At 41.0% G+C, this 144,179-nt stretch overlaps 7 protein-coding genes and 2 pseudogenes across 8 annotated transcripts; 4 read left to right on the top strand and 5 right to left on the bottom strand.

Moving 5' to 3' along the window:
* Positions 1-7,231: 7,231 nt before the first annotated feature.
* Positions 7,232-9,066, bottom strand: LOC129405665 (olfactory receptor 1J4-like). Of its 2 annotated transcripts, XM_055142631.1 has the most exons (2): positions 8,143-9,066; positions 7,232-7,249 (listed from the first exon to the last, which is right to left on the bottom strand). In XM_055142631.1, the coding sequence occupies exons 1-2, from the start codon at positions 9,064-9,066 to the stop codon at positions 7,232-7,234; spliced, it is 942 nt and encodes a 313-aa protein (XP_054998606.1). The 2 variants fall into 2 exon arrangements, with proteins under 2 accessions (XP_054998606.1, XP_054998601.1); XM_055142626.1 differs by lacking the exon at positions 7,232-7,249 and having other exon boundaries at positions 8,125-9,066.
* A 15,303-nt stretch (positions 9,067-24,369) lies between these two features.
* Positions 24,370-25,302, top strand: LOC101549830 (olfactory receptor 1L8). Its single transcript, XM_012933821.2, has one exon. It carries the CDS (start codon positions 24,370-24,372, stop codon positions 25,300-25,302), a length of 933 nt encoding a protein of 310 aa, XP_012789275.2.
* A 14,911-nt stretch (positions 25,303-40,213) lies between these two features.
* On the top strand, positions 40,214-41,167 carry LOC129403396 (olfactory receptor 1J4-like). Its single transcript, XM_055131013.1, has one exon. It carries the CDS (start codon positions 40,214-40,216, stop codon positions 41,165-41,167), a length of 954 nt encoding a protein of 317 aa, XP_054986988.1.
* A 10,466-nt stretch (positions 41,168-51,633) lies between these two features.
* LOC101552030 (olfactory receptor 1J4-like) lies at positions 51,634-79,829 on the top strand. The gene is made up of 2 exons (XM_004613346.2): positions 51,634-52,130; positions 78,887-79,829. Exons 1-2 carry the CDS (start codon positions 51,634-51,636, stop codon positions 79,827-79,829), a joined length of 1,440 nt encoding a protein of 479 aa, XP_004613403.2.
* Positions 65,792-66,724, bottom strand: LOC105943193 (olfactory receptor 1L8-like). Its single transcript, XM_012933814.2, has one exon. It carries the CDS (start codon positions 66,722-66,724, stop codon positions 65,792-65,794), a length of 933 nt encoding a protein of 310 aa, XP_012789268.1.
* Positions 79,830-94,983: 15,154 nt separating the features above from the next.
* On the top strand, positions 94,984-95,912 carry LOC129400804 (olfactory receptor 1L8-like; annotated as a pseudogene).
* A 6,275-nt stretch (positions 95,913-102,187) lies between these two features.
* On the bottom strand, positions 102,188-103,141 carry LOC101549562 (olfactory receptor 1J4-like). Its single transcript, XM_004613559.3, has one exon. The coding sequence runs from the start codon at positions 103,139-103,141 to the stop codon at positions 102,188-102,190; it is 954 nt and encodes a 317-aa protein (XP_004613616.3).
* Positions 103,142-118,791: 15,650 nt separating this feature from the next.
* LOC101551768 (N-alpha-acetyltransferase 10-like) lies at positions 118,792-119,466 on the bottom strand (annotated as a pseudogene).
* A 3,216-nt stretch (positions 119,467-122,682) lies between these two features.
* Positions 122,683-134,297, bottom strand: LOC129403277 (olfactory receptor 1J4-like). Its single transcript, XM_055129913.1, has 2 exons — positions 133,803-134,297; positions 122,683-123,645 (listed from the first exon to the last, which is right to left on the bottom strand). The coding sequence occupies exons 1-2, from the start codon at positions 134,295-134,297 to the stop codon at positions 122,683-122,685; spliced, it is 1,458 nt and encodes a 485-aa protein (XP_054985888.1).
* Positions 134,298-144,179: the final 9,882 nt, after the last annotated feature.

Raw genomic sequence — 144,179 nt, 5'->3', positions numbered from 1 at the left:
ACAGGGGAACTTCCAGGCTCAACCGGCCAGGGTTGTCAGGATTGTTCTAGATACATGCTGTAGCCTAAGGGCTTGGATCGGCAGCCTGGTGCCTGCAATGCAGGTGCTCTGTGTCAGTGAGATCTTCCTACAGCCCTGGGAAACAACATTTTTTTTTTCTTTTTGGGTCACACCCGGCGATGCACAGTGGTTACTCCTGGCTCTGCACTCAGGAATTAACCCCTGGCGGTGCTCAGGGGACCATATGGGATGCTGGGAATCGAACCCGGGTCGGCCGCGTGCAAGGCAAACGCCCTACCCGCTGTGCTATTACTCCAGCCCTGGGAAACAACATTTATTTGATTATATATATATTTTTCTGGCACAGGTTGGAAAGAAGGGATATTGGGTGCTTTTGGGGGAGGGAAGTGGGTACAATAGTAATGGGTGTAGTGTGGGAGTTCTGTGCATGGGAGGTCGTAATGAACAGGATTGAAAAATCACAGAAACTCAATAAAAAATAAAAATTTGTAAAACTTGCTTTATGAAATGTTGGCACTGTGATTTACAATACTGTTAGTGGTGGTGCTTTAAGCACACATAGCTACCACCAATCCGGTCAGTGGTGGGCAAGGCAAGGAAGCACCCTACCCACTGTGCTATCTCTCTCTGGTCCTGTCACCCTTCCCCTGTCTTTCCCTCGTTCTGTCTCTTCCTCCTTCTCTCCGCCTCTCTCCACACACACTTGTGTGTGCACACGTGCACACTTACACATGCATGCATGCATGCTCACTAGTGCCCACATGCATTCACACGCTCATGCACACACAGAGTGTAGGTCTGTTTCTATGAGAACCTTGATTTATCCCCCATGGTGACCATAAGCACCCTGTAAATCTGCTCCCCCTGAAATCTCTACACTTACTGCTCCTCTCATTAGCCTCATACAGTTGCAAAGGGTCCCCAGTTCTAAGAGGTCAGTTGCCATTCTACCTGAGAACATTTATTTATTTTAGGGGGAATCTCAAGTGGTGATCAGAAGGCCTGGGGGCCCCACTGGTGATTCCCTGTCACCTGGCTGGTGGTTCAGTGTGGAGGCCGTGCTACTTGGGGGCTGCAATGCAGGTGATATCCCAGGTCACAATGACATTGCTTGGGGCGAGGGGGGCATTGAGGGGTTGTCTTGGGTACAGGGACGGTCATCTTCATTTTCTTTATTTTTTTTACTGAATCACCATGAGATACAGTACAAAGCTTTCATGACTAAATTTCAATCATAGAATGATCGAACACCCATCCCTTCACCAGTGCACATTTCCCACCACCATTGTACCCAGTGTGCATCCCTCCCACCACTCTCACCTGACCCCATCCCCTGCCTCTATGGCAGACAACTTACTTACTTACTTACTTACTCCCTTCTTACTCCCTTTCTACTTTTGGGCATTAAGGTTTGCAATACAGATACTGAGAGACCATCATGTTTGGTCCTTTATCTACTTTCAGCACTCATCTGCCATCCTTAATGACCCCTCCAACCACCATTGACTTAGTGATCCCTTCTCTCTCCCAGCTGCCTTCTCCCCCAGCTCATGAGGCAAGTTTCCAACCATGGACCAATCTTCTTGGCCCTTGTCTCTACTGTCCATGGGTATCAGTCTCATATTATGTTATTTTATATTCCACAATTGAGTGCAGTCCTTCTATGTCTGTTCCTCTCTTTCTAACTCATTTCACTTAGCATGAATACTCTCCATGTCTATCCACTTATAAGCAAATTGCATGAATTTATCTTTCCTAAGAGCTGCATAGTATTCCATTGTGTAGATATACCAAAATTTCTTTAACCAGTTGTCTGTTCTCAGGCACTCTGGTTTCCAGATTCTGGTTACTGTGAACAGTGCTACAATGAACATACGGGTGCAGATGTCATTTCTACTGTGCTTTTTTTGGCACCCCCGGTATATATTTCTAGAAGCGGTATTGCGGGGTCATATGGAAACTCAATTTCTAGTTTTTTGAGGAATGTCCATGTTGTTTTCCAGAAAGGCTGGACCAGTCCACATTCCCACCAACAGTGAAAGAGAGTCCTTCTTTCCCCACATTCGCACTGACACTGGCTATTCTTGTGATGTGTGCTAGTCTTTGTGGTATAAGATGATATTTCATTGTTGTTTTGATTTCTAGCTCCCAGATAATTAGAGATGTAGAGCATTTTTTCATGTGTCTTTTGGCCATTTGTACTTCTTTTTTGAGGAAGTTTCTGTCCATTTCTACTGCCCATTTTTTAAAATAAATTTATTTATTTTTAATTAATGAATCACCATGAGGGTACAGTTATGGATTTATACACATCTGTGCTTATGCTTCCCCCATACAAAGTTCGGGAACACATCCCTTCACCAGTGCCCATACTCCACCACCAGTAAACCCAGCATCCCTCCCATCCTCCCCAATCCCATCTCCCCCCACCCCACCCTGTCACTGTGGCAGGGCATTCCCTTCTGTTCTCTCCCTCTAATTAGCTATTGTGGTTTGCAATAAAGGTGTTGAGTGGCCACTGTGCTCAGTCTCTAGCCCTCATTCAGCCCGCAACTCCCTTCTCCCACATGGCCTTTGACTACATTATAGTTGGTGATCCCTTCTCTGAGTTGCCCTTTCCCCAGAATGTGAGGCCAGCCTCCTAGCCATGGAGTCAACCTCCTGGTAGTTGTTTCTACAATTCTTGGGTGTTAGTCTCCCACTCTGTTATTCTATATGTCATAGATGAGTGCAATCTTTCTATGTCTGTCTCTCTCTTTCTGACTCATTTCACTTAGCATGAAACTTTTCATGCCGATCCACTTAAATAAAAAAATTGTGACCTCCTTTTTTCTAACAGCTGCATAGTATTCCATTGTATAGATGTACCAAAGTTTCCTCAACCAGTCATCCGTTCTAGGGCATTCGGGTTTTTTCCAGATTCTGGCTATTGTAAACAGTGCTGCGATGAACATACATGTGCATATGCCATTTCGATTATACTTTTTTGCCTCTCTGGGATATATTCCCAGCAGTGGTATTGCTGGGTCAAATGACTACTGCCCATTTTTTGATAGGGTTGGAGGATTTTTTCTTGTATAGTTCTACTAATGTCTTGTATATCCTGGGTATACATGGATGCCATAAAAAGTATATCAATCCTTATCTGATGGGTATTGGGTAAATATTTTTTCCCATTCAGTTGGCTTTCTCTGTATTTTCGTCACTGTTTCTTCTGAGGTACAGAAGCTTCTTGTTTAATTTAGTCCCATTTGTTTATGCTTGTTTCTACTTGCTTGGTCAGTGGTGTTTCATCCTTATAGATGCCTTTAACTTCAATGTCATGGAAAGCTCTGTCTACATTTTCCTTCATGTACCTTATGGATTCAGGTCTAATATTGAGGTCTTTAATCTACTTTGATCCGACTTTTGTACCTGCTGTTAGACAGAGGTCTGAGTTCATTTTTTCAAGTAGTTGTCCAGTTTTCCCATTTGTTGAAGAGGCTTTCCTTGCTCCACTTCACATTTCTTGTTCATTTATCAAAAATTAAGTGATCATATATTTGATCATTTTCTAGCCATTGAGCTTCATGCTTGGAAGTTTGTTCTCTGCTATCCCCATAACTCACTTACCTGATGACAGTAATACTTACACGGTGACTTTCCAATGAGTGGCACTGTAGAATGTTAAGATATAAGATTGAAATGAGGGGCTGGAGCTATAGCACAGTGGGTAGGGCGTTTGCCTTGCATGCGGCCGACCCGGGTTCGATCCCCGGCATCCCATATGGTTCCCCAAGCACCGCCAGGAGTAATTCCTGAGTGCAAATCCAGGAGTAACCACTGAGCATCACTGGGTGTGACCTAAAAAGCAAAAAAAAAAGATAGAAATGATCACATAGTGGTAAATTCTAAATTTCCACCTCAACATTCTTGTTCTCCCATTTCATAGGGCTTTTATTCATAGTAATTTTAAATCTACCCCAAACCAATTTAAATACTTACACTAGACTTAAATCTCATCTCCTATTGCTTTTGCATTTTTTTTTTACAGCAAAGAAACAATGGCAGTGAAGAAAATCAGTTAAGGGATTATTCCTGGCTCTGTACTCAGTAATCATTCCTGGAAGTGCATAGGGGATGGATGATATGGGTTGCTGGGGACTGAACCCGGTGCAAGACAAATGCCCTACGCACTGTGCTGTTGCTCCAGCCCTGGGTCTGTGCATTCCTTTCTTTTTTTTTGCTTTTTGGGTCATACCCAGCGATGCACAGGGGTTAATCCTGGCTCTGCACTCAGGAATACTCCTGGTGGTGCTCTGAGGACCATATAGGATGCTGGGAATCAAACCCGGGTTGGCCTCGGGTTGGCCTCGTGCAAAGCCCTACCCTCTGTGTTATCGCTCCAGCCCTGGTCTGTGTATTCTTAACTTGTATTTCAGGACTTGTATACCTGGCACATCATCATCATCATCATCATCATCATCATCATCATCATCATCATCATCATCATCATTCTGTTGCTTGTCGATTTTCTTGAGCAGTCTCAGTCATGTCTGCATTCGTCGTAGCCATGAGATTTTAGAAGCCTCTCGTTATTCATCTTTCCCAAAGGTGCCCCATTGGAGGCTCTTTCAGGGTCAGGGGAATGAGACCCATCATTGTTTCTGGTTTTGGCCTATGAATAAGCCACAGGGAGCTTGCCAGGCTCTCTCATGCGGGCAGGAAACTCAGTAGCTAGCAGAAGTTCTCCTAGAGGGAGAATTAGGTTGTAAGATGTCTCGAGGCCACAAAGCGGTGGGGCAGTTTCTGGGTGTGGCCGCCTAGCTACTGGAAAATGGGGGATCTGGACGGAAGAGGCCCAGTCCCGATCCAAGTATTTTTATATTTTTTAAAAATAATTTCTATCTGATTAAAGAACCATGATTTACAAGGTTATCCGTGGTTGAGTTTTAAGCATATATTTCAGCACCAATCCTACCACCAGTGTCAATTTCCTCCACCAGTGTTCCCACAGTTTAGCACAGCCCCCCGGCACATAGTATTCATAAATACATGTGCATGCTTTTGTGTCGGTGAATAAGAAAGTTATGCATATCTCTTTTCTCTGTTAGAAGTTGATTCTTTCTATTTTTTAAAAAATTATTTATTTTTTAATTAGTGAATAACCGTGAGGGTACAGTTAGAGATTTATACATTTTTGTGCTCATATTTCCCTCATACAATGTTCGAGAACCCATCCCTTCACCAGTGCCCATTCTCCACCACCACAAATAAAGCCAGCATCCCTCCCACCCCCCCAATCCTATCTCCCCCCACCCCACCCTGCTACTGTGGCAGGGTATTCCCTTTTGTTCTCTCTCTCTAATTAGGTGTTGTGGTTGGCAATAAAGGTGTTGAGTGGCCATTGTGTTCAGTCTCTAGTCTACATTCAGCATGTATCACCCTTCACCCATGTGGCCTCCAGCCACATTTTACTTTGTGTTCCCTTCTCTATCTGAGCTGCTCTCTCCCCAGAATGTGAGGCCAGCTTCCAAGCCGTGGAGTCAACCTCCTGGTACTTATTTCTACTATTCTTGGGTGTTAGTCTTCTACTCTGTTATTCTATATTAGAAGTGGATTCTTTCAGTTTAGGAGCAAATCAACACACATTTCCCCAGACTTAAATTAACGAGAGAGACATAGAGGCTATTCCCAATGCAAAGATTTTTATTAATTTTAAACAAGAGTGTATAATCTGATGTCATATTCTCTTTTGAAAGAGGTGGTGTGCATGTATTTCATTATATAACAAGCCATCATTTCTCTCAAAGAAGATAGGAAAATAGAGGAATGGTTCAATGAGATCAATTGTACATCTTCTAATATGTTTTGTCTTTTGAAGCTTATGAAAATAAATGTCCATTGTGGGCAACGTTATACTTAGGGTTGTGGAAGACTAATGACTGAAGAGAGGGGATTGACGTGTGCAGAAGGTTCAATGGGTTGGCTGCATGCCATGCATGTAGTAGGTCTGGGTTCTATTGAGCACTGCATGGTCCTTGAGCACTTTTGGTGTAACTTGAGCTCCAAGCAGAAATAGGCCCTGAGCACGGGTGGGTGTGGCCACAGGTTCTCCACAATAAAAAAGGGGTTGGATACCAAACAGCTGCCACTGGAGGTACAGCTGGGAGGATGCTAGACAAATGGATAGACAACTCTCTCTCTCTCTCTCTCTCTCTCTCTCTCTCTCTCTCTCCTTCACTCTCCCTCTCTCCCTCTCTCTCTCCCTTTTTTTCCTTTTTTTGGGGCCATACCCAGCATCACTCAGGGCTTTCTCCTGGATCATTCATGGCAGACTTGAGGTCATATAGAGTGCCAGGTGCCAGGGAATGAACCAGGGTTAGTCATATGCAAGGCAAGTGCCTTACTTGCCATGCTACCTTTCTGGCTCCCAAACACACACACATTTTTTTTAGAGCATTGTGAAACTGTTCATAATTGTGTTTCAGTCATACAATGTTCCAACACACATCCCTCCACCAGTGTAATTTCCCATCACCAGTGTCCCCAGTTTCCCTCCCCCTGTTCAAGGCCTCCCCAATCCCTGACTGCCTCCTCTTTGTCAGACACCTCTCTCCTGTCTCTTTTTCTCTTATTTCAGGCATTATGATTTGCAATATAGATGCTGAAAAGTCATCATGTATATCTCTTTACCTACTTTCAACATTCAGTTCTTGTCCAGAGTGATCATTTCCAACTAGTATAATCATGATGGGCGATATCTTAACTATCCTCCATCCCTCACACCCCTGTGGCAATTTCCAATCATTGACCAGTCATCCTGGCCCATTTCCCTGGTCTTGGATTCTAGTTTCATACTTTTTCCAGGAGCTTAAAAAGGAAGTCAAATTATTTATCCTGGTTTTTAGGATGCTCTACCATTTGACTTCAATGTTCCATTCTAATGTTCTCACTATGTATAGCTTCTTTCCCTCTTTACTGGATTAATCTTTGTCGTTTTACAAGCATATTGCATGCATCCTAAGCACTGCCTGAATGACGCCCCCATCTTCCAAAATAAACTTTTTTGGCTTAATTATAAAAAATGAGGATATTAAAAGAGGCTACAATATTAAAAGTTTCATCAAGTTTCTATGCATAAATTATGAAAAATTAAAAATCAGCTTTTAGAACGAAAACTGACTAATGCATAATAAACATGTAGAATGCTTATTTTAACCCCAGTTCTCTAGTTAATTTCTAGCTTCTTTTCCCTTAATTTTGATACTTCAAGCAACCCTTAGTTTTAAATTTGCAATCCGTACTTTCCTTCTTTCATAGTCTTAACAATTTTAGCTTCTCCTACAGTGAGGTACGGCCATGTGACTATAAACCAAGCTCCCGGAAGTGCGCAGCCCCGCGACATCTTATAGCCTAGTTCTCCTTCTCAGAGAACCTGGCAAGCTACTGAGAGTTTGTTGCCCACATGGGAAAGCCTGGCAAGCTCCTGTTGGCATATTCATATTCCAAATACAGTAATAATGATGGACCTCATTCCCCTGACCCTGAAAGAGCCTCTAATGTGGCACCGTTGGGAAGGATGAGTAAAGAGAGGCTGTTAAAATCTCAGGGCTGGGATGAATGGAGATGTTACTGGCACCTGCTCAAGCAAATTGACAATCAATGGCATGACAGTGACAGTGACAGTGACTTTTTTTAAATATCCAACAAATAAATCAAGTCATTTTATATCTGTTCCTCTCCTTTTGACTCATTTCACTCAGCATGATACTTTCCAAGTCCATCCATTTATAGGCACATTTCATGACCTCATTTTCCAAATAGCTATGTAGTATTCCATTGTGTAGATGTGCCATAGTTTCTTTATCCATTTGTCTGTTCTTGGGCTCTCAGGCTGTTTCCAGATTCTGGCAATTGTGCATAGTGCTGCACTGAACATAGGAGTGCAGATGTTGTTTCTGCTGTATGTTTTTGGACCCCCAGGGTATATTCCCAGAAGTGATATGGCTGGGTCAAACAGGAGTTCAATCTCTAGTTTTTTTTTTTTTTTGAGGAACAAACACACTTTTTTTTTTAGGCATCTGAAAGTAGGGCTGATATTAGAGCATAGCTGGATGACTCTCACTTGGCAAGGAGGACCCTCTTTCTGAAAAGAGTCCTCAGAGCTAATTTAATGTCTCTGTTTCTTAGACTGTAGATGAAAGGATTTAACATGGGGGTCACCACGGTGTACATCAGAGAGGCAATCATGTCTTTGTTTTTGGAGTCGCTTGACGAAGGGGAATAGTATATCGCCACAATCGTGCCATAGAACAGAGAGACCACAGAGAGGTGGGAGCCACAAGTGGACAAGACTTTTCGGATACCTTTGGTGGATGGAACCCGTAAGACCGAGGCCCCAATGCAACCATAAGAAACCAGGATGCCACTCAGTGGAAAGACAACTGTAGCAGCTCCTGCAGTGAATATGACTAGTTCATTGAGAGATGTGTTGGAGCAGGATAGCTTAATCAGGACTGAGAGACTACAGAAGAAGTGGGGAATGATGTTATCAGCACAGAAGGACAATTGGGCCAGGAGAAGGGTGTGCAAGAGGGCACTGCTACAGGAGATGATCCAGGAGCCAGCCACCAGCAGCACGCAAAGCTCGTTCCTCATGATGAGGGTGTAGTGTAGAGGGTGACAGATGGCCACATACCTGTCATATGCCATCACCGAGAGAAGGAGGTTGTCCACACAGCCAAAAACCAAATAAAAATACACCTGTGAAATGCACCCCGAGTAGGAGATGGCTGGGTGCTGAGTCTGCATGTTCAGCAGCATCCTTGGAACCGTGACAGACGAGAAGGAGGCATCAGTGAGAGCCAGGTGGCTGAGGAAGAAGTACATGGGGGTGTGGAGGCGGGAGTCCAGCCTGATGAGCAGGATGATGAGCAGGTTCCCCAGCACGGTGGTCAGGTACATGGCCAGGAAGAGGGTGAAGAACAGGAACTGCTGCTCCAGGGGGATGGGGAAGCCCAGTAGGAGGAATTCAGACACGCTGCTCTGGTTCTCCTGCCTCATGCTGCTCCAGTTTCTTCTGGGAGTGAAGGAAAATAGAATATATCAGGAACTTTGCAATACCGATCACAACAATTACCATAGTGTCAAGTTTCAGCCAAGTGATGGTGTGCAGTGCATTTCACTCATAGTTAGGGACCTGTTTCTGTCTGGTGAAAGTTGTGAATGAACTTAGTCCGAACGTGGACACTGTCTTGAGCACAAAATAGGTGACATCACTGTTCAATGGAAATGAGATCTAACTCTTTAAAAAATTATTTCTGCTTTGTAGATATTAAGGCAGGCACTAGGAAGAAATTGCAAATTAGTCAGTCCTTCTCTTGGGGAGCACATTCTCTTTTCTTTTTTCCCCACAGGTTAGGTAAGTGATTCATTATTTATTTATTCATTTATTTATTTATTTTATTGAATCACCATGAGCAACACTTACAAAGCTTTCATGTTTGATTTTTAAAATTTTTTTTTAATTTTATTTTTATTTTTTTACAGACTTACTTTTCGTGCTTGTGTTTTAGTCATACAATGCTCGAGTATCCATTCCTCTACCAGGACCCATTCTCCACCACCAATGATCCCAGTATCCCTCCCACCCTCCCACCCCATCTCCCCCACCCCACCCCACCCCACCTCTGTGGCAGGGCATTCCTTTTTGTTCTATCTACCACAAAGCTTTCATGTTTGAATTTCAGTCATACAATGATTGAACACCCATCCCTCCAACAGTACACATTTTCCACCACCGATGTCCCCAATGTCCCGTCCCCCATCCTATCCCTCCCCCTGCCTCTGTTGCAGACAATTTCCCCCATACTATCTCTCAACTTTGGGGCATTAGGGGCGCACATTTACTAGGGAGCAATTTCATAGATTGCTGATTAAAAGCAGGGCTCTGTAGTGACTTCTTAATGTGCTTTGCTGGATTCTTCTTATCCTAAATATTTCTCCTTCTCTATCTCTACCTGTATGTCCATGTATATTTTTTCACCTTATGTGCATGCTACTCACAACATTAAGAGAATTAAACTACATACCATGTACATGGACTGGAGCGATAGTACAGTGGGTAGGGTGTTTGCCTTGCATGTGACCGACCTGAGTTTGATTCCTCCGTCCCTCTTGGAGAGCCTGGCAAGCTACCGAGAGTATTCCGACCACACATCAGAGCCTGGCAAGCTACCTGTGGCATATTCAATATGCCAAAAACAGTAACAAGCCTCACAATGGAGACGTTACTGGTGCCCGCTCAGTCAAATCGATGAACAATGGGATGACAGTGCGACAGTGCTACAGTGTTACCATGTACAAAATCAGTGCACAACACAGAAACTTACATTGCCTATTAAAATGACTTAAAATTAAAACACTGCAATTTACAAGGTTGCTCATAATACAGTTGTTTCAGGCATTTAGTGTTCCAACACTGGTGCTGTTGGAAAAATGACTATTCTTAAAAGCAATAAGAAAATTAAAAGTGTTGGTTAGAATGTGAAGATGCTGCAATCTTGTGAACTGTTTGTGAGAATGTAAAATGGTTCAGCTTCTGAAGGAAACATTAGGACAATTGCTCAAAAAATTGAACAGAATTGTCACATTATGCAAAATTCCACTTCTAGATATATATGCCCCTGTGAACTGAAAACAGGGTTGCAGAAGGAAGCTGCCTGCTTATAGTAGCATTATTCACAAATGCTGGTGATGGAAGAAATGCTTGTGTACTGGAAAATTAATGAATAATGCAAATATAAAAACAATGTAATGTTATTATCTCTTTAAAAGGTGGAAAATACAGAATACACATAACAATGTGGACATACCCTGATGTGGTATGTGACATAAAATAAGCTAGTGACCAAAGGGTCATCAATACAATGGACTAATAACTTCTCTATGTATCTGCTTGTGTATGAGGCATCCCTATTTAGGTGCTATTTGTGTGAGTCACTGTCCTGCAGAGACTGGGGTCCCTAGGTGCATTCAGGACCAATGACCATTTCCTGGACAATGGCCAAAGGAATGGGTCCACAGGCTGGTAACCAGAGGCACTTTGTTCAAATCAATCAGCATTAATTATAGGGAAATCTTGAAGGGTTGGGGGCAGCAATTACACACATAGGTATGATTGAACATTAGCATAAACAATGAACAGATGTAAAGCCCTACCTTCAGGGGAAATTCTCCAAGGAAATTCTCTCAAGAAGGGAATTTCATCTAGGGGCTCCAGCACTCTAGATTCTTTCAAGGAGATCTGCTGAAGGGTGAAAATCCATCCTAGGGCATATTGATTTCTCCTTTCCTTTACTGGTAATTCATCAAAACGATCATATTCAATTTACTTCTTAATAATATTTTTAATCACTTTGTATGGGTCTGGAGTGATAGCATAGCAGGTAAGGCATTTGCCTTGCATGCAGCCGACCCAGGTTCAATTCCTCTGCCCCTCTCGGAGAGCCCGGCAAGCTACCAAGAGTATCTTGCCCATATGTCAGAGCCTGGCAAGCTACCCGTGATGTATTCGATATGCCAAAAACAGTAACAATAAGTCTCACAATGGAGACATTACTGGTGCCTGCTTGAGCAAATTGATGAGCAATGGGATGACACTGACAGTGAATCATTTTGTATGAATGTAAAAGAGATATAGACTTTTATCTATGCCCTTGATTAAGCTTAAATAGTCTCTCTGAACTCATAACGAAGGGTGGCTTTTCCTGGGGACACCTCACTATCTTTCCCAGACCATAGTCCTCAGGCAAGTTTAGTTTTTCCTAACCCAAACAGGGTTCTTACTTAGTTATTTCTTTTGGGTAATGTCAGAGTTTGTTCCATGATCATATTCTTAACTTATTATGTTTCTTATGACCCTTAGGCTTTCCCATGTAGAAGCCAGGGTAGCTTACAGCTTGCCTTGGGTTCATCCAAGTCCCTCAGTGGGGACTTACACCCAACTTTGAGGGTGTAAGAACTAAGATCAATCTAAGGACAACTGAGCTTTCATTAAAGTAAATATGACAGATGCCCAGGAGTAAATATTATTCAGAATCAGTTAACTCCCACATTACAAAAGCATAACATTAATTGTTTCTGTGTCTATATAAATAGGATATTGCTTTAAAATAAAAAATATGAAAAGTACATAAAGGAAAGAGAAAAGCAATATTTTAATTCACTATCTTTATGTACTATTGCTCCAGCCCTGATTTTGGCTAAGATCAAGTGTGTAATATTTTACTTACATTACAAAATCCAGAGCTATAAGAAGGTTTGAGGGGCTGGAGTGATAGCATAGCGGGTAGGGCATTTGTCTTGCATGCGGCCGACCCGGGTTCAAATCCCAGCATCCCATGTGGTCCCTTGAGCACCGCCAGGAGTAATTCCTGAGTACAGAGCCAGGAGTAACCCCTGTGCATCACCAGGTGTGACCCAAAAACCAAAAAAAAAAAAAAAAAAAAAAAGAAGGTTTGACTTTACGAGTTACAGCGTCAAATTTGGAGATATTTGTGACTAACAATTAGGTAAAGAAGAATGCAAAGAAGAGGTTAAAGATAAACATACAGGGTTGGAAATACCTCTGTGGGATAGGTTGTGCCCCCAGAAGTGCTAGAGTGGGTGTGATTCAATTAGCCTAAGCTCCCTGAAGGAGGAGAAAGGACAACCAAATGTTAAACCTAAAATGCTTGGAACTATAATCCAACAATTTGCATGAGTTTTTGAAATAATGTAAATTTTAGAGACAGCATGAACTACTTCAGTAGCTTATGAACCACGTGGACATGTTTCTAACAAAGTAGCATGGAGAAGACCTTGCTAATGTCTTCTTGTTTGTATGTGGAATTGATTTCTTTTTGCTTTTTGGTTTACACCCAGGGATGCACAGGGGTCACTCCTGGCTCTGCACTCAGGAATTACTCCTGGCAATGCTCAGGGAACCATATAGGATGCTGGGAATAGAACCCGGGTCAGCTGTGTGCAAGGCAAACGCCCTACCCACTGTGCTATCTCTCCGGCTCCCTTGTATGTAGAATTGAAACAGAAGGGTTGGACTGGGAGATGATTTCACCTGGGTAGCTGCACCCGCTGCACATGCCTTGTCCCTCGTTTAGCTTTCTGGGTCTTATGGTCTTTCAAGAGTAGTCAGAACAAGACAGTGTGACAGAGTAACCAGTAAGACCACCAGGAGTAATTCCTGAGTGCATGAGCCAGGAATAACCTCTGTGCATTGCTGGATCTCTGGGTGTGATCCAAAAAGCAAAAAACAAACAAACAAACAAACAAAAAACCAGTTCCACATCTTCACTGTCAAGTACAGAAACAGTAGCTTCATGTGATTACTGAGGATTTGAAATATAGTTAGTATAACTGAGGATCCAAAATTTTAATTTTAGTTTAATTTAGTATGGCCATCCACATGTAGCCAGTAGCATCATTGAACTGCGTGTGAAACTTAACCACTGAAAACACAGGCTATATAGGTAACACATTCCTTACCTCGATGTCTTCCTTTCTTACACTCTTACTTTCTGTTCCTGTCCTAGCGCTCACGAACACAAACACATTCATGAACACACACACACACACACACACACACACACACACACACACCTAGGTCAAGTGATGATTCCTCACCTCACTCTGATCTGTACCAATTCTTTCTGGTCCAAGCTGATATCTGAATCCTCATCTCTAATGCATCCTTGACTAAAGAATATTTATCTCTTCCATGCCTATTTATAAGATATAAACTAGTAACAGAAAGTTCCTACTTACTAACAGGATTAAGACTCAGGGGAACTTAACCCCAAGTCTCTGGTTAAAGAAGCCAACAGAGTTAATTGCCTCGTTTCTTGCCTTTCTCTTGAGATGGTTCTTGTTCAGGGGCCAAGGGACTAAAACAACAAAGCTTCTGTAGGAGATGTCCCTAATGCCAGTGACATCTTGGTCTCTACCCTGCCTGGCTATGAAGAGATGCATGAACACACTTGGCTTCTAAAGCCTGTGTGAATGGAATCTGCCTTCCTCTACGTTACAGAATGACCGTGGCACAGTTACAGCTACTTTTGAAGTCCCACCTCACTGATCTTGACCTCCAGGAGAGAACACATTCCCGGTCTCCTATTGGTCTCTTGTCCCTTGAGAGAGTCTGCATAGTAGGAACTGAGATCAAAGGAAGCCATTGAATTGAATACTTTAAAAGAATGATCTTCATGGTATATAAATTACATCTGTATATCCTAAAAGCACCTACAGAAATCAGAGACAACAAATCAATACTGTAATGTGGGAGGCTGCAAATTAATATGCCAAGTCTCTTACTTTTCTATCAGTAAGCAGTGAACTAAAAGATATCAAAATCTGAAAATCCTCTTGAGATCAAAGAGCATTGAGTGTTAGGAATAAACTTAATAAAGGGCATGGGAGATTTGTACATTCATTTTATGCAAATAGGGTGCATTGTAAGAATTGAGGTAAATTATATGATACAAATTTATAAATCATAAATACATTTATTGCTTATATATTACATTATATAAATGGGTAAATTAAGCTCACATATAAATTTTAATATTTAACTGATTTTAAGTCAAAATCTGTAGTAAGAGACAAAGAAAGCTGTTACATAATGATGCAAGACACATGTCAAGAAGTTAAACAGTTTTATGTACCTTAAATCTGAGCATAAGTGTTGTGTGAATATTGAAAGACCTGAAGAGACTAGGGTGCAACAAACAAGGGTCTTACTAATTCACTAACCAAGTCTCCATAGAGATATCAGACAGTAAGAATATTAATCAGAACATGTTAATATTAGACAGTATCAACTAAGTGGACATGGGAAATATATGCAGGACATTCCATCCACGAACAGCAGGACACACATTATTCTCATGCACACAGAATATTTTTTAGAAAATATAATGTGATAGATCACAGAACAAATCCAGAAGCATAAAATTTCCAGAAACTTTTCTGAGAACAATGTTTACGAACCTAAAATTCAATAAGATTGTAAAAGCTTGGAAAATCTAGTTTTTTAAAAACTGTTTTATTACAGAGCCACGGTTTACAAAGTCACTGATAGTTGAGTTTTAGACAGAGTAATTCCACACCAATCCCTTCACCAATATCAACTTCCCTCCACCAGTGTTTACAGATTCTTTTTATCCTAACCCCAACTTGACAGGCACATTACAAAGTTTCAGTGGTTGTAGCTTAGACCTCATGTCTTCAGTTTTGTTGAATCTGTGTTTTGATATATGTCTTTGTCCCTCACTCATCTCACAGGCATAACTGAAGTCCTGATGTTCACCCATTACTTCTCATTCTCTTCCCCCCCTTGATTTCTTTCCTTTCCTCCTCTATCATTCTCCTCTCTAAACACTGGGGTCAATGGTGTTCTAGGCAACCCCCTTTTACATTTCCTCATCCAGTATTCTGTGTTCTACAGCTAAGTGAGATCATCCTGTGTTTGTCTTTCTTCTTCTGACTTACTTCACTCATTCTGATATCTTCCAGTTTCAACTATGTTTCAGCAAATTACATTTAATTGTTCCTTACAACTGCATAGTATTTCATTGTGTATAACTATCACATATTCATAATTTATTCATGATATATCCTGGAAGTTAAAACTTTATCTGATGTGTTGAGTGCAAATATTTCCCCCATTAATTTTGCTGTCTTTTAGTTTTAGATTATGTTTTTTATTTTGTATGCAGAAGCTCTTATAACTTTGTATAGTCCTGTTTATTTTTGTCTTTTAAATGGGATAGACTTCTTGATTACTTTCTCCTCTGCTATATCCTTTGTCTATAAGAATGAGACTGATTTTTGTGTATTGACATAATACCTGGACACTTTGCTGTATTGATCAATTGCTTCTAGGATCGTTTTAGTGGACCCTTTCGGGTCTATTATGTATATTGTTATGTCATGTGCAAATAGTGGTAGTTTGAGTTCTTCTTTTCCAATATGAATCCCTTTGATTTGTTTTTAATCCCCTTGCCTGATTGCTGTAGTCAGGGCTTATAAAACTATGTTAAATAGAAATGGAAAGAGTGGATATCTTTGCCCTGTACCTGATCTCAGAGAATTCTCCCAGTCGTTCACCATTGTCATCGGTGGTGGAGAATGGGCACTGGTGGAGCGATGGGTTATTGAGCATTGTATGACTGAAAGACAAACACGAAAATATGTAAATCTGTAACTGTACCCCCCACGGTGATTCACTAATAAAAAAAGGAAAGAAAAAAATCACAAATAGATGTTGGGTCTTGTCAAAGGCTTTCTCTGCATCATTACACATGATCATATGATTTTATATTTTCTTTTAATAATGAAGTATATTATGTTAATTGATATACATATGTTGAACCATCCTTTCATCCCTGGGATGAATCCCATTTCATCAGGGTTTATGATTTTTTTGATATGTTGTTGGATTCGGTTAGCTAAGATTTTGTTAAGAATTTTTGCATATTCATCAGGGAGATTGATCTGAAATTTTCTTTCCTGGAAGTGTCTCTGTATGCTTTGGGTGTTAGAGTAGTGTTGGCTTCGTGTAAATGTCTTGTAGTAAATGGCTTTGACTATGTTGAGGAAAGTTCCTTCAATTCCTATTTAACTGAGAGGTTTTTTTTTTAATCATGAATGGGTGCTGGATCTTGTGACAATCTTTCTCCAAATCTATTGATATTATCATATAATTTTTATTTTTTCATATATTGACATGGTGTATTAAGTTGATTGACTTGTATATGTTAAAACATCCTTGCATCAGGGATTAATCCCACTTGGTCACTGTATATGATCTTTTTGATGAATGGTTGGATTCTATGTGATAGTATTTTGTTGAGGATCTTCTTATCTATGTTTTTCAAGCATATTAGTCTTTAATATTTTTTGGCCTGTCACTGTCTGCTTTTGTGATCAGGATGATATTTGCACCATCATAGGGAGCATTTCTGGTTTTCTGATTCCTTGAAAGAACCTGGAAAGGATTGGCTTGAAAGAACTGAAAAGGATTGGCTATAGCCATTAGATTTTTTATTTAGTTTTTTTTTGGACACACTTGGTGGTGCTCAGGGCTTACTACCATCTCTGTGCTTAGGGAACTCTCCTGGTATGACTGCGGGGACCATCTGGGATGGTAGGGATCAAACCCACTGAACTGTCGCTCCAGCCCTCTTATTATTTCCTATCTGATTTCCTCTATGAGCTACTGATCGCTCAGTAGTGAGCTGTATAATTCCTGGTGTTTCAGTTATTTTTCCATTTCTGTTTGAGATTAACTTCTATATTAAGTACACTAGGGTCTTGTATGATAAATCTATAAATATTAAGAATGCTTCTTTTTTTTCTTTTTGGGTCACTCCCAGCGATACTCAGTTGTTACTCCTGGCTCTGAGTTCAGGAATTACTCCTTGCAGTGCTTGGGAGACCATATGGGATGCTGGGAATTGAACTCGGGTCGGCTTTGTGCAAGACAAATGCCCTACCCGCTGTGGTATTGACCCAGTCCCAAGGGCGCTTCTTTGTATGTAATTCCCTTAATTGATCTCTTCATTATATCTCTATTTATGGCTTTCGTCATTCTGATTCAGACGCGTCTTAAAGTATTTTTATTTGGGACTCTTAAATCTGGGTGCATCCACTCTCAACTCTGGAAACTTCTCAGTAATGATTGTTTTTTTGGCTAATGCTTCTTCATTGAAATTACCTTCCTGGGTGTCTGGGAACCTGACGATTCTTATATTGTTCCCCTTGAATTCATCTCAGAGTTCTCTTGTCTGCTGTTAATTTATTTTGAAGATTTTCTCACATCTTCTGTTGTTTTACTGGGGGTTTTCTACAACAAATCTTGAAACTCACTGCTTTTGTGCCCAGCTACTGTTACTCTTCTGCTAAGGTCTTCCAGTGAATTTTTCATTTCATCTACCAAATTATTTAGTTTTGTCATTTTTGCTTGTAGGTAGTTTTATCATGTCTGCTCTCAAATCCTCTTACATTTTATTCATCCCATTGTTTCTTTGAGCTATTTAACACCCTCAAAATTTCCTCTCTAAATTCCTCAACAGAGGGGTTATATAGCGGGTTATTACCTTGAATCTTCAGGGCTACCAATTTTGCTCACTGAGAGTGGTGGACTTCTCTGCTGCTTTCCCGTTGTGCCTGTTTGTAGGACTGTAACTGCCACATTCTGATTGTGCCATTTGTTTTGAGAGGGGAAAGAAATGGAGATGCATACTTTTGGAAATCTCAAGAAATGTTCCCCTCTCTCTGGGAGGCTTGTTGTTCCCCCAGACTCCAGGGTACCTTGGCCTGATGCCGGATCTGCTCCTGGTGCTCACCTGGGGATTAGCAGGGTTGGGGAGACAGCAGGGCAGTGCTGCAGACCCACACCTGTCCCTGGCACATCCACATATTAACCTTTTTTCGGTTGTATGGTGTGAAAATATTTTCTCCCATTCAGCAGGGTGTTTTTAGTTTAGAGTTATTTTTTAGGTCAGAATCTTTTTAGATTGATGTAGTCTCATTTGTTTGTTTTTGCTTTTGAGTCTGTGATGCCTGGCATCACAAATGACTAATGGGATCACTGCAATCAAGTGTGTGTGAGCACTACAACTAAGGGGATGTGCCTCATGGAAAGCAATCCAATTAAGAAAGATGAGTAAGGTTAAAGAAACTTTGGTACATCTACACAGTGGAATGCTATGCAGCTGTTAGGAAAGCTGAAGTCATGAAATTTGCTTATAAGTGGATCGACATGGAGAGTATCATGCTAGATGAAATGAGTCAGAAAGAGAGTGACAGGAATAGAAGGACTACACTCACCTGTGGAATATAAAATAACATAATATGAGATGGACACCCAAGGAAAGTAGACACAATGGCCAGGAATATTGCTTCATAGTTGGAAGCCTGTCTCATGAGATGGGGGAGAAGGCAGCTGGAATTGAGAAGGGATCACTAGGACAATGATGGTTGGAGGAATTGTTGGAGATGGGAGATGTGTGCTGAAAGTAGATAAAGGACCAAACATGATAACCTCTCAGTATCTGTATTGCAAACCATAAATGCCCAAAAGTAGAGAGAGAGTATGGGGGAAACTGTCTGCCATAGAGGCAGGAGGAGGGTTGGGATGGCAGGGTGGAGGATGGATACTGGGGACATTGGTGGTGGAAAATGTGCACTGGTGGAGGGATGGGTGTTGGATCATTATATGACTGAAACTCAAATATGAAAGCTTTCTAACCGTATCTCATGGTGATTCAATTAAAAAAAGGAAAGGGAAAGAAAGGAAGGAAGAAAGGAGAAGAAAGAAAGAAAGAAAGAAAGAAAGAAAGAAAGAAAGAAAGAAAGAAAGAAAGAAAGAAAGAAAGAAAGAAAGAAGGAGCTTTCTGCCGCCGTGCGAGATCGACCCCGGAGTCAACTGAACCACTTTGGACACGAGCAGCGCCCCCAAAATGCCTCCAAACTGTGTGCTCGGAGCTACTGGCCCAGGCACCGCCAGCGAGTGATGCAATTACCAAAAGAATTTTCCCTGGACTTCATATAGAATTCCAAAACCGCGCGGCTGCTATCACAGCTGCGTGACCTAATATCTCTTGATTGTCAGCAAGGTGTAAATGTTCCTTTTTAGCAGGGCTTACCATGGTGGGAAACTCCAAACAATAGTACTGAGTTTTTTGTTGAAGGGTAAAAGATTGTAGCGATAGAATTTTAGGCAGAATTTTCCCTGGACTTTATATAGAAACCCAAAACCGCGCGGCCGCGGCAGCCTAATGTCATCTAATCATCAGCAATATGAAATGGTTCCTTTGTAACGGGTTGGACTTTGGGGGGACCATAATAAGGTTAAAGTTTGTAGTGACGTGTAATTTCTGGCTGTACTTTCCCTGGACTTATACAGAAATTCAAAGCCGCGAGGCCGCTGCCATGGCTGCACAACCTAATGTCATTTAATCATCACCAATAAGAAATGGTTCCTTTGTAATGGGTTGGACTTTGGGGGGACCATAATAGGGTTAAAGTTTGTAGTGATGTGTAATTTATGGCTGTACTTTCCCTGGACTTTATACAGAAATTCAAAGCCGCGAGGCCGCTGCCATGGCCACGGGACCTAATGTCATTTATTCATCACCAATATGAAATGGTTCCTTTTTTTTTTTTGCTTTTTTTTGGGGGGGTCACACCCAGCGATGCTCAGGGGTTACTCCTGGCTTTGCACTCAGGAATTACTCCTGGCGGTGCTTGGGGGACCATATGGGATGCCGGGGATCGAACCCGGGTCGGCCGCGTGCAAGGCAAACGCCCTAACCGCTGTGCTATTGCTCTGGCCCCCCGAAATGGTTCCTTTTTAACGGGTCGGACTTTGGTGGGAAATACTAACAAGAATAGTAAGTCTTTTGCTGAAATATTGAAGGCAATCAAAGTGGTAGCCATCTCTATAGACTGAACTAAGCCATATCCCCACGCCGGCTGAGAAGAAATATCCTTCTTTCTCGGGAAGAAACGCGGCGTGGCGTTAACCATAGTATGATGTCTATTAAGCTGACACGGACCTGGTGGCGTGGGAATGGGATACAAGGGAATAAATTATTATGTACTTGGAACAGCGGGACGCTGGTGGAATCTTGAGCTGGGGCCGATACCAGCGTATTACTTTTTGGTTCCAGAAACTGCTTGCAGACATTCTACCAGACTATCAACTAAGCCAGAGCCCCACGCCGGCTGATGACGAGAAATAACCATCTTTTTCGTTTTTTTTTCCCTTTGTCAGGCAGCGTGGTGATTACTAAACAGGCATGAACTCGGTGGCGCGGGACGAGGGGGGAAAAATAGAAAAGTTATGTAACAAACAGCGGGACTTAATATCTCTACATTCTCAGCAATGGAGAGCTATCAGATGCTTCCTTGACAGTAGGACTGTCTTTTCTTTTTTGGGGGGAAACCCTAGCAACAATAGTGAGTTATGTGTTGAAACATGGAATGTAACCAAGATAAAGCGTAAACGAAGCAAAACTTATCACTTACAAGGGCGGGGACTGGGGGGGCTGGAGGGGGTGGGAGGTATAATGTGGTTGGTGATGGAATATGGGCACTGGTGAAGGGAAGGGTGTTTGAGTATTGTATAACTGACATAATCCTGAGAACTATGTAACCCTCCACATGGTGATTCAATAAAATTTAAATAAAAAAAGAAAGAAAGAAAGAGAAAGAGAGGGCAAAGAAGGAAGGAAGAAAGGAAGGAAGAAAGTCAGGCAAAGAATAATTTATTTAAGCAGTATTTCAATTTCTTATTCTTTCTGCTAGTGGAGTCCAGGATGTTGGATAAATATTCTCTTTGAAAAAAACTAAATCCCTTGTCAATTATATGACAGGAAAAATTGCATATATATAGCTCGGGTTTTAGGAGACAGAGACATTATTTCTCATATGATATATGTGCACAACGGACTACTATGCAGCCACAAGAAATTATGAAATGATGCAAGTAGCTGAAACTTGAATGGAACTGGAGAATATCATGTTAAATGAAGTAAGTCAGAAGAAGGACAGATATAGGATGTTCTCATTTATCTATGGTATATACAATAATATAAAGAGGAAATCAAAGCTATCACAGGTAGGCGACTGTTAACCTTAGATTACAGAAGTGGAAAGGCCAGGGAAGGAGAGAAATGGAAGAGGAAGTAAGAATAATCTGGAGACAACACAAAGGTAATGGCCAGGGACCTTGGACCCATTGGTTGTATAGACACTATTATTTGTGTGTATGAATATATATGTATTATGAATAGATACATAGATATGGGCTGGAGTGATAGCACAGCTGGTAGGGCGTTTGCTTTGCATGTGGCCAACCCAGTTTTGAATCTTCCATCCCTCTCGGAGAGCCTGGCAAGCTACCTAGAGTATCCCGCCCAAACGGCAGAGCCTGGCAAGCTACCCATGATGGAGGAATCAAACCCAGGTCGGCCGTGTGCAAGACAAATGCCCTACCCGCTGTGCTATTGCTCCAGGACTAGAATGTATACATCACAACCTGATATGTGACCCTTGCAAGCACTACACTAAAATGTATTAACAAGATAGCCAGGCATGTGTGTGTTTCCCAGGCATCAGAGCACCCTCATCTGAAAGAAAGAGTAGGAAGATATAAATTTATATTTCTACATTCCTAGAGAATTAAAACTGCAAAACTCCTTATCCTACACACACACACACACACACACACACACACACAAGCATGCGCACACTTCATCACCTTTATTTATTTATTTTTGTTTTTTGGATCACACCCAGCAATGATGCTCAGGGGTTATTCCTGGCTCTGCACTCCGGAATTACTTCTGTTGGTGCTTGGGGGACCATATGGGATGCCAGAGATTGAACCAGGGTTGGCCGTGTGCCAGACAACCTACCCGTTGTTCTATCTCTCTAGCCCACTTAATCACCTTTGATAATCATCATTAAGGACATCGAAACAAACCCTGGAGATTTGAACAGCTCTGACAATAGCCTCAAACTTTTGAAGGATGCCTTGGGAGATCTCTGCCCTCTTGAGAACAGTTCCACTCAAATCTGTTGTTGTTGTGAGTTCTGTACTAAGAGAGGTCACAGAGCAAACGCCCTTGAGGAGTCAGCTTGGAACAAACACTTCAGAGCTCCCTCAGCCCAGCAAGGATCGCAAAGATGTTGGGAGAACAGAACTCAAATCCACGAGAAGCTGTTAGGTTTCTCCCTACTCGAGAGCTCTCATCGGTGTGAGACAGGGAACCTCTGCTTTCTACAAGGAAGAACAGAAAAACAGGACAATGCTGAGCAAGAACCCAGGAATAACACAGGGTGGGAGGCAGCATATGGAAAGTGCTTTATCCCTCTTAAACCTAGAGCACTCTGCTCACTGCTCTTTACTCTTCCCTCTCAATTTTTCTCGCTTATCTCTGGATGGAAGCTCAAACAGTTCAGCTTTGACTGAGCTGAACTGCATCAATTTGGAAGGGTGAGAAGATCCAGCATATGGAAAGGGAACATTAATAGGGTGTTACCCACTTGATCATCCACTCATTCAGGTATTTATTTCAGCTCCTTTTCAGAGCCAAAGAGCATGGGAAGACCACAGATGTCAGCTCAGCATTATTTTGACATTAAAGAAAGATCACTGGGTATTTGCCGAGGAAATGCAGGGGGCAATGAAACAAGAGCAGGATAATATAATAGAGACCGATTCCAAGTTGTTGAAACTCTGTCAGATATTCAGATATAAGTTAGGATAGTGCAAAGTTACTCTAAAATGCTATTTTTTGAAGACAAGTGATTATTATTTTTAAATTATTTTTTATTGTTGAAGTTAAGGTCACATGTTTTCAAGAGTATCAATATTTATGGTCCTGGTGTAGAGTCATAGCATCTTCCACCACCAAGGTGCTCAATAACTTTCACCACTGTCCTTATCTTACTATAGTCCACCACTTTTCCCGTTACCCTCATCCTCCACTTCCAGTTCTGTCCCCTTGATAACTTCAGTTTTATGATCCAGGAACAAGATTACTGATTATTGTTGTTGTTCATTATTGCCTGTTTCTTTGTTCTACTATAAAATTGTGACATTTGTTGCACCTTGAGTGGAACTGGAGGTCATTATATTCAACAAAACACAGCAGATGATATTGCGATGATATTGCTTAATCTGTGGGATATGTCCTAACAATAGTGTATTTTTTTACTGTGTCACACTGTTCATCAAGTCACATTCAATTTCTTTTAGGGGGGTGGTCTCTCAAGCGATGTTCATTTGGAACCTTAATGATTTCAGCATAACACTTAAGTCTGGTTTTGTTTTTGATGATAATCCTACTTGATCACTGTCCGAGACTGTCTTTATTCCATGATTTTATGGAAGCATATTGTTAATAAGTATAAGTAGGTATAGGATATGTTGAAAAGACAAAAAGAAGAAAACTTTGCTTTCAGACACAGCCTATGCCTTTAGATTACCATCATCCTTATTTCTAATATTCCATATTCCCAAGATGAGACTTAGTATTATAGAACTTTACTTGATCACTTAAGCTCTTTATTTCACACTCACAAGACATTCTCTTCACAAATAGCTTATTTTAGCTGATGTAAGTTTTATCAGCTGCTCTTATCCATGACATTACATTAACTCTCTGGAGTACTTAAGTATATTCAGTAAATAAGGCTAGGAACACGCAAAAAAAAGGTAGCTTTGTTACAGTTACTGCTATGCAAGAGATAGGTATTGATGTTTCAACCTTCTCTAATTTAGGTGCTTCTACAATTATGGAAACAGTCAACCAAAACCACAGTGTCTCTGAGTTCATCCTCCTGGGACTCTCCTCCAGACCTGAGGACCAGGTACCACTCTTTGTCATCTTTCTCATCATGTACCTGGTCACTATAACTGGGAATCTGCTTATCATCCTGGCCATCCGCTCTGACCCCCAGCTGCAGACCCCCATGTACTTCTTCTTGAGCTTCCTATCTTTCATTGACATTGGCTTCACCACCACCATTGTCCCCAAGATGCTAGTGAACTTCTTGTCAGAGAAGAAGACCATCTCCTATGTTGGCTGTGTGACACAGATGTATTTTATTTATGCTTTGGGCACTATTGACAGTTGCCTCCTGGCAGTCATGGCCTTTGACCGCTACGTGGCCATCTGTGACCCCTTCCACTATGTCACTACCATGAGCCACCAGCGCTGTGTCCTGCTGGTGGCCTTCTCCTGCTCATTCTCTCTCCTCCACTCACTGCTTCACACACTGTTGCTGAATCTGCTCACCTTCTGTGACTCCAATGTCATCTACCACTACCTCTGTGACATCAATGCTCTGCTGCAATTGTCTTGCACCTCCACATTCCTCAATGAAATTGTGAAAATGACAGAAGCACCTATTGCTCTGGTGACCCCTTTTCTTTGTATTGTTTTATCTTATCTAAGAATCCTTATTGCAGTTCTCAAGATCCCCTCAGCTGCTGGGAAACGCAAAACCTTCTCTACCTGTGGTTCTCACCTGACTGTGGTGACGCTCTTTTATGGAAGCATCTTCTATGAATATTTACAACCCTTATCCAGCTACACTATTAGCACCCGCATGGCATCGATTGTCTACACAGTTCTGTCCTCCATGCTAAACCCTTTTATTTATAGTCTGAGAAACAAAGACATGAAGAGGGCTTTGAGGAAGCTGTTGAGCATAAGGAAATCTTAGCCAAAATCTGTGTGAGCCTGTTCAGAGTGTCTCTGATTTTTACATCCAGTTTTTGTAGTTGTTGATACCACATTAAGTTTTTATAAGTCAACAGTATAACAAATTTGTGTCCTGGGTGTTAAATCTTGTACCTCTTAAAAATGGAGTGGGTAACTATTGAGATCTTATTAGGATTCAGTAATGAGACCAATGCCAACAGAAAATCCTGACTACCAGTTTACAAATATCTCCTTTCTTTCCTCCCATTATTTCCCCAGGAAATGATATATTTTTTTAAAAAAAAATTGAATCACTGTGAGATAGACCCTTACAAAGCTGTTTATAATTGAGTTTCAGTCATATATAGTGTTCGAACACCCATCTCTCCACTAGTGTACATTTCTCAGCATCAGTGTCTTCAATTTTCCTTCCATTACCCCCTGCCCCAGCCCCAGCCTGCCTCTATGGCTGGTACTCCTTTCTCCCTCTCCCCCCTCTCTCTTTTTCTCTCTCTCTCCTTTTGGGCTTTGTGGTTTGCAATACAGACACTGAAAGGTTATCACGTATATCTCTTTACCTATTTTTAACACTCAGTTCTTGTCCAGTGTGATCATTTCCAACTATTATTGTCACACCGGTCCTTTCTTTATTTTACCTACAGCCCCCCACCCCGCCATCCCACACACACTTGTGGTAGCCCAACCGTATAACCGTTATAGGAAATGACATATTTTGTATATTTCGTTTTATACAGAATTTGATGGAACAAATTTTTATGTGTCTGATGACTTTGGATAGCATAGCACTCTTTTTTGCCCCTAACAAACTTCTGTAAAAGTTTTCCTAAAGATCAATTTTAGAACGGAGGGAAACTGAAATGGAGAGAATGAGAACCTCATACATTTGCATCAAGCGAGAAGTTTTGGCTAACAGTCTGTGCAGGGATCATGCCTCTTGCTTCCCCCGTCTTTTTGACAGCAGAATCCAAATTCTCAGCCCTGATAACGCACGTGACTCAAGAGTTCCACACACATCTGCTCTAATGCTAAGGCCAGGCTCTGTAGGCTGAGCTACCTCTGAATTTCTATCCTGGTTCTCCGGAGTCTGAATCTCACACATCCTCAGTCCTCGGAGCCTCTCCGACGCTTCATTTTCCTAAGAAATGTTCCTGTTTCCAACATCATTGCCATTTAGAAATAACTGCTTCTCAGGAAAAGATTTATTAGATGTGCTTAATTTTATCAGAATCCTTTGAGATTATGATTAAAATTTATATGCGAATTTGGGAGGAAGATGGAACTAAGACCTTTTAGAGCACACTTGTGCCGTTTTGGGAAGCAATTCTCTCTTTTGTATTCTCCCTTTTCTGTTTATCATTCTTGCAATGATTTCAGATCTTAATAATGTTTATGTCTGTATATTTTCTTTATCATTTACTATTTATCTAATAGCAAATTTGCTTATTTTAGTATTTATCTATTATTTAATAGTAGAGAAAAATAATTTGGCCATTTTGAGAGTAGCTCCATTAATTTTTCAATATTTATGTTATCTCATTAATATTTCTATGATTCAGGCTTATAATAATATTGAATTAAATCAGTAAGTATGTGCACACTAAAAGAATGCAGCATCATTTGTTTTGTTGAAAAGTAGAAAAATGATGACTAACCTAAATGTCCAACAATAGGGAAATAGATATTTAATGATTCCACTTTTACATAAAAAGAAATATTGTTAAAAATAGTATGATGTGTTTCTGTGACTGTCCCTAAAATGTCTATAAAAAGAAATATAAAATAAAATGGTTGTGAATAAATGTATTGTGTAACCTAAGAGTGGTGCTAAATGGGCTATAAAGGCAATCGTAGTGCAAAAAATATACAATTAGCAGGTTTCACACTTTAAATTTAAAAAATATTGTATGTGAAATATATTTACCTTAAAAGAACAAACTAGTAAGAGAAAAACATATAAGTGAATTTGAATTTGAATGCGTATATTATGAAGAGCATCTTTTCATAAATGGATCTCAGTTGGAAATCCATATGGAAATAAAATTGAGCCTCTACCACATATTGTCACTGTCACTGTCATCCCATTGTTTGTCGATTTACTCGATGTGCGTCAGTAACATCTCTATTCCTTTCAGCCTGACATTTTAGGAGCGTCTCCTTACTCGTCTTTCCCAACAATTGGAGGCTTTTTCAGGGCCAGGGGAATGAGACCCATCGTTGCTGTTTTTGGCATATCGAATACCCCATGGGTAGCTTGCAGGCTCTGCCTGTGCAGCGGGATACTCTCCGTAGCTTGCTGGGCTCTCCAAGAAGTGTGATTATCTTAATCAAACAAAAATAACTCTGAATTACCATTCCTAATTTAATCAAACCCATTCTATTCAACAGATAATATTTCACACATCCAATTTGGCTACTGTGGATGCTTTAGGTAAATTCTCTGCGCTGATAAGGAAACTTCCTGCCCTACGCTAATCGGCTGATTTGGGAGTGTGTGTACACGAGTTGATATGCCTTTGGGGAACCGAGTCACAGGGCCTCAGCCAGCGTTGCTGCCAAGGGGCCAGGGAGCATGGGAGCAGCCGAGGCCCGGAGCCCTGAGACCTGGGTGTCAAGAGACGCGGAACCACGAGACTCCGGGCCACGAGACCTGGGGCATAAGACCTGGCTGCAAAGGTGCCAGTCACAGCAGACCCCCGCTGGCATGGGGGCCTGAATTGGAGGTTTTGGTGTCATGGTGGTGATGTGTGGTGCAAGGCTTGGGGGGCCTGATCTGCCTCTGGTCTGGGAGCCCCAGGCATTATATGCAAAAATTAATTTCTGATGAAGAATAAATTTATGCATAAAAATAAAAAGTTAACAACTATTTTGAAAATCTTGGAAAATATTATTATCTTCTTGAGGTAGGAAAACCCTTTTTAAAAAGGGATGCAGAAAGAAAGCACTACTCATAAAAGAAAAGTGGCAAATTTAACTATCACAGAGTAAAAAGTTAGATGTTTAGTCCAAAGCCATAAGATAAAAAGGCAACATGATGATAAAAAATACTTGAAATTTATGAAATGAACAAACATTCAAATTAGGGCATAAAATTATCCCTAGAAATCAATAAGGAAAAGAACAACTCCAGGAGCAGATGGGATATGACATGGAGAACTATCAAAAAGCATTCTGCTAAAAACAAGAAAATACAAATGACTAATCCTAGAAAAAGATGCTGCCTCATAAATAATCAGAAATATTCAAATTAAATCATAAGGGAAACCCTTGCATACCCATCAGATAGAGAAAGTTGGAATTCCGAGGATAAATACTGAGGACAAGATTAAAAGAGCAACTGAAACTTTTACTGTACAATGGCATTATAAATTGGTCCAATCCTTTTTATGCATATACTTATCATCTTCCCCATCACCGTGCATGAAGGGGCTTTCCTTGCTTTACGTAGAGCACGCAGTTCCTTTGTTATAGATTAGCTGGGGGCTTCTGGCTGATTTTAATCCATTGCTTAGTCTATCCTTATTCTAATAAGCACCATGCTGTTTTGGGAACCACATCTCATTATTAGTACATTAGGTAGCCGCCCTCCCTGGGTGTGAATTTAGTACTAAAATGAGAGGAAAATGGTCAGTGGAGGTTCAGCACTGGGGATCATCAGGAAAGTCTGATTCAGTCTTCATTCCTCTGCACTCTTGTGAGATGTTTTTAAAGGAAGATATCTGAGTCTTTCCTTAAAAAAATTTCTTTTAATTGAATATCTGTGAGATAGATCATTACAAAGCTGTTCATGATTGGGTTTTAGTCATACAATGATTCAACACCCATCCCTCCACTAGAGAACACTTCCCACCACCAATGTCCCCCCATTTCCCTCCCACCATTCCCCAATACCCTCCCACCCCACCTCTATGGCAGGCAATTTTTTATTTATCTCTCTCTTTTTGTGCACTGTGGTTTGCAATACAGGTGCTAAGAGGTCATCATGTCGAGATGGACCTCACTGAGATATAATTTGGGTATGCGGGTTTTGTGACTGAAATCTTCAGGCTTTTGGAGGTTGGGATAAGCTATCTCCCTCCCACCTCCCTGTACTCTGGAAGCCTCGGCAGTCAACAACCCCAAACAACAACCCCAAGTTGTCACCCAGATAAAAGTGATACTCCAGACTTACCTTCCTGAGCCTTTCCCTTTGAGGTGATCAACAAAGCAACTAGTTTTGTGGTTGCAGCCATGGTGTGATATCAGAACACTGTTCCATTCTATCTCATTGTACACTTAATATGTACATTAGAATTTTTAAATAAACTTAAGATTAAAATAAGACATTTAAGGGGCTGGAGTGATAGCACAGTAGGTAGGGCTTTTGCCTTGCACACGGCCGACCCGGGTTCGATCCCCAGCATCCCATATGGTCCCCCGAGCACCGTCAGGAGTAACTCCTGAGTGCAAAGCCAGGAGTAACCACTGTGCATCACCAGGTGATATCCAAAAAGCAATAAAAAACCAAATAAAATAAGACATTGAAGTATTGCATTAGACAAAGATTTATTCTGAGAATCAACAGTATGTTTTGTCATGTGAACACGGTTGTGAATGATATTTACCAAAATATATCACATTCTGGTAGTAAAATTAAAAAGGAAATTTTCTGTTTTCCCTGCTGGGAATAGTTTGCATCCTCATTTTTCAGATGAATTGAGACTTATAGTGTTAAGTAAAGCAATTATAAAATGTCCAGGCCAGTGTGTGAATGTCACTTTTCCTCAACATTAGTCCTTAAAGCACTGTGGGGTGAGCTGGAGAGACAGTACTGACACTGTCACTGTCATCCCGTTGTTCATCGATTTTCTCGAGCGGGCACCAGTAACATCTCCACTGTGAGACTTGTTGTTACTGTTTTTGGCATATCCAATACGCACGGGTAGCTTGCCAGGCTCTGCCGTGCGGGATCCATAGTCTCGGTAGCTTGCCGGGCTCTCTGAGAGGGGCAGAGAAATCGAACCCGGGTCGGCTGCTTGCAGGGCAAACACTGGAGAGATAGAGCAGCCAAAGAGATTGTCTTGCACAAAGTCAACCCGATACTCTCCCTGGAGTCCCATATGGTTTCTGGAGCCTTGCTAGGAGTGATCCCTGAGTGCAGAACCAGGAGCAAACAGTGAGCACCCCTGGATGTGTCACAAAAACAAAAACAAAAACCAATCACTATGGGTCAACTACTAAATTGATACTTTATGTTTCTAAAATTGCTTTGCTAAGTAGGATATTAACTTTTCCTGTTCTTGCGCTTTGAACATCTATAAACTAACAGTAGTTTAACCCTACATTAAAAAATATATTATCCTTATGCCCCCCTCAAACACTGGAACAGACATGCACAACTTGGATCTAACCACTATACACAATTACCTAAAAACAGCAACATCCTATAAATTGATTTAGAACCCAATCAATCCTAGAATACACCCCAATCCATAGATGAATCTTTTTCCATATAAAATTCTACAAAAAAAGTGTTTACAGCCTTGGTAACCTGTAGACAGGAGGTTGAAGAGTGCCCTTGGTGCCCTTGGTTTGCAATACAGACACTGAAAGGTTGTCACGTATATCTCTTTACCTATTTTTAACACTCAGTTCTTGTCCATTATGACCATTTCCAACTATTATTGTCATACTGGTCCTTTCTTTATCTTACCTACACCTCCCCCACCCCGCCATCCCACATACACTTGAACACAAAGAATACAAATACACTTGAATACAAAGAATACAAAGAGCCTCAAACCATTCATTCAGGATTTTGACGAAGAAGTCTGACCATCTCGTAGGTGGGCAGCCATGCATTCTTTTGATGTCCCGTGGAATCCAGTCAGTAACAGCTCTAGTCCAGCAGTCGTCTCTGAATCGCATTACGTGTCCAACCATCTGATTTTGAAGCCTTGGTAAACAAGACAGTGTCCCTGATTTTGATCATCAACAGAGGTTGAAACTCCAGATTCCTTCTCTCACTTGAGTGAAATGTGATATATTCCAACCATAGTTCTTTCGATTCCTCTTTGGGAGACCCAAATAGCGTTATCCTGTTTTTGTAGGGCCCAGATCTCTGCAGCGTATGTTAGTGCAGGAAGAATGGTGGAGTTGAAAAGATGTGCCCAGAGCCAGAAGTTCTTCATCCTCTTAACCACTGAATAGACGCTCTTGAAGACATTCCACGCTGCTCTCTTTCTCCTGCATAGTTCAGGTGCCAGGTTGTTTGTCATGTTGAGTTCTCAACCTAGATACACATAACTAATGCATTCGGAGATGTTCGTTCCATTGAGGCCAAATGGAACGTCAGGTACTAGTTCGTTTCTCATGAGCATTGTCTTCGTGAGATTCAGCAGCAGTCTGACTTTTCCACACTCATAGTCGAAGTTGGCCAGCCTTCGTGTCGTTTGGCTAACATTTGATGTTATTAGACTGATGTCATCAGTGAAGTGGAGGTGGTGTAGTTGCCAACCGTCTATCTTCACTGCCATTCTTTCCCATTCCAGTCATCGTATGATGTTCTCGAGGGTAGCACTGAAGAATTTCGGTGAAATGGTATCACACTGCCGAACCCTTCTCTTTATGTTGATGATCACTTCCTTGTAGAATGGTGATATCCTGATGGCGAATCCGTAATACGGCTCACGGAGGATCCCTGTTTGGTTAGGATTTCAATGACTGCTTCAGTCTCAACAGAATTAAAGGCCTTATTTATTTATTTATTTATTTATTTATTTATTTATTTATTTATTTATTTATTTGCTTTTTGGGTCACACCCAGCGATGCTCAGGGGTCACTCCTGGCTCTGTACTCAGGAATTACTCCTGGCCATGCTCAGGGGACTATATGGTATGCTGGGAATCAAACCCGGGTCGGCCATGTGCAAGGCAAATGCCCTACCTGCTGTGCTATCACTCCAGCCCCTAAAGGCCTTCTTTAAATCAATGAACGTTAGACAGAGCGGCATCTTGAACTCTCTCGAAACATCAATGAGCTTGGTCACCATGTGGATATGGTCAATCATGCCGAATCCTTTTTGGAACCCAACTTGCTCGCATGGTTGTCCTTCATGTAGTGTTCTGCCGATCCTATTCAAGATGACTCAAGTGAATAACTTGTAGACGATGGACAACTTGCAGATTGGCAATAGTTGCCGATGTCGTGGATGTCTCCCTTCTTGTACAACAAACAGGATGGTCCTGCTGCTTTTCCACTGGGATGGAAACTTGCATTCAGACAGGTAGTGTGTGAAGAGCCGAGTCGGTGTATTAATGAGTACTGGCAGCAGATTCTTCAGGTGTTCGGGTCTGACCTTGTCCGGACCTGGTGTTATACACTTCTTTACTGACAAAATGGCATGTTGGATTTCGAAGGGAGAATGCTGGGAACAACATATCCATCCTGAGGAATTTGGTATGTGTCCAGGTGGACGTGGCTATCAAAGAGATCCAAGTAGAAGTCGTGGATAACCTTTTCCATTGCCCTTCTGGACAATGTGACAGATCCACAGGACATCAGAGAGCAGTCATCTTGGTCTTATAGTTGGTGAAGTATAGGCAGGCCAACACTGCTGCTCTTCTCTCTTTGAGGTCTTCCTTTATCACTTCTCTCACAGCTTTGTGAGCTCGAATATTAGCTTGAGATTGCCTGAGGCTCGAGCCAAACCACAATGGCAAATGAACTCGAGCATTTCCAAAGACAGGCGTCTTTCTGTGGCTCTCTCTTGGCATTCCTCACACAATCCTGGAGGTGCTGAAACAGTCAATCGTATTCTTTGCCTTTGTTGTCAACCACAACATCTTCCCATATTGCTGCAATAGTGCCAAAGAACTCCCAGTTGGTGGTCGTTCTGGGAGTTCTCTTCTTAAACTTTGCAGCCCTTTCTCCCCGCTCCGTGAAGTAGAATTTTGCACAAAGGAGACAGTGGTCTGATCCCATTTGGAATTTTGGGACAACAGCAACATCGGTCAGGCAAAACCTTCGATCTTGAGGCAGGATCTATGTATTTCATTAGTAGCTTGGTCCTGGATTATCAGTTTTTCACACACACTGATCCAAACCCTCCTCTTCTTGCAAGTATCCTTCTGTGATGTGAATTTGCTAAATTGCCAGATATTAGCTGTTCAGACACTTCACTCAATAAACTGGCCATATTAACAGAGGCAGCTGTGATTATTAGTCTTCCATTCATTTGTATCATAGGCTCTTATGTCTGCGTATGAGCCACTGTACTAAAAATTCCGTCTGCGAAGAAATTCTTTAAAGTCCTTTCTACCTGTTGTTCCCATCTCCTCAGTGTAGCTTTATGCCGTGAGATCGTTGCACAAGTGTACTTATTCTCCTTACCAGCCATGTCCAGGTCTAAAGAAACACCTGCTTCTGTTATGTATATGATAGTCACCCCTTGCTGAACCCTTTCATCTATAGCTTGAGAAATAAAGATATAAAATAAGCACTAAACTTCTTTGCTGTTCCTAAATTAGTCTGTGACCCTGTCTTGTTCCAGTACCATGCTGTTTTAATTGTTACCACATTGTAGTAAGGTTTGAGGTTGGGGAGGGTGATGCCTCCCATCATCTTTTTTCCCAAAAATTGTTTCAGCTATCCATGGGCATTTGTTGTTCCATATGAATTTCAGGATTGCTTGATCCATTTCTTTGAAGAATTTCATGGGTATCCTTTTAAGGATTGCATTGAATCTGTATAATGTTTTGGGGAGTATTGCCATTTGGACAATATTGATTCTCCCTATCCATGAGCAGGGGATATGTTTCCATGATCTCATGTCTTCTTTTATTTCATGGATTGGGGTTTTATAGTTTTCTTTGTAGAGGTCCTTTACTTCCTTAGTTTAACTGATCCTGAGGTACTTGATTTTCTGGGGCAAAATTGTGAACGGGATTTCTTTTTTCATGTCCCTTTCCTCTGTTTAATTGTTTTCATATAGGAAGGCCATGGATTTTGGGGTATTGATTTTATAGACTGAGACTTTACAAGTCTATTATTTCTAGGAGTTTCTTGGTAGAAGTTTTAGGATTCTCTAGATATAGTATCATATCATCTGCGAAAAGTGAGAGCTTGATTTCTTCCTTTCCTATCTGGATGCCTTTAATGTTTTCTTTTTCTTGCCTAAGCTATTGAAAGTACATCCAGTACTATATTGAACTGAAGTGGCGAGAGTGGGCATCCATGTCTTGTCCTTGATCTTAGAGGGAAGGCCCCTAGTTTTTCCCCATTGAGGATAATGCTTGCCATAGGCTTGTGGTAGATGGCTTTGACTATCTTGAGGAACGTTCCCTCTAAACACATTTCGATGAGAGTTTTCATCAGAAACGGGTGTTGGATCTTGTCAAATGCTTTCTCTGTATCTACTGATATGACCATATGGTTATTATCTTTACTTTTGTTGATATGATGGATTATGTTGATTAATTTCCGAATGTTAAAACATCCTTGCATTTTCGGGATGAATCCCACTTGGTCATGGTGTATGATCTTTTTGATAAGGTGTTGGATTCTATTTGCTAATATTTTGTTGAGGATCTTTGCATTTGTGTTCATCAGAGATATTGGTCTGTAGTTTTCCTAGTGCTACATGATGGGGGATTGATTGGAAAATTAATTTCACAACCTCCCCTGAAGTGCATTATTTGAGCAGATATAGTAAAGAAGTTTCTTTTACACTGAAGAGCATATTCATGTATCATAATAACTGGGGGTATGGTGCCACCAACAGGTCAACCTGTACCTGTGAGGCGAGTGCATCAGCAACCTGTTTTGCTGATGAAGAGCACATTGTTGTTACTGGTACTGTTTTTGGCTTATCAAATACATCATGGGTAGCTTTCCAGGCTCTCCAAGAGGGAGGGAGGCTTTTGGCTCCAGGAGATTCTGCCTGGAGGGAAGTTACTTTGCCTATTTAGGGAAAAGTATGAGCTTGTGGTAGACCCACAACCATCCCTGTCAGGCATGTTCATGGCTTCATTGGTGTTTGGAAAACATCCCAGCCATTTCTGTGTCCAGAAGGAACTTAGCATGTAGTTCCATTCCAGGGACCCTTGATACCTGGAAAACTCTCTCAGGTGGCCTGAGCAGCTCTGCTCTACCACCTCCGCAAGATTTAATTGGGCTGTGGCAATTACCTTCTTTTCTTTAATCAGGAGCTCAGGGACTTTGACTTAGTCCTCTATAAGGTTTATAAAATGGTTTCTTTATTGACATGTAGGTCAAGGACAGACACAGAAAGCTCAGGAGATTATGGGCTCACAGAAGTTTCCATCCCACTGTTGTGTTCCTCCTAAGTACTACAGAAGCTGAGCACTTGCAGACGGGATGAGAAGGTTCTAGACCTACCAAGAGTGAAGATATCAGAGTGAGCTTATAATTGTAGGACAGAAAGTTCCGTCTCTGTGTGCATAGTAGGATGTACAAGTATCCCATGTACATATGCTGTGTGATGAATTCTTGCTTGCATAAAATGATAAAATGTATGTTTCCTCAACAGGTGTCTGTATCTATATGATATCTCTAAGCATTCAGTACGAAAAACAGATATAGAGGGACTTGAAAGATAGGACAAGAGGTAAGATATATGTCTTACAAATTTCTGGTTTGATCCGCAGCATTGCCTAATAATTCCCAGGGGCCATCAGGAGGGATTCCAGATCACAGAGCCAGTAGTAAGCTCTTAGTACCATTGAGTGTTGCTCAAAAACAAAGTTTTCTTTGTTTTCATTGAACCATCATGAGAGAGAGTACCGATGCCCCCATTTCCATTCTGCCACTCACACTCCCAGTTTGTCTCTACATCAGACGCCATTCTTCTTTTTCTTTCTTTCTTTCTTTCTTTCTTTCTTTCTTTCTTTCTTTCTTTCTTTCTTTCTTTCTTTCTTTCTTTCTTTCTTTCTTTCTTTCTTTCTTTCTTTCTTTCTTTCTTTCTTTCTTTCTTTCTTTCTTTCATCTTTCTTTCTTTCTTTCTCTCACTATCCTTCTTTCTTTTTGGGTATTATAGTTTGAAATACAGATACTTAATAATTTGCACGTATTTATCACATTTCATCAATCAGTTCTTTCTACAGTGAACATTTCCAACTATCATTGTCCTAGTGATCACATCTCTATCCTAACTGCCCTTTCCCTCCAATGTGGCAAGTGTACAACTAGAGACCAGACTTCCTGACCCATGTTCCTACTGTAAATGAATCCAAATGCAGGGCATCCCAAAATCGTTTTGGGATATAAAAAACATATATGGGGCTGGAGCTATAGCACAGTGGGTAGGGCGTTTTCCTTGCACGCAGCCGACCCGGGTTCGATTCCCAGCATCCCATATGGTCCCCTGAGCACCGCCAGGAGTTAATTCCTGAGTACAGAGCCAGGAGTAACCCCTGAGCATCGCTGGGTGTGACCCAAAAAGGCAAAAAATAAACATAGCATGAGATAAATACTCAAGAACAAGTTTTTAAAAACAGAGAGAGACTGACTGGGCGAAAAGGCAAGATCTAAAAAGTTATAACTAAAACTACATGTGACTGAAAGATTCTTTTCTCTACGACAAGTGAACACAGCATCAGGAGAGTCCCAGAAAGCAGTGTAGAGCCCTCTGAGTGTGATTGGGACCCTCATACCAAATATGTAGCCTGCCCTTGTTTGATCTCTTCCATATTCTCAACTTGTAAACAGGTATCAAAACTAAGTCATGAGATTGTTGAATCTGAAGAGACATATATATGGTCACTAGCAAGAAGGAGAAATTTCCTGAGTTTCCCCATGGTCAGCATGGGGGTGTTTTGAAATCCTAACTCAGTGATGCGGTGATGTGTAATATTTGCTTTTCTTTTTTTATGTCTCTATGTTATCTCTGCAAACCATCCCAGCTTTCTGCTTTTATTAGTTATTAATGATGTTTGATAAATAAAGTATTTCTCTTATGGTATGTGAGTAAATGGGACCCATCTTTATCCCCACAGACACTTAGGCGTCCGTTAATGATGGCCACATTACTGCATTGAGCAGGCAGGATCGGGAGCATTTGTTACTCTAGGTAAGTATGCCATTTGTTCCTTTGATTCCAGTTTCTCAATGGGTCAGAAATGGTCTAATCCACATTATGGACATGCTATGTTTATCTCTTATGTTCAGTTTCCACTGGTAGAGAAAGGATGACTTAGTCTCGATCACAGGCTGTATTGAGATGCTAAATTCAAAAGTATTCACTAATCATTCAGCCTGTGTCTGGAAAATAATCAGTGTTGAGTTAGAAGAGGGATTAATATCATCCTTCCTCAAATTAAATGTTTTTGTCATAAACCTTCAAGGATCATAAATTTCCAAATTCTAGAATACTTATAGAAGGTTTATGAAATAAGCCTGTCTAAACAGGTATCTCACTCTGTGTGAACATGGTCTGTTCCTCTTTTCCTGGGTGAAGGACTACAAATATCAAAAGTTAAATCCTGATCCCCTCAATACCACTTCTGGGAATATATCCCAAGGCTGTAAAAAAGCACAGTAGAAATGAAATCTGTACCTATATGTTCATTGCAGCACTATTCACAATAGCCAAAATCTGGAAACAACTCAAGTGCCCGAGAGCAGAAAACTGGTTAAAGAAACTTTGGTACATTTACACAGTGTAACACTATGCCCCTGTTAGGTGAGATGAAGTCATGAAATTTACTTATAAATGGATAGACATAAAGAGTATCATGCTATGTGAAAGGAGTCAGAAAGAGGGACAGATGTAGTAGAACTGCACTCATTTGTGGAGTATAAAATAACATAACACGAGACCAACACCCAGGGACAGTAGGGTAGGAAGATTGCTCCATATTTGGAAGCCTACCTCATGAGCGGGCAGGAAGAGGACAAATGGAATAGAGAAGGGATCACTAAGAAAATGATGGTTGGAAGATGGGGGGGATGGGAGATATGTGCCAGAAGTAGATAAAGGACCAGACATGATAACCTCTCAGTATCTGCATTGCAAATCATAATGACTAAAGTCGAGAGAAGTATGGGGAATATTGTCTGCCATGGAAGCAGGGGGAGAGTGAGAAGGGGGGGTATACCCAGGATATTGGTGATGGGGAACGTGCACTCATGGATGGATGGGTGTTTGATCATTGTGTGATTGTAATTCAGACATGAAAGCTTGTAACTATACTTCACGATGAATCAATAATTTTTTAAAAAAAGTTAAATACTATGAAAATCAAGGTTCTCTGTTTTTTATAGTTAATTATTTTATTGTGGTGTCTCTTCACATAATCAGTCACAATCCACCTCAGGGAACACCGAAAGATACAACCAGTGACCCTGAGCAGTTCAGTCTCTAAGAAATACTTGTCATCCTGCTATTTATCTTGAATACAAAGGAAAGCAAATATTCCCTCCTTCAACTATGTTAGAATGATGTCATTTAGCATGTCATGACATGCTAAAAATGAAGAGTAGGAGTGCTAGTGTGCTGAAATTAAGAGACAGATTCTGGTCTGTCTTTGTGAACTGTGTGACAAAGGAACTTTGTCATTCCTTTCACCACTATCTGTAGCAGCAATGCAACTTTGCACACTTAGATATTATAATTTTGCACACTCCTTTAACACTGAGACTTTGCATTGCTTGTTTACTCTTGTGTATAGCACTTTGTATAGGGCTTTGTACAGAGCATGAATTAAGCTTTTATTCCAAGTATTTTTCCAGATTAAGAAAAATATCTTACTATTAAAGATATTAACTGCCTCGGCAGTTGAAGACCTCTGGAACCCAGCAACGGCCATGCTCAAGGCCACTCTCCACACGTTCAGAGGAGCCAAAGGCATGAATCAACCAGCAGAGATCTCCAAGGCTGCTCAGATCGGGACTGTGTCTCTTCCACTCAGATTCCCCATTTTCCAGTAGCTAGGTAGTCACACAAAGAAAGTTCCCCCAGTGCCATGTAATCCCATCAATGGCCAATGTCCAGAGACTATAAAAACAAGCTCTTGGAAGAGAATGACACAGTCTCTTGCCCTGGCACATGGCTGTCTTCACTGGAGCCCCTGAGAGAGGGCAGATTGAGTTTCCCTCCACTCCCCAAGCGGAGCTTCTGCAGTTGAACTGCAGCCACAGCCATGCTCAAGGCCACTCTCCACACGCTCAGATGAGCCTCACGCATGAAGAAACCAGCAGAAGAACCCAGGTGTGCGGGACCCAGGGCTGAGATCTCCAAGGCTCCTCGGACCGGGACTGGGCCTCTTCCACTCAGATTCCCCATTTTCCAGTAGCTAGGTAGTCACACCAGAAACTGCCCCCAGAATCGTGTAATCCCATCAACAGCCAACATCCACAGACTCTAAAACCAAGCTCCCGGAAGTGTTTTTATATTCATATTCATATTCATATTATGCCATATTCATATCCCAAATACAGTAACAGTTATATACATACCTCTTGGAGAGCCCAAAAGCTACCAAGTGTATCACGCCCGCATGGACAGAGTCTGGCAAGCTACCAGTGGTGTATTCAATATGCCAAAAACAGTAATAATAGGTCTCATTCCCCTGACCCTGAGAGAGTCTCCAATCATTGGGAAAGGCGAGTAAGGAGAGGCTGCTAAAATCTCAGGGCTGAGAGAAATAGAGACGTTACTGGTGCCAGCTCGAGTAAATAGATGAACAATGGGATGACAGTGATACTGTGAAGAAAAGTACCTTATAAATTGTGAAAATGTTATGTATTTTTAGAACCTGAATGATACGTGGTGATTCATGAATACATACATGCAAATTGTGAACAAAGACTAGTTAAAAAAAACAACACTTTCATAAAAATATTATGTTGCTATAATATGGCTATTTAGGTTCTGAACATTTCCTTCTTTTTGACTCCCAGGAAAAAGAAGAGCATCATGAAGAGACATAATGAGACCATAGTTTCTGAATTCCTCCTCCAGGGTCTCCCTATTCCACCAGAACAACAGGGCTGGTTCTTGACGCTCTTCCTGGTCATATACCTGACCACCGTACTGGGGAACCTGCTCATCATCCTGCTCATCAGGATAGACTCTCGTCTCCACACCCCCATGTACTTCTTCCTCAGCATCTTGGCCTTCAACGACGTGTGTTTATCATCTGTTACAGTTCCCAAGATGTTGGTGGACATGCAGAGTAATCACAAGTCCATCCCCTATTCAGGGTGCATTTCTCAGGTATATTTTTTACTATTTTTTACTTGTACTGACAATTTCCTTCTTGCAGCGATGGCCTATGACAGGTATGTAGCCATCTGTCAGCCACTCCACTACACCATGATCATGAGGCAAGAACGGTGTATCTTGTTAGTAGCTTGGTCCTGGATCTACAGTCTCTCACATGCACTGATGCACACCCTGCTCTCGACCCAAGTGTCCTTCTGTGGTGACATCACCATCCCGCACTTCTTCTGTGAACTCACTGCATTACTGGAGCTAAGCTGTTCAGACACTTCACTCAATAATCTGGTCATATTCATTGAGGGAGGAATGGTTGTAATTATTCCATTCACTTTTATTATGGGGTCATATATCTGCATATGGGCCACTGTCCTGAAAAATCCTTCTGCTAAGAAATTCTTCAAAGTCCTTTCTACCTGTGGTTCCCATCTCCTCGTTGTGGCTTTATTCTATGGAACCATTGCAGAAGTGTACTTTTTCTCCTCACCAACCATGTCCGGTGCTAAAGAAATAGCTGCTTCTGTGATGTATATGATAATCACCCCCATGCTGAACCCTTTCATCTACAGCCTGAGAAACAGAGATATAAAACAAGCACTAAAGTTGTTTGCTAATAAGGTGACGTTCTGCAAGTCAAATAACTTAGGATGAATGGGATAACAAATATATATACTTATATATACAAATAAATAAAGAAGCTATTATACGAGAATTGATGTTCTGAGAGCTCAGATAAACCTGTTTACACACACACATATCTCAGAGAGGTTGGTATTCTTATGTCCCACCCTGCGAGATAAAACAGGTTTTATTAACCAAACTGACCAGTAAGCAGAATGTTAAAGGAAAAAAAGCTTACGAAAATCATGTTTCCAATTCTTTTTTATTTTGACATTCCCATGATAAATTTTTAATGTTTACTTTTCATTTCCTCTTAAGTATGGATTCATACCCTTCCTCAGGATCTGTACATCGCTGTCAGGTGACTCTTGTATCAGTTCATCCCCACCCAAGAATAACTGGGATTTCCCAGCTCCCCAAAACTGGAAATAGTCCCTACAATAATTGTACAGTTTTAAATAAATTTATTTTTTATTTAATAAGTTTTATGATGCGAATTTGAAAACTTTCGTTCTCTATAGTATTCCAGGTACTTCTTCAAAATTAATTCTGAGGGGGTGTCAGAAATGTTTTCTGTCTTGACCCAGGTGACTGTTTAATGCCTGCATTACTTGTCTAGATATTGAACATGATATGCCTTTAGGTTTATGCACTTTCTTTATGCTCTGACACAACAGTATAAAGATGAATTAGGAAGGAATTAAAAGAACCCATAACTTTCTGATTGAAAGGTTATTATGAAATAACTTCATATATATGTAAATTACATAGATAATGGAAATTTTGTATTTTACAATAGACATTGTAATTTTGTATATAAGAAATAGAAATAATGTACACAAAATGTAGACACATATATGAGTATATTCATGCATAACCATGTAGAGATATAAATTATGGTCTTTATATCATTTATATATAGATTAAAAAAATGAGTCCCATTGTCGTGGTGACAAATGTTTCCATTTATCCACTTGATTGTTTTTCTCTACTTTCTAATAATTTCCAGTTTCGCTTTCTTTCTGAGTCATTTAAACAAAAGTTCTGTCTCTTGCATCACTATCAAATATTAACAGGGATACCCTCTCCAAATCCATCACTCCAAAGAATGCAAGTTGGCACAAGTGTGAGTGATAATTTAGACTATGGTCATAATTTAGCGATAATTTAGCAAGGCCACTCTGAGCTGTACAGAAACTAACTTACCTGCAAGAATGAATGAAGACAAATTTTTGAGGTATATATGAGGGACAAAACTGTGTAATGACACCATATGCACTAGTAACTAATATAAAGATACAATGTAGTCTAGAGTGAAAGAAGTATGTAATTGAAAAATTACATACTTATGACACTTTAACAACACTTATATAGCTAAAGGAGCTCCTAAGATCACAACAATAACCAAACACTGCAATTTTAAAACTGTTTCTCATTGTCCAGAGCAATGTTACAGTGAGTGGGGAGCTTGCTTTGCATGCATCTGACCTGGGTTTGATTCCCAGCCAGACTACAATAGCCCAAGCACTACCTGGAATTACCCAAAGCACAGAGTCAGGAGTAAGTGTTTACCATAGTTGGGTGTGCCAAAACCAAAGAGAGCGAGGGAGAGAGTAAGAAAAAGAGAGGAAAAAAGGCAAGCTCTAGGCTCCTTACAATAAACAAAAAAACAGTTCTATAGACAATTATAATTCAGTGAAAGGTAAAAGATGAAAAGTGAAAGATCTACAAAGTGAATGATTGTGTGTGTTCCCAAAAGTAGAAAGGGCTGGCGGGGCTCTATGTCTCCCGGCATAGTATAAAATAAAGAATGACTCTCTGACCAATGGTTCAGAATAGAATATTCAATGGCAACCCCCCATATCTATAGCTAACAAAGGAGCTGAGAGCGTGAAATGAAATAAAGAAAGTCTATTCAACAAATGCTGTTGGGAGAATTGAATAACCACATGTAAGAAATTGAAGTTGGATCCATATTTCACACCTTAATGTAAAAGTTAACTCAAAGTGGATCCAAGACTTTGAGATCACATCTGAATCTACAAAGTATACTAAAGAAAATATAGGCTGGAGTGCTCCAAGACATACACTTCAAGAGATTCTTTAATGATATGATGCTACTGGCAAAGGCTAGAGAATCAAAACTAAACAAATGGGACTACATCAATCTTACAAGTTTTTGCATAACAGAAAAAAAACATGGGCTAAAACAAAACAATGGCTAAGCGAGAGAAAATATTTCTACTCAACACATCAGTTAAGGGTTGATATCTAAGATGTATAGTGTACTCACAAAAATCAAGAACAACAACAAAAATAACCCTTAAAAGCCCCATCAAAAATGTGGATTGAAAATGAACAGACCAACAGATGCCCAACAGGCACATAAAGAAATGCTCATCATCACTTATTATTAGGGAACTTAAAATCAAGACAATAATGAGATGTCACCTTACACCAGTGAGAATGACACATATCAAAAGTACTGGGAACAATCTCTATTGGGGAGATGTGGTGGGAAAAGGACGTGCCATATTTTTAAAACACAATATAAGACTAATATACAAGAACAGTAGAAACAAGGGCCAGGAGGATTGGTCCATGGTTCGAAGCCTGCGTCAAGTGCTGAGGGAGAAGGCAGTTGTGATAGAGATGGGATCACTATGACAAAAATAGTTGGAAATGATCACTCTGAATAAGAACTATGTGAAAATAGGTAAAGGAACAAACATGATAACCTCTCAGTATCTGTATTGCAAAACGTAATGCCCAAAATTAGAGAGAGAGAGAGAGAAAGAGAGAGATGAAAAGGATGAAAAGTGCCTGCCATAGAGACAGGTTGAGTGGAGGGTGACGGGAGAGAAACTGGGGACATTGGTGTTGGGAAATGTACATTGGGGGTGGGATGGGTGTTGGAACAATGTATGACTGAAACCCCTCTACGAGCAGCTTTGTTATTCTGTCTCTCATGTTGATTCAATTAAAAAAAGGAAATATTAGCACTGTATGTATCACTGTCCTCCCATTGTTCATCAATTTGCTCGAGCGGGCAGCAGTCACATCTTTATTGTGAGACTTGATGTTACTGTTCTTGGCATATCAAATACACCACGGTAGCTTGCCAGGCTCTGCTGTGCGGGCGGGATACTCTCAGTAGCTTGCCAGGCTCTCCAAGAGGGATGGAGGAATCGAACCAAAGGTCAGCCGCATGCAAGGCAAATGCGCTACCCACTGTGGTATCACTCCAGGATGGAAAAATTTAAAAAAGGAAATATTGGAAACCAAAAAATTAAGGGGGCTGGAGCAAAAGCACAGCTGGTAGGGCGTTTGCCTTGCACATGGCCGACCCGGGTTCGATTCCCAGCATCCCATATGTTCCCCCAAGCACCTCGAGGAGTAATTCCTGAGTGCATAAGCCAGGAGTAATCCCTGTGCATCACCTGGTGTGACCCAAAAACCAAAAAAAAAATTAAGGGAAAAAAACCCTCATTCAGTGATAGTGAGAATGTTATCTGGTCCATCCACTCTGGAAAACTGTATAGAGTGTTCTCAGTAAACTTAGAAGTGAGCTGCCTTATGACCAAGTTATTCCACTTTGGGGTATCAGTCCCCTGCACAGAAAAACATCATTCCAAAGAATGTATGTGCACTATCCACTGCAGCACTCGATATCATAGCTAAGATTTAGAATCAACCTAGATGTCCAGTGACAGATAAATGTATCATGAATATGTGACATATAGACACAATGGAATACTACCAGATGTTATGGATGATAAAATCATGCAGCTTGATGCAAAATGAACGGAACTGGAAGAAATCATGTTAAATGAAGTAAGCCAGAAGTAGAAGAATAAACACAGGATGATATTACTCATATGTGGTACCTAGAATAACTGGAGGAAGGAACGCAATGGTTTAACAGTAGATGCCCTGAACAACCCAGAGTATAGAGAAGAAAAAGGAAAGACAAATAGCCAGGAAACAGGGGGGCGGGGAGAAGAGAAAGATGAGAAGCAAAGGGGGCCAGGTCAGGGGAGTCAAGTCCAAAGGTGATGTTAAGAAATGTTAGAGCTAAATATCAAAGCCATTGAGTCAGCAACACTGCAATCAAGAGACCCAAACTTTAACAATCAAACTTAGAAATGTGCATGCCAAGAGAGCAGGGAGGAAGGGGCATTATGGGGGGGAACCTGGGAAGATTGGTAGTGGGTTTGGTACTGCAATACGGTATGCCTAAAATTCAACTATGAATCTTTGTATCACAGTGCTTTAGTTTTTCAAATGTGCAAAAAGTTTTTAAAAATAATTTTTTAAAAAATAAGCAGATAAAGACAAAAGAGACCACATCATATTATAAATTTTTTCCACTATAAAATGAATGACTAGAGGGACGTGGTGAAAAGAAGAGCCTCATTCACTGTTGGTGGAAATGTTGCCTGGTTCAATCTCTATGGAAAGAAATATGGAAATTTCTTTTTATAGAGTAAGAATATAGCTCCCATATAACACAGCAATATAGTTCTTGATATCTATTCTCCTTGAAGAAATATTAAAACATTAATTCAAAAGGATATATGCACACCTGTATTCGTTTTAATATTCAGTACAATAGTCAAGATTTGGAAACAACCCAAATTCCAACAAGACATGAGTGAATCAAGAAGCTGTGAGATATTAACATGATAGAATCTTTTTTTTAATTGAATCACCATGAGATCCACAGTTACAATGCTGTTTGATTGAGTTTCAGTCATATAATGCTCCAACAACCATCCCTTCACCAGTGTACATTTCCCACCATGAATGTCCCCAGTTTTCCTCCTGCACCTCCCCCTGCCTTTCTCTATGAGAGGAATTCTCTCCTTCTCTCTCTCTCTCTCTCTCTCTCTCTCTTTCATTTTGGGCATTATGGTTTGCAATGAAGGTATTGAAAGGTTTCCTTTACCTCCTTGCATCACTCAGTTCTTGTCCAGAATCATTATTTCCAACTGTTATTGTCATAGTAGTCCCTTCTCTATCCTAACTCACACACACCCCCTCCATCCACCACAATCTTCCAATCATGGACAAGCCCTCTTGCCCCTCTTTTTTTGTCCTTGGATATTAGTTTCATACTATGGTACCAAAGTAATTATCCGCATAAGGACCATGTGACTGTGTAGGTATGCCATTCCTCCCAGCCTCTCCCAGTGGGGGCCAGGGGTACCCTCAACACCCTGCGAGGTGTTCTCCCTCCCTCTCCCCCCAGCAAGAGCCAGTCTTCCCTGCCAGGCGGAGGCGGTTGGGTCATGGCGCTAGATTAAGGCACCTGGCCTGGAAGAGGATTTGAGGCTGCAAGCTGCTCCCTGTCTTCGTTCTCCACGGAAATATCCAGAAGAGAGACGATGATCTGATCCATCGCAGGAAAGTACATCAGACGAGAACAGCAGCTGGAGTCAGGTCAGGCTTGCAGTGACCCTTCTGCACACCAGGCAGACCTGCCAGGGCCAGGGCGAGTTGAGTTGGCGGCGCCGTGGCCTGGCCAGCCTTCAGGGGGCCGAGTTTCGACCCCTTTACTGCTGCTGACCTTCCACCCCTCCCACCCTTGGCCAGAATGTGGATTAGCTCCCGGGCCAGAAAACCAGACCCGTGCAGAGTATGTATGTGCCAACTGGGCACTGCACGCTGGGCAGACCCGGGCAGGGAGCCTGGCCAAGAAGCTCAATCATCTGATTTCCTCAAGCTCCTACTGAGATGGGGGAATACAGTGGTCTTGGGTTCTTGAGGAATGATTGTTTGGATTCCTTGCCTGCCCCTACCCCATCTTTGGCCCCCTAGTAAATTCCTGTGGCAGCCTTGGGAGTCAGGGAGAAGGGTTTCCGGACACGTCTGGAAGCTCGCAATGGTGCCTTTTCTCACCGGCCCGCCCCTCCTGCATTCCAAGGACTCGAGAGCTTCCCACTCTCTGAAATCCGGGAGTTGTCCAGGGCTTGGGACTCAAAGCTGCAAAAGCACCGGAGCATAATGTTCTGCCTCCCACTTTGGGCTCAGATTTCTCGGCGCCACTGCTTAGCCCAGTGGGATGGAAGCCTGGGCGAGACACGGTAGCCAAGCTGAGCTTCTCACCAGCCCCAACAGTGAGGCTGTTGCCTCTGTCAGTGGGCGGTGGAACCTTCCAGGCTGATCTGTTGTGTGTGTTGTATAGTCATGTCAATCACTGCCATAACCTTAATGACCTAATAGGAGAGCCCAGCAAGCTACCGAGAGTATCTCGACCCCACGGCAGAGCCTGGCAAGCTCCCCGTGGCATATTCAATATTCCAAAAACAGTAACAACAAGTCTCACCATGGAGACATTACTGGTGCCTGCTTGAGCAAATCGATGAGCAACGGAATGACAGTGACAGTAATAAAACCTTGTGAAGTTCTAACGAAGGATGAAATCATGCCATTGCCACTACATGGATAAAGCTAAAGGGTATCAAGTTGAGTGAAGTCAGTGAGAAGGAAATGCATTATTTGGCAGATATAATAAAGAAGCTGATTTTACACTGAAAGGCAGATTAATGCATCATAATAACTGGGGTGAGGGTTGAGGTGAACAAAGAGTGTTGAAGAAAAACTTGAGAAGCATCTTGTGCTTATAACCTCTTTCAGAGAAGTCTGAATGCAGCTCTGCTAATGAAGTATGTTAATATTTATTAAATAGGAAGGAAATATTTTTGTACTGACTGATTTAATGAATATTTGTGTCGCTTAGTTGTGTTGTTCTGTGAGAAGAGTGTAAGTGATCTTGGCAATTATTAAATGAAAAATGTATTAATCCATTGGAAACTTCATTTGATCACTGCCAATTCTGATGCAATAGCCATTACTGTCCACTATGAATCTCTTTTGTGATATGTGGGATTTATTATAAAGGTTGACATATATTGTGCATCGGTGTGCTTTAGCATACATGATCTAGAAAAACAGTAATAAAAGACCTATAATGGCAGAAATCATTGTGTGGATATTGCAGTTTCTGAAACAAGGCTGACAGAAGTTATTTTACTCATTTAGGGACAACCAGGAGTGTCCAGCAGAGTCCCACACTGACTCACATATGCATTGGCTACATTGGTGTTGGAGAACAGCTCAGCCATTCCTGGGTCCAGTTAAGGCAGTTCCATTTCAGGGGCCTTTGATGCCCAGGACACTCTCTCAGGTGGCCTTAGCCGCTCAGTCCCTCCAGTGTCTGCTCAATCTTGTCCCCAGGGTCTAATTGGGCTGAAGTAATTACCTTTCTTTCTATAATCAGGAGTTTGGGGACTTTGACTTAGACCTGTATGACATTTATAAAATGGCAACTTTATTGGTTTGGAGGTCAAAGACAGACATAGGAAGCTCAGGAAATTTTGGGCTCACGATGCTTTCTTCCCAGTGTTTAATTCTTGCTAAGTACGACAGAAGCTGAGGACCTGCAAACTGGATTTGAAGCTTCTTGTGCTACCAAAGAGTGAAGATATCAGAGTGAGTTTGGAATTATAAGACAGAAAGTTGTGTCTCTGTGTGCATAAGAAGTCTGCATATGCATCTCATGTACATATGCCATGTGATGATTTCTTTCTAGTGTATTAGGATAAATATAATGTACGATTCTTCAACAGTTGTTCTGTATATATGTGATATCTCTCTTGACTTAGTAAGAAAAATGGGCAGAAAGACAGGATAAGAGTTAAGACAGTTGAGTGGGACACTTGGGCAGTCTCGGGTCGGGGCGATACCGGCTCGCGTTCCGCCGATGTTCAACCCTGTGGCCATGCTTTTGCACGGCCGCTTTGCTGCTGAATGACCAAGATCCAGAGCCAGCTACACTACTTCTGGTCCCAGCAAGTGCTTGCAGCCATGTCTCTAGACTGTGAACTAAGTCTCAGCCCCATGCTGCCCCAGGAAGGGAAATGATGCAATTTCCAACATAAATCTCCCTGAACTTAATTACTAAAATACAGAAATCCTAAACCACTCTGCGCTGTAGTGGCTGCACGACTTCATATCTTCTCATTCTCATCAATGGAAAACTAATTATCAAATGCTTCCTTGTCAGTAGGGCCGTATTTTGGGGAGATAAACTGCAACAGCAATAATGAGTTGTGTGTTGAAACTCCAACAACAATACTGAGTTTTGTGTTGAAATATGGAATGTAATCAAGGTAAAGAGAAAATGAAGTGAAACTTTTCAGTTATGCCTGCAGGGGTAGAGGGGTGGGAGGTATACTGGGGTTTTTTGGTGGTGGAATATGGGCACTGGTGAAAGGACGGGTGTTTGAGCATTGTGTAACTGAGACATAAGCCTGAGAACTTTGTAACTTTCCACATGGTGATTCAATAAAAACAATAATAATAATAATTAAGACACTTGACTTGCACATGGTGAACCGTGGATCTATCCCCAGCATTGCCTATTGTTTCTGGGCACCACCAGGAGTGACCCCTAATCACAGAGGCAGGAAGAGGCACTAAATACCACCTAGTGTGGCTAAAAAATGTTAAAAACAGAGATAGAGAGTGTGGGACCAAGAAAAGCTGAGACCTAGACAGAAGCCAGAAAAAAAAAGTATATATGACATAAAGATTCCTTTTCTCCATGACCAAGGAACACAGTACTAAGAAGTTCGTGTAGAGCACTCAGAGTGTGATTTGAACTCTCGTTACCAAATCTCCACCCCTCTCTCATTCAATCCTTCCAAATTCCCAACTTTGTATACAGACGTAAGTTAAGTCATGAGATTGTAGAGTCTGAAGAGACACAGATATGCTCCTCAACAGATAGGAGAAATTTCCTGAGTTTACCCAAAGCCAGGATGGGAGTTTTGAAATCCTTACCGAGTGGTATAGGGATGTGTGATCTTTCCTTTCATTTATGAGTATCATTGCATGTCAACCAAGGTTTCTGTGTTTATGAGATATTAATGAGGTCTGATTTATATAGTATTCCTGCGGTGATGTCTATGAGTAAATGGGACCATCTTTCTTGCCCTCAGCCATCTTAAGAGTCTGTCGATGATGGATACATTACTGCATTGAGCAGGCAGGATCAGGTGCATATCCTTCCCTAAGTAAGTTTCACTCACTTATTCCTATTATTCTGTTATCTCAGTAGGCAGAAGTAGGTCTAATCCATAGTTCAGTTCTATATAGTCAGAAGTGGTCTAATCCACAGTCTGGTACTGCTATGTCTATCTCTTATATTCAGTTTCCACTGGAATAGAAAAAGATTGACTAAGGCTTGGTTACGGTGCTATATTGAGATTTAAATTGGACAGTGTTCACAAATCATTCAGCACTATGCCTGGCACATAATCAATGTTCAGTCAACAGAAGGGAATTTAAGTATCTCTCCCCAAACTAAGAGTTTTTGTCATAAATCTCCAAGGTTCATAAATCTCCGAACTGTGGCAATACATATAAAAGATAGATAAAATGAACTTGCACACACAGCATTTCACATACTTTGTGAACACAGTCTGGTTTCCTTCCCCAAGTGAAGGACCATTGTCTTGAAAGGTTAAATCCTGTGTGAATCAAAGCTCTCTGTTGGTTATAAATTGTTACTTTATTCCTGATGTCTCCACACAGTGATCAGGTTGCTATTAAACTTAGAGGACATGGAGAGATAGAACCAGTGTCCCTGAGCATAAACAGCCATGCTATTAGTGTTTAATACAAAGTGCAGCAAAGATTTTCTCCTGCAACTATGCTGGAATGATATCACTTAGCACGTCTGGACATGCTAAATATGAGAATTAGGAGAGCCAGTGTGTCATGGTTAAGAGACAGATTGTGAGTGGATCCATGTTGTCATTGCTTTCACCTATTAATATCGGGCACAGTGATTCAGCCTTGCACTTTTAGATAATGTGATTTTTCTTCCTCGTAAAAGAATACCGATAATTTTATCTGAGGATTTTTAAAAGTATTTGTAAAACACATGGAATAGTGCCTGGAATAATGTTTGCTAGTGGTCAGTATTTTGTTTATGTTTAATGATAATGGGCACATTTGTTGACAAGAAATAATATCCCCGAATCAACTTAGAGTAGACATTTATCTATACTATAGTCATTCTGTATCAATGTAGAGAGTTTCACATCATTTAATGGGAAATGTCTAATAATTGACTCTGAATATCCATGTCTTTTTCATAGTAAATGATTTAAATTAACTTGGCAAGATGGAAAGGTGTACACTCCTTCAACACTGAGACTTTCCATTGCTTATTTACTCTTGTGTATAGTACTTTGCATAGTGCTTTGTACAGAGCATGAGTTAAGCTGTTGTTCAAAGTATTTTTCCATATTAACAAAAATATATAAGTTATCATATAAGTAATGGTGATTCATGCATATGAATTTTGAACAAAATCTAGCTACAAATAGCTATACTTTCATATAAAAACTGTGATACTATAATATGGCTATTTTCAGGTTCTAAACATTTCCCTCTGTTTGACTCCCAGAAGAAAGAGGAGCATCATGAAGAGACAGAATGAGACCAGAGTTTCTGAATTCCTCCTCCAGGGTCTCCCTATACCACCAGAACAACAGGGCTGGTTCTTGACCCTCTTCCTGGTCATATACCTGACCACCGTACTGGGGAACCTGCTCATCGTCCTGCTCATCATGATAGACTCTCGCCTCCACACACCCATGTACTTCTTCCTCAGTGTCTTGGCCTCCAATGATGTGACTTTATCATCTGTCACGGTTCCCAAAATGTTGGTGGACATGCAGAGTAATCACAAGTCCATCTCCTATTCAGGATGCGTTTCTCAGGAGTATTTTTTAATATTTTTTGCTTGTATGGACAATTTCCTTCTTGCAGTGATGGCCTATGACAGGTATGTAGCCATCTGTCAGCCACTCCACTACACCATGATCATGAGGCAGGAGCGATGTATCTCATTAGTAGGTTGGTGCATGTTTTTCAGTTTTTTGCACTCTCTGCTAAACGCTCTTCTCTTGATCCAAGTGTCCTTCTGTGGTGATATCACCATCCCCCACTTCTTCTGTGAACTAATAGCATTGCTGGAGATAAGCTGCTCAGACACTTCACTCAATAAACTGGTCATATTCATTGAAGGAGGGATGGTTTTATGTATTCCATTCATTTTTATCATGGGATCATATATTTTCATATGGGCCACTGTCCTAAAAAATCCTTCTGCAAGGAAATTCTTCAAAGTCCTTTCTACCTGTGGTTCCCATCTCCTCGTTGTGGCTTTATTCTATGGGACCATTGCAGAAGTGTACTTTTTCTCCTCACCAGCCATGTCCAGTGCTAAAGAAATAGCTGCTTCTGTGATGTATATGATAATCACCCCCATGCTGAACCCTTTCATCTATAGTCTGAGAAACAGAGATATAAAACAAGCCTTAATGTTGTTTGCTAATAAGGTGATGTTCTGCAAGTCAAACATCTTAGGATGAAGAGTTAACAGATATATATAGCCTAATGAACAAGAATGTTACGATTCAAATTATTATATCAAAATAGATGTCCTGACGGCTCAGTTGAAATTGTCTGGACCCACATATCAGAGAGGTTCTTACTCTGCTGACACACATTAACTTTTATTACCCATACTGACTCGCAATGAATCTAAAATTTTCTTACCAATAGTTAAAGAGTACATGATACCTTACTTAAACATATCTAGAACTCAGGGGTGGGAGATTGGTTAACAGGCCAATTAGCAGGAGTTCACAGTATCTACTCCACAGTAGATTCAAGGGCCAGGGGGATTGCCCCATAGCTGGAAGACTCTTTCATGAGTGGAGGGGAGAAGGCAGATGGAATAGAGAAGGGATCACTAAGAAAATGATGGCTGGAGGAACCTGTTGGGATGGGAGATGCATGCCGAAAGTAGGTAATGGACCAAACATGATGACCTCAGTGTGTCTGTGTTGCAAGCCATAATGCCCAAAAGTAGAGAGAGGGTGTGGAGAATATTGTCTGCCATGGAAGCAGGGGGAGGGTGGAAAAGGGGGGGTAATATCCGGGATATCAGTGGTGGGGAATGTGCACGGGTGGAGGGATGGGTGTTTGATCACTGTGAGATTATCACCCAAACATGAAAGTTTGTAACTATCTCATGGTGATTCAATAAAATTTTTTTTTTAAAAAAGAATGTCCTCCATATCCACGAGCTTCAAGAGAAGTCAGCCTTTCTCTCTTTATATATTCAAGGTCCAGGAAAGAAAACAAGCAAAAAGAATGTCAAAGAAAGAAAGGCTTACATAAATCATATTTTCAATACTTTAAATTCTTACATTCCACTACAAACTTTTAATGATTGCTTTTATTTTTTTGTTTTGTTTGGTTTTGCTTTTTTGAGTCAACCTGACAATGCACGCGTTTTATTCCTGGCTCTGCACTCAGGAATTACTCCTGGCAGTGCTCAGGGGACCATATGGGATGCTGGGAATCAAACCCGGGTTGGCCGTGTGTAAGGCAAACACCCTACATGCTGTGCTATCGCTCCAGCCCCAGTGATTGCTTTACATTTCCTCTTACATATCGATTCCTACCAGTTCTGAGAAGCTTTACATTGACGGGCCGAGCACTTTACAGTCAGGCTCATTTCTAGCCAAAACCAGAACTACTGGAGATGGCCCCTGTCATAAATGTATGGGTTCAGATTTATTTGTTTTTCTAATTAAATAAGTTTAATGATGTCTCTATATTTCAGGTGCTTGAAATTAGTTCTTTGGGAGTGCTATAAATGTTTTCTAGTCTTGTTCAAAGTGGCTGTTACATTTATAGAAATTTATACATTTATACATTTATGCATTTATACATTTATAGAAATTGAAGACAACATTTTAAGTTTATACACTTTGTCTATGCTTCAATACAACAGCATGGAAATGGATGAGGAAGGAATTACAACAAACCATAACTTCCCGATTGGAAAGGGTATGGTGACATTTATACCCATGTGTGTAAATCACATAGATTATGAAATTTTATGTTTTACGATACACATATGTGACTTTTAAATACAAAAATAATTCACATGAATAAACTGTAGATGTATAGGAGTATAGCACTGCACTGGAGCACTGTCGTCCTGTTGTTCATCAGTTTGCTTGAATGGGCACCAGTAACATCTCCATTGTGGGACTTGTATTCTGTTTTTGGCATATCGAATACGCCACGGGGAGCTTTCCAGGTTCTGCAATAGGGGCAGAATACTCTCGGTAGCTTGCTGGGCTCTCCAAGAGGGATGGAGGAATCGAACCCAGGTCAGCTGTGTGCAAGGCAGACGCCCTACCTGCTGTGCTATTGTGGTTATAGCACTGTGGCACTGTAGTCCCATTGTTCATCGATTTGCTAGAGCGGACACCAGTAATGTCTCCATTGTGAGACTTGTTACTGTTTTTGGCATATCGAGTATGCTACGGTAGCTTGCCAGGCTCTGCTATGTGGGCAAGATACTCTCAGTAGTTTGCCGGGCTTTCTGAGAAGGATGGAGGACTAGAACCCCGGTCTGCTGCATGCAAGGCAAACGCCCTACCTACTGTGCTATTGTGGGTATATTCATACATAAATATGTTAAGGCATAATTATCAGTTGTTTGTATTATTTACATGTAGATAAAAATGAGTTCTAATGTTCAGGTGACCAAATGTTTCTATTTTTCCTACTTGATTTCTTTCTCTCCTTTCTAATTGTTTCTGTTTTTCACTTTCATTAGAACTTATTAAGACAAAAGTTTTCTCTCTTCTTGCATAAGTATCAACCATGAACAGGGACGCCCTCTCCAAATCCATCATTCCAGAGTATGCACGTTGGCACTAGCATAAGTGATTATTATAACATGTGCTGAGTTGGTCTGGACTCTCTGGGAACTCAAATGCTAAAATTCCTAGAATGACACCAAGGTTTTGAGGGATATATGTAGGTCAAGAATGAGTTATGACTATCTACACACTAGTAAATGTTTAGTATAAAGAAACTAATATCTTGGCGAACACAGACCACTGAAACAAATCACAAAACACAATTATGACAAACAATAACCCTCATCTTATTAAGAGAACTCCTAAAACTATAACAACAAAACAACTCAATTGCTTTATTCCTTCTATAGTTATTGACCTTGTCAAACCGGATATAATCCATAAAACTGTGGATTTTCTCACTGCCGTCTTCATTCTCTGGGAGCAGCACCAGTATTGTTACTTAACAACTCAATTTTTTTTTTTTTGTGGTTTCTCCAAAACTTTATTTAGAGGGGTGTGATATTCTGTAGGCAAATTCTTCCTTGAATGATTATGTTTTCCATAACATGATTGAAAGAAAGTGAAGTATTTTTAGTGAGTGTTTTTTTTTAATAATTTATTTATTTTTAATTAGAGAATCACCGTGAGGGTACAGTTACAGATTTATACACTTTTGTGCTTATACTTCCCTCATACAAAGTTAGGAAACCCATTCCTTCACCAGTGCCCATTCTCCACCACCCGTAAACCCAGTGTCCCTCCCACCCTCCCCAATCCCATCTCCCCCCCACCCCACCCTGCCACTGTGGCAGGGCATTCCCTTCTGTTCTCTCTCTCTAATTAGCTGTTGTGGTTTGCAATAAAGGTGTTGAGTGGCCGCTGTGCTCAGTCTCTAGCCCTCATTCAGCCCGCAACTCCCTTCCCCCACATGGCCTTCGACTACAATGTAGTTGGTGATCGCTTCTCTGAGTTGACCTTTCCCCGGAACGTGAGGCCAGCCGCGAAGCCATGGGGTCAACCTCCTGGTACTTATTTCTACGGTTCTTGGGTATTAGTCCCCCACTCTGATATTCTATATACCATAGATGAGTGCAGTCTTTCTATGTCTGTCTCTCTCTTTCTGACTCATTTCACTCAGCATGAAACTTTTCATGCCCATCCACTTAACTACAAAATTCTTGACTTCCTTTTTTCTAACAGCTGCATAGTATTCCATTGTATAGATGTACCAAAATTTCCTCAACCAGTCATCCGTTTTGGGGCATTCGGGTTTTTTCCAGATTCTGGCTATTGTAAACAGTGCTGCGATGATGGGAGGCATCACCCTCCCCAACCTCAATCTTTACTACAAAGCAGTAACAATTAAAACAGCATGGTACTGGAACAAAGGCAGAGCCGTAGACCAATGGAACAGGGTGGAATATCCCTACACACAACCCCAAATGTATGATCATCTAATCTTTGATAAGGGAGCAAGAGATGTGAAGTGGAGCAAGGAAAGCCTCTTTAACAAATGGTGCTGGCACAACTGGACAACCACATGCAAAAAAATGGGTTTAGACCTTGACCTGACACCATGCACAAAAGTCAGATCAAAATGGATTAAAGACCTCAACATTAGACCACAAACCATAAGGTACATTGAAGACAAGGTCGGCGAAACCCTCCACGATATTGAAGATAAAGGTATCTTCAAAGGTGACACGGAACTAAGCAATCTAGTAAAAACAGAGATAAACAAATGGGACTACATTAAACTAAAAAGCTTCTGCACCGCAAGAGATACAGTGACCAGAATCCAAAGACTATCCACAGAATGGGAAAGGATATTTACACAATACCCATCAGATAAGGGGTTGATATCAATGGTATATAAAGCACTGGTTGAACTCTACAAGAAGAAAACATCCAACCCCATCAAAAAATGGGGCGAAGAAATGAACAGAAACTTTACCAAGGAAGAAATACGAATGGCCAAAAGGCACATGAAAAAGTGCTCTGCATCACTAATCATCAGAGAGATGCAGATCAAAACAACCATGAGATACCACCTCACACCACAGAGACTGGCACACATCCAAAAGAACAAAAGCAACCGCTGTTGGAGAGGATGTGGGGAGAAAGGGACCCTTCTACACTGCTGGTGGGAATGCCGGCTAGTTCAGCCCTTTTGGAAAACAGTATGGACGACTCTCAGAAAACTAGAGGTTGAGCTCCCATTTGACCCAGCAATACCACTGCTGGGAATATATCCCAGAGAGGCAAAAAAGTACAATCGAAACAACATCTGCACATGTATGTTCATCTTAACAACTCAATTTTTAAAGTGTTTGTCTTTGGGCCACAGAAATACTGAAGAGCAAACTTGCCTTAAATGAATCTGAACTGGGTTTGGTCACCAGCCAGCATACAGTATCTCAAGCACTGCCTGGAGTTTTCCCGAACCACAGAGCCAGGAGTAAGCACACAGCTGTGTTTGCCCAAAATCAGAGAAAGAGAGACAGAGACAGAGACAGAGACAGAGAGAGAGAGAGAGTGAGAGGCCAGATATATGTTTTTACAACATACAACAACAGTTCTAAGTTTATCTCCTAAGATAAACGTTGAGTACAAAATGGTAGTAACAGGGGTATGGTGCCATCAACAGGTCAACCTACACCTGTGGGGTGAGTGCATCAGCAGCCTGATGATGCCTTCAAGCTTCCTGACACCCCATATTTGCTGCTATGCATTTGGCCAGACCCCAACAACTTGGGACCAAGTTTACCAAGAAGTAAATGGTCAAAAGTTAAGTATGTAGGAGCCATGCCCACCAACCACCTCTGTTTCAGTCATACAAGCTCATTTATTGGCCTTATTTCAGAGACCCATAGATAAATCTCGAAAGGAATCAAAGGCCACAGTTAATCTCGGACCTGAGCATGGCTGAACAGACAGAAGCAAGTTGGAGTGGGGTGGATTGGCCTGATGGCCCACCCAAGCAGAGCCCCCAGCAGCCACTTGCTTCCACAATCCAAAACCGCCACTACGACCTCTTAGCACCTTATTGCAAACCATGATGCATAAAAGGAAAAGGAGAGAGAGAGCAAGAAGGAAAGTGCCTCCCATAGAGGGATTTTGGGGGTTGGGGTGGGGGTTTGTGGAATGGTGGTGGTGGGGAAACAGGGGACATTGGTAGTGGGTGGTGTGCACTGGTGGAGGGATACGTGCTGAATCATTGTATGACTGAAACCCAATAATGAAAAGCTTTGTAATGGTCTATTTCATGAATATCCAATTAAAAAATTTTTTAAATTAGTGTGAATGAGGGTATGGTGCCGCCATCAGGTCAACCTGTACCTATGAGGTGAGTACATCAGCAGCCTGATGGTGCCTTCAGGCTTCCTGCTACCCCAAAATTGCCTCTGTGCCTTTGGCCGACCCCAACAACTTGGGACCAAGTTTACCAAGAAATTAAACAGCCAACAGTTAGGTATGTGGGAGACACACCCACAAACCACCTCTGACTCAGCTATATAAGCTCAACACAGGCGGGGCAGGGTTGGAATGGGAGTGAGGGGGCGGCAATACTGGGAATTTTGGTAGCGGAAAATGTGCACTGGTGAAGAGATGGGTGTTTGATGATTGTATGACTGAAGCTCAAACATAAAAGCTTTGTAACTGTATCTCATGATGAATCAAAAACGGGAAAAAATAATAACAAAATAATAAAATAAAATTAACATTAGGAAAATACTAGTGTGGAGTTCATGCCCAGCTCAGTCAACTTAATCAATGGCTGAATAAATAGCAGTACTCCCACATTTCAAAAAAATGGTAATAAGAGAAAGTTATGGAAATCATGTAAGTAAAATATGTAAATTCATCAATATGAAGTTTAGTAAAATACATGAAATCGCTATAGAAATACAAAGATATATTAAACCATTAATGATCCACCTAAAGGTAACTATTTATAACAACACAAAAATAAAAAAATTAAATGCATTTACATCAATGGATGCATTATCCATAAAAAATGTTAGAAAGAAACTAGTGATCTTACAGACACATTAAACTAAATGAACACGATACTGGTTTTTTGTTTTTAACCTGTTAACTATAGTTTCATGCATATATAGTTTTAGCACTACACCCATCATCAGAGTGCCCCACCTCCCCCTACCTGTGTTTCTGATCATTCATACCCACCCATCCACATAAACTCCGTTCTGTGAATAAGCTCTTCAATTCTGTTGCCTTTGTTTGTTCTGTTACTGTGTATCTTATATCCCTCACGAGTGATCCTTCTGTATCTGTTCATTTCATTCTCACTGACTTCACTCAGCATGATACCCTCTAGCTCCATCCATGTAGTGACAAATTGCATGGTTTTATCCTTTCTTACAATATTCCATAGTGTAAGTATAACACAACTTCCTGATTCACTCATCCATATTGGACATTTGGACTGTTTCCATAGCTTGGCTATTGTACTGAATGCTGCAATGAACATAGGTGCATATATCCTTTTGAATTAATGTTTTTATATTTTGTCAAGGGGCATCGGTGTTAAGAAGTGGTATTGATGTGCTGTATGAGAGTCCTATTTTCACTTTAATAAAAAGAAATTTTTATATTTATTTCCATAAAGATTGAACCAGACATTCCCACCAAGAATGAATGAGAGTTCTCTTTTCACCACATCCCTCTAGTCATTTCTTTGGCAGTGGAAAAGTTTCACAACCTGATGTGGTCTTCTTTGTTTTTACCTGCTTATATTTTTCCAGTGGTTCTTAGTCAAGTTTCTTCCTGAGACAATTTCAGGGAAAGTTATGTTATGTTTTTTTGGTTTAATTTCTATTTTGGGTCGAATATCAAGATCTTTATGTGAACTAATTTTGTTTATGGTACAGAGAGGGACCCAGATTCTTTTTTATTTTCTTATATGTGGCTATCTTATTGTCCCATTATTATAGAGTCTTTCCTTGTATCTCATCATGGACCTAGCTCCTTTGCCAAGATATTAAGGAGCTACCCAATCGCTTTCCTTTGCCTTTGAGTACTTTTTTTTAAAGTGTGTATAGCATTTTAATTTTATTTATTTATTTTTTCTTTCTTTTATTAGTTCACCATGTGGAAAGTTACAAAGCTTTCAGGTTTAAGTCTCAGTTATACAATGCGCAAACACCCGTCCCTTCACCAGTGCACATATTCCACCACCAAGAATCATAATATACCTCCCCCTTCCCCCCACCTTTGAGTACTTTTAACTCTCATTGTATTTTTATCAAACCGATTATTGTTCAGGATTATGTTATATCATCTCCATTATTTGTGATTTATTTTATCTACCAAAATATGTTTTGGCATATCCAATACACCAAGGGTAGCTTGCCAGGCTCTGCTGTGTGGGCTCCATACTCTCGGTAGCTTGCCGGGCTCTCAGAGAGGGGCGGAGGAATCGAACACGGATCGGCTGAATGAAAGGTGAACGCCCAACCGCTGTGCTATCGCTCCAGCAAACAGTAACAATAGCTCTCTCAATGAGAGATGTTACTGGTGCCCGCTCGAGCAAATCGATGAGCAACGGGATGACAGTGACAGTGACCAAAAATTGTGATTTTTTCAGTCCAGAAAATAAACCTAATTTGATTTCTCTGACAGTGACAGTGATACAGAAAAATAAGCTTGCATAAATAATATTTCTAATTTTAAAATATAAAATTCCCATTATGAAATATTAATGATTCCTAAATATTTCCTTAGACATGTGAGTTCATTCTGGGCCTGATCAGCTTAGAGTTCAGGACTCAAGACCTAACTCATACAACACCACCAACCAAAAATTTACCAGAAGTTCCTAAATTCTCCAGCACCACTAAGAAGGTCTTTATTTTTTATTATGGGTTCAAATGAATTTTGCCCTTTCATTAAATAAGTACAATGATGCAATTTTGCAATTTTTATGTCTCTATTGGATGTTTCCGTCATTCCCAAGAAATGCAGTTAGAAATCGTTGATATCTTGACTCAGGTGAAGTTACAACAGATGTATAAAAGTCCAACACGTCATACACTTCATGTGTACACTTAACTTTTTTCCTTTTCACAGCAGTTTGAAAATGTAGGGGGGAGTAACTACAATGAGTGATGGTTTTCTGATTGAAAAGGCTATGATGATAAGAGGGTCTATATTACATAAATTGTGAACTTTCTGTATTTTGCAGCAAATATATGTGACTTTTAGGATACAATTTAGTTCAGTTTCTCAAGCCTTGGATCTCTTCTCTGCAGGTCTTTGGAGCTCCTGTGTGTGCTGACATTTTAGGAGAGTTTATCCAGTGCTCTCATTGATCATGAAGTGCAGAATAGTAATTCTTGCCTTTGGGCATCATCACTGACTTTAGGCAGATAAGGGGACCCCTGAGGTTTCCCATTGAGAAGTGTGAAATCTCCTAGACTGTTAACCTTGCTGCGATGTCCCAAGGGCATCCTTCAACCTCCCATCTACAGGTTACCAAGGCCGTAAACACATTTTTTGGTAGAATTTTATATAGAAAAAGATTTGACTGTTGATTTGCGTGTAATCTAGGATTGGTTGGGTTCTAAATCAATTTCTAGGATGTTGCTGTTTTTAGGTAATTGTGTATAGTGGTTAGATCCAAGTTGTGTATGTCTGTTCCAGTGTTTGAGGGGACATAAGGATAATATCTTGTAGGGTTAAACTACTGTTAGTTTATAGATGTTCAAAGCACAAGAACAGAAGTTACTATCTTACTTAGCAAAGCAATTTTAGAAACATAAAGTATCCATTTAGTAGTTGACCCATAGTGGTTGGTTTTTGTTTTTGTGACATATCCAGGGATGCTCAGTGTTTGCTCCTGGTTCTGCACTCAGGGATCACTCCTAGCAAGGCTCCAGAACCATATGGGACTCCAGGGAGAGTATCGGGTTGACTTTGTGCAAGGCAAGCTCTTTGGCTGCTCCACTACCTCTCCAGTATTTGCCTTGCAAGCAGCCAACCCGGGTTCGATTCCTCCGCCCCTCTCGAAGAGCCTGGCAAGCTACCGAGAGTATCTCGCCCACACAGCGGAGCCTGGCAAGCTACCCTTGGCATATTCGATATGTCAAAAACAGTAACAACAATTCTCACAATGGAGATATTACTGGTGTCCACTCGAGCAAATTGATGAACAATGACAGTGACAGTGACAGTTACTATCTCTCTAGCTCACCCTACAGTGCTTTAAGGACTAATGTTGAGGAAAAGTGACATTCACACACTGGCCTGGACACTTTATAATTGCTTTACTTAACATTACAAGTCTCAATTCATCTGAAAAATGAGGATGCAAACTATTCCCAGCAGGGAAAACAGAAAATTTCCTTTTTAATTTTACTACCAGAATATGATATATTTTGGTAAATATCATTCACAACCGTGGTACATATGACAAAACATTCTGCTATGATTCTCAGCATAAATCTTTGTCTAATGTAATGCTTCAATGTCTATCTTAAGTTTATTTAAAAATTCTAATCTACATATTAAGTGTACAATGAGACAGAATGGAATAATGTTCTGATCCCACACCCTTCTGCAGCCACAAAACTAGCTGCTTTGTTCATCACCCCTCAAAAGGAAAGGCTCAGGAAGTTAAGTCTGCAGTATCACTTTTAACTGGGTGATAGCTTTGGGGTATGGACATGACTATCGAGGCTTCCAGAGTACAGGGAAGTGGGGGAAGGTAGCTTATCCCAACCTCCAAAAGCCTGAAGATTTCAGTCACAAAACCCGCATACCCAAATTATATCTCAGTGAGGTCCATCCCGAGATGATGACCTCTTAGCACCTGTATTGCAAACCACAGTGCACAAAAGGAGAGAGACTAAAGTTAAAAAATGCCTGCCATAGAGGTGGGGGGTATTGGGGAATGGTGGGAGGGAAATGGGGGGACATTGGTGGAGGGAAGTGTTCTCTAGTGGGAGGATGGGTGTTGGGTCATTGAATGACTGCTAAAATCTCGGGGCTGAAAGGAATAGAGACGTTACTGCTGCCCACTTGAGTAAATTGATAAACGATGGGATGACATTGACAGTGACAATATGTGGTAGGGGTTCAATTTTATTACCATCTGAATTTCCAACTGAGATCCATTTATGAAAAGATGCTCTTCATAATATACACATTCAAATTCAAATTCACACTGAACACAATGGCCACTGAACACCTTTATTGCAAACCACAACACCTAATCAGAGAGAGAGAGATCAAAAGGGAATACCCTGCCATAGTGGCAGTGTGGGGTGGGGGGAGATGGGACTGGGGAGGGCGGGAGAGATGCTGGGTTTATTGGTGGTAGGGAATGGGCACTGGTGAAGGGATGGGTTCTTGAAATTTGTATGGGGAAAACACGAGCACAAAAATGTATAAAACTGTAACTGTACCCTCACGTTGATTCACTAATTAAAAATAAATAATTTAAAAAAGTGTGATGAGGATCATCTAGAAATTTCCTGTTTTATAGAGAGAGAGTATGGGGACTATTGTCTGCCATGGAGGCAGGGAGAGGGTGAGAAAGAGGAGGTATAACAGGGATATTGGTGATGGGGAATGTACACTGGTGGAGGGATGGGTGTTTGATCATTGTGTGATTGTAACCCAAATGTGAAAGCTTGTAACTATTTCACAGTGATTCAATAAAATTTAAAAAATAAATAAAAATTAAATAAAAAAATTCAAATTCACTTATGTTTTTCTCTTACTAGTTTGTTCTTTTAAGGTAAATATACTTCACATATAATATTTTATAATTTTTTTTCTTTTTTTGCTTTTTGGGTCACACCTGGCCATGCACAGGGGTTACTCCTGGCTCTGCACTCAGGAATTACCCCTGGCCGTGCTCAGGGGACCATATGGGATGCTGGGATTTGAACCCAGGTCGGCCGCGTGCAAGGCAAATGCCCTACCCGCTGTGCTATCTCTCTAGCCCCAATATTTTATAAATTTAAAGTGTGAAATCTGCTTATTGTATATTTTTGTACAATGAATTCCTTTATTGCCCATTTAGCACCACTTTTAGTTCACACAATACATTTATTCACAACAATTTTATTTTATTATTTAGTTTTTTTAGACATTTTGGGGACAGTCACAGAAACACATCATACTATTTTTAGCAATATTTCTTTTTATGTAAAGGTGGAATCATTAAATATCTATTTCCCTATTGTTGGACATTTAGGTTAGTTATCATTTTTCTACTTTCAACATCACAAATGATGCTGCATTCCTTTAGTGTGCACATGCTTACTAATTAAATTCAATATTATTATAAGCCTGAATCAGAAATATAAATATGAGATAACATAAACAATCAAAAAAATGAAGCTACTCTCACAATGGCCAAATTATTTTTATACTATTAAATAATAGATAAATAGTAAAATAAGCAAATATTTTAATATTTATCGTTAAAATAGAAAATGATAAGAAATATACAGACATGAACATTATTAAGACCTGAAGTCATTGCAAGAATCATAAACAGTAAAGGGAGAATCCAAAAGAGGAAAGAATTGCTTCCCAAAATGGCACAAGTGTGCTCTGAAAGTTAATTCCATCTTCCTCACAAATTCGCATATAAATTTTAATCATAATCTCAAAGAATTCTGATAAAATTAAGCACATGTAATGAATCTTTTCCTGAGAAGCAGTTATTTCTAAATGGCAATGATGTTGGAAACAGGAACATTTCTTAGGAAAATGAAGCATCAGAGAGGCTCCGAGGACTGAGGCTGTGTGAGATTCAGACTCCGGAGAACCAGGATAGGAATTCAGAGGTAGCTCAGCCTCCAGACCCTGGCCTTAGCATTAGAGCAGATGTGTGTGGAACTCTTGAGTCACCTGCGTTATCAGGGCTGAGAATTTGGATTCTGCTGTCAAAAAGACGGGAGAAGCAAGAGGCATGGTCCCTGCACAGACTGTTAGCCAAAACTTCTTGTTTGATGCAAATGTATGAGATTCTCATTTTCTCCATTTCAGCTTCCCTCTGTTTTGAAATTTATCTTTAGGAAAATTTTTACAGAAGTTTGTTGGGGTCAAAAAAGAGTGCTATGCTCTTTTTTAAGTCTTTTTAAAGTCATCAGACACATATAAATTTGTTCCGTCAAATTCTGTAGAAAACAAAATATCCAAAAGATGTCATTTCCTATAAGGGTTAGGAAGACAGGTATACGGTTGGGCTACCACAAGTTTGTGAGGGACGGGGTGGGGGGCAGGGGGGTGTAGGTAAGATAGAGAAAGAACCGGTATGACAATGATAGTTGGAAATGATCATGCTGAACGACAACTGAGTGTTAAAAATAGGTAAAGAGATATACGTGACAACCTTTCAGTATCTGTATTGCAAACCACAAAGCCCAAAAGGAGAGAGAGAGATAGAAAAAGAGAGAGGGGGGAGAGGGAGAAAGAAGTACCAGCCATAGAGGCAGGCTGGGGCTGGGGCAGGGGGTAATGGAAGGGAAATTGAAGACACTGATGCTGAGAAATGTACACTAGTGGAGAGATGGGTGTTGGAACACTATATGACTGCACCTCAATTATAAACAGCTTTGTAAGGGTCTATCTCACAGTGATTCAATTTTTTTAAAAAAAGATATCATTTCCTGGGGAAATAATGGGAGGAAAGAAAGGAGAAATTTGTAAACTGGTAGTCAAGATTTTCTGTTGGCATTGGTCTCATTACTAAATCCTAATAAGATCTCAACAGTTACCCACTCCATTTTTAAGAGGTACAAGATTTAACACCCAGGACACAAATTTGTTATACTGTTGACTTAGAAGAACTTACTGTGGTATCAAAAACTGCAAAAACTGGGTGTAAAAATAAGAGACACTCTGAACAGGCTCACACAGATTTTGGCTAAGATTTCCTTATGCTCAACAGCTTCCCCAAGCCCCTCTTCATGTCTTTGTTTCTCAGACTGTAGATAAAAGGGTTTAGCATGGAGGACAGAACTGTGTAGACAATCGTTGCCATGCGGGTGCTAATAGTGTAGCTGGATAAGGGTTGTAAATATTCATAGAAGATGCTCCCATAAAAGAGTGTCACCACAGTCAGGTGAGAACCACAGGTAGAGAAGGTTTTGCGTTTCCCAGCAGCTGAGGGGATCTTGAGAACTGCAATAAGGATTCTTAGATAAGATAAAACAATGCAAAGAAAGGGGGTCACCAGAGCAATAGGTGCTTCTGTCATTATCACAATTTCATTGAGGAATGTGGAGGTGCAAGACAATTTCAGCAGAGCATTGATGTCACAGAGGAAGTGGTAGATGACATTGGAGTCACAGAAGGTGAGCAGATTCAGCAACAGTGTGTGAAGCAGTGAGTGGAGGAGAGAGAATGAGCAGGAGAAGGCCACCAGCAGGACACAGCGCTGGTGGCTCATGGTGGTGACATAGTGGAAGGGGTCACAGATGGCCACGTAGCGGTCAAAGGCCATGACTGCCAGGAGGCAACTGTCAATAGTGCCCAAAGCATAAATAAAATACATCTGTGTCACACACCCAACATAGGAGATGGTCTTCTTTTCTGACAAGAAGTTCACTAGCATCTTGGGGACAATGGTGGTGGTGAAGCCAATGTCAATGAAAGATAGGAAGCTCAAGAAGAAGTACATGGGGGTCTGCAGCTGGGGGTCAGAGCGGATGGCCAGGATGATAAGCAGATTCCCAGTTATAGTGACCAGGTACATGATGAGAAAGATGACAAAGAGTGGTACCTGGTCCTCAGGTCTGGAGGAGAGTCCCAGGAGGATGAACTCAGAGACACTGTGGTTTTGGTTGACTGTTTCCATAATTGTAGAAGCACCTAAATTAGAGAAGGTTGAAACATCAATACCTATCTCTTGCATAGCAGTAACTGTAACAAAGCTACCTTTTTTTTGCGTGTTCCTAGCCTTATTTACTGAATATACTTAAGTACTCCAGAGAGTTAATGTAATGTCATGGATAAGAGCAGCTGATAAAACTTACATCAGCTAAAATAAGCTATTTGTGAAGAGAATGTCTTGTGAGTGTGAAATAAAGAGCTTAAGTGATCAAGTAAAGTTCTATAATACTAAGTCTCATCTTGGGAAAATGGAATATTAGAAATAAGGATGATGGTAATCTAAAGGCATAGGCTGTGTCTGAAAGCAAAGTTTTCTTCTTTTTGTCTTTTCAACATATCCTATACCTACTTATACTTATAAACAATGTGCTTCCATAAAATCATGGAATAAAGACAGTCTCGGCCAGTGATCAAGTAAGATTATCATCAAAAACAAAACCAGACTTAAGTGTTATGCTGAAATCATTGAGGTGCCAAATGAACATCACTTGGGAGACCACCCCCCTAAAAGAAATTGAATGTGACTTGAACAGTTTGGCACAGTAAAAAATACACTATTGTTAGGATATATCCCACAGATTAAGCAATATCATCATAATATCATCTGCTGTATTTTGTTGAATATGATGACCTCCAGTTCTACTCAAGGTGCAGCAAATGTCACAATTTTATAATAGAACAAAGAAACAGGCAATAATGAACAACAATAATCAATAATCTTGTCCCTGGATTATAACACTGAAGTTATCAAGGGGACAGAGCTGGAAGTGGAAGTGGAGGATGAGGGTGACGGGAAAAGTGGTGGACTATAGTAAGATAAGGACAGTGGTGAAAGTTATTGAGCACCTTGGTAGTGGAAGATGCTATGACTCTACACCAGGACCATAAATATTGATACTCTTTTGAAAACATGTGACCTTAACTTCAACAATAAAAAATAATTTAAAAATAATAATCGCTTGTCTTCAAAAAATAGCATTTTAGAGTAACTTTGCATTATCCTAACTTATATTTGAATATCTGACAGAGATTCAACAACTTGGCATCGGTCTCTATTATATTATCCTGCTCTTGTTTCATTGCTCCCTGCATTTCCTCAGCAAATACCCAGTGATCTTTCTTTAATGTCAAAATTTTTTTTATGCTGAACTGACATCTGTGGTCTTCCCATGCTCTTTGGCTCTGAAAAGGAGCTGAAATAAATACCTGAATGAGTGGATGATCAAGTGGGTGACACCCTGTTAATGTTCCCTTTCCATATGCTGGATCTTCTCACCCTACCAAATTGATGCAGTTCAGCTCAGTCAAAGCTGAACTGTTTGAGCTTCCATCCAGAGATAAGCGAGAAAAATTGAGAGGGAAGAGTAAAGAGCAGTGAGCAGAGTGCTCTAAATTTAAGAGGGATGAAGCACTTTCCATATGCTGCCTCCCACCCTGTGTTATTCCTGGGTTCTTGCTCAGCATTGTCCTGTTTTTCTGTTCTTCCTTGTACGAAGCAGAGGTTCCCTGTGTCACATCGATGAGAGCTCTCGAGTAGGGAGAAACTTAACAGCTTCTCGTGAATTTGAGTTCTGTTCTCCCAACATCTTTGCGATCCTTGCTGGGCTGAGGGAGCTCTGAAGTGTTCGTTCCAAGCTGACTCCTCAAGGGCGTTTGCTCTGTGACCTCTCTTAGTACAGAACTCACAACTACAACAGATTTGAGTGGAACTGTTCTCAAGAGGGCAGAGATCTCCCAAGGCATCCTTCAAAACTTTGAGGCCGTTGTCAGAGCCGTTCAAATCTCCAGGGTTTGTTTCCATGTCCTTAATGGTGAGTATCAAAGGTAATTAAGTTGGCCAGAGTGATAGAACAACGGGTAGGTTGTCTGGCACACGGCCAACCCTGGTTCAATCTCAGGCATCCCATATGGTCCCCCAAGCACCACCAGGAGTAATTCCTGAGTGCAGAGCAGAAATAACCCCTAAGCATTGTTGCTGGGTGTGATCCAAATAAATAAATAAATAAATAAAGGTCATGAAGTGCGCAAGGGCAAATTTCATGACTTCATCTCTCCTAACTGCTGCATAGCATTCCATTGTGTAGATGTACCAAGTTTCTTTAACCCTACTCATCTTTCTTAATTGGGTTGCTTTCCATGAGGCACATCCCCTTAGTTGTAGTGCTCACACACACTTGACTGCAGCGATCCCAGTAGTCATTTGTGATGCCAGGCATCACAGATTCAAAAGCAAAAATAAACAAATGAGACTACATCAATCTAAAAAGATTCTGACCTAAAAAAAACTCTAAACTAAAAACACCCTGCTGAATGGGAGAAAATATTTTCACACCATATAACCGAAAAAAGGTTAATATGTGGATGTGCCAGGGACAGGTGTGGGTCTGCAGCACTGCCCTGCTGTCTCCCCAACCCTGCTAATCCCCAAGTGAGCACCAGAGCAGATCCAGCATCAGGCCAAGGTACTCTGGAATCTTGGGGAACAACAAGCCTCCCAGAGAGAGGGGAACATTTCTTGAGATTTCCAAAAGTATGCATCTCCATTCCTTTCCCCTCTCAAAACAAATGGCACAATCAGAATGTGGCAGTTACAGTCCTACAAACAGGCACAACGGGAAAGCAGCAGAGAAGTCCACCACACTCAGTGAGCAAACTTGGTAGCCCTGAAGATTCAAGGTAATAACCCGCTATATAACCCCTCTGTTGAGGAATTTAGAGAGGAAATTTTGAGGGTGTTCAAATAGCTCAAAGAGACAATGAGATGAATAAAATGTAAGAGGATTTGAGAGCAGACATGATAAAACTACCTACAAGCAAAAATGACAAAACTAAATAATTTGGTAGATGAAATGAAAAATTCACTGGAAGACCTTAGCAGAAGAGTAACAGTAGCTGGGCACAAAATCAGTGAGTTTCAAGATTTGTTGTAGAAAACCTCCAGTAAAACAACAGAAGATGTGAGAAAATCTTCAAAATAAATTAACAGCAGAGAAGAGAACTCTGAGATGAATTCAAGGGGAATAATATAAGAATCGTCAGGGTCCCAGAGACCCAGGAAGGTAATTTCAATGAAGAAACATTAGCCAAGAAAACAATAATTACTGAGAAGTTTCCAGAGTTGAGAGTGGATGCACCCAGATTTAAGAGTCCCAAATAAAAATACTCCAAGACGCATCTGAATCAGAATGATGAAAGCCATAAATAGAGATATAATGAAGAGATCAATTAAGGGAATCACATACAAAGAAGCATCCTTGGGACTGGGTAGGGCGTTTGCCTTGCACACAGCCGACCTGGGTTCAATTCCCAGCATCCCATATGGTCCCCCAAGCACCGCTAGGAGTAATTCCTGAGCTCAGAGCCAGAGGTAACCACTGAGCATCGCTGGGAGTGACCCAAAAAGAAAAAAAAGAAGCATCCTTAATATTTATAGATTTATCATACAAGACCCTGGTGTACTGAATATAAAAGTTAATCTCAAGCAGAAATGGAAAAATAACTGAAACACCAGGAATTATACAGCTCACTACTGACTGATCAGTGGCTCATAGAGGAAATCACATAGGAAATAATAAGAGGACTGGAGTGACAGTTCAGTGGGTTTGATCCCTACCATCTCAAATGGTCCCCGCAGTCATACCAGGAGAGTTCCCTAAGCACAGAGATGGTAGTAAGCCCTGAGCACCACCAAGTGTGTCCAAAAAAGACTAAATAAAAAATCTAATGGCTATAGCCAATCCTTTTCAGTTCTTTCAAGCTATTGCCAATCCTTTCCAGGTTCTTTCAATAAATCAAAAAACCAGAAATGCTCCCTATGATGGTGCAAATATCATCCTGATAGCAAAAGCAGACAGTGACAGGCCAAAAAAAATTAAAGACTAATATGCTTGAAAAACATAGATACAAAGATCCTCAACAAAATACTATCACATAGAATCCAACAATTCATCAAAAAGTTACAATTTCTGTATTATAGTAATTAAGTCCAGGGATATTTAAGTTGGAAAATGAATCATTTCCCTTCCTGGAACAGCATGTAGCAAAAGTTTAGTTCACAGTCTGCATACATGGTTGCAAGCACTCGTGGGAACCCCAAGTCCTAAAGCTGTCTCTGGTTCCTGCTTGTTCCACATCCACGCGGCTGTGCAAAGGCATGGCCACCCGTGTCGAATCTCGGCCGGAGCCCGAGCTCCGGCCCCGGCCTGAGACTGCCCAGGTGTCCCGCGGCTGTTTCAACTTCAAAGCACATTTTTTTTTCCACGCCACAAAGTCCATACCTGCTCAAATGACCCACAAAATGTCGGACACCACGCCTTCTCCCAGAGGGGAGAGAGACCAAGAAAGAAGGATATTTCCTCCCTTAGCTAGCGTGGGGCAAAAGCTTAGTTCACAGTCTCCATACATGGTGATAGGCAAAAATCCTTAACAAAATCTTAACTAACCGAATCCAACAACATATAAAAATTCATAAACCCTGATGAAATGGGATTCATCCCAGGGATGAAAGGATGGTTCAATGTATGTATATCAATTTACATAATATGCCTCATTATTGAAAGGAAAGAAAATCATATGATCATATGAACTGATGCAGAGAAAGCCTTTGACAAGATCCAACATCTATTTGTAAGTTTTTTCCTTTATTTTTTATTAGCAACTCACCGTGAGGGTACAGTTACAGATTTACATATTTTCGTGTTTGTGCTTCGGTCATACAATGCTCAAGAACCCTCGCTCCACCAGTGCCCATTCTTAACCACCGATGATCCCAGTATCCCTCCCACCCCCTAATTCCAACCCCCCACCCCACCCTCTATTTGTGATTTTTTTAAAAATCCCTCAACAAAATAGGGGTGGAAGGAACATTATCAAGACAATAATGGCCCTCTATAACAAACCCACAATCAGTATTATTCTTAATGGTGAACGACTGGGAGAACTCTCTGAGATCAGGTACAAGGCAAAGATATCCACTCTTTCCATTTCTATTCAACATAGTTTTGACTACAGCAGTTAAGCAAAGAGATTAAAAACATTCAAAGGGATTCATATTGGAAAAGAACTCAAACTACCACTATTTGCACATGACATAACAATATACATAGTAGACCCCGAAGAGTCCATTAAAAAGATCCTAGAAGCAATTGATCAATACAGCAAAGTGTCCAGGTATTATGTCAATACACAAAAATCAGCAGCATTCTTATAGACAAAGGATAAAGCAGAGGAGAAAGTAATCAAGGAGTCTATCCCATTTAAAATAGTACCCAGAAACATAGAATATCTAGGAATCAGCTTAACAAAACACATGGGAAAGGTATACTATGATAGCTTTAAATCACTTTTAAAAGAGACAGAGCAGGATCTTAGGAAGTGGAAAAACATCCCATGCTCATGAACTGGAAGAATCAATATTATTAAAAGACTGTTCTACCTAAGCTATTGTATAGGTTTAATGCAATCCCATACAAATTCAGATGACATTCTTCCAGGATCTAAAAAAACGAATAATAAAGTTTGTATTTAATCATAAAATACTGTGTACATCCAGAACCCAAACTGAAAAATAAGGAAAAATAAGAAATTGGGAGGTATTTCATGATCTAATTTAGAATTGAATTTTAAAGCTATAGTGATCAAAACTGTATGGTACTGGAATAAAGATAGACCCTCCAGTCAATGGGTCAGAATCAAATATCCTATGACAAAACCCCATATATACACATATATGTATGTATATATGGGAAGTAAATTTTCCTTTGGGGAGTTGGGAGGTAGTTAATTTTTGATAAGAAACTGAGAACGTGAAATAGAGTAAAGATAGCCTCTTCAACAAATGATCTCAAGAGGATTTTCAGATTTCGATATCTTTTAGTTCACTGCTTACTGATAGAAACATAAGAGACTTGGCATATTAATTTTCAGCCTCCCACATTACAGTATTGATTTGTTGTTTCTGATTTCTATAGGTGCTTTTAGGATATACAGATGTAATTTATATACCATAAAGATCATTCTTTTAAAATATTCAATTCAATGGCTTCCTTTGATCTCAGTTCCTACTATGCAGACTCTCTCAAGGGACAAGAGACCAATAGGAGACCAGGAATGTGTTCTCTCCTGGAGGTCAAGGTCAGTGAGGTGGGACTTCAAAAGCAGCTGTAACTCTGCCAGGGCCATTCTGTGATGTAGAGGAAGGCAGATTCCATTCACACAGGCTTTAGAAGCCAGGTGTGTTCATGCATCTCTTCATAGCCAGGCAGGGTAGAGACCAAGATGTCACTGGCATTAGGGACATCTCCTGCAGAGGCTTTGTTGTTTTAGTCCCTTGGCCCCTGAACAAGAACCATCTCAAGAGAAAGGCAAGAAATTAGGCAATTAACTCTGTTGGCTTCTTCAACCAGAGACTTGGGGTTATGCTCCCCTGAGTCTTAATCCTGTTAGTAAGTAGGAACTTTCTGTTACTAGTTTATATCTTGTAAATTAGCATGGAAGAGATAAATATTCTTTAGTCAAGGATGCATTAGAGATGAGGATTCAGATAGCAGCTTGGACCAGAAAGAATTGGTACAGATCAGAGTGAGGTGAGGAATCATGACCTAGGTGTGTGTGTGTGTGTGTGTGTGTGTGTGTGTGTGTGTGTGTGTGTGTGTTCATGAATGTGTTTGTGTTCATGAAGGGTAGGACAGGGACAGAAATTACGAGTGTAAGAAAGGAATACAGTGAAGTAAGGAATGTGTTTCCTATATGACCTGTGTTTTCAGTGGTTAAGTTTCACATGCTGTTCAATGATGCTGCTGGCTACTTGTTGGTGGCCATACTAAATTAAACTAAAATTAAAATTTTGGATCCTCAGTTATACTAACTATATTTCAAATCCTCAATAATCACATGAAGCTACTGTTTCTGTATTTGACAGTGAAGATGTGAACCTTTTTTTTTTTTGCTTTTTGGATCACACCCAGCGATGCACAGAGGTTACTCCTGGCTCATCCACTCAGGACTTACTCTTGGTGGTGCTTGGAGGACCATATAGGATGCTGGGAATCGAACCGGTGTCAGCCGTGTGCAAGGCAATGCCCTATCCACTGTGTTATCGCTCCAGCCCCAGGTGGAACATTTTTATCACTGTCAAAACACCAATTATATAGTTCTGATCTTGAACATGAAAGACTGGTAATCTCTCGACCATTCATATGTTTAGACTTGTTGATGTGTATAAGCTGATTTGTTTTTGTTGCTGTTATTTATGCATTTGACTACATTGCGGTTTTTAGTGTATATTGTGGAATATTTGTATGTTTTGGTTTATGAGTTGTCTTATAACTGGCTGTTGTATTTCTGTGTTTATTTTATTTTTTTTTTTGCTTTTTGGGTCACACCCAGCGATGCTCAGGGTTACTCCTGGCTTTGCACTCAGAAATTACTCCTGGCGGTGCTTGGGGGACCATATGGGATGCCGGGGATCGAACCCGGGTCGGCCGCGTGCAAGGCAAACGCCCTACCCGCTGTGCTATCGCTCCGGCCCCCTCTGTGTTTATTTTAAAATAGCTTTATTGAGGTGTAATTCAGATACAAAAACATATTTAAACAAATTATGAATTTGGACACTTGCATACAGATATAAAACTATCAAAAGCTCATCAATATGTCGTCACTTCCAAAACTTTCCCTGCCTCTTTTAATAGCAAGAATATTTCACTTAAAAGCTACACTCTGAATGAACTTATATGTGCATAATACAGTATTATAGGTACTACACTGTACAGAAGCCTTTTAGAACTTGTTAATCCTAAATACTAAAACTGTATCAAATGAGAGATTCTTTTTTATCTCAGCTCTCAGAAGCACCATTCTATCTCTGTTTCTATAAGTTTAACTATTTTAGGTGTACTTCATACAAGTGGAACCATGAAGTTCTCCTTTTGTGACTGGGAGTTTAATTTAGCTTAATGTCCTCCAGATACTATCACACTGTGAGAATTCCATCTTGTTAAAGACTAAATAATATTCCATTGTGTATGCATATGACATGTAATCTTTACCCATTCAACTATCAAAGGGTGTGAAGGCTACTGGCATAAATTAACTCTTGTGTACTTCTACAGTAATATGGGCACTAGCTTTCTCTTTGAGATACTGATTTCAATTACTTCAGTTCTGCTCAGAAGTAGTTTACTAGAGAGCATGATACTATTATTTTTGTATTTGGAGGAACTGCTTATTATTTTTTATGTTGGAAACACCATGTACATTTCCAAAAACAGTATAAAGCTGTTTCAGTTTCATGTTGTTAAGTTGTATTGGATTCCACAACATGTTTTAATTGTGTGAAATTGATATAAATCTGTGCAAACCTCTATAGTTTCTGTTAGAATAAGTACAGTTCAGAGAGGGCTAATGGCATGTGTTTGAGTTGTTTTTTCCTGCTACTCTGTCACACTGTCTTGTTCTGACTACTCTTGAAAGACCCTAAGACCCAGACAGCTAAACGAGGGACAAGGCATGTGCAGCATGTGCAGCTGCCCAGGTGAAATCATCTCCCAGTTCCACCCATTCTGTCTCAATTCTAGATACAAACAAGAAGACATTAGCAAGGTCTTCATGCTACTTTGTTAGAAACATGTCCATGTGGTTCATAAGCTACTGAAGTAGTTCATGCTGTCTCTAAGATTTACACTATTTCAAAAACTCATGCAAATTGTTGGATTATAGTTCCAAGCATTTTAGGTTTAATATTTAGTTGTTCTTTCTCCTCCTTCAGGGAGCTTAGGTTAATTGAATCACACCCCCTCTAGCACTTCTGGGAGCACAATCTATCCCACAGGGGTATTTCCAACCCTCTATGTTTATCTTTAACCTCTTCTTTGCATTCTTCTTTACCTAATCGTTAGTCGCAAATATCTCCAAATTTGACACTGTAACTTGTAAAGTCAGACCTCCTTATAGCTCTGGATTTTGTATATGTAAGTAAAATATTACATGCTTGAACTTAGCCAAAAGGAGGGCTGGAGTGATAGTGCAGCGGGTAGGACATTTGCCTTGCACATGGCCGACCTGAGTTTGATTCCTCCGTCCCTCTCGGAGAGCCCAGCAAGCTACCGAGAGTATCTCACCTGCACAGCAGAGCCTGGCAAGTTACCCGTGGCGTATTCAATATGCCAAAAATAGTAACAACAAGTCTCACATTGGAGAAGTTACTGGTGCCCGCTCAAGAAAATCAATGAGCAACGGGATAACAGTGACAGTGAAGTAAAATATTGCTTTTCTCTTTCCTCTATGTACTTTTTATATTTTTATTTTAGAGCAATATCCTTTTTATATAGATACAGAAAGCAATTAATGCTATACTTTTGTAATGTGGGAGTTAATTGATTCTGAATAATATTTACTCCTGGACATCTGTCATATTTACTTTAATGAAGCCTCAGTTGCCCTTAGATTGACCTTAGTTCTTGCACCCTAAAAGTTGGGTCCCACTGAGGGACTTGGATGAACCCAAGGCAAGCTCTAAGCTACCCTGACGTCGACATGGGAAAGCCTAAGGGTCATAAGAAGTATAATAAGTTAAGAACATGATCATGGAACAAACTCTGACATTATCCAAAATAAATAACTAAATAAGAACCACGTTGGGGTTAGGAAAAACTAAACTGACCTGAGGACTGTGGTCTGGGAAATATAGTGAGGTGTCCCCAGAAAAAGCCACCCTTTACCATGAGTTCAGAGAGACTATTTAAGTTTGATCGAGGGTATAGATAAAAGTCTATATCTCTTATTGCATTCATACAAGATGATTAAAAATATTATTAAGAAGTAAATTGAATATGATTGTTTAGACGGATTCCAGTAAAGGAAAGGAGAAAGCAATACGCCCTTAGATGGATTTTCACCCTTGGGCAGATCTCCTCGAAGGAATCTAGAGTGCTGGAGTCCCTAGATGCTTGATTGGATCTCCTTGGAGAATTTCCCCTGAAGGTAGGGCTTTACGACTGTTCATTATTTATGCTAATGCTCAGTCATACCTATGTGTGTAATTGCTGCCCCCAACCCTTCAAGATTTCCCTATAACAATGCTGATTGATTTGGATAAAGTGCTTCTGGTTACCAGCCTGTGGACCCATTCCTTTAGGCCATTGGCCAGGGAATGGTCATTGGCCCTGAATGCACCTGGGGACCCCAGTCTCTGCAGGACAGTGACTCACACAAATAGCACCTAAACAGGGATACCTCGGACACAAACAGATATGTAGAGAAGCTATTAGTCCATTGTATTGATGACCCTTTCATAACTAGCTTATTTTATGTCACATACCCTGTCAGGGTATGTCCACATTGTTACATGTATTCTGTATTTTCCACCTTTTAAAGATATAATAACATTACATTGTTTTTATATTTGCCTTATCTATTATTTTGCCAGCATGCAAGCATTTCTTCCATCACCAGCATTTGTGAATAATGCTACTTTGAGCAGGCAGCTTCCTTCTGCAACCCTGTTCTCAGTTCACAGGGGCACGTATATCCAGAAGTGGAATTTTGCATAATGTGATAATTCTGTTCAATTTTTTGAGTAATTGTCCTAATGTTTCCTTTAGAAGATGAACCATTTTATATTCTCACAAACAGTTCACAAGATTGCAGCATCTCCACATTCTAACCAACACTTGAAATTTTCTTATTGCTTTTAATAGTCATTTTTCCAACAGCACCAGAGTTGGAACACTAAATGTCTGAAACAACTGTATTATGAGCAACCTTGTAAATTACAGTGTTTTAATTTTAAGTCATTTTAATAAGCAATGTAAGTTTCTGTGTTGTGCACTGATTTTGTATATGGTAGCACTGTAGCACTGTCGCACTGTCATCCCATTGTTCATCGATTTGCTCGAGCGGGCACCAATAATGTCTCCATTGTGAGACTTGTTGTTAATGTTTTTGGCATATTGAATACGCCACGGGTAGCTTGCCAGGCTCTGCCTTGTGGGTGGGGTACTCTCGGTAGCTAGCCGGGCTCTCCAAGAGGATGGAGGAATCGAACCCAGGTTGGTCACGTGCAAGGCAAACACCCTACCTTCTGTAATATTTATGCAACACATGTACATAGTATGTAGTTTAATTCTCTTAATGTTGTGAGTAGCATGCACATAAGGTGAAAAAATATACATGGATATACAGGTAGAGATAGAGAAGGAGAAATATTTAGGATAAGAAGAATCCAGCAAAGCACATTAAGAAGTCACTACAGAGCCCTGCTTTTAATCAGCAATCTATGAAATTGCTCCCTAGTAAATGTGCGCCCCTAATGCCCCAAAGTTGAGAGATAGTATGGGGGAAATTGTCTGCAACAGAGGCAGGTGGAGGGGTAGGATGGGGGATGGGACTTTGGGGACATCGGTGGTGGAAAATGTGTACTGGTGGAGGGATGGGTGTTCAATCATTGTATGACTGAAACTCAAACATGAAAGCTTTGTGAAAGATAGAACAAAAAGGAATGCCCTGCCACAGAGGTGGGGTGGGGTGGGGTGGGGTGGGGGAGATGGGGTGGGAGGGTGGGAGGGATACTGGGATCATTGGTGGTGGAGAATGGGTCCTGGTAGAGGGATGGATACTCGAGCATTGTATGACTAAAACACAAGCACGAAAAGTTGTAAGTCTGTAAAAAAATAAAAATAAAATTTAAAAAATGTTTTAAAAATCAAACATCTTGCTTATGGTGATTCAATAAAATAAATAAATAAATGAATAAATAAATAATGAATCACTTACCTAACCTGTGGGGAAAAAAGTAAAGAGAATGTGCTCCCCAAGAGAAGGACTGACTAATTTGCAATTTCTTCCTAGTGCCCGCCTTGATATCTACAAAGCAGAAATAATTTTTTAAAGAGTTAGATCTCATTTCCATTGAACAGCATATGTCACCTATTTTGTGCTCAAGACAGTGTCCACGTTTGAACTAAGTTCATTCACAACTTTCACCAGACAGAAACAGGTCCCTAACGGTGAGTGAAATGCACTGCACACCATCACTTGGCTGAAACTTGACACTATGGTAATTGTTGTGTTCGGTATTGCAAAGTTCCTGATATTTTCTATTTTCCTTCACTCCCAGAAGAAACTGGAGCAGCATGAGGCAGGAGAACCAGAGCAGCGTGTCTGAATTCTTCCTACTGGGCTTCCCCATCCCCCTGGAGCAGCAGTTCCTGTTCTTCACCCTCTTCCTGGTCATGTACCTGACCACCGTGCTGGGGAACCTGCTCATCATCCTGCTCATCAGGCTGGACTCCCGCCTCCACACCCCCATGTACTTCTTCCTCTGCCACTTGGCTCTCACTGACGCCTCCTTTTCATCGGTCACGGTTCCAAAGATGCTGCTGAACATGCAGACTCAGCACCCAGCCATCTCCTACTCGGGGTGCATTTCACAGGTGTATTTTTATTTGGTTTTTGGCTGTGTGGACAACCTCCTTCTCTCGGTGATGGCATATGACAGGTATGTGGCCATCTGTCACCCTCTACACTACACCCTCATCATGAGGAACGAGCTTTGCGTGCTGCTGGTGGCTGGCTCCTGGATCATCTCCTGTAGCAGTGCCCTCTTGCACACCCTTCTCCTGGCCCAATTGTCCTTCTGTGCTGATAACATCATTCCCCACTTCTTCTGTAGTCTCTCAGTCCTGCTTAAGCTGTCCTGCTCCAACACATCTCTCAATGAACTGGTCATATTCACTGCAGGAGCTGCTACGGTTGTCTTTCCACTGAGTGGCATCCTGGTTTCTTATGGTTGCATTGGGGCCTCTATCTTACGGGTTCCATCCACCAAAGGTATCAGCAAAGTCTTGTCCACCTGTGGCTCCCACCTCTCTGTGGTCTCTCTGTTCTATGGCACGATTGTGGCGATATACTTTTCCCCTGCATCAAGCGATTCCAATAACAAAGACATGATTGCCTCTCTGATGTACACCGTGGTGACCCCCATGTTAAACCCCTTCATCTACAGCCTAAGAAACAGAGACATTAAATTAGCTCTGAGGACTCTTTTCAGAAAGAGGGTCCTCCTTGCCAAGTGAGAGTCATCCAGCTATGCTCTAATATCAGCCCTACTTTCAGATGCCTAAAAAAAATGTGTTCCTCAAAAAAAAACTAGAGATTGAGCTCCCGTTTGACCCAGCCATATCACTTCTGGGAATATACCCTGGGGGTCCAAAAACATACAGCAGAAACAACATCTGCACTCCTATGTTCAGTGCAGCACTATGCACAATTGCCAGAATCTGGAAACAGCCTGAGAGCCCAAGAACAGACGAATGGATAAAGAAACTATGGTACATCTACACAATGGAATACTACACAGCTATTAGTAAAATGAAGTCATGAAATTTGCCTGTAAATGGATGGACTTGGAGAGTATCATGCTGAGTGAATTGAGTCAAAAGGAGAGGAACAGATATAAAATGACTGCATTTATTTGTGGTATATTTTTAAAAAGTATGAAACTAATATCCAAGACCAGGGAAATGGGCCAGGATGACTGGTCACAAGGGTATGGGGGATGGAGGATAGTTAAGATAGAGGAGGGCCCATCATGGTAACACTAGTTGGAAATGATCACTCTGGACAAAAACTGAGTGTTGAAAGCAGGTAAAGGGATATACATGATAACTTTTCAGCATCACTATTGCAAATAATAATGCCTGAAATAAGAGAGAAAGAAAGAGACAGGAGAGAGGTGCCTGACGCAGAGGAGGCAGTCAGGGATTGGGGAGGCCTTAAGAAGGGGGAGGGATACTCTGAGAAAATACACTGGTGGAGGGACAGGTGTTGTAACATTGTTTGACTGAAACACAATCATGAAAAGTTTCATAATGCTCTAAAACAAAAAAAAATGTGTGCGTTTGGGAGCCAGAAAGGTAGCATGGCAAGTGAGGTACTTGCCTTACATATGACTGGTTCATTCCCTGGCATCTGGCACCCTATATGACCTCAAGTTTGCCATGAGTGATCCAAGAGAAAGCCCTGAGTGATGCTGGGTATGGCCCAAAAAAAAGAGAAAGAAGAGGAGAGGCAGAAAGAGAGAGAGAGAGTGAGAGAGAGGGAGATAGATAGGTAGATAGATAGATAGATAGAGAGAAAGAGAGTTGTCTATCCATTTGTCCAGCATCCTCCCAGCTGTACCTCCAACGGCAGCTGTTTGGTATCCAACCCCTTTTTTATTGAGAAGAACCTGTGGCCACACCCACCCGTGCTCAGGGCCTATTTTTGCTCGGTGCTCAAGTTACACCAAAAGTGCTCAAGGACCATGCAGTGCTCAACAGAACCCAGACCTACTACATGCATGGCATGCAGCCAACCCATTGAACCTTCTGCACTCACTTCAATCCCCTCTCTTCAGTCATTAGTCTTCCACAACCCTAAATATAACGTTGCCCACAATGCATATTTATTTTCATAAGCTTCAGAGGACAAAACATATTAGCAGGTATACAACTGATCTCATTGAACAGTTCCTCTATTTTCCTATCCTCTTTGAGAGAAATGATGGTTTGTTATATAATGAAATACATGCACACCACCTCTCTCAAAAGAAAATATGACATCAGATTTTTACACTCTTGTTTAAAATTAATAAAAATCTGTATATTGGGAATAGCCTATGTCTGTCTCGTTAATTTAAGTCTGGGGAAATGTGTGTTGATTTGCTCCTAAGCTGAAAGAATCCACTTCTAACAGAGAAAAAAAAGATATGCAGAACTTCCTAATTCATTGACACAAAAGTATGTACATGTATTTATGAATACTGTGTGCCAGGGTATATGTGCTAAACTGTGGGAACACTGGTGGAGGAAGTTGACACTGGTGGTAGGATTGGTGCTGAAATACATGTCTAAAACTCAACCATCAATAACCTTGTAAATCATGGTTCTTTAATAAGATAGAAATTATTTTTTAAATATAAAAATACTCAGATTGGGACTGGGTCTCTTTCATCCAGATCCCCCATTTTCCAGTAACTAGGCGGCCACACCTGGAAACTGCCCCACCACTTTGCGCGCATGACATCTTACAGCCTAGTTCTCCCTCTAGGAAAACCTGGCTATCTACCGAGAGTTTCCTGCCTGCATGGGAGATCCTGGCAAGCTCCCCATGGCATATTCATATGCCAAAACAGTAACAATGATGGGTCTCATTCCCCTGACCCTGAAAGAGTCTCCAATTCAGCACTGTTGGGAAGGACGAGTAACGAGAGGCTTCTAAAATCTCAGGACTAGGACGAATGGAGATGTTACTGAGACTACTCGAGAAAATCGACGAGCAATGGGATGATGATGATGATGATGATGATGATGATGATGTGCCAGGTATACAAGTCCTGAAATACAAGTTAAGAATACACAGGCCAGGGCTGGAGTGATAGCACAGCAGGTAGGGTGTTTGCCTTGCACAAGGCCGACCCAGGTTTGATTCCCAGCATCCCATATGGTCCTCTGAGCACCGCCAGGAGTAATTCCTGAGTTCAGAGCCAGGAGTAACCCCTATGCATTGCCAGGTGTGACCCCAAAAGAAAAAAAAATTTGAAAAAGTATTTGCACTTCTATGTTCATTTCAGTGGTACTCACAATAGCCAGCATCCCGGAACCGAAATACCCAAGAACAGTGAATGGATAAATAAATTGTGGCATATGTAGGCTTAATAATTACTATCCAGCATAAGAAAAGATTAAAATCTAGGGGCTGGAGCAATAGCACAGCAGGTAGGGCATTTGCCTTGCACGCGGCCGATCCGCGTTCGATTCCCAGCATCCCACATGGTCCCCCAGCACCACCAAGAGAATTCCTGAGTGCAGAGCGAGGAGTAAATCCTGTGCACAGCTGGATGTGACCCAAAAAGCCAAAAAAAAAACCCCAAAAAAGATAAAAATCTTGAAGTTCATTGGCATATGTATAGAATTACAGGATATCATACTCAGCAAAAGTTTTAAAGGGAGAAGCATAAATGTTAAAAGATGGTTCTTATATGTGGAGTATGAAGAATTTTTAAATGGAAAATAAAAATGACCATTGATAACAGATGTTAAATCAAATAGGTTTCCCTATATAACTGAGCTTTATAATGGAGATGATAAAGAAGGTGTAGGAGGAAATTAAGATGGTAGTAAACAGACACTGAATTCCGGATGGTGGGTGTGGTATAGCAGCTATTTGTGCTTAAAGCACCACCACTAACAGTATTGTAAATCACAGTGCCAACATTTCATAAAGTAAGTTTTACAAATTTTTATCTTTTTTATTGAGTTTCTGTGATTTGCAATACTGTTCATTACAACCTTCCATGCACAGAACTCCCACGCCACATCCATTACTAATGTACCCACTTCCCTCCCCCAAAAGCATCCAATATCCCTTCTTTCCAACCTGTTCCAGAAAAAAATATATATATAATCAAATAAATGTTGTTTCCCAGGGCTGTAGGAGATCTCACTGACACAGAGCACCTGAATTGCAGGCACCAGGCTGCCGACCCAAGCCCTTAGGCTACAGCATGTATCTAGAACAATCTTGACAACCCTGGCCGGTTAAGCCTGGAAATTTCCCTGTCTGTGATCACAAGTGATTTCCAGTTGTACTGCAGTCAGTTCTGTGTGAGCACCACAACTAACAGGGTGTGCCCCCATCAAGCACCCCTACTTAGAAAGATGTGAGAACAACATCACGATCAGTGACTGGAACTTCAGGCAAACACAACTATGAGTATCACAGTGACCTATGGCACGTCTACAGCCAGAATGTGAACGAGCACCCCAACTACAAGGCAGTGATCCCTAGCAGGCACATCTAAGAAGGCCCCATGGCTAAGGAAGTGAGCACAGAGATTCAGTGTAACACGATATGTGATCCCAACACACAGCACACTAACATGTGCAAGCACCACCCCTCTCCGCCTACCCCCCCCCCCCATATCATCACAACATCATCATCTACAAAGGGAAGAGAAGGGAGTAGATAAAAGTTCGATTCACAGAGAATTCAAACTGCAATGCTCTTCCTCCACTCAACACACACACACACTATTTCATTCAATATTTCATTTCATTATTTCACCTTCAATAGCCACAGTTGAAGATACTAACACGTTCCCTAGAGATCCAAAAGGCTCTGAAAATAGCCTCCTACTTCTGAAGACCACCTCAGGAGACCTCTGGCCCCTCGAGGAGAGCTCCACTCAATGCTGCAACTATTATGAGCTCCAGACCCAGAGAGGTCACAGAGCAAAGTCTCTTGAGGAGCTGGGTCAGAATGAGCACCTCAGAGCTCCCACAGGCCAGCAAGGATCCAAAAGATGCTTCGAGAAATAGAACTCAAGCCAGTGAGATGTTTAGTGTCCCTACTAGGAGAGTGTCCATCAGAGAGAGACTGGGCATCTTTGCCATGCACAGTGGGAAACATAGAAAAAAAAGATAATGCTGAGAAACAGCATCGCTCTGTTAAGAATGACACACACCTGGGAGGCAGTGTCTGGAAAACGCTTTATCATTCTAGAATCAAGAGCATGCTGCCAAGGGCGCTTCCCTCTCACTTCTCAGTTCTTCTTGCTTATAATTGACTAGAAGGTCCAACAAGTCAGCTTCGATAAGTGAAGTGAACCAATTTGAAAACCCGAGAAGACCCCAGCATATGAAAAGTGGACATTAGTAAGCTGACTGCCCACGTGACCATCCACACAATCAGGTACTTATTTCAGCTCTTTGGCAATGCCAAAAATTACTCCAAATATCACAGATTTTTGAAGACTGGTTTTGTATTTGGTTACTGGGTCAGGGTGTTTATTTCACGTCCTTTTGAGGAAGCAGATTCTTTTTTTTCTTTTTTTCTTTTTTTTGTTTTTTGGGTCACACTCGGCAATGCACAGAAGTTACTCCTGGCTCACTCACTCAGGAGTGACTCCTAGCAGTGCTCAGGGGACCATATGGGATGCTGGGAATCAAACCCAGGTCGGCCACGTGCAAGGCAAACGCCCTGCTCGCTGTGCTATCGCTTCAGCCCCAAGGAAGCAGATTCTTAGCAAATAGGAATGAAAGACATGGAAAAGACAGAAAAGGAAAAATACAACCTATGCTGTTATGTTATGACTCCAGATTCTTACTTCCCAAATTCCTCCCATTTCCCAAGTGAGAAACTTGATTAGTGAATTAATTAGTGTCCAAATTGACTTGACCACATCAGCCCTTCTTCATTTCACACACACCACGTTTTCTCTTCACACATATTCTCACTGATGTGTTTCACCAGTTGCACTCGTATCCGTGACTTTTCATTAGCTCTTCAGAATGCCCAAAATCACTCAGTGAGCAAGTAACGGAGGTCAAGTACCAACACTACCTTCTAATTGCAAGTCCGGTGCACTTTCTCCCACAACATACTTTATGGCACAGCCGTCTAAAGCCAAGCGACTCCTATTTTTTTTTCTTTTTGGGTCACACCCAGCGATACTCAGGGGTTACTCCTGGCTTTGCACTCAGGAATTACTCCTGGCGGTGCTTGGGGGACCATATGGGATGCCGGGGATCGAACCCGGGTCGACCGCGTGCAAGGCAAACGCCCTACCTGCTGTGCTATGCTCCGGCCCCCGCGACTCCTATTTTGAACAGTTGATCAGATACCTTGGCATTTCCAAATATAAAATCCTTTCAACAAGGGAAAAAAATGCATTTCCCATCAGCAACAATAGTCTGTGGTTCAAGAAATATTTTAAAACGCACTTAGGGGGAAATGTGTGTGAAGTGTATAGTTGTGTGTGCTGTGTGTTAAAAATGTAAGCAATTTGGGGGAAAATAGATCCTGTGTTTGTTTAATATACACTTTTACAACTTTAAAAATAGATAAGAATCACGGTGATTAAATCTTTAGGTCTTGAATTAGTCCTGTGCTTGAATTGCTTCTGCTACTTATTTGATGTGTGATTTTAGCAAAATATTTTAAGTCCCTTTCTCTGCTTCCTCATCCCCAAAATGAGAATAATTATAATATAACCCTTATAAGACCACGTAAGGGGCTGGAGCAATAGCAAGGCAGTAGGGCGTTTGCCTTGCACACGACCGAGCCGGTTTCGATTCCTTCACCCCTCTCAGAGAGCCCGGCAAGCTACCGAGAGTATCTCGCCCACACGGCAGACTGGCAAGCTACCCGTGGCGTATTTGACATGCCAAAGACAGTAACAACAAGTCTCAAGATGGAGATGTTACTGGTGCCCACTTGAGGAAATCATTGAGCAATGGGATGACAGTGACAGTGTGAATACTCATAAGTTTCTTGTGAGTATTAAATGAAGTAATACCTGCACAAGATATGCGCTTAATTACTGATTCAGTCTTGAGATACACAGAGCATGGGGAAATAAACCATCTAGAGATCTACAAACCCAAATTTAGATTAACTTGACCACTGAAGCCAAGTTAGAATGCAATGGTTATTTTAATAATATTCGTATTTGCTACTTTTGAAAACATTAACATATATCCATTGGGGGATAGTCTGGCAATAAGGATACTAGTAGAAAGACAGTGGAATCAAATATTTACTCTGTCCCTGGAGCAATTTAAGTGTTCTCTGCACGCTATCCCATAAAAATCTAATGAAATTGAAATGAATATTAGCATGTCCTTCATACAGATGAGAAAAATAAAATGTAAAGGTATTTAATAATCTGTTTAAGGTCAACCAACTAAAAGCAGATATTAATGTTGCATGAATAAACATTCAATCTTTATTTCTAAAAGTTATTACCTACAATGGTATATCACATACCTTGCATGTAGAAGACCTGTGTTCAATCATCTGTACTACAAACAAAACTAACTAAATAAGTAAAACTGTAAGAGGAGTGATAGCCCCTTAATGACTCCCAAGTTAAGGGACTTACGCATATCTTCTCTGGCCATGAGATGATACAAGAGTATCAGTCCCTCCGTTTTCATGTCTATCCCTGCTATTACTCATGAATAGCATCCATCTTTAGCCTGTTTTCACCTTCTGCCTGTTTTTTAAACTATAACAAATGAGATCAGAGAATAAACTAAAAATGTCTGATCAGTATGCCCATTCCGACTCCTAAACAAAGTATTCAAAACACCCTGTGTGGGGGATGTGAATGAGCATGGTTGGGGAATAACAAACGCCTAAAGGCAACAGAAACCGAGAACTGGTCTTCAGTAGGCAGCTACCAGCAGGCGGGCACTGTGGGAAGGGAACCCTGGGACAGGGGTGCAGGGAAGAGTATCCTAGTGAGGTGTTGAGCTGGAATGTTTTATGCAGGAAACTCTACCATCAACGCTTTTATAAACCATGGTGCCTGAAATAAGAGCTTACATAAATAAATAAATGAAACAGCTTATGGGAATAAGGTATTTTAATCAATATCATTCATGGTAGCAAAGACTTGGAGAACACCGAGGAAGATATATTAAGTCAAGTGTTTAAGTGTACTGTAGGTATACAATGGAAGGAGCTCAAAAGCAAAGAACCTGAACATACTCAGCTCTCAAAAAACCCATGTACAAAAAATGATTCAGAGGCTACAGTACTGGTGAATTTGGGAGGGGGGGAACACATAAAAAAGCAGTAATACTCTCTTCCCCTGAGCTTCCCAGCCGTCGTGCTCGCGCGCTGTGCGTGCGGCCCTGGGACCCATCTCCAGCCAGTGCCCAGCAGAAAGGGACTCCGCCCCTCCCGCAGCTCAGCGTGAGTCTCCTGCTTCCTCATCCAGGTGCACCTCTCTTCCTCCCTGACCTTTCTTGGTCAGGCCAAACAGGGCGTGGCCTCTTTGCTAGTGGGCGTGGCCCCGCTTCAGTGGGCGTGGTCACCAGGAGCGGCCACAGTTATTTCCCCCTTTATTAGTATACTTGAGAGACTTCGCAATCCCCTTTAACTAACTTTGTGGAGATATCCCCAGTTACCTCACACACAAAACACTAAATTAACCACTAACCTACTCCAATTATACCAAAACATCGGAAACACAGGAAAAGAGAGATTAACTTTAGTGAACTGGAAGGTCCCACCTCCATACAACCGGGACATCATGAAGAAACAGCGCAAATCTCCAAAGCAAGGAGAGGACCAAGAAAAAGAGTCCAGAAACCTCTTTAGGAGTTTCCCACAAATGTGATCTCTCTGATAAGGAATTCAGAGAAGAAATTCTGAGAATGTTCATCGAACTTAAAGAAACGGTGGAGTAGTCAGCGAAAAAATTACGGGAAGAAATGAGAGCAGAAATAGGAAAGCTACATTCAGAGATGTAAGGAATAAAAGACACAGTAGACGAAATTAAAAACACAGTTGGAGCCCTCAACAGCAGAATGGCTGCAGCTGAAGAGAGAATTAGTAACCTTGAAGATGAGCAACAGAAATCCCAAAGGTTACAACAAACAATTGAAAAAGATCTTAAAATAGCTCTAGGGCGAATCAGAAACCTAGGGGATGATGCCAAGAGAAATAACATAAGAATCATTGGAGTTCCAATAGGACAGGGAGGCAACCCTAATGAGAAAGCCACAGTTAAAGAAATCATTGCTGGAAAGTTCCCAGAGCTGGATCAGGCAGATGTTCAGATCCTAGGAGCCAGACGGGTGCCAGCTAGAAGGGACCCTAATAAAAAGACTCCAAGACACATCATAGTCAGGATGATGGATGCCATGGATAGGGATACGATACTGCAAGCAGCAAGGTCAAAAAAAGAAATCACATACAAGGGAATACCCCTTAGCTTCACAGCAGACTTATCAGAGGAAACCCTCCAAGCCAGAAGACAATGGTGGGATATAGTGAAAAAACTCAATGAAATTAACGCCTCACCAAGAATACTTTATCCGGCTAAGCTCTCACTCAAACTCGAAGGAACCATACACAATTTCATGGATAAACAACAACTAAGGAACTTCATAGACTCAAAACCAACCTTAAAAGAAGGACTAAAGGGGCTTTTGTAAGACAAGGAAAAACCCTACAAGAACAACAATCCCCACAGAAAGATGGCACAAAATCCCATGACAATAATCTCTCTCAATGTCAATGGCCTAAATGCACCAATTAAAAGAATAGAGTGGCAAAATGGATTCGGAAACAAAACCCAACATTCTGCTGCCTACAAGAAACACACCTGAACAGTCAGAGCAAAAACAGACTCAAAGTCAAAGGATGGAAAACAATCCTGCAAGCAAACAACTCCCTCAAAAAATCTGGGGTGGCCATACTAGTATCCTACAACATAAATTTCAGGTTGAAAAAGATAAGAAGGGACAGTGAGGGTCACTTCCTATTTATCAAGGGATATGTACAACAGGAAGAAATCACACTCTTAAACGTATACGCACCTAATGAGCGACTGGCTAAATACTTAAAACAAGTCCTAACAGACTTTAAGGAGGACATTGGTAGCAACACAATAGTAGTTGGAGACTTCAACACTGCCTTATCACCTCTGGATAGATCGACAAGAATAAAACTCACCAAGGAAATACTGACACTGAAGGAAAAAATAGAAGAGGGAGGCCTAATAGACCTATACAGGGCTCTATACCCCAAAAAGAAAGAATACACATTCTTTTCCAGTGCACATGGAACATTTTCCAAAATAGACCATGTACTGGGCCACAAAACATACCTCAATAGAATCGGAAAAATAGAAATTGTATCAACTACCTTCTCAGACCACGATACGTTGAAGATAGAAGCTAACCACACACAGACGCAGAGAATCAAAGCAAACACCTGGAAATTAAACAGTTCAGTGTTGAACAGTGAGTAGGTCAGGAAGGACATAAAGGAAGAAATCATGAGATACCTCGAAACAAATGAAAATGAAGACACAAACTACCAAAACCTGTGGGACGCAGCTAAAGCTGTGTTAAGGGGAAAATTTATAGCTCTGCAAGCATTCCTTAGGAATTAAGAAAGGGCCTAGACAGATAGCCTGACTTTACAGCTCAAGGCCTTAGAAAAGGACCAGAAAAAGGAACCCAAACCAGACCGAAGGAAGGAAATAACAAAAATTAGAGCAGAAATTAATGACATGGAAACCCAGAAAACAATCTGAAAGGTCAATGAAACCAAGAGATGGTTCTTTGAGAAAATAAACAAGATTGATAAACCACTAGCAAGACTCACAAAGAAAGAGAGAGAGAAAACCCTAATAAACGGAATCAGAAATGAAAAGGGGGACATCACAACAGAAAGCAGTGAAATTCAAAAGATTATCAGAGACTACTTTGAAAGTCTATATGCCACGAAACAAGAGAACCTAAAAGAAATGGATGAATTCCTTGACTCCTACAATCTCCCAAGACTGAACCAAGAAGACTTGGAATTTCTGAATAGACCCATTAATATCAAGGAAATTGAAACTGTAATCAAAAGTCTCCCCCAAAACAAAAGCCCAGGTCCAGATGGATTCACTGGCGAATTCTTCCAAACATTTAAAGACTTGTTGCCAATTCTCCTCAAGCTTTTCCAGGAAATTGAAAAAACAGGAACTCTCCCAAATAGTTTCTATGAAGCACATATCTCCCTAATACCAAAAGCAAACAAAGACACCACTAAGAAAGAAAATTATAGACCAATATCCCTGATGAACACCGATGCGAAGATCCTCAACAAAATATTAGCAAATAGGATCCACAACTCATCAAAAAGATCATACACCGTGACCAAGTGGGATTCATCCCAGGGATGCAAGGATGGTTTAACATTCGGAAATCAATCAACATAATCCATCATATCAACAAAAGTAAGGATAAAAAACATATGATCATTTCAATAGATGCAGAGAAAGCATTTGACAAGATCCAACATCTGTTCATGATGAAAACCCTCACAAAAATGGGGTTTGGAGGAACTTTCCTCAAGATAGTCGAAGCCATCTATCACAAGCCTACGGCAAGCATTATCCTCAATGGGGAAAACTAAGGGCCTTTCCTCTAAGATCAGGGACAAGACAAGGATGCCCACTCTCACCACTTCTCTTCAACATAGTTCTGGAAGTACTTGCGATAGCTATTAGACAAGAAAAAGAGATTAAGGGCATCTAGACAGGAACGGAAGAAATCAAACTCTCACTATTTGCAGACGATATGATACTATATCTAGAGAAGCCTAAAGCCTCTACTAAGAAACTCTTAGAAACAATAGACTTATACAGTAAAGTTGCAGGCTACAAAATCAATACCCAAAAAATCCATGGCCTTCCTATACACAAACAATGAGGCAGAGGAAAGGGACATGAAAAAAGCAATCCCATTCACAATTGTGCCCCAGAAAATCAAGTAACTCGAATCAACTTAACCAAGGAAGTAAAAGACCTTTACAAAGAAAACTATAAAATGCTACTACATGAAATAAAAGAGGACATGAGGAAATGGAAACATATACCCTGCTCGTGGATAGGGAGAATCAATATTGTCAAAATGGCAATACTCCCCAAAGCATTATACAGATTCAACGCCATCCCTATAAGGATACCCATGATATTCTTCAAAGAAACGGATCAAGCAATCCTAAAATTCATATGGAGCAACAAACGCCCATGGATAGCTAAAACAATTCTTGGGAAAAAGACGATGGGAGATATCACCCTCCCCAACCTTAAACTTTACTACAAAGAAGTAACAATTAAAACAGCATGGTACTGGAACAAAGGCAGAGCCATAGACCAATGGAACAGGGTGGAATATCCCTAACACAACCCCAAATGTATGATCATCTAGTCTTTGATAAGGGAGCAAGAGATGTGAACTGGAACAAGGAAAGGCTCTTTAACAAGTGGTGCTGGCACAACTGGACAACCACATGTAAAAGAATGGGCTTAGACCTTGACCTGACACCATGCACAAAACTCAGATCAAAATGGATTAAAGACCTCAACATCAGACAACAAACCATAAGGTACATCGAAGGCAAGGTCAGCAAAACCCTCCATGATATTGAAGATAAAGGTATCTTCAAAGATGACATTCAACTGGCCAACCAAGTGGAAACAGAGATCAACAAATGGGACTACATTAAACTAAAAAGCTTCTGCACCGCAAAAGATACAGTGACCAGAATACAAAGACAATCTACAGAATGGGAAAGGATATTTACCCAATACCCATCAGATAAGGGGTTGATATCAATGGTATATAAAGCACTGGTTGAACTCTACAAGAAGAAAACATCCAACCCCATCAAAAAATGGGGCGAAGAAATGAACAGAAACTTTACCAAGGAAGAGATACGAATGCCCAAAAGGCACATAAAAAAGTGCTCTACATCTCTAATCATCAGGGAGATGCAGATCAAAACAACCATGAGATACCACCTCACACCACAGAGACTAGCACACATCCAAAAAAACAAAAGCAACCACTGCTGGAGAGGATGTGGGGAGAAAGGGACCCTTCTACACTGCTGGTGGGAATGCCGACTGGTTCGGCCCTTTTGGAAAACGATATGGACAGTTCTCAAGAAATTAGAAGTTGAGCTCCCATTTGACCCAGCAATACCACTGCTGGGAATATATCCCAGAGGAGCAAAAAAGTATAGTCAAAATGACATCTGCACTTATATGTTCATTGCAGCACTGTTTACAATAGCCAGAATCTGGAAAAAATCGGAGTGCCCTAGAACAGATGACTGGTTGAAGATACTCTGGTACATCTATAAATGGAATACTATGCAGCTGTTAGGAAAAATAAGGTCATGAATTTTGCATATAAGTGGATCAGCATGGAAAGTATCATGTTAAGTGAAATGAGTCAGAAAGAGAGAGACAGACATAGAAAGATTGCACTCATCTGTGGAATAAGAATAACAGAGTAGGAGGATAACACCCAAGAATGGTAGAAATAAGTTCCAGGAGGTTGATTCCATGGCTTGGAGGCTGGTATCACATTCTGGGGAGAGGGCAATTCAGAGAAGGGAACACCAAGTAAAATGTGGTTAGAGGCCATGCGGGGGAAGGGTGATGCGTGCTGAATGTAGACTAGAGACCGAACACAATGGCCATTCAACACCTTTATTGCAGACCACAACACCTAATTAGAGAGAGAGAACAAAAGGGAATACCCTGCCACAGTGGCAGGGTGGGGAGGGAGGGAGATGGGACTGGGTAGGTGGGAGGGATGCTGGGTTTACTGGTGGTGGAGAGTGGGCACTGGTGAAGGGATGTGTTCTCTAACTTTGTATGAGGGAAACATGAGCACAAAAATGTATAAATCTGTAACTGTACCCTCACTGTGATTCACTAATTAAAAATAAATAAATTTAAAAAAGCAGTAATATATTTTTAAAAAATATATACATGTATACAAATGTTGCTTCGAAAAGATATATGCTTGTTTAATTGCTTGATGTTCAAGATGTAGGAATATGAATAGATACAGAGTTAGAGGAAGATTAAATCAAAATTGCCTTTAGAAATAAAGATTAGGAGCCTGAGTGATAGTACAATTGGTAGGGCATTCGCCTTGCATGTGGGCAACCTAGGTTGAAAGCCTGGTATACCATATGGTCTCCAGAATTCAACCAGAGATGTTGTCTAAGTACAGAGCCAAGAGAAAACCCTGAGAACCACTAGGTGTGGCTAATAATAATAATAATAATAATAATAATAATAATAATAATAATGAAGATTAGCATGGACTGGCAATGAGAGACATTCACTGAGGTGTACGATTGTCCCTTCTAATGTTACAGATGCTGTGGTTTACAATGCTATTGTGAATAGGATTTCATGCACAACATATTCCAGCACCACACCCTCCGCCAGAGTATCCATTTCCCTCCACCATTGTTCCATGGGCCCCCATAACCCCCTCCCCATCCTATACATTCACCTTATCTCCTCTGTGATAAACTTCTTATGAAGACCTGTTCTCAGTTTCTGTTGCCTTTCAGCATTCGTTACACAAACCTCTGCTTTGTGTCTTTATATTTCACATGTGAGAAAAATCATTTATTGGAACAATAAAACCCCCCAAATCTCCAAAGTAATCCTAGAAGATGGGAAGATGGGAGGCTTTCTTTACCCAACTTCAAACTATTCTATAAAGCTGTAGTAATTAAAACAGTGTGGCACCTGAGTAAAGACCGACTTTCAGATCAGTTGAGAGTCCAGAAACAGACTATCATATACATGGAGGGTCTTTATCTTAAATACCCTTAATAAAGAAATAAAAAATATAGAGCGGAGCAAAAACCCTCTTCAACAAACGGTGCTGGGAAAAGTGGTCATCAAAGGAGTATGATTTTCTAAATAAGAATCTTTAAAATAAACATGGTTGGACATAATATCTTATTCTCCTAATTTTCCTATAGAATAATTTATATAGTCCATTTTATGGAAAGGAAGCTCAGCATGCATGACTGAGCATTTATTTTATTATAGACAGCAATAAAACACCATTAAAATAAATTTTTCTCCACTTCTATGTTCACAGAGATAACCCTGTAGTAGTATTCTACTTTTTTTGTAAAATGTGAAACATCTAATGATGATCACTATTGATGATGATCATGAGAAATATAAGTATAAATAAATGTATATTAAAAATATAGATGTATAAATCAAGACTATATAAATATAATTTATATAATTAATAAAAATTCTGGTGCGCGTGTAAACCATTTGCATTTATTGTTCATGGTTATTATTTATTATTATTTCTTCATGTGTTTATTGTTTAATATATATTTTATATTATAAATATAAAAGTTATAGATAAATTATTGATAGAGGACAGAGAAACGTAGACCCTTCAGTACAAAGCAAGATTTATAAAGCTAAATTGTCTCTACTTTATTTATATCTGTGCCTTCATCCACAGAAAGTATTTGTCAAAAAGAATAAGCAATTATTTTTAAGGTTGAATTGTTTGATTCAATAAATAAATGAATAAATATTTTTAAAAGATTGAAGTGTAAATTTGACAAGGAAATTTTAATTACATTCCTTAAAGAAAAATCATCCTTCAATGCCTGCATACGAATAAGAAAATTATAAAGCCTTAGAGGTGAGAAGTGAGGAGGCATAGGAACTCTGAAGGTGACTAATCATCCCAGCTCCCAAGTTTCCACCTTGTGAGTGGAAAGAAAGGGTAGGAAGATGCAAAGACTTGCTAGCTTTTTAACAATTACTGTTTTACAAAAGAAGGTACTAATGTTGCAACCTTTTCTAATTCAGATGGTTCCACAATTATGGAAACAGCCAACCAAAACCACAGTGTCTCTGAGTTCATCCTCCTGGACTCTCATCCAGACCTGGGTACCAGGTACCACTCTTTGTCATCTTCCTCATCATGTACCTGGTCACTAAAACTGGGAATCTGCTCATCATCCTGGCCATTCGCTCTGACACCCAGCTGCAGACCCCCATGTACTTCTTGAGTTTCCTATCTTTCATTGACATTGGCTTCACCACCACCATTGTCCCCAAGATGCTAGTGAACTTCTTGTCAGAGAAGAAGACCATCTCCTATGTTGGGTGTGTGACACAGATGTATTTTATTTATGCTTTAGGTACCACTGACAGTTGCCTCCTGGCAGTCATGGCCTTTGACCGCTATGTGGCCATCTGTGACCCCTTCCACTATGTCACCACCATGAGCCACCAGCGCTGTGTCCTGCTGGTGACCCTCTCCTGCTCATTCTCTCTCCTCCACTCACTGCTTCACACACTGCTGATGAATCGCCTCACCTTCTGTGACTCCAATGTTATCAGCCACTTCTTCTGTGACATCGATGCTCTGCTGAACCTGTCCTGCTCCTCCACCTTCATCAATGAAGTTCTGATAATAACAGAAGGGCCCATTGCTTTGGTGACCCCCTTTCTTTGCATTGTTTTCTCTTACATTCAAATCTTCATTGCAGTTCTCAAGATCCCCTCAGCTGCTGGGAAACGCAAAACCTTCTCTACCTGTGGTTCTCACCTGACTGTGGTGACGCTCGTTTATGGAAGCATCTTCTATGAAATTTTACAGCCCTTACCCAGTTGTGCTGTTAGCACCCGCATGGCAGTGATTGTCTACACAATTCTGTCCTCCATGCTGAACCCTTTTATCTACAGTCTGAGAAACAAAGACATGAAGAGGGGCTTGGGGAAGCTGTTAAACATGAAGAAATCTTAGCCAAAACCTGTATGGGCATATTTGTGAGTGTCTTGGCTCTTTTATATCATTTTTGCTGGTTTCTGATACCACAATAGACCCTTGTATGTCTATTCTTATATATGTGCACACACATATGTATACATACACACATATATAGCTCATTTGTGTCTTAGACTTAGAGTTGTGCCCTCTTCTTTGGGTGATATTTTATTAGGATTATTATTGAATAGAGTTCAACAGAAAATCTTGGCTTCCAGGGTCAGAGCGATAGTATAGCAGATAGGGTATTTGCCTTGCATGGGCCAACTTGGCTCGATTCCCAAGTACCTCCAGGAGTGATCCCTGAGTGTAGAGCAAGGAGGAAGCCCTGAGCATTGCTGTTTGTGTACCCCAAAAAAAGAAGAAAGAAAGGAAAAAACCTTGGCTTTCAATGTTCAGATATCTCCTTTATTTCTTCCCATTCTTTTCTTCTCCCCTCAATAAAACTATATCTTTTCATTCTAAATGCTCTGAAATGTTGTTTCAGAGTACCATGGGTACCATAGTTTCCTGAAAGAAATATTTATCTGTGCAATAATTTTTTGAGATCAGATGAGATATCACACTCAGGGTGGTATTTTTGGGCTGGAGCAATAGCACAGTGTGTACGGTGTCAGACTTGCACGCAGCTGACCCAGGTTCAATTCCTCCATCCCTCTCGGAGAGCCCGGCAAGCTATTGAGAGTATCCCACCTGCATGGCAGAACCTGGCCAGCTACCCATGGCCTATTTGATATGCCAAAAACAGTAACAACAAGTCTCACAATGGAGACATTACTGGTGCCTACTCGAGCAAATCGATGAACACCAACACGATAGTGCAACAGTGCTACAGTGCTACAATGATTTTAGATTACATAGTATTTTCTGTAATTTTATGAACTTTATAATCAGCTTCTTGAAAGATATTGCTAGGAGTTACAATGAGAGCAAGAGACCCTCTTCACCAGTTTATGCAAGAGCAATGCCTTTTCCCTTTTTTTGAGTCTTTGATAGCTGGATATTCTGGGCAAAAGATGAGCAAAAGAACAATCCTAATTCCTTAATTGTCTACGTGACAGGAGTTTGATGCATGTGTCCCAATGGCCAAGCCAGTGTGCAATGGGTCTGGGTTGCCTCTGACTTTCTATCTTTGTCATCTGGTATTTGTCCCTCATGGACATCCATTCCTCTGAGTCATCTCTTACCTTTCAACTCCGCTAAGAAGTTCTAGTCCACAATCACTACCATTTAGAAATGTCTGCTTCCCTGGAAAATATTTGTGATTGTGTTTAGTGTTATTCTTTTGAAATTAGAATTAAAACTCTTATATGAATGATGTAGGGGCACTGTAGTGCTGTAACACTGTCATCCCGTTGTTCATCGATTTGCTGGAGTGGGCACCAGTAACGTCTCCATTGTGAGACTTGTTGTTACTGTTTTTGTCATTTCGAATATGCCAGGGGTAGCTTGCCAGGCTCTGCCATTCGTGCGGGATAGTCTTGGTAGCTTGCTGGGCACTCTGAGAGGGATGGAGAAATCGAACCCAGGTCAGCCACGTGCAAGGCAAACGCCCTACCCACTGTGCAATCGCTCCAGTCCATGTAGCTGAAATCTTTTGGGAACCACACAAAGGCATATTATGCTAACTGGGAAGTGATTCTGTTTTCTTTTAAATTCACCCTTTATTGTTTACAATTTTCTCAATGATTTTACCTTAATAATTTATGAAGTATTTTTCATTTATTTCACTTTTACTATGGTTATATAACATGTTAATATTTATGCTTCTGGTGTACAAAACCACTGTCTCCCACCACCAGAATGCCACGTGCCATCCATTGCTACCTTTGTGTGACAAGTTCATCTTCCCTTTCCCACCCCTGCTTGGTAGCACGAGTTCCTTAATCAAAGTTCAAGTGTTTGTTTTCATCGGATACTTTTATTATTTGATATTCTGGTAAATAGTTCTCAGAGAAATGATTCACTAGCTACATGCTGTATCTATCAATATACATTTCAATAGCATAACCCAGATAAAACAAACTGGCCTTTTATGTGAGAAGCTTTATTAAAATTTCTAGTCATTCTTTTTATATTATGATCATTTTTTGAGAGGACTGATAGCTATAGTAATACAAAATAGAGCATATAAATATATATATGTGCACTCAATGAGTATCATTTGTAATAGCAAAATTAGAAAAATTAAAGACAATCTAATGCCCATCATAGGTAATAGGTATATAATGGTTCGGCTTGTCCATAAAAAACATAATATGAGCCTGGGTGGCCACAAGTTTGTGCAGCCGCTCTGCTGCTGATTGACCACAATCCAGAGGCCAGCTAGACTACTTTTGGTACCAGCAACTGCTTCTTCCAGCAATGTCTCTAGACTGTGAACTAAGCCATAGCCCCACGCCGGCCAAGGGGAAAGATCTTTCTCAGTTTTGTTTCCCTCTTTGGGGAAAAGCGACGTGGCATCTGCCATATAATGAGGACCATTAAGGAGGTACAAACTTGGTGGTGTGGGAAGGAAAAAAAAAAGAGGTTTGAACTTGAAACAGTGGGACGGGTGGGCAATCTCAGGCCAGGGCTATACCGGTGCATGGTCCGCAGAGATGCGACCCTGGCTGCCCCGGGGAGGGAAATGATGCAATTTCTAACATAAATCTTCCTGGAATTAGTTACTAAAATACTAAAATACAGAAATCCTAAACCACGTGTCCGCTATTGCGGCAGCGTGACTTCATATCTCTTCATTCTCAGCAATGGGAAACTATCAAATGCTTCCTTGTCAGCAGGGCTGTTTTTAGGGGGAAAACTCCAACAACAATAGTGAATTTTGTGTTGAAATATGGAATGTAATCAAGGTAAAGAGAAAATGAAGTGAAATTTATCAGCTACGTAGGCGGGGCTGGGGGGTAGGGGGGTGGGAGGTATACTGGGGCTTTTGGTGGTGGAATATGGGCACTGGTGAAGGGACAGGTGTTCGAGCATTGTATAACTGAGACATAAGCCTGAAAACTTTGTAACTTTCCACATGGTGATTTAATAAAATAAAAAAAAACATAATATGAGAGAGAAGAAAAGCGTCTGCCATAGGGGCAAGCAGAGAGTGGGGTTGGAGGTGATGGGAGGGAACCTGGGGACACCCGGCTGCTGGGAAATGTACACTGGTGGGGAGATGGATGTTGGAATGTTGTATGACTGAAATCCAATCATGAACAGCTTTGTAAGGGTCTATCTCATAGTGATTCAATTAAAAAGTTAAGAAAAATCATAAAATAGAAAAGAAGCCACCTTGAAAGATATTCACAATAAAATTTTGAGAGATAAAATATCTATAACATGTATTAGTTACAAATAGGAAAGAGTGCTTTCATCATGTTCTAATCCATAATGAAGAGCAAGTAACAAAATAAAATGGTTATGAATGAGTGTATTATGTAATGTAACAGATGTTAAACATGTTTATAATGGTTATTTTGTTATAATATTAAAACATTCACATTAACAGGTTATATACTTTATTTATTTATTTTTATTTATTTATTTAGATTGGAGTGATAATACAGCGGGCAGGCCATTTGCCCTGCATGCAGCCAAACTGAGTTTGATTCCTCTGTCCCACTTGGAGAGCCTGGCAAGGTACTGAGAGTATCCCACCCACATGGCAGAGCCTGGAAAGCTACCTTGGCATATTTGATATGCCAAAAACAGTAACCAGTCTCACAATGGAGACATTACTGGTGCCCACTTGAGCAAATCGATGAGCAATGGGAGGACATTGCTGCAGTGCTATTTATTTACTTTTTGGGTCACACCTGACAATGCACAGGGATTACTCCTGGCTCATGCACTCAGGAATTACTCCTTCAGTGCTCAGGGGACCATATGGGTGCTGGGAATTGAACCTGAGTCAGCCACATGCAAGGCAAACGCCCTACCCGCCGTGCTATCGCTCCAGCCCCAGGTTATATAATTTAAATGTATATGATATTATAAATAAAATATGTTCAACAAAATGGATAAATAAATGATTAAGAGTATATATATATGTATATATATATATACATATATGTGTGTGTATGTGTGTGTGTGTGAATATGTGTCTACGGTGAACAGATGAGATTATCTATCCAGGAAGAAGACCTCCCATTAAAACCGGTTTAAAAAATCCTAGTGTGAAGCATTAGCCTTTCATAGACACATGGTGCACAACTGTTTTCTCTGATTCCATAGGGTGCCTTTTTAGATCAACTGCCATTTTTTAGCAGAGCAGATATTTATTTAGTTCTGTGTAATCTCATTTGCATTTGTTGGGGGTTGTCACTTTCTCTGTTGTTGTTTGGTTTATTTGTCTGTTTATTTTCCAATGGAGTTGAATCATTCAAGACACTTCTGGAGTCAATATCATGGAAAGTTCTACCTGTTTCCAGGCCCTTACACTGAACCATCAGCCCGGTAGGCCTAGAATCACAGATGGCGCCTCCGGAGCACCACTTGGCAGTATTTTAATTAAATTTTACAAAGTACGTACTTGGGTATGAGGGACTCTGTTGTTGATCCTCCCAGAATATTGACATAAACTTGCTCTTTTAATGACCTGAGATAGGAACGTGGAAGGAACATTTCCTCAGCAAGCAGCCATCACGATAATTCCCAAGAGGGAAGGATGATAGGAACCGGGTGTTCACACATCAATAAGGATGACTTGACACTAGGATTTTTTTTTTCCCCGCAATGATCATGGGAAGTTTTTGAGACCTGATAAGGTAATATGCCCACCAGGCAATCTCTCAAGCATAGTCCTGTTTTTTGGCACGTAGTCTAGTTAAATTAATCTCTCTGCACAAATAGCAGCAACACTTGTGTTCACAAAACATTGCGTAAGAACTACGGACTGAAGAGGTTGGAAGTTATCATCTAAATGGTCACTAGAGGGAGGCCTCTTCCTGGGAACTGGTTAAACCCAGCCTTTGGCCCAGAGTTGTGATGCTGTATTTGCATGCGCTATGCGTTGACTGACTGATTCAGCATCCTCCTGGCCAATAACTCTGGGGGAGAACACATACCCTCGCCCTGGATTAAACAATGGCCATGTTTATGGCAACAACATCTATTTAAACGGCGGTGGTCAGTTGTACTACAGGTCCAGGCAAGAGGAGTTAATTTGTGGGAACACAAGCAGCTGGTAAACTATGGCAAAATATAACTGGTAAATGATACAATCGGCAGCGCTTGAATAGGTTGAGGATAAGCTGCTCAGACACTTCACTCAATAAACTGGTCATACTCATTGAAGGAGGGATGGTTTTATGTACTCCATTCTTTTTTATCATGGGATCATATATTTTCATATGGGCCACTGTCCTAAAAAATCCTTCTGCTAGGAAATTCATTAAAAACTTTTAAATTCATTAAAAGTTTGTAGTGGAATGTAAGTATTGAAAATATGATTTATGTAAGCCTTTCTTTCTTTGACATTCTTTTGCTTGTTTTCTTTCCTGGACCTTGAATATATAAAAGAGAAAGGCTGACTTCTCTTGAAGCTCGTGGATATGGAGGACATTCTTTTTTGAAAAATTTATTGAATAACCGTGAGATAGTTACAAGCTTTCATGTTTGGGTTATAATCACAATGATAAAACACCCATCCCTCCACCCGTGCACATTCCCGACCACTGATATCCCGGATATTACTCCCTCTTTCACACCCTCCCCCTGCTTCCATGGCAGACAATATTCTCCATATCCTCTCTCTACTTTTGGGCATTATGGCTTGCAACACAGACACACTGAGGTCATCATGTTTGGTCCATTACCTACTTTCGGCACACATCTCCCATCCCAACAGGTTCCTCCAGCCATCATTTTCTTTGTGGTCCCTTCTCTATTCCATCTGCCTTCTCCCCTCTCCCCTCCACTCATGAAAGAGTCTTCCAATATGGGGCAAACCTCCTGGCTCTTGGATCTACTGTGGAGTAGATACTGTGAACTCCTGCTAATTGGCCTGTTAACCAATCTCCCACCCCTGAGTTCTAGATATGTTTAAGTAAGGTATCATGTACTCTATTAACTATTGGTAAGAAAATTTTAGATTCATTGCGAGTCGGTATGGGTAATAAAAGTTAATGTGTGTCAGCAGAGTAAGAACCTCTCTGATATGTGGGTGCAGACAATTTCAACTGAGCCGTCAGGACATCTATTTTGATATAATAATTTGAATACATAACATTCTTGTTCATTAGGCTATATTTCTGTTGACTCATTCATCCTAAGATGTTTGACTTGCAGAACATGACCTTATCAGCAAACAACATTAGGGCTTGTTTTATATCTCTGTTTCTCAGACTATAGATGAAAGGGTTCAGCATGGGGGTGATTATCATATACATCACAGAAGCAGCTATTTCTTTAGCACTGGACATGGTTGGTGAGGAGAAAAAGTACACTTCTGCAATGGTTCCATAGAATAAGGCTACAACGAGAAGATGGGAACCACAGGTAGAAAGGACTTTGAAGAATTTCCTAGCAGAAGGATTTTTTAGGACAGTGGCCCATATGAAAATATATGATCCAATGATAAAAACGAATGGAGTACATAAAACCATCCCTCCTTCAATGAATATGACCAGTTTATTGAGTGAAGTGTCTGAGCAGCTTATCTCCAGCAATGCTGTTAGTTCACAGAAGAAGTGGGGGATGGTGATATCACCACAGAAGGACACTTGGATCAAGAGAAGAGCATTTAGCAGAGAGTGCAAAAAACTGAAGAATATGCACCAAGCTACAAATGAAATACATCGTTCCTGCCTCATGATCATGGTGTAGTGGAGTGGCTGACAGATGGCTACATACCTGTCATAGGCCATCACTGCAAGAAGGAAATTGTCCATACAAGCAAAAAATATTAAAAAATACTCCTGAGAAATGCATCCTGAATAGGAGATGGACTTGTGATTACTCTGCATGTCCACCAACATTTTGGGCACCGTGGCAGATGATAAAAACACGTCGTTGAGGGCCAAGACACTGAGGAAGAAGTACATGGGTGTGTGGAGGCGAGAGTCTATCCTGATGAGCAGGATAATGAGCAGGTTCCCCAGTACGGTGGTCAGGTATATGACCAGGAAGAGGGTCAAGAACCAGCCCTGTTGTTCTGGTGGTATAGGGAGACCCTGGAGGAGGAATTCAGAAACTCTGGTCTCATTCTGTCTCTTCATGATGCTCCTCTTTCTTCTGGGAGTCAAACAGAGGGAAATGTTTAGAACCTGAAAATAGCCATATTATAGTAACATAGTTTTTATATGAAAGTGTAGCTATTTTTAAGATAGATTTTGTTCAAAATTCTATGCATGAATCACCATGTAATTATTTGATAACATATATCTTTGTTAACATGGAAAAATACTTTGAACAAAAGCTTAACTCATGCTCTGTACAAAGCACTATGCAAAGTACTATACACAAGAGTAAATAAGCAATGGAAAGTCTCAGTGTTGAAGGAGTGTACACCTTTCCATCTTGCCAAGTTAATTTAAATCATTTACTATGAAAAAGACATGGATATTCACAGTCAATCAGTAGACATTTCCCATCAGATGATGTGAAACTCTCTACATTAGTACAGAATAACTATAGTATAAATAAATGTCTACTCTAAATTGATTCAGGGACATTATTTCTTGTCAACAAATGTGCCCATTATCATTAAACATAATGTAAAATATTGATCACTAGCAAACATTATTCCAGGCACTATTCCATGTGTTTTACAAATACTTTAAAAAATCCTCAGATAAAATTATCGGTATTCTTTTACGAGGAAGAAAAATCACATTATCTAAAAGTGCAAGGCTGCATCACTGTGCCTGATATTAATAGGTGAAAGCAATGACAACATGGATCCACTCACAATCTGTCTCTTAACCATGACACACTGGCTCTCCTAATTCTCATATTTAGCATGTCCAGACTTGCTAAGTGATATCATTCCAGCATAGTTGCAGGAGAAAATCTTTGCTGCACTTTGTATTCAACATTAATAGCATGGCTGTTTATGCTCAGGGACACTGGTTCTATCTCTCCATGTCCTCTAAGTTTAATAGCAACCTGATCACCGTGTGGAGACATCAGGAATAAAGTAACAATTTATAACCAACAGAGAGCTTTGATTCACACAGGATTTAACCTTTCAAGACAATGTTCCTTCACTTGGGGAAGGAAACCAGACTGTGTTCACAAAGTATGTGAAATGCTGTGTGTGCAAGTTCATTTTATCTATCTTTTATATGTACTGCCACAGTTCAGAGATTTATGAACCTTGGAGATTTATGACAAAAACTCTTAGTTTGGGGAGAGATACTTAAAGTCCCTTCTGTTGACTGAACATTGATTATGTGCCAGGCATAGTGCTGAATGATTTGTGAACACTGTCCAATTTAAATCTCAATATAACACTGTAACCAAGCCTTAGTCAATCTTTTTCTATTCCAGTGAAAACTGAATACAAGAGATAGACATAGCAGTACCAGACTGTGGATTAGACCACTTCTGACTATATAGTACTGAACTATGGATTAGACCTACTTCTGCCTACTGAGATAACAGAATAATAGGAATAAGTGAGTGAAACTTACTTAGGGAAGGATATGCACTTGATCCTGCCTGCTCAATGCAGTAATGTATCCATCATCGACAGACTCTTAAAATGGCTGTGGGCAAGAAAGATGGTCCCATTTACTCACAGACATCACCGCAGGAATACTATATAAATAAGACCTCATTAATATCTCATAAACACAGAAACCTTGGATGACATGCAATGATACTCATAAATGAAAGGAAAGATCACACATCCCTATGCCACTCGGTAAGGATTTCAAAACTCCCATCCTGTCTTTGGGTAAACTCAGGAAATTTCTCCTATCTGGCGGGGAGCATATCTGTGTCTCTTCAGACTCTACAATCTCATGACTTAACTTACATCTGTATACAAAGTTGGGAATTTGGAAGGATTGAATGAGAGAGGTGTGAATATTTGGTAGCGAGAGTTCAAATCACACTCTGAGTGCTCTACACGAACTTCTTAGTACTGTGTGCTCTGGTCATGGAGAAAAAGAATCTTTATGTCATATATACTTTTTTTTTTTCTGACTTCTGTCTAGGTCACAGCTTTTCTTGTTCACACACTCTCTATCTGTTTTTAACATTTTTTAGCCACACTAGGTGGTATTAAGTGCCTCTTCCTGCCTCCGTGATTAGGGGTCACTCCTGGTGGTGCCCAGGAACCATAGGCAGTGCTGGGGATAGATCCAGGGTTCACCATGTGCAAGTCAAGTGTCTTAATTATTATTATTATTATTATTATTATTATTATTGTTTTTATTGAATCACCATGTGGAAAATTACAAAGTTCTCAGGCTTATGTCTCAGTTATACAATGCTCAAACACCCGTCCTTCACCAGTGCCCATATTCCACCACCAAAAAACCCCAGTATACCTCCCACCCCTCTACCCCTGCAGGCATAACTGAAAAGTTTCACTTCATTTTCTCTTTACCTTGATTACATTCCATATTTCAACACAAAACTCAGTATTGTTGTTGGAGTTTCAACACACACTCATTATTGCTGTTGGAGTTTATCCCCCAAAATACGGCCCTTACTGACAAGGCAGCATCTGATAATTAGTTTTCTGTTGATGAGAATGAGGAGATATGAAGTTGTGCGGCCGCTACAGTGCAGAGTGGTTTAGGATTTCTGTATTTTAGTAATTAAGTTCAGGGAGATTTATGTTGGAAATTGCATCATTTCCCTTCCTGGGGCAGCATGGGGCTGAGACTTAGTTCACAGTCTAGAGACATGGCTGCAAACAGTTGCTGGGACCAGAAGTAGTGTAGCTGGCTCTGGATCTTGGTCATTCAGCAGCAAAGCGGCCGTGCAAAAGCATGGCCACAGGGTTGAATCTCGGCGGAGCGCGAGCCGGTATCGCCCCGACCCGAGACTGCCCAAGTGTCCCACTCAAGTGTCTTAACTCTTATCCTGTCTTTCTGCCCATTTTTCTTACTAAGTCAACAGAGATATCACATATATACAGAACAACTGTTGAAGAAACGTACATTATATTTATCCTAATACACTAGAAAGAAATCATCACATGGTATATGTACATGAGATGCATATGCAGACTTCTTATGCACACAGAGACACAACTTTATGTCTTATAATTCCAAACTCACTCTGATATCTTCACTCTTTGGTAGCACAAAAAGCTTCAAATCCAGTTTGCAGGTCCTCAGCTTCTGTCGTACTTAGTAAGAATTAAACACTGGGAAGAAAGCATCGTGAGCCCAAAATTTCCTGAGCTTCCTATGTCTGTCTTTGACCTCCAAACCAATAAAGTTGCCATTTTATAAATGTCATACAGGTCTAAGCCAAAGTCCCCAAACTCCTGGTTATAGAAAGAAAGGTAATTACTTCAGCCCAATTAGACCCTGGGGACAAGATTGAGCAGACACTGGAGGGACTGAGCTTCTAAGGCCACCTGAGAGAGTGTCCTGGGCATCACAGACCCCTGAAATGGAACTGCCTTAACTGGACCCAGGAATGGCTGAGCTGTTCTCCAACACCAATGTGGCCAATGCATATGTGAGTCAAGGCCAAATGTGGGACTCTGCCGGACACTCCTGGTTGTCCCTCAATGAGTAAAATAACTTCCCTCAGCCTTGTTTCAGAAACTGCAATATCCACACAGTGATTTCTGCCATTATAGGTCTTTTATTACAGTTTTTCTAGATCATGTATGCTAAAGCACACCGATGCACAATATATGTCAACCATTATAATAAATCCCACATATCACAAAAGAGATTCATAGTGGACAGTAATGGCTATTGCATCAGAATTGGCAGTGATCAAATGAAGTTTCCAATGGATTAATACATTTTTCATTTAATAATTGCCAAGATCACTTACACTCTTCTCACACAACAACACAACTAAGCGACACAAATATTCATTAAATCAGTCAGTACAATAATATTTCCTTCATATTTAATAAATATTAACATACTTCATTAGCAGAGCTGCATTCAGACTTCTCTGAAAGAGGTTATAAGCACAAGATGCTTCTCAAGTTTTTCTTCAACACACTTTGTTCACCTCAACCCTCACCCCAGTTATTATTATGCATTAATCTGCCTTTCAGTGTAAAATCAGCTTCCTTATTATATCTTCCAAATAATGCATTTCCATCTCACTGACTTCACTCAGCTTGATACCCTTTAGCTCTATCCATGTAGTGGCAATGGCATGATTTCATCCTTCGTTAGAACTTCACAAGGTTTTATTACTGTCACTGTCACTGTCATCCCGTTGCTCATCGATTCGCTCAAGCAGGCACCAGTAATGTCTCTATGGTGAGACTTGTTGTTACCATTTTTGGCATATCAAATTCACCACGGGGAGCTTGCCAGGCTCTGCCGTGGGGTCGAGATACTCTCGGTAGCTTGCTGGGCTCTCCTATTAGGTCATTAAGGTCATGGCAGTGATCAGCATGACTATACAACACACACAACAGATCAGCCTGGAAGGTTCCACCACCCACTGACAGAGGCAATAGCCTCACTGTTGGGGCTGGTGAGAAGCTCAGCTTGGCTACCGTGTCTCGCCCACACTTCCATCCCACTGGGCTAAGCAGTGGCGCCGAGAAATCTGAGCCCAAAGTGAGAGGCAGAACATTATGCTCCGGTGCTTTTGCAGCTTCGAGTCCCAAGCCCTGGACAACTCCCGGATTTCAGAGAGTGGGAAGCTCTCGAGTCCTTGGAATGCAAGAGGGGCAGGCTGGTGAGAAAAGGCACCATTGCGTGCTTCCAGACGTGTCCGGAAACCCTTCTCCCTGACTCCCAAGGGTGCCACAGGAATTTACTAGGGGGCCAAAGATGGGGTAGGGGCAGGCAAGGAATCCAAACAATCATTCCTCAAGAACCCAAGACCACTGTATTCCCCCATCTCAGTAGGAGCTTGAGGAAATCAGATGATTGAGCTTCTTGGCCAGGCTCCCTGCCCGGGTCTGCCCAGCGTGCAGTGCCCAGTTGGCACATACATACTCTGCACGGGTCTGGTTTTCTGGCCCGGGAGCTAATCCACATTCTGGCCAAGGGTGGGAGGGGTGGAAGGTCAGCAGCAGTAAAGGGGTCGAAACTCGGCCCCCTGAAGGCTGGCCAGGCCACGGCGCCGCCAACTCAACTTGCCCTGGCCGTGGCAGGTCTGCCTGGTGTGCAGAAGGGTCACTGGCAAACCTGACCTGACTCCAGCTGCTGTTCTCGTCTGATGTACTTTCCTGCGATGGATCAGATCATCATCTCTCTTCCGTGGAGAATGAAGACAGGGAGCAGCTTGCAGCCTCAAATCCTCTTCCAGGCCAGGTGCCGTAATCTAGCGCCATGACCCAACCGCCTCCGCCTGGCAGGGAAGACTGGCTCTTGCTGCGGGGAGGAGAGGGAGGGAGAACACCTCGCAGGGTGTTGAGGGTACCCCTGGCCCCCACTGGGAGAGGCTGGGAGGAATGGCATACCTACACAGTCACATGGTCCTTATGCGGATAATTACTTTGGTACCGTAGTATGAAACTAATATCCAAGGACAGAAAAAGAGGGGCCACAGGGCTTGTCCATGGTTGGAAGATTGTTTGTGGGGAATGGAGGGTGTGTGTGTGTGTGTGTGTGTGAGTTAAGATAGAGAAGGTACTACTATGACAATAACAGTTGGAAATAATGATTCTGGACAAGAACTGAGTGATGTAAGGAGGTAAAGGAAACCTTTCAATACCTTCACTGCAAACCGTAATGCCCATAATGAAAGAGAGAGAGACAAAGAGAGAGATAGATAGATATATAGAGAGGAGAGAATTCCTCTCATAGAGAAAGGCAGGGGGAGGTGCAGGATGAAAACTGGTGACATTCGTGGTTGGAAATGTACACTGGTGAAGGGATGGTTGTTGGAGCATTATATGACTGAAACTCAATCACAAACAGCATTGTAACTGTGGATCTCATGGTGATTCAATTAAAAAAAGATTCTATCATGTAAATATCTCACAGCTTCTTGATTCACTCATCTCTTGTTGGAATTTGGGTTGTTTCCAAATCTTGTCTATTGTAATGAATGTTAAAACGAATACAGGTGTGCATATATCCTTTTGAATTAATGTTTTAATATTTCTTCAAGGAGAATAGATATCAAGAACTATATTGCTGTGTTATATGGGAGCTATATTCTTACTATATAAAAGAGAAATTTCCATATTTCTTTTCATAGAGATTGAACCAGGCTACATTTCCACCAACAGTGAATGAGGCTCTTCTTTTCACCACATCCCTCTAGTCATTCATTTTGTAGTGGAAAAAATTTATAATATGATGTGGTCTCTTTTGTCTTTATCTGCTTATTTTTTAAAAAATTTATTTTTAAAAACTTTTTGCACATTTTAAAAATTAAAGCACTGTGATACAAAGATTCATAGTTGAATTTTAGGCATACCGTATTGCAGTACCAAACCCACTATCAATCTTCCCAGGTTTCCCCCCCATAATCCCCCTTCCTCCCTGCTCTCTTGGCATGCACATTTCTAAGTTTGATTGTTAAAGTTTGGGTCTCTTGATTGCAGTGTTGCTGACTCAATGGCTTTGATATTTAGCTCTAACATTTCTTAACATCACCTTTGGACTTGACTCCCCTGACCTGGCCCCCTTTGCTTCTCATCTTTCTCTTCTCCCCGCCCCCTGTTTCCTGGCTATTCGTCTTTCCTTTTTCTTCTCTATACTCTGGGTTGTTCAGGGCATCTACTTTTAAACCATTGCGTTCCTTCCTCCAGTTATTCTAGGTACCACATATGAGTAATATCATCCTGTGTTTATTCTTCTACTTCTGGCTTACTTCATTTAACATGATTTCATCCAGTTCCGTTCATGTATCGGCAAGCTGCATGATTTTATCATCCATAACATCTGTGTAGTATTCCATTGTGTCTATATGTTACATATTTACGAAACATTTATCTGTCACTGGACATCTAGGTTGATTCTAAATCTTAGCTATGATATCGAGTGCTGCAGTGGATAGTGCACATACATTCTTTGGAATGATGTTTTTCTGTGCAGGGGACTGATACCCCAAAGTGGAATAACTTGGTCATAAGGCAGCTCACTTCTAAATTTACTGAGAACACTCTATACAGTTTTCCAGAGTGGATAGACCAGATAACATTCTCACTATCAGTGAATGAGGGTTTTTTTTCTTAATTTTTTCTTTTTTTTTGGTTTTTGGGTCACACCAGGTGATGCACAGGGATTACTCCTGGCTCATGCACTCAGGAATTACTCCTGGAGGTGCTCGGGGGACCTTATGGGATGCTGGGAATCGAACCCGGGTTGGCCGTGTGCAAGGCAAACGCCCTACCAGCTGCGCTGTTGCTCCAGCCCCCTTAATTTTTTTGGTTTCCAATATTTCCTTTTTTAAATTTTTCCATCTTGGAGCTATAGCACAGTGGGTAGGGCATTTGCCTTGCATGTGGCTGACCCTTGGTTCGATTCCTCCATCCCTCTTGGAAACCCCAGCAAGCTACTGAGAGTATCCTGCCCATGTGGCAGAGCCTGGCAAGCTTCGGGGTGTATTCGATATGCCAAGAATAGTAACAACAAGTCTCACAATAGAGATGTTACTGGTGCCCGCTCGAGCAAATCGATGAACAAATGGGTGCTATTTTTTCCTTTTTTAAATTGAATCACCATGAGAGACAGAATAACAAAGCTGCTCATAGAGGGGTTTCAGTCATATATTGTTTCAACACCCATCCCACCCCCAATGTACATTTTCCAACACCAATGTCCCCAGTTTCTCTCCCGTCACCCTCCACTCAACCTGTCTCTGGCAGGCACTTTTCATCTCTCTCTTTCTCTCTCTCTCTCTCTAATTTTGGACATTACGTTTTGCAATACAGATACTGAGAGGTTATCATGTTTGTTCCTTTACCTATTTTCACCAAGTTCTTACTCAGAGTGGTCATTTCCAACTATTTTTGTCATAGTGATCCCATCTCTATCACAACTGCCTTCTCCCTCAGCACTTGACGCAGGCTTCGAACCACGGACCAATCCTCCTGGCCCTTGTTTCTACTGTTCTTGTATATTAGTCTCATATTGTGTTTTAAAAGAAATGCAGGTCCTTTTCCCACCACATCTCCCCAATAGAGATTGTTCCCAGTACTTTTGATATGTGTCAGTCTCACTGGTGTAAGGTGACATCTCATTATTGTCTTGATTTTTAAGTTCCCTAATAAGTAATGATGAGTGTTTCTTTATGTGCCTGTTGGCCATCTGTTGGTCTTTTCATTTTCAATCCACATTTCTTGATGGGGCTTTTAAGGGTGATTTTTGTTGTTCTTGATTTTTGTGAGTACTTTATACATCTTAGATATCAACCCTTAACTGATGTGTTGAGTACAAATATTTTCTCTCGCTTAGCCATTGTTTTGTTTTAGCCCATGTTTTTTTTTCTGTTATACAAAAACTTCTAAGATTGATGTAGTCCCATTTGTTTAGTTTTGATTCTCTAGCCTTTGCCAATAGCATCATATCATTGAAGATTCTTTTGAGGTGTATGTCTTGGAGCACTCCAGCCTATATTTTCTTCAGTGTACTTTGTAGATTCAGATGTGATCTCAAAGTTTTGGATCAACTTTGAGTTAACTTTTACATTAAAGTGTGAAATATGGATCCAACTGCAATTTCTTACATGTGGTTATTCAAGTCTCCCAACGGCATTTGTTGAATAGACTTTCTTTATTCCATTTCACGCTCTCAGCTCCTTTGTTAGCTATAGATATGGGGCTTTGCCATTGAATATTCTATTCTGAACCATTAGTCAGAGAGTCATTCTTTATTTTATGCTCTGCTCTTTTGATCACAATGGATTTATAGTATAGATTCAAAGTAGGTAGTGAGGTTACTCTTGTTTGCTTGTTTTTCAGTATGATTTTGACCGTTTAGGTCTTTTATGGTTCCACACACTTTATAATTGACTCTTTAAGTATTTGAAGAATATAGTAGTTTAGGTAAGGTGGTCATTTTAACAATGTTGAGTCTTCCAATCACTGAACACAGAATGTTTTACTATTTCTTAAAAGCTTCTTCAATTTCTTTCTTGAGTGTTTTAAAGTTTTTATCATATAAGTCTTTTACATATTTTGTTACATTGATTCCTAGATACTTGATGTTTTTGACACTATTTTAAATGGGATAGAATCTTTGATTGCTCTCCCCTCTGATTCATTTCTTGTTTGTAGGAATGCAACCAATTTTTGTGTATTGACTTTGTAGCCGCCCACTTTGTTCTGTATTGATTAATTGTTTCTAGGAGCTTTTGAATGGACTCTGTAGGGTCTTCAAAGTATATCATGTCTGCAAATAGAGATAGTTTGACTTCCTCTTTTCCAATTTTTATCCCTTTGATTTTCTTTTCTTGTCTGATATCTATTTCTCTTTTTCCCCATTGTTTTTGAGTCAAGATGCTTTCCGAGATAGTATCAGAGAGAGAGTTATGCTATGTTTTCCTTGATTTTACTTTCTGATTTTGGGTCAAATATCAAGGTCTTTAATCCACTTTGAATTGATTTTGTGTATGGTAGAGAGGGATCCAATTCCTATTTACTTTCTTTCATATGGCTATCCTATTGTTCCATTTCTTGAAGAGGTTCTCCCAGTTCCTCATCATGTACCTAGCTCCTTTGTCAAGATAGTAAGGACATGTGCAATCACTTTCAACTGCCTGTTTTTAAAAAATTCTCATTGCATTTTTTTGTCAAGTCAATTACTGTTTATCTCCACTATTGTGTTTTTATCAAGCCAATTACTGTTTATTTCCACTATTTGTGATTTGTCACCAACCTTTCATGATTCACTTGTGTCTTTATAGGTCCAGTAACTATGCCTGATTTGATTTCATTTTTCTTACATTCATTGAGAATCATTTTGTGTCTCAACATATGTTTTATCCTTTAGACTATTTCATATACACATGAGAAAAATGTGTTTCTGTTGCTTAATTTGTGTATGTGGAACTGGCCATACCAGTGATGCTCAGGGGCTCTTCCTGGGTCTGTGTTCAGGAGGTACTTGAGAGATATGTGTGGCAGGGATTGAACCTGGGTCAGCACATGCAATGCACATCCCTAGCTTCTTGTACTATCTCTTTGACCCATATGTTGCTTTTTATTGTTTGTTTTGTTCTCAGTGATGCTCAGGGATCAGCACTCAGCACTCTTGGCTCAGAACTCAGAACTCACCACTGGCAGTGATTGTGGACCTCTGCCACAGTGTGGAATGCAGGGATTGAAACAAGGTCAGCCACGTGAGAGCAAGCACCTTACCAGCTCTACTATCACTCTGGTCCCCAATCTGTTGCTTTTTAAAAAACTTATTGAATGCGACTTTGGTAGCAAGAGGATATATGTTTATATCCAATTATTTCAGAGTATATATGCTATCACACCATGCCCATGATCAAAGTACAAATTTTGGGTGAAATGTTCTGCATTAGTGTTACATCCATTTAGTTTAATGCATCAGTAAGAGCATTATTTCCATGTTAACTTTTCTATGGACTATACATCTATTGGTGTGAATATATTTAATTTTCTGATTTTTGTGTTGCTACACATACTTCCATTTAAGTAAGTCAATAGTAGTTTAATATATTTTGTGTCCCTATATATTTTGATAAATTATATGTTGATGGACTGGAGCGATAGCACAGAGGGTAGGGCGTTTGCCTTGCAAACGGACCCAGGTTTGATTCCTCCATCCCTCTCAGATAGCCCGACAAGCTACCGAGAGTATCTTACCTGCACGGTAGAGCCTGGCAATCTACCTATGGCGTATTTGATATGCTAAAAACAGTAACAACAAGTCTTATAAAGGTGATGTTACTAGCAACCCAAGCTATGGCAAGGACTTAATATAAGCTCTGTGTTTTGAGATAAATTTAGGCAGTGCTTGGGATATTGTAGGGTGGCTGCACTGAAACCCACGTTAGAAGTATGTTAACAAAGTTCTTCATTCATTGTACTATTTCTCTGGCCCAAAAGAAAAGCTTTCTTTTTTCTTTTTTATTGAATCACCTTGAGAACAATTACAAAGCTTTCCAGTCTAAGTCTTGGTTATACAATGATCAAACACCCATTCCCTTACCAGTGCACACCCTCCACCACCAGGCGCCCCAGTATACACCCCATCCCCCCCCCCCGCCTATGTGGCAGATGATTTCCATCTTACTCTCTCTCTCCGCTTTGATCACATGGTTATGGCTGAGCATGTGTTAAGTTTCCCTCCCTGCCCCAGCAGAGCCCCAGCAGTCGAAGACCTACGGAACCCAGCCATAGCCATTCTTGAGGCCCCTCTTCACATGTTCAGATGAGCCTCAAGCATGAAGGAACCGGCAGAGGATCCCAGGTGTGCGGGACCTGGAGATCTCTAAGCCTGCTCATATTGGGACTGGGTCTATTCCTCCTCCACCCAGATCCCCCATTTTCTAGTAGCTTGGCAGCCACCCACAAACTGCTTCTGGTGCCGTGTAATCCCATCAATGTCCAAGATCCAGAGACTATAAAATCAAGCTCCCGAATGAGAGCAACGCAGAGTCTTGCAGAGTCTCTTGCCCCCTCGCCTGCCTGTCTTCACAAGTGCCCCTCAGAGCATGGCGGGTTGAGTTTCCCTCCATGCCCTGAGCAGAGCCCTGGCAGTCAAAGATCTCTGGAACCCAGCCACAGCCAAGCTCAAGACATCTTCACACAATCGGACAAGCCTCTCATAGCCTAGTTTGACCTCTTATAATGTAGTTCTCCCTCTCGGAGAAACTGGCAAGCTACTGAGAGTTTCCTACCCACATGGGAGAGCCTTGCAAGCTCCCCATGGCTTATTCATATGCCAAAACCAGTAACAATGATCGGTCTCATTCCCCTGACCCTGAAAGAGACTCCAATGCAACACTATTAGGAAGGATGAGCAAAGAGAGGCTTCTAAAATCTCAGGGCTAGAACACGTGGAGACGTTACTGAGACTGCTTGAGAAAATCTACGATCAATGGGATGATAGTGATAATGATTGCTTATCATTATCACTTAATGATTGCTTAATGATAGTGATAATGAAGAGCATTTTGTATTTCTGATATTTTATAAGTCTGGAAGGATTTCTGCCTGAAGCTGCTGATTTCCGAGATTGTTTTGTGTGCCTCTGTGATCATGGCTGTTCAGGAGATAGGAGCCGTTCATGGGCGGCAACTTGGGGCCTTGTTGGGGTGGGGAGAGGGGCTGGTTCCACCTCCCATCCCATGAGGCCCTGTGTGTCACGTCACTGCAGTCTCATGCCTGGCTGTCCAGCAGGCTCTGAAAAGGTGGCAGCCACCTTACCACTGGGGAGAATAGGCAGAAGGGACAAACACCTTTCCCCACCTAGGGTTGCACAGCGCTGCAGTTTAATGCTCAGTCCGGATGCATTTCTGCCAGAAGCCTCTGGGTTCTGAGGTTGGTCTGTGTGTTCCTGGGATCCTGCTGTTCAGGAGCTAGGAGCTGCTCATGGGTGGCAACTCGAGGCCTCGTTGGGGCAAGGAGAGGGGCTTGTTCCACACCCCATCCCATGAGGCTCCACTTGTCACCGCTCTTTCTCTAGTTTTGGTCAGAGGCAGATGCCAGATCATTTATTTTCCATTGCTCACTCTGCATATTAGGAAAGGTTGGGCAGCCGCGTAAGTAGCTGCGGGCTTCAGAGAAAAAGTCCTGTAGCCACATACCGGAGCCATGTTTGTAGAAGAAGCTCATTCATGGTCACCGGGATTCCATCTGGAGAAGGCAGGGAGATTGCACCCGCTTCATCTGGGGGTCCTGGAGATATTGGCTCGGTATGGAGCCCAGAGAATTGTCCAGTGCTGTGGTGCCCAAAAGTTTTCTTCACTGCTGAGTGTGGCAAAATCCCCAAAGAAAAACTTTAAAAATTGAGTTGTTTTGTGGTTATTGGTAGTTTTAAGAACTCTCTTAATAATCTGTTATTGAAATGTCATAAATAAATGTGTTATTTAATTTTCCAATTCTCTATGTTCACTCTAGCTATTTGTGTCTTTATATTAAATAGTTTACGATTGTGTATGCAGTCATTACTCATTCTTGACCCTCATACATCCCTCAAAAGTTTGGCTTCATTTAATATTCCAGTTCTTTTTGCTTTTGAATAGCCCAGAGAGACCTTACTAACCCCGAATCATAATACGATTCACTGACACTTGTGCCTACTTGCATACTCCAGAGTGATGGATTTGGAGAGGGTATCCCAATTAATATTTGATAGTGATGCAAAAAAGGACAACACTTTTTGTTTTTAAAGAGTTAGAATGAGGCGCCCAGCTCATCAGTCCGTTCCCACTGCCTGACCCACCCAGCGCCTGGCAGCTCCCAGCAACCCCGTTCCGGCCCCTGGTCTTATCCCTCAAGAGGTTGCTGGGGGTGTGGACTGTACCGAAGGGGGCGTGGCCTCAAAAGGGGCGTGACCTCCTATCAAAGTCGTGGCCAGTTTTTTTCCCCCCTTCCCTGCTTTGCGGACTTAGGTCATAATCCGTATAACCTATTTCTTTGAAGAACACCCTGGCCATCTCAATCTCTAAATGCCAATAGTCCATTAGCCTATTCTAATTTCACAGAAGCTGTCAGTGAACAAAAAAAGCTGCACAAGCCCTTTGTAAAGAGAGCATAGCCTCAAGTCTTCATGAGAGGCCCCACATAAACCAGGAGGAGCACCTGAGAGTAAGGAAGTATTCTAGAAGGGGGAAAAGGTTACCATCATCGACTTAGCTCATCCAGAATCTCCCCTTGCAGCAAGAGGGAATAGGGATAGATAACTGGAAGGTTCCAACTATATAGTTCCATAACAATATGAAGAAACAGCGAAAATCCCCACCATGAAGAGAGGATGAAGAAAAGATTCCAGAAGCCTCAATGGGGGTTACCAACAAATATGACCTCTCAGATAAAGAATTCAGAGAGGAAGTTTTGAAGATGGTCGACGAACTCAAAGCAACCATGGAACAGACATCCAATAAACTAAGGGAGGATATGAATGAAGCATTGGAACGGTCCACCAAGAAAATTCAGGAAGAAGTGAAAGCAGAAATTTCAAAGCTACAAACAGAAGTGACACTAATAAAGGAATCAGTAGATGAATTAAAAATCTAAGTAGGTGCCCTCAACAGTAGAATGACTACAGTCGAAGACAGAAACAGTGAGCTTGAAGATGAGCTGCAGAAAGCTTACAGACAACAAATAATGGCAAAATATCTCAAAATGGCTTTAGGGCGAATCTGAGTCTAGGGGATGACCTTAAGAGGAACAATATAAGAATCCTTGGAGTACCAGAAGCACAGGGAAGTTACCCCAGTGCAAAAACCACAGTTAAAGACATTATTGCTAAGAAATTGGCAGAGTTGGAGAAGGCAGGCATCCAGATCCAAGGAGCCCGAAGAGTACCAGCAAAAAGAGACCCTAATAAAAAGACTCCAAGGCATATCATAGTTCGAATGATGGATGCTGTGGATAGAGAAACAATACTGCAGACTGCAGCTGAAACTCATGAAGACAATGTTCATGAGAAACGAACTAGTTCCTGACATTCCATTTGCCCTCAATGGAAAGAACATCTCCAAATGCAGTAGTTATGTGTATCTAGGTCGAGAACTCAACATGACAAACAACCTGACACCTGAACTGTGCTGGAGATAGAGAGCAGCATGGAATGCCTTCAAGAGGGTCTAAGCAGTGGTTAAGAGGATGAAGAACCTCTGGCTCTGGGCACATCTTTTCAACTCCATCATTCTTCCTGCACTAACACATGCCACAGAGACATGGGCCCTACGAAAACAGGATGAGAACTCTATTCGGGTCTCCCAAAGAGAGAGAGCTATGGTGGAATATCACACCATAGCTCATTGAAAGAGCTATGGTGGAATATCACATTTCACTCAAGTGAGAGAAGGAATCTGGAGTTTCGACCTGTGTCGATGATCAAAATCAGGGACGCTGTCTCGTTTACCAAGGCATCAAATATCAGATGGCTGGACACGTAATGGGATTCAGAGAGGACTGCTGGACTAGAGCTATTACTGACTAGATTTCACGGGACATCAAAAGAATGCATGGCCGCCCACCTACGAGATGGTCAGATTTCTTTGTCAAAACACTGAATGAATGGTTTGAGGCTCTTTGTATTCTTTTTAAATTTTTTTTAAAGGACTGTTTTATTTACTAATAGGGGAACAGTGGGACTCCCTGGGCTCTGCTATCTGTAAAGCCAAACCTGTGCAACATGTACAGCCTGTTTGTTATTTTCAAATGGACGCTTATCTTAAGAAGCACCTACCTGCCCAGGGGTGACACAGCAGAGCAGGCGCAGATTCAATCCTGATACGCCGCATGACCCCTGAGCCCTGCCACAGGTAAGTCCTGTGCACTGCCGCAGATGGCCCAAAAAGAAAAAAAGAGGTCCCTGTACAGACACTGTGGTGGGTGAGAATTGGGCAAGCCTGCTGGCTAGGACCATTACCCAGAGAGGGTGTCTGTCAGCACAAAGCCCAGTGAGTGACAGCCACGTCCACAGTTGACCTGGTTTCCCTTCCTCTAGGGCTGGGAGGCCCCTAAGTGCTCAGTATCCACAAACTCCACCACTGAATAGCATTTATTGTGAAAGCTCTGAAAGGGGCGAGGCAGAGGGGACCAGCATGAGGGGCAAGGACGGAGAGGGGTGAAGTGGGTGCCAGGCGGGGTGAGGAAGCTCTAGGAGGCCTCTGAGCTATCCTTGACATCCATGCTTTCTGTGGTACCACTGACCTCACTGAGGTCTTCGCTATCACTCCCGGTCTCCACTGCAGTCAGGCCCTTTTCCTCAGGAGAGGCCTCTCCAGAGCCCGAAGCAAGATGGCCTTGCCTTCCACCTTGTTTTCAATGGAGCCCAGCATCATATGCCTGCCCTTCTCCTTTAGCTCCACATGCTGCCTCAGCTCATTGGCCATGAGAGTGAGGTCCTGCTTCATGGTGAACGCATCTTCCCCGTCGACGTGGTACTTAGGCTCCACCTCGCCCATCTGAAAGTTGAGGGTGTTGGAATAGAGGTGCAGGGCGGCCCGGTTGCTCTTCCTGACATGCAGAGACACGTGTTTTGCGTTGGAGTTCTCTCTCATTGCCCTCGAGGCCTGGTCCATCAGCTTCAGGGCCAGGACATAGCGCCAGTGGGAACGCGTCACAGTCAGGGAGGTGAGGTGTCCATGGGGTACGTCTTCTGGGTCCTCTTCCCACTATCTTTCCCTTCTCATCGTCAGCGGTGTAGGAGAGCTGGGGCCAGGGGAGGCCGTGGTAGAAGTAGTACTTCATCTGGTAGTTCACAGGCAGACGCAGCAGGGTACAGTGCTGCATGTTCATCAGGTCCTCTGGCCTCACGTTTCGGAAATTCATCGCCAGTGGACACCACCTAGTGCCGTGAGTCCAGGCACTGGGGCTGCACCGGGAGCGGGGTCAGGCCTTCTGGTGGGGGAACAGCAGAATAGGCCCTCTTTGTATTTTTGGAGTGAGCAGATGTCATTGGGCTAAACTAGCATGTGACAAGGATGAATGGAATGGAGATGTTACTGGCACCTGGTTGAGCAAATGGATGAACAAAGGGATGACAAGTGATACAAGTGATACCTTCTTTGGCTTTTCTTTCATTATCATTTGTAGGATAACATTGGTTTGTCCTTCCTTCCTATCCACAAGGAGTTTCAATTTAAGTGCTCTGGAGACACTCCCATTCCTTTCTCTATCTGCAAAATCTTCTCTGAACCCTTCTTCCCAACCAGTTAATCACCTTTTCCCTAATCAGATCCTGTTATCTTGTAAGATCAGATCCTTCTAAGCACTCTGAATTTGTATTGTAAGTTAGTGTCTTTTGCATAGTTGACCTTAGAGCAATGTTCTTTCTATATGGACACAGGAAGACAGTTAATATTATGTTTTGCAACTAGGGAGTTGATTGACTCCAATAATATTTACTACTGGGCATCTGCTTTCCCGACTCAGTTGCGCTTAGTTCCTAGCACCCCAAAAGCAGGGTCCTGACGAGGGACAGAATGGACCCAGGGCAAGCTGTGAGCTACCCTGGCATCGAAATGGGCCAGGCCAAAGCGCCACAATACTCAACTACAAGTTGAGGTCATGCTCATGGACAATGCTGTCATGATCCAAAGGTAACAATGAGATTAGGACTCTGCTGGGGTTAGGAAGATTAACCTAGCCTGAGGACTGTGGTCTGGAATGTATAGTGAGATATGCTAAGGAAGAACCAAACCTTAAGTCTGATATATCTCTTCCTGTGCTCAGAATAACATTGCTAGGAATATTAGAAGTAAATTTACTATAACTATTTAAGCAGATTACTAGGTCACATCCTGACACACCCTTGTTTGGACTCCCACCCTTGAGTGGATCTCCTTAGATGAGATTTCCTTAGATGAGATTTTGTTAATCTCCTGGAGAAATGGTCTTACCCTTCTTTGTAGATTTGTTAATGTTCAACCTAACTTTGTATCACCACCCTATGTAATTTGCTATATAAACTAAGACTGTGGGGGCACTGACGGGAGACAGAAGATGAAGACGGAAGAGACAGAGAAGGAGACACACGAGAGGACACGAGAGAAGAACGGAGAAGACACAGAAGCAAGCGGGAGACACCGAAGCAGAGCACAAGGCAAAAGAAGTGAGAGTGAGGGCCAGAGAAAGAGAGAAGCAGAACAGTAATGGAGATTGGAATAAACTGCAACTGATACCAACCAGCCTGGCACTTGTTCCTTCCTTTGCCTGGTCATCTCCATCAGCCTTCTCAGGGTTGGGGAAGCAGCATGAGACTACCAAACACCGGCGCCGGGAGAGATAGAGCCCCGCCAGCCCTTTCTACTTTTGGGAACACACACAATCATTCACTTTGTAGATCTTTCACTTTTCATCTTTTACCTTTCACTGAGTTATAATTGTTTATCGAACTGTTCTTTATTGTAAAGAGCCTATAGCTTGCCTTTCGTTCTCTCTCTTTCTTTCTCACTCTCTCCATCACTCTCTTTGGTTTTGGCACACCCAACTATGGTAAACACTTACTCTTGACTCTGTGCTTTGGGTAATTCCAGGTAGTGCTTGGGATATTGTAGTCTGGCTGGGAATCAAACCCAGGTCAGATGCATGCAAAGCAAGCTCCCCACTCACTGTAACATTGCTCTGGACAATGAGCAACAGTTTTAAAATAGCAGTATTTGGTGATTGTTGTGATCTTAGGAGCTCCTTTAGTTATATAGGTGTTGTTAAAGTGTCATAAATATGTAAGTTTTCAATTATCTGTTTTCACTCTAGACTATATTGTAACTAGTAACTTTTTATTAGTTACTAGTGCATATAGTGTCATTACACAGCTTTGTCCTTATTTGTCCCTCAAAAATTTGTCTTCATTCATTCTTGCAGGTAAGTTAGTTTCTGTACAGCTCAGACTGGCCTTGCTAAATTATCACTAAATTATGACCATAGTCTAAATTATCACTCACACTTGTGCCAACTTGCATTCTTTGGAGTGATGGATTTGGGCAGGGTATCCATGTGAATATTTGATCGTGATGCAAGAAGTTAGAGAACTTTTGTTTAAATGACTTCGAATGAAAGCAAAACTGGAAATTATTAGAAAGGAGAGTAAAACAAGTGGATAAATGGAAACATTTGGTCACGACCACAATGGGACTCATTTTTTTAATCTATGTATAAATGACATAAAGACCGTAGTTTATATTTTTACATGGATATGGATGAATATACTCATATATGTGTCTACATTTTGTGTACATAATTTCTATTCCTTATATACAAAATTACAATGTCTATTGTAGAATACAAAACTTCCATTATCTATGTAATTTACATATATATGAAGTTATTTCATAATAACCTTTCAATCAGAAAGTTATGGGTTGTTTTAATTCCTTCCTAATTCATCTTTATACTGTTGTGTCAGAGCATAAAGAAAGTGCACAAACCTAAAAGCATATCATGTTCAATATCTAGACAAGTAATGCATGCATTAAATAGTCACCTGGGTCAAGACAGAAAACATTTCTGACAGTTCCTCAGAATTAATTTTGAAGAAGTACCTGGAATACTATAGACAACGAAAGTTTTCAAATTCGCATCCTGAAACTTATTTAATAAAAAATAAATTTATTTAAAACTGTACAATTATTGTAGGTACTATTTCCAGTTCTGGGGAGCTGGGAAATACCAGTTATACTTGGTGGGGATGAACAGATACAATAGTCACCTGACAGCTATGTAGAGATTCTGAGGAAGGGTATGAATCCATACTTAATAGGAAATGAATAGTAAACATTAAAAATTTATAATGGGAATGTCAAAATAAAAAAAAATTAAAAACATGATTTTTGTAAGGTACTTTTCCTTTAACATTCTTTTTACTGTTCAGTCTGGTTAATAAAACCTGTTTTATGTCAGCAGGGTGGGACATAAGAATACCAACCTCTCTGAGATGTGTGTGTGTAAACAGGTTAATCTGAGCTCTCAGAACATCAAATCTCATATAATAGCTTCCTTATTTATTTATTTATTTATTTATATGTATATATATATTCGTTATCTCATTCAGACTAAGTTGTTTGACTTGCAGAACATCACCTTATTAGCAAACAACTTTAGTGCTTGTTTTATATCTCTGTTTCTCAGGCTGTAGATGAAAGGGTTCAGCATGGGGGTGACTATCATATACATCACAGAAGCAGCTATTTCTTTAGCACCGGACATGGCTGGAGAGGAGAAAAAGTACACTTCTGCAATTGTTCCATAGAATAAGGCTACAACGAGGAGATGGGAACCACAGGTAGAAAGGACTTTGAAGAATTTCCTAGCGGAAGGATTTTTCAGGACAGTGGCCCATATGCAGATATATGATCCCATAATAAAAGTGAATGGAATAATTACAATCATTCCTCCCTCAATGAATATGACCAGATTATTGAGTGAAGTGTCTGAACAGCTTACCTCCAGCAATGCTGTTAGTTCACAGAAGAAATGGCGGATGGTAATGTCACCACAGAAGGACACTTGGATAGAGAGCAGGGTGTGCATCAGTGCATGTGAGAAACTGAAGATCCAGGACCAAGCAACTAACAAGATACATCGTTCCTGCCTCATGATCATGGTGTAGTGGAGTGGCTGACAGATGGCTACATACCTGTCATAGGCCATCGATGCAAGAAGGAAATTATCAGTACAAGCAAAAAATATTAAAAAGTATACCTGAGAAATGCATCCTGAATAGGGGATGGACTTGTGATTACTCTGCATGTCCACCAACATTTTGGGAACCGTGACAGATGATAAAAACACGTCGTTGAAGGCCAAGACACTGAGGAAGAAGTACATGGGTGTGTGGAGGCGAGAGTCTATCTTGATGAGCAGGACGATGAGCAGGTTCCCCAGCACGGTGGTCAGGTATATGACCAGGAAGAGGGTCAAGAACCAGCCCTGTTGATCTGGTGAGATAGGAAGACCCTGGAGGAGGAATTCAGAAACTCTGGTCTCATTCTGTCTCTTCATGATGCTCCTCTTTCTTCTGGGAGTCAAAAAGAAGAAAATATTTAGAACTGAATAGCTATTAAAAATTATAGCAACATAATTTTTATATGAAACTGTTATTTTTTAACTAGTCTTTGTTTACAACTTACATATATGTATTCATGAATCACCAGGTATCATTCGGGTTCTAAAAGTACATAACATTTTCACAATTTATAAGGTATTTTTCTTCACTGTATCACTGTCATCCCTTTGTTTATTAATTTTCTCGAGTGGGCACCAGTAACGTCTCTATTCCTCTCAGCCCTGAGATTTTAGCAGCCTCTCCTTACTCCTCTTTCCCAATGATTGGAGGCTCTCTCTGCGTCAGGGGAATGAGACCTATTGTTACTGTTTTAGCATATCGAATACAGCACTGATAGCTTGCCAGGCTCTGTCTGTGCAGGCGGGATACTCTTGGTAGATTGCGAGCTCTTTGAGAGGTATTTACATAGCTGTTACTGAATTTTGGATATGAATATGCCATAATATGTATATGAATATAAATACAGTTCCGGGAGCTTGGTTTTAAAGTCTGTGGATGTTGGCTGTTGATGGGATTACACGGTACTGGGAGCAGTTTCTGGGTATGACTGCCTAGTTACTGAAAAATGGGGAATCTGGGTGGAAGAGGCCCAGTCCCGGTCCAAGGAGCCTTGTAGATCTCAGCCCTGGTTCCCGCACACCTGGGTTTTTATGCTGGTTTCTTCATGCGTGAGGCTCGTCTGAGTGTGTGGAGAGTGGTCTTGAGCATGGCAGAGGCTGGGTTCCTGAGATCTTCAACTGCAGAGGCTCTTTTTTGGGGCGGGGAGAGAAAATCAATCCGCCTTCTCTGAGGGGCCCCAGTGAAGACAGTCATTTGCGGGGACAAGAGACTGTGTCATTCTCTTCCTGAACCTTGTTTTTATAGTCTCTGGACATTGGCCACTAATGGGATTACATGGCACTGGGAGAACTTTCTTTGTGTTACTACTTAGAATACTGGAAAATGGGGAATCTGAGTGGAAGAGACACAGTCCCGATCCGAGCAGCCTTGAGATCTCAGCCCCGGGTCCTGCACATCTGGGTTCCTCTGCTGGTTCCTTCATGCCTTTGGCTCCTCTGAACGTGTGGAACATGTAGAGAGTGGCCTTGAGCATGGCTGTGGCTGGGTTCCAGAGGTCTTCAGCTACCGAGGTAGTTAATATCTTTAATATTAAGATATTTTTCTTAATCTGGAAAAATACTTTGAACAAAAGCTTAATTCATGCTCTGTACAAAGCCCTATACAAAGTGTTATACACAAGAATAAATAAGCAATGCAAAGTCTCAGTGTTAAAGAAGTGTGCAAAATTATAATATCTAAGTGTGCAAAGTCGCATTGCTGCTACAGATAGCTGTGAAAGGAATGACAACATGTGTTTAACCAGAATCTGTCTCTTAATTGCAGCACACAAGCTCTCCTACTCCTCATTATTAGCATATCCTGACATGCTAAGTGACAACATTCTAACATAGTGGAAGGAGGGAATCTTTGCTTTCCTTTGTATTCAAGATAAATAGCATGATGCCAAGTATTTCTTAGAGACTGAACTGCGCAGGGACACTGGTTCTATCTCTCCATGCTCCCTAAGGTGAATTGTGACTGATTATGTGATGAGACACCACAATAAAATAGTTAACTATAAAAAACAGAGAACCTTGATTTTCACAGGATTTAACTTTTTTAAAAAATTTATTGATTCACCGTGAGATATAGTTACAAGCTTCATGTCTGAGTTACAATCACACAATGATCAAACACCCACCCCTCCACCAGTGCACATTCCCCACCACCAATATCCCTAGTATACTCCCACCTTTCCTACCCTCCCACTGCTTCCATAGCAGACAATATTCCCCATACTTTCTCTACTTTTGGGCATTATGGTTTGCAATGCAGATACTGAGAGCTATCATGTTTGGTCCTTTATCTACTTCCGGCACATATCTCCCATTCCACTCAATCCTCCAACCTTCATTTTCTTAGTGATCTCTTATCCATTCCAGCTGTCCTCTCCCTGCCAACTCAGGAAGCAGGCTTCCAACTATGGAGCATTCTTCCTACCCTACTGTCCTTGGGTGTTGGTCTTTTATTATGTTATTTTATACCCCACAAATGAGTATAAAAGGGACAGTCCTTCTATATCTGTCTCTTTCTTTTCGACTCATTTCACATAGCATGATACTCTTCATGTCTATCCACTTATAAGCAAATTTCATGACTTCATCTCTCCTAATATCTGTATAGTATTCCAGTGTGTAGATGTACTAAAGTTTCTTTAACCAGTTTTCTGTTCTTGGGCACTTGGGTTGTTTCTAGATTTTGGCTATTGTGAACAGTGCTGCAATGAACATCTAGGTACAGATTTTATTTCTACTGTGCTTTTTTGAAGCCTCGGGATATATTACCATAAAGTGGTATTGTGGGGTCAGGATTCAACTTTTGATTATTGTGGCCTTTTACCCAGGAAAAGAGGAACAGACCATGTTCACAAAGAGTGAGATACCTGTTTAGACAGGCTTATTTCATAAACCTTCTATAAGTATTCTAGAATTTGGAAATTTATGAACCTTGAAGGTTTATGACAAAAACATTTAGTTTGAGGAAAGATTATTAGAATCCCTCTTCTAGATTAAACACTGATTATTTGCCAGACACAGGGCTGTATGATTAGTGAATACTTTTGAATTTAGCATCTCAATATAGCCTTGTGATCGAGACTAAGTTACCCTTTCTCTACCAGTGGAAACTGAATGTAAAAGACAAACATAGCATGTCCAGAATGTGGATTAGACCATTTCTAACCCATTGAGAGACTGGAATCAAAGGAACAAGTCTGCATACTTACCTAGAAGAAGAAATCCACCCAATCCTTTATGCTCAATGCAGGAATGTGGCCATCACTGACAGACTCCTGAGTGTCTGTGGGCATAAAGAAGGGTCCCATTTACCACAGATATCATCAGAAAATACTGTATTTATCAAACATCATTAATAACTATTAAAAGCCGAAAGCTTAGATGACATGCAGAGATAAAATAAGACACATTAAAAAAAAAGATTGCATATCACCACATCACTGAGTTAGCATTTGAAAACTCCCCCATGTTGACCATGGGGGAAACTCAGGAAATTTCTCCTTCTTGCTAGTGACCATACCTATGTCTCTTCAGATTCAACAGTCTCATGACTTAATTTTGATACCTGTTTACAAGTTGCGAATATGAAAGCGATCAAACAAGGGCAGGATAGATATTTGGTATGAGGGTCCCAGTCACACTCAGAGGGCTCTACATTGCTTCCTGGGACTCCCCTGATGTTGTGTTAACTTGTCATTGAGAAAAGAGTCTTAAGTCACCTGTAGTTTTAGTTATAACTTTTTAGATCATGCCTTTTCTCCCTGTCTCTTTTTTTTTTTAAAACTTGTTCTTGAGTATTAATCTCATACTATGTTTTTTTTTTGCCTTTTTGGGTCACACCCAGAGATGCACAAGGATTACTCCTGGCTCTGTACTCAGAAATTAACTCCTGGCGGTGCTCAGGGGACCATATGGGATTCCTGGAATCGAACCCGGGTCGACCCCGTGCAAGGCAAAAGCCCTACCCACTGTGCTATTGCTCCAGCCCCATATATTTTTTTTATATCCCAAAATGATTTTGTGTCTGCCCTGCATTTGGACTCATTTACAGTAGGAACATGGCTCAGAAAGTCTGGTTTCTAGTTGTACACTTGCCACATTGGAGGGAGAGGGCAGTTAGGATAGAGATGCAATCACTAGGACAATGATAGTTTGAAATGATCACCGTGGAAAAAACTGAATGCTGAAAGGTGATAAATATGTGCAAATTATTCAGTATCTGTATTTAAAACTATAATACCCCAAAAGAAAGAAGGATAGTGAGAGAAAGAGAGAAAGAAAGAAGAAAGGTGTCTGCTGTAGATATATACTGGGAGTGTGGGTGGCAGAATGAAAATGGGGACATCAGTGCTCTATCTCATGATGGTTCAATCAAAACAAAGAAAACTTTGTTTTTGAGCCACACTCAATTGTATTAAGAGTTTATTACTGGCTCCATGATCTGCAGTCCCTCCTGGTGGTGCCTGGGAATTATTTGGCAATGTGCAGATCAAACCAGGTATTTGCAAGACATATATCTTCCCTCTTATCCTACCTTTCAAGTCCCTCTATATCTGTTTTTCATACTGAATTATTAGAGATATCACATAGATACAGACACCTATTAAGGAAACACACATTTTATCATTTCTCACAAGCAAGAATTCATCATACAGCATATGCACTGGGATGCATGTACATCCTTCTCTACACACAGAGACAGAAAATTCTGTCCTACTATTATAAGCTCACTCTGATATCTTCACTCTTGGTAGGTCTAGAACATTGTCATACTAGTCTGCAAGTCTTCAGCTTCTGCAGTACTTAGGAAGAACAAAACAATGGGATGGAAACTTCTGTGAGCCCATAATCTCCTGAGCTTTCTGTGTCTGTCCTTGACCTGCAAGTTATTAAAGAAACCATTTTTAAACCTCATAGAGGACTAAGTCAAAGTCCCTGAGCTCCTGATTAAAGAAAAGAAGGTAATTGCCACAGCCCAATTTAACCTTGGAGAGGTGGTTGAGCAGAGCTGCTCAGGTCACCTGAGAGAGTTTTCCAGGTATCAAGGGCCCCTGGAATGGAACTACATGCTAAGTTCCTTCTGGACACAGGAATGTCTTGGATATTTTCCAAACACCAATGTAGCCAATGAACATGTCCGACAGGGCTGGTTGTGGGTCTCTGCCAGACGCTCGTAGTTGTCCCTAAATAGGCAAAGTAACTTCCCTCCAGGAAGAATCTCCTGGAGCCAAAAGCCTCCCTCCCTCTTTGAGAGCCTGGAAAGCTACCCATGATGTATTTAACACGCCAAAAACAGTACCAGTAACAACAATGTGCTCTTCATCAGCAAAACAGGTTACTGATGCACTCGCCTCACAGGTACAGGTTGACCTGTTGGTGGCACCATACCCCCAGTTATTATGATACATTAATATGCTCTTCAGTGGAAAAGAAACTTCTCTACTGTATCTGCTCAAATAATGCACTTCAGGGGAGGTTGTGAAATTAATTTTTCAATCAATTCCCCATCACGTAGCACTAGGAAAACTACAGACCAATATCTCTGATGAACACAAATGCAAAGATCCTCAACAAAATAGTAGCAAATAGAATCCAACAACTCATCAAAAAGATCATATACCAGGACCCAGTGGGATTCATCCCAGAAATGCAATTGTGGTTAACATTCAAAAATCAATCAACATTATCCATCATATCAACAAAAGTAAAGATAAACACCATATGATCATATCAATAGATGCAAAGATAGCATTTGACAAGACCCAACACCCATTTCTGATGAAAACTCTCATTGAAATGTGTTTAGACGGAACGTTCCTCAAGATAGTTAAAGCCATCTACCACAAGCCTATGGCAAGCATCATCCTCAATGGGGAAAAACTAAGGGCCTTCCCTCTAAGATCAAGGACAAAACAAGGATGCCCACTCTCACCACTTCTGTTCAATGTAGTACTGGAAGTACTTGCAATAGCAGTTAGGCAAGAAAAAGAAAACATTAAGGGCATCTAGATAGGAAAGTAAGAAATCAAGCTCTCACTTTTCACAGATGATATACTATATTTAGAGAATCCTAAAACTTCTACCAAGAAACTCCTAGAAACAATAGACTTGTACAGTAAAGTCTCAGGCTATAAAATCAATACCCCGAAATCCATGGCCTTCCTATATGAAAAAATGAGACACAGGAAAGGGACATAAAAAAAGCAATCCCTTTCACAATTGTACCCCAGAAAATCAAGTATCTCGGGATCAGTTTAACTAAAGAAGTAAAGGACCTCTACAAAAAAACCTATAAAACCCCACTCCATGAAATAAAAGAGGACATGAGATCATGGAAACATACCGTGCTCATGGATAGGGAGAATCAATATTGTCCAAATGGCAATACTCCCCAAAGCATGCTACAGATTCAATGCAATCTTATAAGGATACCATGAACTTCTTCAAAGAAATGGATCAAAAAAGGCTGCAATTCATATGGAACAACAAATGCCCATAGATAGCTAAAACAATTCTTGGGAAAAAGATGATGGGAGGCATCAAAATCCCCAAACTCAAACTTTACTACAATGTGGTAACAATTAAAACAGCATGGTACTGGAACAAAGGCAGAGCCACAGACTAATGGAGCAGCAAAGAAGTTTAGTGCTTATTTTATATCTTTATTTCTCAAGCTATAGATGAAAGAGTTCAGCAGGGGGTGACTATCATGCACATAACAGAAGCAGCTGTTTTTTTTTTACAGTTCCATAATACATTTAATTTTTTATAACCAAATGTAAAATATGATTTTTTATAGTTTTTTTCCTTTGATTTTTTGAACCACACCCAGGGTGTTCAGGGCTTATTTTTTAAAATAAATTTATTTATTTTTAATTAATGAATCACCATGAGGGTACAGTTACGGATTTATACACATCTGTGCTTATGCTTCCCCCATACAAAGTTCGGGAACCCATCCCTTCACCAGTGCCCATACTCCACCACCAGTAAACCCAGCATCCCTCCCATCCTCCCCAATCCTATCTCCCCCCACCCCACCCTGTCACTGTGGCAGGGTATTCCCTTCTGTTCTCTCCCTCTAATTAGCTATTGTGGTTTGCAATAAAGGTGTTTAGTGGCCACTGTGCTCAGTCTCTAGCCCTCATTCAGCCCGCAACTCCCTTCTCCCACATGGCCTTCAACTACATTATAGTTGGTGATCCCTTCTCTGAGTTGCCCTTTCCCCAGAATGTGAGGCCAGCCTCCTAGCCATGGAGTCAACCTCCTGGTAGTTGTTTCTACAATTCTTGGGTGTTAGTCTCCCACTCTGTTATTCTATATGTCATAGATGAGTGCAATCTTTCTATGTCTGTCTCTCTCTTTCTGACTCATTTCACTCAGCATGAAACTTTTCATGCCGATCCACTTAAGCAGCTGTTTTTTTAGCACTGGATATAGCAGGTAAGGAGAATAAGTACACTTCGGCAATGGTCCCACAGCATAAAGCTATACTGAGGCGATGGGAACCAAAGGTAGAAAGGACTTTAAAGAATTTCTTAGCACATGGATTTTTTAGGACATTGGCTCATATGCAGATATAAGAGCCTATGATACAAATGAATGGAAGACTTATAATCACAGCTGCCTCTGTTTATATGGCCAGTTTATTGAGTAAAGTGTCTGAACAGCTAATCTCCAGCAATTTAGCAAATTCACATCAGAGAAGGATACTTGCAAGAAGAGGAGGGTGTGGATCAGTGTGTGTGAAAAACTGATGATTCAGGACCAAGCTACTAATGAAATACATCGCTCCTGCCTCATGATCGAAGGTTTTGCCTGACCGATGTTGCTGTTGTCCCCAAATTCCAAATTGGATCAGACCACCGTCTCCTTCCCGTGAAATTCTACTTCATGGAGCAGGGAGAAAGGGCTGCAAAGTTTAAGAAGAGAACTCCCAGAACGACCACCAACTGGGAGTTCTTTGGTATTATTGCAGCAATATGGGGAGATGTTGTGGTTGACATCAACGACAAAGAATACAATCGACTGTTTCAGCACCTCCAGGATTGTGTGAGGAATGCCGAGAGAGAGCCACAAATAGACTCTTGTCTTCAGAAACGCTCGAGTTCATTTGCCAATGTGGTTTGGCGCAAACCTCAGGCAATCTCAAGCTAATATCCGAGCTCACAAAGCTCTGAAGAGAAGTGATAAAGGAAGACCTGAAAGAGAGAAGCGCAGCAGTATTGGCCCGCTATAAGACCAAGATGACTGCCCTCTGACGTCCTGATGGATCTATCACATCTTCCAGAAGGGTAATGGAAAAGGTTATCCACGACTTCTACTCGGATCTCTTTGATAGCCACGTCCACCTGGACACTTACCAAATTTCTCACCTTTCACTGAGTTATAATTGTTTATAGAACTGTTTTTTGTTTATTGTAAAGAGCCTATAGCTTGCCTTTCTCTCTCTTTCTCACTCTCTCCCTCACTCTCTTTGGTTTTGGCACACCCAAATATGGTAAACACTTACTCCTGACTCTGTGCTTTGGGTAATTCCAGGTAGTGCTTGGGATATTGTAGTCTGGCTGGGAATCAAACCCAGGTCAGATGCATGCAAAGCAAGCTCCCCACTCACTGTAACATTGCTCTGGACAATGAGAAATAGTTTCAAAATTGCAATGTTTGGTGATTGTTGTGATCCTAGGAGCTCCTTTAGCTATATAGGTGTTGTTAAAGTGTCATAAATATGTAATTTTTCAATGATCTGTTTTCACTCTAGACTATATTGTATCTATATTAGTTACTAGTGCATATGGTGTCATTACAGTTTTGTCCCTTATATGTCCCTCAAAATTTGTCTTCATTCATTCTTGTAGGTAAGTTAGTTTCTGTACAGCTCAGAGTGGCCTTGCTAAATTATCACTAAATTATGACCAGAGTCTAAATTATCACTCACACTTGTGCCAACTTGCATTCTTTGGAGTGATGGATTTGGAGAGGGTATCCCTGTTAATATTTGATAGTGATGCAAGAGACAGAACTTTTGTTTAAATAACTTGGAATGAAAGTGAAACTGGAAAGTATTAGAAAGGAGAGAAAAACAATCAAGTGGATAAATGGAAACATTGGGTCACCACGACAATGGGACTCATTTTTTAATCTATATATAAATGATATAAAGACCATAATTTATATCTTTACATGGTTATGCATGAATATACTCATATATGTGTCTACATTTTGTGTACATTATTTTTATATCTTACATACAAAGTTACAATATGTCTATTGTAAAATACAAAACTTCCATTATCTATGTAATTTACATATATATGTAGATATTTCATAATAACCTTTCAATCAGAAAGTTATGGGTTATTTTAATTCCTTCCTAATTCATCTTTATACTGTTGTGTCAGAGCATAAAGAAAGTGCACAAACCTAAAAGCATATCATGTTCAATATCTAGACAAGTAATGCATGCAATATATAGTCACCTGGATCAAGACAGAAAGCATTTCCCACACCCCCTCATAATTAAATTTGAAGTACCTGGAATACTATAGAGAATGTAAGTTTTCAAAATCGCATCATGATACTTATTTAATAAAAAATAAATTCATTTAAAACTGTACAATTATTGTAGTAGCCACTTCCAGTTCTGAAGAGCTGGGAAATCCCAGTTATTTTGTGGTGGGGATGAACTAATACAAAAGTCATCTGACAGCGATGTAGAGATTCTGAGGAAGGGTATCAATCTATACTTAAGAGGAAATGAAAAGTAAACATTAAAAATTTATAATGAGAATGTCAAAGTAAAAAAATGAAAACATGATTTTTGTAAGATTTTCTGCTTTAACATTCTTTTTACTGGTCAGTCTGGTTAATAAATCCTGTTTTATGTTGGCTGGGTGGGACATACGAATAGCGACCTCTCTGAAATGTGTGTTTGTAAACAGGTTTATCTGAGCTCTCAGAACATCAATTCTCATATAATAGCTTCCTTATTTAATTGTATATATATGTATATATATTCATTATCTCATTTAGACTAAGCTGTTTGACTTGCAGAACATCACCTTATTAGCAAACAACTTAAGTGCTTGTTTTATATCTCTGTTTCTCAGGCTGTAGATGAAAGGGTTCAGCATGGGAGTGATTATCATATACATCACAGAAGCAGCTATTTCTTTAGCACTGGACATGGCTGGTGAGGAGAAAAAGTACACTTCTACAATGGTTCCATAGAATAAAGCTACAACGAGGAGATGGGAACCACAGGTAGAAAGGACTTTGAAGAATTTCTTAGCAGAAGGATTTTTTAGGACAGTGGTCCATATGCAGATATATGATCCCATAATAAAAGTGAATGGAACACCTACAATCATACCCCCCTCAGTGAATAAGACCAGGTTATTGAGTGAAGTGTCTGAGCAGCTAATCTCCAGCAACGCAGTTTGATCACAGAAGAAATGGCGGATGGTAATATCGCCACAGAAGGATACTTGGGTGGAGAGCAGGGTGTGCATCAGTGTGTGCGAGAAACTGAAGATCCAGGACCAAGCAACTAACAAGATACACCGTTCTTGCCTCATGATCATGGTGTAGTGGAGTGGCTGACAGATGGCTACATACCTGTCATAGGCCATCACTGCAAGAAGGAAATTATCAGTACAAGCAAAAAATATTAAAAAGTATAACTGAGAAATGCACCCTGAATAGGAGATGGACTTGTGATTACTCTGCATGTCCACCAACATTTTGGGCACTGTGACAGATGATAAAAACACATCGTTGAAGGCCAAGACACTGAGGAAGAAGTACATGGGGGTGTGGAGGCGAGAGTCTATCCTGATGAGCAGGACAATGAGCAGGTTTCCCAGTACGGTGGTCAGATATATGACCAGGAAGAGCATCAAGAACCACCCCTGTTGATCTGGTGAGATAGGGAGACCCTGGAGGAGGAATTCAGACACTGTGGTCTCATTATGTCTCTTCATGATGCTCTTCTTTTTTCTGGGAGTCAAAAAGAAGGAAATATTCAGAACCTGAATAGTGATATTATAGCAACAAAATTTTTATATGAATGTGTTGTTATTTTTTAACTAGTCTTTGTTCACAACTTACATGTATGTATTCATGAATTATCATGTATCATTCGGGTTCTAAAAATACATAACATTTTCACAATTTATAAGGTAATTTTCTTCACTGTATCACTGTCATCCCGTTGTTTATCCATTTACTCGAGCGGGCACCAGTAACGTCTCTATTCCTCTCAGCCCTGAGATTTTAGCAGTCTCTCCTTACTCGTATTTTCCAATGATTGGAGGCTCTCTCAGGGTCAGGGGAATGAGACCTATTGTTACTGTTTTTGGCATATCGACTACACCACTGGTAGCTTGCCAGGCTCTATCCATGCAGGCGGGATACTCTTGGTAGCTTGTGGGCTCTTTGAGAGGTATGTATATATTTGTTACTGCACTTGGGATATGAATATGCTATAATATGAATATGAATATAAATACACTTCTGAGAGCTTGGTTTTATAGTTTGTGGATGTTGGCCGTTGATGTGATTATACAGTTCTGGGGACATTTTCTGGGTGTGACTGCCTAGCTACTGTAAAATGGGGAATCTGGGTGGAAGAGGCACAGTCCTCGTCCAAGGAGCCTTGGAGATCTCAGCCCTGGTTCCTGCACACCTGGGTTCTTATGCTGGTTTCTTCATGCATGAGACTCGTCTGAGCGTGTTTAGAGTGGCTTTGAGCATGGCTGTGGCTGGGTTCCGGAGATCTTCAACTGCAGAGCTCTGCTTGGGGCAGGGAGGAAAACTCAATCCGACCTCTCTGAGAGGCGCCAGTGAAGAAAGACATGTGCGGGGGCAAGAGACTGTGTCGTTCTCTTCCAGGAGATTGTTTTTATAGTCTCAAGACATTGACCATTGATGGGATTACATGGCACTGGGTGACCTTTCTGGGTGTGACTGCCTAGCTACTGGAAAATGGAGAATCTGGGTGAAAGAGACACAGTCCCGATCTGAGCACCCTTGGAGATCTCAGCCCAGGGTCCAGCACACCTGGGCTCCTCTTCTGGTTTCTTCATGCTTGAGACTCGTCTGAACATGTGGAGAGTGGCCTTGAGCATGGCTGTGGCTGGGTTCTGGAGATCTTCAACTGCAGAGGTTCTGCTTGGAGTGGGGGAAGGAAACGTAACCTGTCCCTTCCAAAGGGTGACAGAAAAGACAGCCAGGATCGGGGGAAAAGGACTGTGTTGCTCTCTTCCAGGAGCTTGGTTTCATAGTCTCTGTACATTGGCCATTGATGAAGTTACACAGCACTGGGGACAGTTTCCTTGTGTGACTGCCTAGCTACTGGAAAATGGATAATCTGTGTGGAAGAAACACATTGGATCCGAAGAACCTTGGAGATCTCTGCCCCGGGTCCTGCACATCTGGGTTCCTCTGCTGGTTGCTTCATGCCTTTGGCTCCTCTGAACGTGTGGAGAGTGGCCTTGAGCATGGCTGTGGCTGGGTTCCAGAGGTCTTCAACTGCCGAGGCAGTTAATATCTTTAATAGTAAGATATTTTTCTTAATCTGGAAAAATACTTTGAACAAAAGCTTAATTCATGCTCTGTACAAAGCCCTATACAAAGTGCTATACATAAGAGTAAACAAGCAATGCAAAGTCTGTGTTAGAGGAGTGTGCAAAATTATAATATCTAAGTGTGCAAAGTCGCATTGCTGCTACAGATAGCGGTGAAAGAATTGAGAACACGTGTTTCACCAGAATCTGTCTCTTAATTGCAGCACACTACTGATCTCCTACTCCTCATTTTTAGCATGTCCTGACATGCTAAGTGACATCAATCTAACATAGTGGAAGGAGGGAATCTTTGCTTTTCTTTGTATTCAAGATAAATAGCAGGATGGCAAGTATTTCTTAGAGACTGAACTGCTCAGGATCACTGGTTGTATCTCTTGGTGTTCCCTAAGGTGGATTGTGACTGATCATGTGAGGAGAGACCACAATAAAATAATTAACTATAAAAAACGGAGAACCTTGATTTTCATAGGATTTAACTTTTTCAAAATAAAACTTATTGGTTCACCGTGAGGTACAGTTACAAGCTCTCATGTCTGAGATATAATCACACAATGATAAAACACCCATCCTTCCACCAGTGCACATTTTCCACCACAAATATCCCCAGTATACCCCCAGCTTTCCCAGCCTCCCATTGCCTCCATATCAGAAAATATTCCCCATACTCTCTCTCTCTCCTTTTGGGCATTATGATTTACAATGCAGATACTGAGAGGTTATCACGTTAAGTCCTTTATCTACTTCTGGCACATATCTCCCATTCGCACAATCCTTCAACCATCATTTTCTTAGTGATCTCTTCTCCATTCCAGCTGTCCTCTCCCTGCCCACTCTGGAGACAGGCTTCCAACTATGGAGCAATCTTCCCACCGTACTGTTCTTGGGTGTTGGTGTCTTGTTATGTCATTTTATACTCCACAAATGAGTGCAGTCCTTGTATATCTGTCCCTCTCTTTCTGACTCATTTCACATAGCATGATACTCTTCATGTCTATTCATTTATAAGTAAATTTCATGACTTCATCTCTCCTAATAGCTGCACAGTATTCCATTGTGTAAATGTACCAAAGTTTCTTTAACTAGTCTTCTGTTCTCGGGCACTTGAGTTGTTTCCAGATTTTGGCTATTGTGAATAGTGCTGCAATTAACATATAGGTACAGACTTCATTTCTACTGTGCTTTTTTTTGCAGCCTCTGGATATACTCCCAAATGCATTCAGAGGATCAGGATTTAACTTTTGATATTTGTAGTCCTTCACCCAGAAAAGAGGAATAGACCATGTTCACAAAGAGTGAGTTACCCGTTTAGACAGGCTAATTTCACAAACCTTCTATAAGTATTCTAGAATTTGGAAATTTATGAACCTTGAAGGTTTATGAAAAAAACATTTAGTTTGAGGAAAGATTATCACAATCCCTCTTCTAGACTGAACACTGATTTTTTGCCAGACACAGGGCTGAATGATTAGTGAATACTTTTAAATTTAGCGTCTCAATATAGCCTTGTGATCAGACTAAGTCACCCTTTCTCTACCAGTGGAAACTGATCATAAGAGATAAACATAGCATGTCCAGAATGTGGATTAGACCATTTCTGACCCATTGAGAGACTGGAGTCAAAGGAATAAGTCTGCATGCTTACCTAAATGAAGAAATGGACCCGATCCTGTATGCTCAGTGCAGTAATGTGGCCATCATTAACGGATGCCCAAGTGTCTGTGGGCATAAAGATGGGTCCCATTTACTCACAAATACCATCAGAGAAATACTGTATTTATCAAACATCACTAATAACTAATAAAAGCAGAATGCTCGGATGGTTTGCACAGATAACATAGAGACATAGAAAAGCAAAGATTAAACATCACCACATCACTGAGTTAGGATTTCAAAACTCCCCCATGCTGACCATGGGGAAACTCAGGAAATTTCTCCTTCTTGCTAGTGACCATATCTATGTCTCTTCAGATTCAACAATCTCATAACTTAGTTTTGATACCTGTTTACAAGTTGAGAATACGGAAGAGATCAAACAAAGGCAGGCTAGATATTTGGTATGAGGGTCCCAGTCACACTCAGAGGGCTCTACATTGCTTCCTGGGACTTCCCTGATGCTGTGTTCACTTGTCATAGAGAAGAGAATCTTTAAGTCACGTGTAGTTTTAGTTATAACTTTTTAGATCTTGCCTTTTCTCCCAGTCTCTTTCTGGTATTTTAAAAACTTGTTCTTGAATATTAATCTCAAGTTAATTAATTAATTAATCTTGAGTATTAATACTGTGTTTTTATTTGCCTTTTTAGGTCACACCCGGCGATGCACAGGGGTTACTCCTGGCTCTGTATTCAGAAATTAACTCCCGGCAGTGCTCAGGGGACCATATGAGATTCTGGGAATCGAACCCGGGTTGGCAGCATGCAAGGCAAATGCCCTACCCACTGTGCTGTTGCTTTAGCCCCATATAAGTTTTTTTTATTATTAGTTTATTTTTAATTAGAGAGTCATCGTGAGGGTACAGTTATAGATCCATACATCTTTGTGCTCATGTTTCCCCCATACAAAGTTCGAGAACCCATCCCTTCACCAGTGCCCATTCTCCACCACCAGTAAACCCAACATCCCTCCCCCCCTCCCCAGTCCCGTCTCCCCCCACCCCACCCTGCCACTATGGCAGGGTATTCCCTTTTGTTCGCTCTCTCTGATTAGGTGTTGTGGTTTGCAATAAAGGTGTTGAGTGGCCATTGTGTTCAGTCTCTAGTCTGCATTCGGCCCGCATCACCCTTCCCCCACATGACCTCTGACCACATTTTACTTGGTGGTCCCTTCCCTGAGTTACCCAGAATGAGAGCCCAGCCTCCAAGCCATGGAGACAACCTCCTGGTACTTATTTCTACTATTCTTGGGCGTTAGTCTTATAGTCTATTAGTCTATATTCCACAGATGAGTGCAATCTTTCTATGTCTGTCTCTCTCTTTCTGACTCATTTCACTTAGCATGATACTTTCCATGTTGATCCACTTATATGAAAACGTCATGACCTCATTTTTTCTAACAGCTGCATAGTATTCCATTGTATAAAACTTCTGCACCGCAAAAGATACAGTGACCAGAATACAAAGACTATCTACAGAATGGGAAAGGATATTTACACAATACCCATCAGATAAGGGGTTAATATCAATGGTGTATAAAGCACTGGTTGAACTCTACAAGAAGAAAACATCCAACCCCATCAAAAAATGGGTCGAAGAAATGAACAGAAACTTTACCAAGGAGAGATACGAATGGCCAAAAGGCACATGAAAAAGTGCTCTACATCACTAATCGTCAGAGAGATGCAGATCAAAACAACCACGAGATACCACCTCACACCACAGAGACTAGAAAACATCCAAAAGAACAAAAGCAACCGCTGTTGGAGAGGACGTGGGGAAAAAGGGACCCTTCTACACTGCTGGTGGGAATGGCGGCTAGTTCAGCCCTTTTGGAAAACAATATGGACGATTCTCAAAAAACTAGAGGTTGAGCTCCCATTTGACCCAGCAATACCACTGCTGGGAATATAACCTAGAAAAGCCAAAAAGTATAGTCGAAGTGACATATGCACTTATATGTTCACCGCAGCACTGTTTACAATAGCCAGAATCTGGAAAAAACCCGAGTGCCCTAGAACATATAAGTTTTTTATATCCCAAAATGTTTTTTTATCAGCCCTGCATTTGGACTCATTTGCAGTAGGAACATGGGTCAGGAAGTCTGGTCCCTAGTTGTCCACTTGCCACATTGGAGGGAGAGGGCAGTTAGGACAGAGATGTGATCATTAGGACAATGATAGTTGGAAATGATCACTGTGGAAATAACTGATTGCTGAAAAGTGATAAATACGTGCAAATTATTTGGTATCTGTATTTCAAACTATAATACCTAAACGGAAAGAAGGATAGTGAGAGAAAGAGAGAAAGAGAGAAGAAAGGTGTCTGCTGTAGATGCACTCTGGGAGTGTGGGTGGCAGAATGAAATGGGGACACCGGTGCTCTATCTCATGATGGTTCAATGAAAACAAAAAACACTTTGTTTTTGAGCCACACTCAATGGTACTAAGAGCTTATTACTGGCTCTGTGATTGGGAGTCCCTCCTGGTGGTGGCTGGGAATTATTTGGCAATGTGCTGATCAAACCAGGAATTTGCAAGACATATATCTTACCTCTTATCCTATCTTTCAAGTCCCTCTATATCTGTTTTTCATACTGAATCATTAGAGATATCACAAAGATACAGAAACCTATAGAGGACACACACATTTTATAATTTCACACAAGCAAGAATTCATCACACAGCATATGAACATGGGATGCATGACCATCCTCCTATGCACACAGAGACAGAACATTCTGTCCCACAATTATAAGCTCACTGTGATATCTTCACTCCTGGTAGTTCTAGAACCTTCTCATCCAGTCTTCAGCTTCTGTAATACTTAGGAGGAACAAAAGAGTGGGATGGAAACTTCTGTGAGCCCATAATCTCCTGAGTTTTCTGTGTCTGTCCTTGACCTATGAGTCAATAAAGAAAGCATTGTATACACCTCATAGAGGACTAAGTCAAAGTCCCTGAGCTCCTGATTAAAAAAAGATGGTAATTGCCACAGCCCAATTAAACCTTGGGGAGGTGGTTGAGCAGAGCCACCTGAGAGAGTTTTCCAGGTAACAAGGGCCCCTGGAATGGAACTACATGCTAAGTTCCTTCTGGACACAGGAATGTCTGGGATGTTTTCAAACACCAATGAAGCCAATGCACATGCCTGACAGGGCTGGTTGTGGGTCTCTACCAGACATTGCCTATTTTGTCGTCCCTAAATAGGCAAAGTAACTTCCTCAAGGGAGAATCTTCTGGAGCGAAAAACCTCCATCCCTTTTGGAGAGCCTGTAAAGCTACCCATGTTGCATTTGACATGCCAAAAACAGTACAAGTGACAACATTGTACTCTTCATCAGCAAAACAGGTTGCTAATGCACTCACCTCACAGGTACACGTTGAACTGTTGGTAGCACCATACCCCCAGTTATTATGATACATTAATATGCTATTCAGTGTAAAAGAAATTTCTCTACTATATCTGCTCAAATAACGCACTCTATGGGAGGTTGTCAAATAAATTTTCCAATCAATCCCCCATCATGTAGCACTAGGAAAACTATAGACCAATATCTCTGATGAACACGGATGCAAAGATCCTCAACAAAATAGTAGCAAATAGAATCCAACAACTCATCAAAAAGATCATACAATACGACCAATTTGGATTCATCTGGAATTGCAAGGATGGTTTAACATTCAGAAATCAATGAACATAATTCATCATATCAACAAAAGTAAAGATAATTACCATATGATCATATCAATAGATGCAGAGAAAGCATTTGTCAAGATCCAACACACGTTTCTGATGAAAACTCTCATCGAAATGTTTTTAGAGGGAATGTTCCTCAAGATAGTCAAAGCCATCTACCACAAGCCTATGGCAAGCATTATCCTCAATGTGGAAAAGCGAAGGGCCTTCCCTCTAAGATCATGGACAAGACATGATGCCCACTCTCACCACTTCTGTTCAATATAGTACTGGAAGTACTTGCAATAGCAGTTAGGCAAGAAAAAGTAAACATTAAGGGCATCCAGATAGGAAAGTAAGAAATCAAGCTCTCACTATTTGCAGGTGATACGATACTATATCTAGAGAATCCTAAAACTTCTACCAAGAAACTCCTAGAAACAATAAACATGTACAGTAAAGTCACAGGCTATAAAATCAATACCCCAAAATCCACAGTCTTCCTATATGAAAACAATGAGACAGAGAAAAGGGACAAGAAAAGAGCAATCCAATTCACAATTTTTGCCAGAAAATCAAGTTCCTCAGGATCAGTTTAACGAAGGAAGTAAAGGACCTTTACAAAGAAAACTATAAAACCCCTTCCATGAATCAAAAGAGGACATGAGATCATGGATAGGGAGAATCAATATTGTCCAAATGGCAATACTCCAAAAAGCATTATACAGATTCAATGCGATTCTTATAAGGATACCCATGAACGTCTTAAAAGAAATGGATCAAGAAATCCTGAAATTCATATGGAACAACAAATGCCCATGGATAGCTAAAACAATTCTTGGGAAAAAGATGATGGGAGGTATCACCCTCCCCAATCTCAAACTTTACTACAATGTGGTAACAATTAAAACAGCATGGTACTGGAACAAAGGCAGAGCCACAGACTAATGGAACAGCAAAGAAGTTTAGTGCTTATTTTATATCTTTATTTCTCAAGCTATAGATGAAAGAGTTCAGCAAGGGGTAACTATCATAGACATAACAGTAGCAGGTGTTTCTTTAGCACTGGACATGGCTGGTAAGGAGAATAAGTACACTTCTGCAACGATCCCACAGCATAAAGCTACACTGAGGAGATGGGAACCACAGGTAGAAAAGACGTTAAAGAATTTCTTAGCAGACGGATTTTTTAGGACAGTGGCTCATATGCAGATATAAGAGCCTATGATACAAATGAATGGAAGACTTATAATCACCTCTGCCTCTGTTAATATGGCCAGTTTATTGAGTGAAGTGTCTGAACAGCTAATCTCCAGCAATTTAGCAAATTCACATCAGAGAAGGATACTTGCAAGAAGAGGAGGGTGTGGATCAGAGTGTGTGAAAAACTGATGATTCAGGACCAAGCTACTAATGAAATACATCGCTCCAGCCTCATGATCGAAGATTTTGCCTGACCGATGTTGCTGTTGTCCCAAAATTCCAAATGGGATCAGACCATCGTCTCCTTCCTGTGAAATTCTACTTCACGGAGCTGGGAGTAAAGGCTGCAAAGTTTAGGAAGAGAACTCCCAGAATACCACCAACTGGGAGTTCTTTGGCACTATTGCAGCAATATGGGAAGATGTTGTGGTTGACAACCGACAAAGAATACAATCGACTGTTTCAGCACCTCCAGGATTGTGTGAGGAACGCCAAGAGAGAGCCACAAAAAGATGCCTGTCTTCGGAAACGCTGGAGCTCATTTGCCAATGTGGTTTTGCGTGAGCCTCAGGCATTTCAAGCTAATATTCAAGCTCGCAAAGCTGTGCAGAGAAGTGATAAAGGAAGACCTGAAAGAGAGAAGAGCATCAGTTTTGGCCCGCCTATCCTTCACCAAGTATAAGACCAAGATGACTGCCTTCTGACGTCCTGATGGATCTACCACATCTTCCAGAAGGGCAATGGAAAAGGTTATCCACGACTTCTACTCGGATCTCTTTGAGAGCCACATTCACCTGGCCACATACCAAATTCCTCAGGATGGATATGTGATTCCCACCTCTCTCCCTTCTAAATAGACCCGCCACTTTGTTAGTAAAGAAATGTATAGCACCAGGTCCAGACAAGGTCAGACCCGAACACCTGAAGAATCTGCTGCCAGTACTCATCAATACACAGGCTCGCCTCTTTACACACTACCTGTCTGAATGCAAGTTTCCATCCCAGTGGAAAAGCAGCAGGACCATCGTATTTGTTGTACAAGAAAGAGACATTCATGACATCGGCAACTCTTGGCCAATCTGCCAGTTGTCCATCGTCCACAAGTTATTCACTCGAGTCATCTTGAATCGGATAGGCAGAACACTAGATGTAGGATAACCATGCAAGCCAGTTGGGTTCCAAAACGGATTCGGCATGATTCATCATATCCACATGGTGACCAAGCTCATTGAGGTTTCGCAAGAGTTCAAGATGCCGCTCTGTCTAACGTTCTTGATTTAAAGAAGGCCTTTAATTCTGTTGAGACTGAAGTGGTCATTAAAGCCCGAGCCAAACAGGACATTCAAACTCAGTATATCAAGATCTTCCGTGAGCTGTATTACGGATTCACCACCAGGATCTCACCCTTCTCAAGGAAGTGATCATCAACATAGAGAGAGGGGTTTGACAAGGCAATACCATTACCTGAAACTTTTCAGAGCAACCCTCAAGAATGTTTTGCAATGACTGGAATGGCAAAAATGGGAGTGAAGATCTATGGTTGGCAACTACACCACCTCCCCTTCGTTACTAACATCGGTCTAATCACATCAAATATTAGCCAAGCGGCACGAAGGCTGGCCGACTTGACCATGAATGTGGAAAGTTCAGACTGTAGCTGAATGTCACGAAGCCAATGTTCATGAGAAACGAACTAGTTCCTGACGTTCCATTTGCCCTCAATGTAATGAACATCTTCCATGCAGT

The sequence above is a fragment of the Sorex araneus genome, chromosome 1 (assembly GCF_027595985.1).
Source record: "Sorex araneus isolate mSorAra2 chromosome 1, mSorAra2.pri, whole genome shotgun sequence".
Lineage (NCBI taxonomy): Eukaryota > Metazoa > Chordata > Mammalia > Eulipotyphla > Soricidae > Sorex > Sorex araneus.
Note: the sequence above shows the minus strand (reverse complement) of the source record. Positions and strands in the feature narration are given on the sequence as shown.

Bases quoted from the DNA above. Each gene is read 5' to 3' on its own strand.
- LOC129405665 (XM_055142631.1), bottom strand. From the start codon at position 9,066: ATGAGGCAGGAGAACCAGAGCAGCGTGTCTGAATTCCTCCTACTGGGC.
- LOC101549830 (XM_012933821.2), top strand. From the start codon at position 24,370: ATGGAAACAGTCAACCAAAACCACAGTGTCTCTGAGTTCATCCTCCTG.
- LOC129403396 (XM_055131013.1), top strand. From the start codon at position 40,214: ATGAAGAGACATAATGAGACCATAGTTTCTGAATTCCTCCTCCAGGGT.
- LOC101552030 (XM_004613346.2), top strand. From the start codon at position 51,634: ATGAAGAGACAGAATGAGACCAGAGTTTCTGAATTCCTCCTCCAGGGT. The intron at 52,131-78,886 runs GTCCTTCTGTGG...AAACTGGAGCAG, and splicing joins GCTCTTCTCTTGATCCAAGT to CATGAGGCAGGAGAACCAGA.
- LOC105943193 (XM_012933814.2), bottom strand. From the start codon at position 66,724: ATGGAAACAGTCAACCAAAACCACAGTGTCTCTGAGTTCATCCTCCTG.
- LOC101549562 (XM_004613559.3), bottom strand. From the start codon at position 103,141: ATGAAGAGACAGAATGAGACCAGAGTTTCTGAATTCCTCCTCCAGGGT.
- LOC129403277 (XM_055129913.1), bottom strand. From the start codon at position 134,297: ATGAAGAGACATAATGAGACCACAGTGTCTGAATTCCTCCTCCAGGGT. The intron at 123,646-133,802 runs GTATCCTTCTGT...CCCAGAAGAAAG, and splicing joins ACACCCTGCTCTCCACCCAA to AGGAGCATCATGAAGAGACA.